General features: G+C 51.5%; 36 protein-coding genes, 4 non-coding genes and 1 pseudogene across 40 annotated transcripts in view; 28 read left to right on the plus strand and 13 right to left on the minus strand.

The window, feature by feature from the left end:
* The window catches only part of LOC120837233 (histone H3), a 1,000-nt gene extending 528 nt beyond the window's left edge, over nt 1-472 (plus strand). The window contains exon 1 of the mRNA XM_042291115.1: nt 1-472. This exon is cut by the window's left edge and continues 528 nt beyond it. Coding sequence (XP_042147049.1) covers nt 1-166 — 166 coding nt within the window. The 3' untranslated portion in view covers nt 167-472.
* An 81-nt stretch (nt 473-553) lies between these two features.
* On the minus strand, nt 554-1,571 carry LOC121836264 (histone H2A-like). Its single transcript, XM_042291116.1, has one exon. The coding sequence runs from the start codon at nt 1,367-1,369 to the stop codon at nt 995-997; it is 375 nt and encodes a 124-aa protein (XP_042147050.1). The 5' UTR covers nt 1,370-1,571; the 3' UTR covers nt 554-994.
* A 4,478-nt stretch (nt 1,572-6,049) lies between these two features.
* LOC120845444 lies at nt 6,050-7,939 on the plus strand. Its single transcript, XM_042291114.1, has one exon. It carries the CDS (start codon nt 6,285-6,287, stop codon nt 7,785-7,787), a length of 1,503 nt encoding a protein of 500 aa, XP_042147048.1. The 5' UTR covers nt 6,050-6,284; the 3' UTR covers nt 7,788-7,939.
* A 1,950-nt stretch (nt 7,940-9,889) lies between these two features.
* On the plus strand, nt 9,890-10,395 carry LOC120837200 (histone H2B-like). Its single transcript, XM_040206438.2, has one exon. It carries the CDS (start codon nt 9,963-9,965, stop codon nt 10,335-10,337), a length of 375 nt encoding a protein of 124 aa, XP_040062372.2. The 5' UTR covers nt 9,890-9,962; the 3' UTR covers nt 10,338-10,395.
* A 1,925-nt stretch (nt 10,396-12,320) lies between these two features.
* LOC120837206 (histone H4) lies at nt 12,321-13,021 on the plus strand. Its single transcript, XM_042291118.1, has one exon. It carries the CDS (start codon nt 12,655-12,657, stop codon nt 12,964-12,966), a length of 312 nt encoding a protein of 103 aa, XP_042147052.1. The 5' UTR covers nt 12,321-12,654; the 3' UTR covers nt 12,967-13,021.
* A 6,548-nt stretch (nt 13,022-19,569) lies between these two features.
* Nucleotides 19,570-20,460, minus strand: LOC120837202 (histone H1-III-like). The gene has a single exon (XM_040206441.3). It carries the CDS (start codon nt 20,245-20,247, stop codon nt 19,627-19,629), a length of 621 nt encoding a protein of 206 aa, XP_040062375.2. The 5' UTR covers nt 20,248-20,460; the 3' UTR covers nt 19,570-19,626.
* Nucleotides 20,461-20,482: 22 nt separating this feature from the next.
* LOC120837203 (histone H3) lies at nt 20,483-21,641 on the plus strand. Its single transcript, XM_042291122.1, has one exon. It carries the CDS (start codon nt 20,787-20,789, stop codon nt 21,333-21,335), a length of 549 nt encoding a protein of 182 aa, XP_042147056.1. The 5' UTR covers nt 20,483-20,786; the 3' UTR covers nt 21,336-21,641.
* Nucleotides 21,642-21,722: 81 nt separating this feature from the next.
* On the minus strand, nt 21,723-22,740 carry LOC121836268 (histone H2A-like). Its single transcript, XM_042291123.1, has one exon. It carries the CDS (start codon nt 22,536-22,538, stop codon nt 22,164-22,166), a length of 375 nt encoding a protein of 124 aa, XP_042147057.1. The 5' UTR covers nt 22,539-22,740; the 3' UTR covers nt 21,723-22,163.
* An 8,263-nt stretch (nt 22,741-31,003) lies between these two features.
* LOC120837209 (histone H2B-like) lies at nt 31,004-31,508 on the plus strand. Its single transcript, XM_040206447.2, has one exon. The coding sequence runs from the start codon at nt 31,076-31,078 to the stop codon at nt 31,448-31,450; it is 375 nt and encodes a 124-aa protein (XP_040062381.1). The 5' UTR covers nt 31,004-31,075; the 3' UTR covers nt 31,451-31,508.
* Nucleotides 31,509-33,196: 1,688 nt separating this feature from the next.
* On the plus strand, nt 33,197-34,133 carry LOC120837208 (histone H4). The gene has a single exon (XM_042291124.1). It carries the CDS (start codon nt 33,767-33,769, stop codon nt 34,076-34,078), a length of 312 nt encoding a protein of 103 aa, XP_042147058.1. The 5' UTR covers nt 33,197-33,766; the 3' UTR covers nt 34,079-34,133.
* A 207-nt stretch (nt 34,134-34,340) lies between these two features.
* On the plus strand, nt 34,341-34,459 carry LOC120837265. Its single transcript, XR_005714829.1, has one exon. It is a non-coding gene; the product is annotated as a 5S ribosomal RNA (ribosomal RNA).
* A 5,976-nt stretch (nt 34,460-40,435) lies between these two features.
* LOC121836267 (histone H1-III-like) lies at nt 40,436-41,311 on the minus strand. The gene has a single exon (XM_042291120.1). It carries the CDS (start codon nt 41,096-41,098, stop codon nt 40,493-40,495), a length of 606 nt encoding a protein of 201 aa, XP_042147054.1. The 5' UTR covers nt 41,099-41,311; the 3' UTR covers nt 40,436-40,492.
* Nucleotides 41,312-41,333: 22 nt separating this feature from the next.
* On the plus strand, nt 41,334-42,186 carry LOC115321503 (histone H3). Its single transcript, XM_042291121.1, has one exon. It carries the CDS (start codon nt 41,638-41,640, stop codon nt 42,184-42,186), a length of 549 nt encoding a protein of 182 aa, XP_042147055.1. The 5' UTR covers nt 41,334-41,637.
* A 717-nt stretch (nt 42,187-42,903) lies between these two features.
* Nucleotides 42,904-43,389, minus strand: LOC120837204 (histone H2A-like). The gene has a single exon (XM_040206443.2). The coding sequence runs from the start codon at nt 43,387-43,389 to the stop codon at nt 43,015-43,017; it is 375 nt and encodes a 124-aa protein (XP_040062377.1). The 3' UTR covers nt 42,904-43,014.
* An 8,530-nt stretch (nt 43,390-51,919) lies between these two features.
* Nucleotides 51,920-52,425, plus strand: LOC120837205 (histone H2B). Its single transcript, XM_040206444.2, has one exon. The coding sequence runs from the start codon at nt 51,993-51,995 to the stop codon at nt 52,365-52,367; it is 375 nt and encodes a 124-aa protein (XP_040062378.1). The 5' UTR covers nt 51,920-51,992; the 3' UTR covers nt 52,368-52,425.
* A 925-nt stretch (nt 52,426-53,350) lies between these two features.
* Nucleotides 53,351-54,244, plus strand: LOC121836269 (histone H4-like). The gene has a single exon (XM_042291125.1). The coding sequence runs from the start codon at nt 53,921-53,923 to the stop codon at nt 54,230-54,232; it is 312 nt and encodes a 103-aa protein (XP_042147059.1). The 5' UTR covers nt 53,351-53,920; the 3' UTR covers nt 54,233-54,244.
* Nucleotides 54,245-54,494: 250 nt separating this feature from the next.
* Nucleotides 54,495-54,613, plus strand: LOC115321507. Its single transcript, XR_003918798.1, has one exon. It is a non-coding gene; the product is annotated as a 5S ribosomal RNA (ribosomal RNA).
* Nucleotides 54,614-60,970: 6,357 nt separating this feature from the next.
* On the minus strand, nt 60,971-61,886 carry LOC120847647 (histone H1-III-like). The gene has a single exon (XM_040219509.2). The coding sequence runs from the start codon at nt 61,631-61,633 to the stop codon at nt 61,028-61,030; it is 606 nt and encodes a 201-aa protein (XP_040075443.2). The 5' UTR covers nt 61,634-61,886; the 3' UTR covers nt 60,971-61,027.
* Nucleotides 61,887-62,310: 424 nt separating this feature from the next.
* LOC120847667 (histone H3) lies at nt 62,311-63,157 on the plus strand. The gene has a single exon (XM_040219532.3). It carries the CDS (start codon nt 62,311-62,313, stop codon nt 62,719-62,721), a length of 411 nt encoding a protein of 136 aa, XP_040075466.2. The 3' UTR covers nt 62,722-63,157.
* A 355-nt stretch (nt 63,158-63,512) lies between these two features.
* Nucleotides 63,513-64,046, minus strand: LOC120847659 (histone H2A-like). Its single transcript, XM_040219524.3, has one exon. It carries the CDS (start codon nt 63,922-63,924, stop codon nt 63,550-63,552), a length of 375 nt encoding a protein of 124 aa, XP_040075458.1. The 5' UTR covers nt 63,925-64,046; the 3' UTR covers nt 63,513-63,549.
* Nucleotides 64,047-73,446: 9,400 nt separating this feature from the next.
* On the plus strand, nt 73,447-73,917 carry LOC120846767 (histone H2B). The gene has a single exon (XM_040218635.2). It carries the CDS (start codon nt 73,542-73,544, stop codon nt 73,914-73,916), a length of 375 nt encoding a protein of 124 aa, XP_040074569.2. The 5' UTR covers nt 73,447-73,541; the 3' UTR covers nt 73,917.
* A 1,745-nt stretch (nt 73,918-75,662) lies between these two features.
* LOC120847742 (histone H4) lies at nt 75,663-76,583 on the plus strand. Its single transcript, XM_042291129.1, has one exon. The coding sequence runs from the start codon at nt 76,233-76,235 to the stop codon at nt 76,542-76,544; it is 312 nt and encodes a 103-aa protein (XP_042147063.1). The 5' UTR covers nt 75,663-76,232; the 3' UTR covers nt 76,545-76,583.
* Nucleotides 76,584-76,804: 221 nt separating this feature from the next.
* Nucleotides 76,805-76,923, plus strand: LOC120837266. The gene has a single exon (XR_005714830.1). It is a non-coding gene; the product is annotated as a 5S ribosomal RNA (ribosomal RNA).
* A 2,496-nt stretch (nt 76,924-79,419) lies between these two features.
* Nucleotides 79,420-80,665, minus strand: LOC121836270 (histone H1-III-like). Its single transcript, XM_042291126.1, has one exon. It carries the CDS (start codon nt 80,095-80,097, stop codon nt 79,477-79,479), a length of 621 nt encoding a protein of 206 aa, XP_042147060.1. The 5' UTR covers nt 80,098-80,665; the 3' UTR covers nt 79,420-79,476.
* A 35-nt stretch (nt 80,666-80,700) lies between these two features.
* On the plus strand, nt 80,701-81,621 carry LOC120837220 (histone H3). The gene has a single exon (XM_042291127.1). The coding sequence runs from the start codon at nt 80,775-80,777 to the stop codon at nt 81,183-81,185; it is 411 nt and encodes a 136-aa protein (XP_042147061.1). The 5' UTR covers nt 80,701-80,774; the 3' UTR covers nt 81,186-81,621.
* A 391-nt stretch (nt 81,622-82,012) lies between these two features.
* Nucleotides 82,013-82,436, minus strand: LOC120837223 (histone H2A-like). Its single transcript, XM_040206462.3, has one exon. The coding sequence runs from the start codon at nt 82,386-82,388 to the stop codon at nt 82,014-82,016; it is 375 nt and encodes a 124-aa protein (XP_040062396.1). The 5' UTR covers nt 82,389-82,436; the 3' UTR covers nt 82,013.
* Nucleotides 82,437-87,179: 4,743 nt separating this feature from the next.
* LOC120837219 lies at nt 87,180-88,997 on the plus strand. The gene has a single exon (XM_040206458.1). It carries the CDS (start codon nt 87,309-87,311, stop codon nt 88,809-88,811), a length of 1,503 nt encoding a protein of 500 aa, XP_040062392.1. The 5' UTR covers nt 87,180-87,308; the 3' UTR covers nt 88,812-88,997.
* Nucleotides 88,998-90,914: 1,917 nt separating this feature from the next.
* Nucleotides 90,915-91,419, plus strand: LOC120837224 (histone H2B). The gene has a single exon (XM_040206463.2). The coding sequence runs from the start codon at nt 90,987-90,989 to the stop codon at nt 91,359-91,361; it is 375 nt and encodes a 124-aa protein (XP_040062397.1). The 5' UTR covers nt 90,915-90,986; the 3' UTR covers nt 91,362-91,419.
* Nucleotides 91,420-92,344: 925 nt separating this feature from the next.
* LOC121836271 (histone H4) lies at nt 92,345-93,265 on the plus strand. The gene has a single exon (XM_042291128.1). The coding sequence runs from the start codon at nt 92,915-92,917 to the stop codon at nt 93,224-93,226; it is 312 nt and encodes a 103-aa protein (XP_042147062.1). The 5' UTR covers nt 92,345-92,914; the 3' UTR covers nt 93,227-93,265.
* Nucleotides 93,266-93,486: 221 nt separating this feature from the next.
* On the plus strand, nt 93,487-93,605 carry LOC120837267. The gene has a single exon (XR_005714831.1). It is a non-coding gene; the product is annotated as a 5S ribosomal RNA (ribosomal RNA).
* A 4,485-nt stretch (nt 93,606-98,090) lies between these two features.
* On the minus strand, nt 98,091-99,279 carry LOC120847789 (histone H1-II-like). The gene has a single exon (XM_040219667.2). The coding sequence runs from the start codon at nt 98,709-98,711 to the stop codon at nt 98,091-98,093; it is 621 nt and encodes a 206-aa protein (XP_040075601.2). The 5' UTR covers nt 98,712-99,279.
* A 35-nt stretch (nt 99,280-99,314) lies between these two features.
* Nucleotides 99,315-100,235, plus strand: LOC120837214 (histone H3). Its single transcript, XM_040206453.3, has one exon. The coding sequence runs from the start codon at nt 99,389-99,391 to the stop codon at nt 99,797-99,799; it is 411 nt and encodes a 136-aa protein (XP_040062387.1). The 5' UTR covers nt 99,315-99,388; the 3' UTR covers nt 99,800-100,235.
* Nucleotides 100,236-100,599: 364 nt separating this feature from the next.
* LOC120837215 (histone H2A-like) lies at nt 100,600-101,124 on the minus strand. Its single transcript, XM_040206454.2, has one exon. The coding sequence runs from the start codon at nt 101,000-101,002 to the stop codon at nt 100,628-100,630; it is 375 nt and encodes a 124-aa protein (XP_040062388.1). The 5' UTR covers nt 101,003-101,124; the 3' UTR covers nt 100,600-100,627.
* A 7,314-nt stretch (nt 101,125-108,438) lies between these two features.
* LOC120839053 (histone H2B-like) lies at nt 108,439-109,782 on the plus strand. Its single transcript, XM_042291152.1, has 2 exons — nt 108,439-108,459; nt 109,341-109,782. The coding sequence occupies exons 1-2, from the start codon at nt 108,439-108,441 to the stop codon at nt 109,722-109,724; spliced, it is 405 nt and encodes a 134-aa protein (XP_042147086.1). The 3' UTR covers nt 109,725-109,782.
* A 1,687-nt stretch (nt 109,783-111,469) lies between these two features.
* LOC120847639 (histone H4) lies at nt 111,470-112,390 on the plus strand. The gene has a single exon (XM_042291133.1). It carries the CDS (start codon nt 112,040-112,042, stop codon nt 112,349-112,351), a length of 312 nt encoding a protein of 103 aa, XP_042147067.1. The 5' UTR covers nt 111,470-112,039; the 3' UTR covers nt 112,352-112,390.
* Nucleotides 112,391-112,611: 221 nt separating this feature from the next.
* On the plus strand, nt 112,612-112,730 carry LOC120837276 (annotated as a pseudogene).
* Nucleotides 112,731-119,856: 7,126 nt separating this feature from the next.
* LOC120837213 (histone H1-III-like) lies at nt 119,857-120,755 on the minus strand. The gene has a single exon (XM_040499493.2). It carries the CDS (start codon nt 120,532-120,534, stop codon nt 119,914-119,916), a length of 621 nt encoding a protein of 206 aa, XP_040355427.2. The 5' UTR covers nt 120,535-120,755; the 3' UTR covers nt 119,857-119,913.
* Nucleotides 120,756-120,782: 27 nt separating this feature from the next.
* LOC120837212 (histone H3-like) lies at nt 120,783-122,060 on the plus strand. Its single transcript, XM_042291130.1, has one exon. The coding sequence runs from the start codon at nt 121,074-121,076 to the stop codon at nt 121,620-121,622; it is 549 nt and encodes a 182-aa protein (XP_042147064.1). The 5' UTR covers nt 120,783-121,073; the 3' UTR covers nt 121,623-122,060.
* Nucleotides 122,061-122,390: 330 nt separating this feature from the next.
* On the minus strand, nt 122,391-122,962 carry LOC121836272 (histone H2A-like). Its single transcript, XM_042291132.1, has one exon. The coding sequence runs from the start codon at nt 122,823-122,825 to the stop codon at nt 122,451-122,453; it is 375 nt and encodes a 124-aa protein (XP_042147066.1). The 5' UTR covers nt 122,826-122,962; the 3' UTR covers nt 122,391-122,450.
* A 230-nt stretch (nt 122,963-123,192) lies between these two features.
* Nucleotides 123,193-131,555, plus strand: part of LOC120839052 (histone H2B) — a 9,584-nt gene continuing 1,221 nt past the window's right edge. Inside the window, exon 1 of the mRNA XM_042291131.1 lies at nt 123,193-123,311. Within this exon, the coding sequence (XP_042147065.1) occupies nt 123,276-123,311 (36 nt within the window). The 5' untranslated portion in view covers nt 123,193-123,275. The remainder of the gene's footprint in view (nt 123,312-131,555) is intronic.
* The window catches only part of LOC120847559, a 4,638-nt gene continuing 1,221 nt past the window's right edge, over nt 128,139-131,555 (plus strand). Inside the window, exon 1 of the mRNA XM_040219382.3 lies at nt 128,139-131,555. This exon is cut by the window's right edge and continues 1,221 nt beyond it. Within this exon, the coding sequence (XP_040075316.2) occupies nt 128,245-130,161 (1,917 nt within the window). The 5' untranslated portion in view covers nt 128,139-128,244 and the 3' untranslated portion in view covers nt 130,162-131,555.

A 131,555-nucleotide genomic window follows, 5' to 3' on the forward strand; every position in this document is an offset into this window, starting at 1 on the left:
CCTCCGCTTCCAGAGCTCGGCTGTAATGGCCCTGCAGGAGGCCAGCGAGGCCTACTTGGTCGGTCTCTTCGAAGACACCAACCTCTGTGCCATCCACGCCAAGCGGGTAACCATCATGCCTAAGGACATCCAGCTGGCTCGTCGCATCCGCGGTGAACGCGCTTAATGTCGCTTCTTTGGAAGCGGCAGGCAACGCCACAAAAACGGCCCTCTTCAGGGCCACATCAGACATGCTTTTCGGACATGTGTAAAGCGACGTCCTCCCGTGTCTCAATCTCCGATGCTGACTTGTTCCAAGTGCAGGAGTTCAAAAGCTGTGAGTACTTTCTATTTATTCTCCCATTTTGAACTAGTTTGCATTGTGCCAAGTGCTCCGTTCGCAGTTGCTTCCAACGATTCCTTCATGTGTTCCTTGTTTTCTAAAGTGTTGTTGAATGAAATAAATAAAGAAGAAAAAAACCTTTCCCGAGACATTACAGGGTTCATTTTCTAGCAATCAGCGAATATCACGATTATAGATTCGACCAACAAAAACCCGTGGAGTAATTATCTGTTTTTGAGGGATGTCCACAACATTTATTGCCCTCTGCCGGTTTCGGGGAAATGCTGCTCCGATTGTTGACTCTCGTAGAAAGAGCTTCAAATCCTCTCAAAGCGAGGCAGTGCAGCGGTGGTTTTACGAGTTCAAATAACAAGCAATGCTGGCCTTTGCGCCCGACAGCAAGTCTTGTTCGGGCAATTCGCACACGTGAAAGAATTTGGCATTAAACGCAGCGTAAATATTATGCATGGGAGAATGCCTAAGAGTGGCATTCAAGGCCTGTAGGTGATGAAAGAGAAACACTGTCGGCAATGCACAAAAAGGAAATTTAAATGCACATACCCGAGTGTTTAGAGACACGGAAGACTAGCGCACGGAAATGAGTATCCTGTACTCAAGTCATGAGTGGTCCTGAAAAGGACCGTTTTTCTGTAGCGGATGCCGCGGGATGGTTTAGGCCTTCTTCTCGGTCTTCTTGGGAAGGAGGACGGCCTGGATGTTGGGCAGGACACCTCCTTGCGCGATGGTAACGCCGGACAGCAGCTTGTTGAGCTCTTCGTCGTTGCGAATGGCCAGCTGCAGGTGTCGAGGGATGATCCTAGTTTTCTTGTTGTCCCTGGCCGCGTTTCCTGCCAGCTCGAGCACTTCGGCAGCCAGGTACTCGAGTACGGCCGCCAAGTAGACGGGGGCACCGGCACCTACTCGCTCCGCGTAGTTGCCCTTTCGCAGTAGTCGGTGGATCCTTCCCACGGGAAACTGGAGCCCCGCGCGGCTGGAACGGGTCTTGCTCTTGCCCTTTGCCTTGCCTCCTTTTCCGCGCCCAGACATCTTGGTGGAGGTGAGAAGTGGACAACCGAACAAACCAACGAACACTGAGTGAGTGAGGGAGTCAGCGCATCGAGAAGCAGAAAATCAAAGGAAGTGCCAGTCCTCTCCGCTTGGGGGGCGCTGCAAGAGCGCGTTTTCGCCTTGCACTGCCTCTGCTTCATAGCACTCCTCTCCCAAAACCCTCTCCCAAAAAATTGTAGTTTCAAACTGCTTGCTCATTGGTTCGCGCAGCAACCAATCGCGAAGCGTTATTTTGGGCGTACTCCAATCACAGCGCACTGTTTCCCGCGCTCTAGAATGCTGGCCAATCGGAGCACATTTTTCAGAATGCTGTGAAAACCTATAAAAAGAGCAAAGAAAACGAAAATTTCAGGTGAGGTGAGGTGAGGGACTTTTAGAAGAGTTGGCAAATAAAGTAGACGTGTGATTTGTTAGCTCCAATTTAAGCGCCATTTTGAATTTAGTCTTAGCTTTAACCCTAACTTCGTAATGTGAAGAAGAATTAAGATAGAGTAGAGGTAGTTAGTGTTAAAGATCCTTCTGCCTTAAAGAGGCAGAGGGACCTTTATTTAAACAGTTTGTAGTTTCCCCCCCGCCCTCCCTCGGGAGGGCACCGACGCAGGCATGCCCCCGGACCAACTGACCACGGACCACTCAAAGGAGACAGAGGACCCCTCGGGGTACCTGCTGCGGAGCAGGGCCATGAAGCCCAAACCAAACACAGACGGTAACCATTCGTTACCGCCAGCCGGCGCGAGCCACGTGGACAACGCGGAAAACCTCGTGGGGACCGGATCCCGCGCGGAGGCTAGCCTCCGCGTGGCACCCGAGAGCCACGAGGACGGCGCCCACGTGGAGCGCGACGAGCCCCCGAAGGATGGCGTCCCCCGACCGGACGCCATCCTAGGTGTACTAAAAAGTGCCGGTTTAGTACACCCAAATGCAGATCGGCTCCCGGACGAAGTCGTGGACCTGTTCCACGACTGCGAGAACAGCGACAGCCCCTCCGAAGCAAGCGGGGACACAACATCGAGCCCCAGTGACTCCACACCTGACAACACCTCCGAGGAGGATGACGACCAACTCCAGGTGACTGTAAACACCTCCAACCAGTTTGCAGCACTTCTGGAAGCAGGCAGCAAGGACTGCAACACCCTCATCGAGGAACTGCAACAAAAAAGAAAGGACGGTGCAGCAACCCCTCCCCGAGCGACAACCCCCCCCTCAGTGACAAGCCCCCCAACATCCGGGGCCTCACGTAAGACAAACAAAGGCAAGGGTAACCAACCAATTCCCTCCTTAGACGAACTCCCCGCAAAGGGGTCCACAGTCCTGCTCCGCCCAACGGGAACAGGTAAGCTAACCCTCGAGAACAGAGTCTCCTTGGCACAGGGCCTTCGACAGGTCACGGGCGGCAAGGCGGCCGCCACACGTTTCAATCTCAGGCGAAACGTGATGGCGGTCGAAACAACGAGCGCGGCAATGACCCACCGCCTCCTAGGCACCGACAAGCTGGCGAGCCTCCCTCTCCATGCCACCCTCGCGCCGGCCAGAGCGGTGAGTATCGGCGTAATTCGCGGACTTTGCCCCAATGACGCAACAGAACAGCTGACCCGAGGCCTCGAAAGCGAGGTGCCCGTGGACCACATCAGACGGTTCAGCGGAGGGCGGTACGCGGAGCTCTTCTTCGGCGGACCCCTACCAGCCACGGTCCTGATCTATGACATCGAGTTTGTCGTGGAGGCACGACACGTCCGGCCAACGCAGTGCTGGGGATGCGGACGCTTCGGCCACGTGCAGTCCGCGTGCACGCTGCCCACTGCCTGCCCAACATGCAGGGGCAGGCACCCTCGGGGTAAGTGCGCGACAAAACTCACCCCCATTTGCCCCAACTGCAAGTGCAGACACGCTGCATTCGACAAGGGATGCAGCGTGTACCAACAACACAAGCGCGAGGCCGAGGCGGTCCGCGACACCGGCTGCAGCTGGAAGGAGGCCAAACGTGTCGCCGCCGAACTCCACAAGAAAAAGGCAAGCGAGCGCAGCACGCAGCGCGCGCAGGAGCAGACCGCCACCCCGCCCCCCTGGATGCACAGCGGAGCCAGCCAGACTCCCGCGTGGCAGACCAGCGTGCTCCCAGCGAGCTCAGTCTGGGGAGACACTTTCCCAACGCTGGAAGCGCGCAGTCGGCCAAACGCGGTGAGTAGGACTCGCGAACTAATCCCCCCAGTCGTCCCACAGCCCCCACAGGTAAAGACAAGAGAGGCCTCCACTAACACGGAACCCAGCGCCAAAATCCCCGAAGTCGGTAGGCCGCAGCGGCGGGAGGAGGTCTATCGCAGGTCCTACCGTCCAGACAGCCAACAGCAGCGGCGAGGGGTCAATGACCGGCGCCCAGCTGACGCACGGCACCTGCGAGGGTCCTCCTCTCCCCGCGCGGACGACCGACCCGGTGGCGAGAGGGAAAGGCCTCTCCCCCAGCAAGAACAGGTGCCCCCCTCACCCCCCTTCCCCGCAGCCTCCCCAGGAGACAGCGCCGGGGATTCCCCTCGGCGGGACGAGACGGACACGCCCCCCACCGCGCAGGAAATGCGCGACATGATCCACAACCTGGAGGATCTGCTCCAAACACTAATCCCGCTTTTCCTCAAGAATCGGCAGGCTACAGCCATGATCCCGGAGGGGACCCTACTACACAGCATCACCGCGGGGATGCAACGTTCGCGGCAAGGAACTGAGAATGCCTACAAGCACTAGGAAAACAAGTAAGCCTAATGCTGTAAAAGGTTGTCCCTCGATCCTCCAGTGGAACGCGAACGGGCTCGGCAACCGCCTCACCCACCTGAGGGCAGAACTCTTGGCAAGGCCGTACGAGGTGGTGCTGCTGCAGGAGCCAAAAATGGACGTGAGCAAACTAACCATTCCCAGCTACACCACCTACTGCTGCCCCGGCCGGGAAAAACAACCCTGGGCGGCCGTGCTCGTCCACAAAGACGCGACCCACTGCCGGATCGAGAGCGCCGATTACTGCTCGGACACTTCGGAACTTGTAGGTATTCGGGTAAAGAAAAATAACCAGACATTTTCTATCTTTTCTTGCTACGTTCACCCCAACGCGGCGTGGGGTGGAGAGGTTGTAAAACAAATTCACGCGCGAGAGCAGGGCATAATCATTCTCGGCGGAGACTTTAACTCGCACAACGAGCTGTGGGGGGACAGGAAAACGACCGCGCGCGGCAAGCGTTTGCAGGAGGCCCTCGCCCAAACCGACTTGGAGTACAGCGGAACAGGGCAGCCCACATTCATCGGACGAGGCGTCGAGCGGAGCGTACTCGATTTAACGTTCTGCTCGGCGCGATTCCCACTGACCACGGTGCTCGAGCAAGACAGCTGGGGGAGCGACCACGTTCCCATAACATCGGGACCTGCCCCACGGCCACCCAATCGAACGTGCAAGGTGGTCCACTGGGACAGGTATCGTGCCTTCCTCCGCCAGTACGAGGCGATGGGCTGGCCCCTTGACAGCCAGGCCATCGGCGCCGCACTCAAAGAGGCCACCACGTCAGTGAGTATCCCCGTTGAGCGTCCTAATCCTGACTTTCGCTGGCTCCAACTCCGAGCACAAAGACGCCAGGCACAGAGGGTGGCCCTGCGGACGGGCCGTCACGAGGACACACTCCGCTACCGACGCCAGGATGCACTCTTCAAGCGACACGGTAAGAGGCTCGCCAGGGAGCAGTGGAAGCAGAAGTGTGAGTCCTTCGACGGCCCCCGCGGGGCCACCAAGGCGTGGAAAATGGCCAAGACCCTCTGCAACCGACCGGGACCGCGAGATCCTATTGCAGGTATGGCACTCGCGCTTAACATTTCCGATGCAGACGTCCGAGAACTTCTAGCGGACGCACTGCTCTCCCCCCCACCCGCGCCTGCCGCCCGAGATGCACCGCCCGGATGGCGAGACTGGAAGTGGCACGCGAAGCCCCAGATGACAGAGGGGCTCGCAGACTTCCAGCTACACGAGTTGGAACGCGCCCTGGCATCGCTCCCACGTAAAAAGTCGGCCCCCGGAGCAGACGGCGTCACCGCTGCAGCGCTGAGAAACCTCGACAAAGCGAGCTACCCAGCGCTGCTAGAATTGTTCAATCGAGCGTGGCGAGACGCCAACATCCCTTCCGAATGGCGTTCGGCAGTCGTCGTCCCGATCCCCAAGCCGGGTAAGCCCAGAAAAGATCCCAGCTCGTTCCGACCCATCGCGCTCACGTCGTGCATGGGGAAACTACTCGAACGAATGGTGAAAAGCCGACTCGAATACCATCTCGAGTCGGTGGGCGGGTACCCGGAAAGCACGTGTGGATTCCGACGGCATCACTGCACCGCAGACGCCATCGCGGATCTGGTGACCACGCTCGAGGAAAGCAAGGCAAAGAGATGGACGACGGGAGTCGTCCTTCTCGATGTGTCTAAAGCATTCGACGCCGTCAAACACTCAGCAATTCTGGACATGCTCAGGCTGTCAGGAATCGAGGGCCGACCGCTCCGTTACGTGAGGGCATATCTCAGCGGCAGAGAGGCGCAGGTACGAGCAGCCAAGGGACTCAGCACTCCCAGGAAAATCAGGTGTGGCGTTCCCCAGGGGGGCGTGCTTTCCCCCTTGCTATTTAATGTGGCTATGTCGGCCCTCCCGCAAATCATAAACATTGGCCAAAAGGGAGTCAAGCGCCTCCAAATAGCGGTTTACGCAGACGACATTGCACTTTGGGCAACTGCTCGGGGATGGCACCGAGGGGCCGTGCGGAAAGCTTTGCAGAGAGGAGTCACCAACATTGAGCACTATCTTTCCCTGCTCGGCCTGTCCCTCTCCCCGAGCAAGTCCGTCGTTCTGTGCAATGCCCCCCACTACACATATCGCTTCTCAATGTCAATCAAAGCAGGCGGCACAGAAATTCCAATCAAGAAGCAAGCAGCTTACCTGGGGGTGCAACTGGACAGGAAAGCCACATGGGCTCCTGCGGTTGCAGAGGTAATCCGTAAGTGCCGACGCCACGCGCGTATAATCCAAATGCTTGCAGGTACTCGCCGCGGAACCTCACAGGGTATGCTGTTGACCCTCTACAAGGGATTGATTCTTTCTCGCGCACTGTACGCACTGCCGCTACTAACACTCACAGAGAACCAGTGGGAACTGCTCGAACGGATGCAACGCACTGCACTTCGCGTCTGCCTCGGAGTCCCCCGCACGGCCTCCTCGCGCCACACACTGAACGATGCCGGCGTCACCACGGTAAGACTCGCAGCGGCCGAACGAGCGATGCGGCACCTCATCCGGATCGGTGAGTCGAGGGGCACAACCGGGCTGCCCGAGCGTATCTTACAACGCACACGGTCCCAACTCGCCGCGCACGCGAGGGAACTTTTTCGGATCGCGGGCGGCCCGGGGAACAACCCTACACCACCACCACCGAGCGAGGAGCCCCCGCTGCGAGTCGAACTGAACGCAGGTCTCGATGCACCAAAGAGGCACATGGCTGAGACGACGGCGAGGCAGCACGCGGAGCATCATATCCACGAGCACTTCCTGGGCTGGGCGAAGACGTTCACGGACGGGTCTGTAAATCCGGCGAGCCACTCGGCCAGCGCCGCGGCCGTGTCGGAGGACACCGGCCGCACGGCCGCCGAGAGGCTCTCTTTCCAGGCGACCTCCACGACAGCTGAGCTGGCGGCGCTGATCCTGGCACTGTCCATCGTGGACACCGAGGGGCAGCCAGACCGCCTGGTGATACTCTGTGACTCCAAGGCTGCTCTCGGACTCCTGAAGAACCTGGACAGGGCCCCAGCACTGGCCAAGGTGGTGGCCCAAAAAGCCATCGAGCTGCAGCGCCGGGGATGGACGCTGGCCTTCCAATGGGTTCCTGCACACTGTGGAATAGCAGGTAATGAAAGAGCAGATCGCCTTGCCGCCGAAGCGCAGGAGGATCCTGCATACCCGATCTCCGAGGTCCCGGCCTTCTCCGATGCACGCCTGTTGGTCAGAAGAGTGGTGGCAGCCCGCCACCCCGAGCTCGAGCACGGGCCCCTGCCCCCGAGGCCCCCGAGGAACATGCGGCGAGGCGAAGCGGCGGTGATCCACAGGCTGCGCACGAGCAGCGCCTTCACCCCCGACTACAGAGCGAGGTGGCGAGCCGACGGCGACCGAAGCTGCCCGAGATGCGCGGCGGCCGTCGCGGACGCCGATCATCTCCTCCGCGAGTGCCCGGACTTCGGCGAGGAACGTGAGCGATTGTTTCGTCGCTACATCACTCTTGGATGTAGCACGAACAGCTTTGAAACTCTAATCAGACCGCAAGGTAAGGCGGCGCAAAGTGCCCTAACAGCGCTCGCAGGATTCCTCGTCGAGACGGGGCTGGCCGGCGAGATCTAGGCTGCAACGGTCGCGCAAGAGACAAAGGAGCTGTAGCAGACGACAGCCGCAGAGCTTCGGGGAAAGCTCACCCCACTAGGAAGGCCTGGCCTGGCGCTGCTGCCCGCCCGCCGAAAACGCTCCTCCTTTCCCTCCTTCGGGGAAACTCGGTTTCTCCGCCGGTCGCGTGGCGGAGGGGGACGCGATCGCTATCCAGGCAGGGCCTGCAGGGCGTCGCGTCCTCCTCTCCCGTAATCTCTCCTCCTTGCTGCCGAGCTGATTGACAGCTCCTCTCTCGCGTTTTTCTTCTCTTTACTTTATTCGCCTTGGTTCTCCCTCGCGCTGCACCCCCGGCTGTTATTTTTTCTCTCTCCTTTCTTGTAGCCTCCTCTTTAGACTCAGCTTCTCTTTTCTTTCTGTTTACTTAACTGCCTTCGACTTAGAACGCGCGCGCAGGCCCACCCTTTGCGAGGGCCCCCTGAACCACTTAACTCTTTTAGACTGTATTGTTTATCTTTTCTTTCTTTGGCTTTGCTTCTGGTCCGGTACGTTCTTGGCGCCGGACTTGTTTGACAGCCTCTCTCTCGCGTTTTCCGTCTGCTTCTTGGCTTTTAGTTTTTTTTCTTTCCTGCCTTCAGCGGGGAGGACTCTTTGTACAAGTTCTAACTGATAGCTCCTCTTGGAACGCGCGCGCTGGGCCACCCCTCGCGTGGGCCCCCTGACCCACTTAACACTCTTAGACTGTATTGGTTTTCTTTTCTTCTTTGGCTTTGCTTCTTGACCGGTACGTTCTTGGCGCCGGACTTGTTTGACAGCCTCTCTCTCGCGTTTTCCGTCTCCTTTTTGGCTTTTAGTTTTATTTTTCTTTCCTGCCTTCAGCAGGGAGGTCTCTTTGTACAAGTTCTAACTGATAGCTCCTCTTGGAACGCGCGCGCTGGGCCACCCCTTGCGTGGGCCCCCTGACCCACTTAACACTTTTAGACTGTATTGGTTAACTTTTCTTTCTCTGGCTTCGCTTCTTGTCGGGTGCGTCCTTCGCGCACGACTTGATTGACAGCCTCTCTCTCGCGTTCTTTGTCTGCTTTTAGCTTTTATTTTTTGAACTCTTCTTTCCTGCCTCGCAGCAGGGACTGCTCTTTGTGCAAATCCTAACTGATAGCTTCCCTCCGGCGTTTTGTTTTTCTATTCTTTATTCTCGCCAGGTCTGCCCCTCGCGCGGGGCCCCTTCTGCTTTGGCAAAACAGTCTCCCCGCGCGCTGTCCCGCTCTGGCGCCGTGCCATTTTTCTTATTTATGTTGATTCTTCTCTCGCGGGCAAGGAATAACCTTACTGAGTCCGGGTTTCGAATAATAAATTCGGAATTCTTTTTTTTTCCCTTTTAATGGGCAGGAACTAACCTCGCCCAGCCGTGAAAAGTTTTCGAATGATAGATTCGGAAGCTAGTAAACCCTAGGCATGCCAAGGGTCAGGCATTTTCAGAAAATGCCATACAAGTAATTTCTACCTTTGCGTTTGGTGAACCACGCGTTAAATCGCGTGGGTCACTCAGCCAAACACAGGCAAAGAATGTCATTCCGTAGCACTCTGCGGAATGTCCCTTATGCATACAATAGGCTCGACCGCCCCAGTTGAGGGAACGGAATCTATTAATGTTCCCCCCAATCCTTTCGCAACGCCGTGTTGTGTATACATGCAGCAGAGAGATGCTCGCCGACCCATTGCACTTTGGCTCGGAATACTGGGAAACTTGGTGTTGGTGTGACTGGTGACAGTGCTTGGAAATTCGGACACCGCGTGCCGAACCCGATTCGTTCACCCTGGACTCTGTGAAGATGTGCTACAGGCTTCTGGACAAGACACTTGGACATTTAAAGGATCTCCTTCCTTCCTCGGCTCCGCCCCCTTTTCTGCCAGCCACTTTCTGTGGCTCCTCGCGCCCCGCTTGTCGGCTTTGGCGAAACAACCTCCCTCTCTCTTTTTTCACAATTTTTTCTTCTATCAGCTTTTATCCCCTTCCCTTCCCCCAATCCAACGATGACCGTTCGGCCCATGGCTGTAACTCCAACGATGGTTTTTCCTCTTTTGCAAGACTTCTCTCTCTCTCTCTCTCAAAATTTCAGGTTGCCCCAGTTGTTGTTTCGCCATCTTTTTGCGAGTAACAACGTCGATCTTCTCCCGAAGACAAGTCGCGCGAGGATGCCCCCCCAACCGAGCGGAAAAGCAGTGAAGAAGGCGGGCAAGGCACAGAAAAATGTGCGTGCCACCGACAAGAAGAAGAAGAGGCGCAAGAGGAAGGAGAGCTTCAGCATCTACATCTACAAGGTGCTCAAACAGGTCCATCCCGACACCGGAGTGTCCAGCAAGGCCATGTCGATCATGAACAACTTCGTGAACGACATCTTCGAGCGCATCGCAGCAGAGTCGTCTCGGCTGGCTCACTACAACAAGCGCTCGACCATCACGAGTCGGGAGATCCAGACAGCTGTGAGGCTCCTGCTGCCGGGTGAACTGGCAAAGCATGCGGTGTCCGAGGGCACCAAGGCTGTCACCAAGTACACCAGTTCCAAGTAACACCCAGGAGCTATCTCCCTGCTGTATGTACAAACGGCCCTTTTGAGGGCCATACTCATCCCTGCAAAACGGCCGTCTCTCGATGACTTCCAACTCCCGTGTCTCTCTTTTCAAGAAATATGTGAGTACCCAGTGCTTCTGCATCGCGCATGTTTGCAAAGAGTATGTCTTTTTTCTTGTTGTGCAGTCGAACTTGGCTTCTTGTAGCCACAGTCGGATGTCGTTTATTTTGTTTCGGTGAAAAAAAAACATTGTATTTCATTGCTTTTGAGGGCACGAGTGACCTTCCTAAATATTGCACATCGCTCGCGTATGTAAAGGATATATTCGCGTGGTTTTTAGCCGTTGGGAGCCCATACTCCAAAGTGTTGTGTTTTCGAGTTGCAGCGTTTTTCTTTTTAGAGCCACGGTTGTATCAAATAACTTGCTTTTAAATTCGAGTGTTCTTATTTTAAGTTTAAAAAATGCAATGATAAACGTAGATACAGGCTTTTAATCTCGTGTGCCGCGAAAGAAAAGTGTGTACTAACAGCACAAAAAAGAGAAACTCTTTCAAGGCGAGTACTTTTATTTTTATTTTTGCCTGATCTTAGACGATCGAATCGCGGCACGAGCGCGCGCCGGACTCTACAGCTTCACATGTTTCCCTCTCTAACGCAACGAAAAATATTTTTACGCATATCGAAATATATATTTTCCGAAAGCTAATGAACTTCTCCAATAGGTGTAGAAAGCGTTTGATTTTAAACAGAGTTATTTTTGTTCATATATTGATCTAACCACTTACTTGGAAGCCAAATCTAGTTTTCGGGCGCTCTGGGTGGCTGGTCGATTTAAGTTTAAAAAAAGGTAGATAAAGACTCTTAATTTTGTGTGCCGCTAGAGAAAAGTGTGCGCTAAAAGCACAGAAAAAGAGACTTTTCTAAAGCGAGTAGTTCTTTTTATTTCTAATTTTTGCCTGATCTTAAGACGATCGAATCGCGGCTCGAGCGCGCGCCGGACTCTACAGCTTCACCTGTTTCACTCTCTAACGCAACGAAAAATATTTTTACGCATATCGAAGTATATATTTTTTGAAAGCTAATAAACTTCTTCAATAGGTGTAAAAAGCATTTGAATTGAAACGGAGTTATTCTTCTTCATATTTCGATCTAACCGCTTACTTGGAAGCCGAAACTAGTTTTCGGGCGCTAAGGGCGGCTGGTCGATTTAAGCTTAAAAAAGGTAATAAAAAACGTAGCTACAGATTCTTAATTTCGTGTGCCGCTAAAAAAAGGTGTGCGCTAAGAGCACAGAAAAAGAGACTCTTCTAAAGCGAGTAGTTTTTTTTTTATTTTTAATTTTTGCCTGATCTTGGACGATCGAATTCCGGCCCGAGCGCGAAGCCGGCCCTACGGCTTCGCCTGTTTCGCTCTCTAACGCAACGAAAAATATCTTTACGCTTACCGAAGTGTATATTTTCTGAAAGCTAATGAAATTCTTCGGTAGGTATAAAAAGCATTTAAATTTAGACGAAATTGTTTTATTAGTTTACTTCATTTGCGCGATTCGCGGCAGCGGCACGAACTGGCCGCTTTCGGGTGGCAGGTTTTGCTTCTTAACAGACCGAAGGCTTGGTAAAAAGTTTTTCAGTATCAAATTTTCTGCCAGCCAAAAAGACTTTTCGTCCCGTGTAATAAGCACTTAAAACCGGACCCTTTTATATAAGTCAATATTTTGATCAAACTGTGTTCTTGGGTGACCCAACTTGCTGTCGACCCGGCTCACCATGGCGGTGAATTGCACTGCGCGCTTAAAAACGCCAGTGATAAGAAACTTTAATTTTTGTGTGCCGTGAGAAGAGTGTGTCTTGTACAAGTTCCGATGAATAGATTGCTCGAACGTTTATAAAACTCTTTTTTATTCGCATGTGAAAACGGGCCCTTGACTAGCTGCATCGGTGCGAAGCTCGGCACTCCTGAGTTGACATGTTGCTCCCATTGACTTAGCGAAAACGAATCTTAATCCCGCTAAAATATATATCTCCTGGAACCTAGAAAAAACAATGTTTTGCACATACAACTATGAAGACTCAAAATGGGCGAGGTGTATGAATGCCTTTGCTAAAGCCATGCATTTCATCAACACACGCTTGCTTCCAGTGCGCAGCCACCTGTCGGCCACAATACGAAGCTGCAGGACTGCTCCCATTCGTCGGCGGGAGAGGAGGAGGCCGTCGTGGGTTCACTTGGTCGGACCCGTAGAGCATTGCCGCCAGTCTTTGTTGAAGTAGGCGAACGGTGCGGTCGTGTTTTCCGTCCCTGTTTTTGCAGCAAACATGTCTGGAAGAGGCAAGGGCGGCAAGGGCCTGGGCAAGGGTGGTGCCAAGCGCCATCGCAAGGTTCTTCGCGATAACATCCAGGGGATCACCAAGCCTGCAATCCGTCGCCTAGCCCGCCGCGGTGGTGTCAAGCGCATTTCCGGCCTCATCTATGAAGAGACCCGCGGCGTCCTCAAGGTCTTCCTGGAGAACGTCATTCGCGATGCCGTCACCTACACCGAGCACGCCAAGAGGAAGACCGTGACGGCCATGGATGTGGTGTACGCGCTCAAGAGGCAAGGCCGTACCCTCTATGGTTTCGGTGGTTAACAGCCGTCTCGCCGTCGGACACACATCGAAAACGGCCCTTTTCAGGGCCAAACCAGTACCGATCTATCTTGGAAACGGGTTTTCATTCCAACGCCTCCCTCCCGTGTCTCTCTGTAATCCTGAAAACAAGCACTGCTTTGGGTGAGTGATTCCTCTTTTGTCATGAGTGTTGTTTTGCCGCGGGTCTCTACCATTTTGTGCGCCACAGCCGAGTGTACCAATCTTCTCAGGCAGCAGTCGAACATTCGTTGCCCTAGTACCTGCCATCGGCCATACCATGCTGAATACGCCGGTTCTCGTCCGGATAGTGGTGGCCGACCACCGAAGTGTTCGGACGCACGATGACGAGCTCCCAAGGAGCGGTATCAGCGGCCGTATCTGGCCGTGGCTTATCTGATGTTGAAGGCTCCGCTGACTATAAGATTATTTTGCCACCCCTGCCCAACGGATACATCGCTAAAAATTCTGTTTTTTTACATTGCGACGTCCGCAACCGGCCGTATCGCATTCAAGATTTTCGAGAGGAACTTCTGCGTTTGAAGGTGCTTCCTGAGTTGGCGTCGGCGGGTGCCCACCAGATGAACCACGTGTGGATGCTTCGCATGCACACGTTGGCAGCGAAGCAGTGCCTACTCGACGCCAAGGAGCTGCGAGTGAAAGGTGGGCGGTGCCTGGTCCTTGACCCCGCCAACACCGAGGTCAAGTTGCGGCTTCACTGGGTCCCTTACGACGTGTCCAGTTGCCAGGTACGTCGAGAACTCGAGCGCTACGGGAAGGTCTCGGACGTCAGCCGGGAACTTTTCCGCGAGAGGGGCTTCGAGGGCGTCGAGACCAACACGAGGGTCGTCCAGATGACCCTAAAAGACGGCGTCACGGTGGATGACATCCCTCATGAGATTCGTCTCGAGGGGTGCAAAGTCCTCGTGCTAGTTCCCGGACGAGCTCCTCTGTGCCTCCGCTGTCGACGCAAGGGGCACATCAGGAGAGACTGCCACGTCCCCCGGTGCACGGAGTGCCACCGGTTTGGCCACGAGAGTGCAGACTGCGTCCGCACTTACGCTACCATAGCGCAAAAACGGGTGGACGACGATACGAGCGACCTGCAAATGGACGAGGCGGAGGCGGAAGACGCGGCCGGAGGAATCACACCCCCCACCGGAGATCCCAAGGACACGAGCCCGGACGTCCGCCCGGCCACTCAGGTCGAGGCATCCACCCGAGTGCAACGCCTACCACTAGCGTCGACCGCTGAGTCTGGGAGAAATGCGGCTAGCACCACCCAGCCCTCCTCCCGGACGACGGAGAGTCCGGTAACGTCCGGGGCCAACGCCGGGGACGACCAGCAGCCCCAGGAAGACGACAGCAGAACAACGGAAGCCATGGATGCCGAAGCCATCCTGGCTGGCAAGCGGCAGCTGGACGATGCTCTCGCCGAGACCGCTCCCGAAGACGAAGGCGGGGGCGAACTGCCCTGGCACCACATGGGACCCAAGAAGCACCGAAGAGCACCGCCCAAGCCCCGCATCCCCGCGGATGGTCGCCAGCGCAAGGACTCGTTGTGAGTGAATGACACTCAGGCCCTTTCGTATGTGCTTAGTTATAAAACTGGTTTAAACGGGTGAACCTTTCCTTTTGGCAAAAGATCGTTTAAAGGCCTTTTTTCTTAAATGACACCTGAACGTTACCAACCTTTTCGTTGCGCCACATTAAATGTGCGAGGGTTTAACTCTAGAAAAAAACAATACCAGGTGCAAAGGCTTTTAAACGAGGAAAACATCGATATCCTTGCCGTCCAAGAAATAAAAATGCACGAGGACGATCAAATTGCACTCGCATTAAGACCATTTTTAAGCGCGTACGAAGTGTGTGTCAGCCATGCTGTCGGTACATCCGCGGGATGTTTTTTGTTTCTTTCGAAGCGTATTGCGCTTACTGACCTTAAGGTCACTACAGATAGTGGGGGTCGCTTGATTTTCTGTGACTTTTTGCTGGGGGGTTTGCAGTGGCGTGTATTGTGTATTTACGCCCCAAACAGAAACTGTGAGAGAGAGCTTTTTTTTCGTCAGATAACAGAATATATTAATTGCGAAAAATATATGATTTTTTTAGGAGATTTTAATTGTGTATGTAATGTCCGAGATAGGGCATCAGCGAAATCGCCTAGCGATAGTAGTAGTACCTTGTTAAGAGATATTTTGGATGAGTATTTGTTGACCGACGTTGCGGATATGCACGTCGAACGTGAGGAACTTCGTTTCACACACTTTCAGCAGTCATCGCATGCACGATTAGATCGCATATATGTGTCCGCGGAATTAGGCCCTATTACAGTGGCATACTCTGTCAAACCTGTGTTTTTCAGCGATCACTGTCTCGTAGGCGTAACGGTTGGAAAAAAAAGTAAATCGTCACGAAAATTTAGCTGGGGTCTCTGGAAATTTAATGTCAACCTCCTCAAGGATAAAAGCTTTACTGATGGAGTGATTAATATTTTAGATAAATTAGGCGAAAATAAATACTTAAGTTTCACTGAGAAGTGGGAATTATTTAAAGAGGAGGTTAAACTGTTAGCTATAGAAAAGTCGTCCATCGCCAACTACGTATCAAAGAAAGAAGAAAATGGTTTGCAGCAGTACTTGCTCGCGCTTCTCAAAGACGATAGCGAGTGCCCTGGTAGATACGCTGAAGAGATAAAGGTAGTTAAGCGTGAATTGCAACTTTTTCAAAATAATCGGTATCGTGGTGCGGTTGTGCGGGCGAGGGCGGAAAAGTTTTTGCTCGGCGAACAGCCCACAAAGCGAGCACTGGCGGATGAAAGATGCTTTGCGCTGGCCAAAGAGATAACCGTTTTGGACCATGAAGGCGTCATCTGCAATGACAAAGACGGCATTCAAAGAGCATTTGTTGCACATTACACGAACCTCTTTGGAGACAAAGGTGAGCCGAAAGAAACAGCCGCCTTGAAAGGTCTTCTCCAGATAGCACCTGAGCTATCCACAGAAACAAAGGACTGGATGGAACAACCCATCACAAAGTCGGAGATTGACCGAGCCATTGAGAGCCTCGCTGCTCATAAAACGCCAGGTCCAGACGGCCTCTGCGCTGAATTCTATCAGCATTTCAGAGACCAGTTGTCGGTCTTCCTTTTCGAAGTAATCCGTGAGGCTTATCGACGTCAAGCGCTTCCGCCCTCGTTCCTACAATCGCACACGATACTGATCCCCAAGTCTAAAGACGAAGCTCAGAGACGTAAGGTATCGAGCTATCGTCCTATTGCGTTGAGCAACGTAGACTATAAGATCTTTGCGAAGGTGTTGGCGAGACGACTTCAGCACGTTATATGCCAGTTAGTTGGGGACCATCAGACCTGTGGAATTAAAGGGAGGGCAATTCAAACGAACATTCATGTCGCGAGGACTATTCTCGAAAACTCTCGAGCAGAGGGAAGCCAGGTAGCGATGATTCAAATTGACCTGGAAAAGGCGTTTGACAGAGTATGCCACCGGGTGCTGTGGGAGGTTCTAAATAAAGCCAATGTAGGTAACATTGTTTTTGAAGGAGTCAAGATGGCGTACTCAGGTTGTACGACGCGTCTTGTCATTAACAATTCCTTGTCAGAAAAGATTAATGTCCTATCTTCTGTGCGACAGGGGTGTCCCATGTCTTCTTTATTATTTTGTCTCTACCTTGAGCCGCTCTGTCTAAGTGTTATCAGAAGCGAGCACGTTGAGGGGTACACAATGGGGAACGTGGAAGTGAAAGTACTGGCATATGCTGATGATGTTGCTTTTTTCTGTCAGGACAAGACTAGCATTTCAAAAGTTTTAGATTTGTGCAAAAGTTTCTGTGATGCTACAGGTGCTAGTATTAACAAAAATAAATGTCTCGGGATATGGTACGGGCAGGGGGGCGATGCGCCGGTTTTTTTTGAAGGGATTCATTGGACATGTTCCCCGGGTAGATACCTGGGAGCTCCTCTGGATCACATGGAAAAGAGTTCGCCTTACTGGGAAGGTGTGATAGAGGATTTGAAGGAACGCACGAGGAAATGGAGGGGTCGTAACATGTCTATTTTCACCAGGGCTTCTGCTTGTAATATTTTTTTAACCGCGAAGCTTTGGTACGTTTTGCAAGTGCTATACTGTGCGCGCTGCAATATTCAAAAAATGCATAGAGTTTTTGCACTGTTCATTTGGCAATGTGCTGGAGAACCGATGCGACGAGATAACCTTTTTCTTCGTCCGCTCAAAGGCGGTCTTGGGCTGTCTCATTTGTTTCTTAGGCAGTTAGTATCGCGTTTTATTTTTATGAGAGACCAGAGACACCCATTATTACAAGTCATGTTTCAAACGAAACTTACCAGTCATTTGCCAGAATTTTTTGTATCGTCCGTTATCGGTTCCCCAGCAAAGATGGTTGGGTTTGTTAAGGAAGTAGTTGCCGCCTTTCGTTTTTTGAGTGTACGGTACTCTTTGGAATACTTGGCCACCGTTAAAAGGCGGACCCTGTACCGACACCTACTTGAAAGTGTTTTTCCTGTACCTGTTTATCGTTCACTATATGAAAACGGACCTGGAAATGATGTGTTATGTCGAGTTAAGAAGATGAGAATACCTCCATCCGCAAAATCTTTTTTCTTTCGCCTACATTCTGAAACGCTGCCGGTAAAAACCTGGCTTTGGGAAAGAGGTTTGCCTGTTCCTGGGGGCGTTAACTGCCCACTATGTAAAGTCCCGGAGACAGTAGAGCACTCCTTTTTGTACTGCTGGGACGCTGTTTTTCTATGGGATGTTCTCAAGAGGACTTTGAAGAAAGAATTTGTCATAACACCCTATAATATACGTTTTCTGGCTGTTGAATGTGAAGATAATGTTCCCTATGATCTTTTTATGCTGCTAGCAATATTCAGTCTCTGGAAATCTCGCATGTCGGTTAGACATGCCGAGCACCCACCGAAAGGGGCAAGAGCATTTTTGATTGAACTGGTAACCCAGGTGAAGAGTGTCTATGAATACAGTGAGAGTTTGCCGGAATGGGCAAACCTATTTGATGATGTGATGAAAATGAAAGAATTTTAATTGTACGTCTGCCTACAAGTGCTGGGTAGTCGTTTTTATTGTTTTAAAACGCTGAATAAAGAAAAAAAAAAAAAAAAAAAGAAAAAAAAAGCCGGTTCTCGTCCGATCACCGAAGCTAAGCAGCATCGGGCTCCGTCAGTACTTGGGAGGGTGACCACCTGGGAACACGGAGTGCTGATGGCATTTTTCTTTTTTTTTTTTTTCTGCACTCTTGGAGGGTTGTGTCCTTTTGTACCAGTTCTTATATTTTCTGAAAGCTAATGAACTTCTCTAATAGGTGTAAAAATTATTTGAATTTAAACGGAGTTATTCTTCTTCATATTTTGATCTGACCACTTACTTGGAAGGCAAAACAAGTTTTCGGGCGCTCTGGGTGAATGGTCGATCTAAGTTTAACAAAGGTAATAATAAACGCAGATGCAGATTCTTAATTTTGTGTGCCGCTCAAAAAACGTGTGCGCTAAGAGCACAGAAAAAGAGACTCTTCTGAAGCGAGTAGTTCTTTTTATATTTAATTTTTGCCTGATCTTGGACGATCGAATCGCGGCTCGAGCGCGCGCCGGACTCTACAGCTTGACCTGTTTCACTCTCTAACGCAACGAAAAATATTTTTACGCATAGCGAAGTATATATTTTCCGAAAGCTAATGAACTTCTCTAATAGGTGTAAAAATTATTTGAATTTAAACGTAGTTATTCTTCTTCATATTTCGATCTAACCACTTACTTGGAAGGCAAAACAAGTTTTCGGGCGCTCTGGGTGGATGGTCGATTTAAGTTTAACAAAGGTAATAATAAACGCAGATGCAGATTCTTAATTTTGTGTGCCGCTAAAAAAACGTGTGCGCTAAGAGCACAGAAAAAGAGACTCTTCTGAAGCGAGTAGTTCTTTTTATATTTAATTTTTGCCTGATCTTGGACGATCGAATCGCGGCTCGAGCGCGCGCCGGACTCTACAGCTTGACCTGTTTCACTCTCTAACGCAACGAAAAATATTTTTACGCCTAGCGAAGTATATATTTTCCGAAAGCTAATGAACTTCTCTAATAGGTGTAAAAATTATTTGAATTTAAACGGAGTTATTTTTCTTCATATTTCGATCTAACCTCTTACTTGGAAGCCAAAACTAGTTTTCAAGCGGTCGGGGCGGCTGGTCGATTTAAGTTTAAAAGAGGTAATAATAAACGTAGATACAGATTCTTAATTTCGTGTGCCGCAAAAAAAAGGTGTGCGCTAAGGGGACAGAAAAAAAGGCTGTTCTAAAGCGAGTAGTTTTTTTTTATTTTCGCCTGATCTTAGGCGATCGAATCGCGGCTCGAGCGTGAAGCGGGCCTCCACGACTTCCCGAGTACCACACACAAAGATAAAATGCTGCTAACAGGGGAACAAACAATAATATAACACCAAGTATGCCTCGTGCACATTGAAAAAGAGCAGGAATCAGCTTACCGAGGCTGGAACAGAGAGGTGGCGAGAGACACGGGAGCTGCATGCCACGCAAGTGCATATCCCCCGATATGCAAACGAATTATGGCCCTGATGAGGGCCGTTTTGTTTTTCGCTCTGGATATCCAGGAGAAGACCTATTTCTTGGAGGAAGCCTTCTTTGCAGCCGGCTTCTTGGCAGGGGTCTTTTTTGCTGCCTTGGGTTTCTTGGGGCTCTTGGGTGCTGCAGCCTTCTTCTCTGCCTTTGGCTTTTTCGGCTTGGCCGACTTGGGCTTGGCCGACTTGGCCCTCTTTGCGGGCGACTTCTTGGCAGTCCCGGGCTTCTTCTTCCTGGCCGCACCGGCAGTTGCCGAGGCTGGGCGCTTCTTTGCAGCACCAGCCTCCTTTTTGGGCTTCCTAGCAGCAGGTGAGGGCTTGTCGGACTTGGCTGACAGCTTGAACGATCCGGTAGCTCCCTTGCCCTTGGTCTGCACCAATGCTCCCGCAGCCACGGCAGACTTGAGATACTTGCGGATGAAAGGAGACAGCTTCTCGACGTCCACCTTGTAGTTGGCAGACATGTATTTCTTGATGGCTTGTAGAGATGAACCACCACGTTCCTTAAGCGCACTGATGGATGCTGTCACCATTGCGGACACCTTGGGATGCGTTGGCACGGCCTTTGCCTTTCCCTTGGACACTTTCGTGGAAGCCTTTTTGGGGCTCTTAAGGGCAGCGGGGGCCGCGACCCCAGCAGGAGCGGACACTTCTTCGGACATGACCCACTCTAATCGTAAGCAGAGAGAGACTGAAAAAAAACCGTCTAGAACAAGCGCTCATTGGCCGAGAGAGGCGAGCGCGAACCTCCGGGAGAAGCCCTTCGAAGGTGACGAATGTTTGTAACCATGCCGTTTCTAAAATAACAAAGTTTGGAGTCTAATTTTTGCTCGATTCTGTGCTCTAATATAGGTTCCACATTATCCTCACAAGTCTGAGTTACTTCGATCGAGAAAAATTATTTTACGGAGCCAAGCGCATAGGCCCTCGCAAGAAAGTCGCCCAAAACAGCATCCAAGAATGAACAAGCGCGCTGATTGGACGAGAGGCGAGCGCGGCCCACTGGAGAAGGTAACGAATGTTTATAACCGTGCCGTTTCTAAAATAACAAGGTTGGGAGTCTAATTTTTGCTCGATTCTGTGCTCTAACGTTGGTTCCACATTATCCCCACAAGTTTAGATCACTTCAATCGTGAAATATTGTCCTAGCGAGCCACGTGCGCTGTCCCTCGCAAGAAACTTGCCCAAAACAGCATCCAGAATGAACAAGCTCTCTGATTGGCCGAGAGGCCTTGTCGGGAAGGAAGTTTCGCCACTCGCGCTGAGGCAGTTGGTCGTCAGGAGTCGAGGTGTGTTGCTGTTTGCTAGCTCTCTCGTTTTATTGTCCCAACGTTTCGGAATGGCCCGTACGAAGCAGACCGCCCGCAAGAGCACGGGAGGAAAAGCACCGCGCAAGCAGCTGGCTACGAAGGCCGCCCGGAAGAGTGCTCCTGCAACCGGTGGAGTCAAGAAGCCGCATCGCTACAGGCCGGGCACGGTCGCGCTGCGTGAGATTCGTCGTTACCAGAAGTCGACTGAGCTGCTCATCCGCAAGCTGCCCTTCCAGAGGCTAGTGCGGGAGATCGCGCAAGATTTCAAGACGGACCTCCGCTTCCAGAGCTCGGCTGTAATGGCCCTGCAGGAGGCCAGCGAGGCCTACTTGGTCGGTCTCTTCGAAGACACCAACCTCTGTGCCATCCACGCCAAGCGGGTAACCATCATGCCTAAGGACATCCAGCTGGCTCGTCGCATCCGCGGTGAACGCGCTTAATGTCGCTTCTTTGGAAGCGGCAGGCAACGCCACAAAAACGGCCCTCTTCAGGGCCACATCAGACATGCTTTTCGGACATGTGTAAAGCGACGTCCTCCCGTGTCTCAATCTCCGATGCTGACTTGTTCCAAGTGCAGGAGTTCAAAAGCTGTGAGTACTTTCTATTTATTCTCCCATTTTGAACTAGTTTGCATTGTGCCAAGTGCTCCGTTCGCAGTTGCTTCCAACGATTCCTTCATGTGTTCCTTGTTTTCTAAAGTGTTGTTGAATGAAATAAATAAAGAAGAAAAAAACCTTTCCCGAGACATTACAGGGTTCATTTTCTAGCAATCAGCGAATATCACGATTATAGATTCGACCAACAAAAACCCGTGGAGTAATTATCTGTTTTTGAGGGATGTCCACAACATTTATTGCCCTCTGCCGGTTTCGGGGAAATGCTGCTCCGATTGTTGACTCTCGTAGAAAGAGCTTCAAATCCTCTCAAAGCGAGGCAGTGCAGCGGTGGTTTTACGAGTTCAAATAACAAGCAATGCTGGCCTTTGCGCCCGACAGCAAGTCTTGTTCGGGCAATTCGCACACGTGAAAGAATTTGGCATTAAACGCAGCGTAAATATTATGCATGGGAGAATGCCTAAGAGTGGCATTCAAGGCCTGTAGGTGATGAAAGAGAAACACTGTCGGCAATGCACAAAAAGGAAATTTAAATGCACATACCCGAGTGTTTAGAGACACGGAAGACTAGCGCACGGAAATGAGTATCCTGTACTCAAGTCATGAGTGGTCCTGAAAAGGACCGTTTTTCTGTAGCGGATGCCGCGGGATGGTTTAGGCCTTCTTCTCGGTCTTCTTGGGAAGGAGGACGGCCTGGATGTTGGGCAGGACACCTCCTTGCGCGATGGTAACGCCGGACAGCAGCTTGTTGAGCTCTTCGTCGTTGCGAATGGCCAGCTGCAGGTGTCGAGGGATGATCCTAGTTTTCTTGTTGTCCCTGGCCGCGTTTCCTGCCAGCTCGAGCACTTCGGCAGCCAGGTACTCGAGTACGGCCGCCAAGTAGACGGGGGCACCGGCACCTACTCGCTCCGCGTAGTTGCCCTTTCGCAGTAGTCGGTGGATCCTTCCCACGGGAAACTGGAGCCCCGCGCGGCTGGAACGGGTCTTGCTCTTGCCCTTTGCCTTGCCTCCTTTTCCGCGCCCAGACATCTTGGTGGAGGTGAGAAGTGGACAACCGAACAAACCAACGAACACTGAGTGAGTGAGGGAGTCAGCGCATCGAGAAGCAGAAAATCAAAGGAAGTGCCAGTCCTCTCCGCTTGGGGGGCGCTGCAAGAGCGCGTTTTCGCCTTGCACTGCCTCTGCTTCATAGCACTCCTCTCCCAAAACCCTCTCCCAAAAAATTGTAGTTTCAAACTGCTTGCTCATTGGTTCGCGCAGCAACCAATCGCGAAGCGTTATTTTGGGCGTACTCCAATCACAGCGCACTGTTTCCCGCGCTCTAGAATGCTGGCCAATCGGAGCACATTTTTCAGAATGCGAAAATTTCAGGTGAGGGACTTTTAGAAGAGTTGGCAAATAAAGTAGACGTGTGATTTGTTAGCTCCAATTTAAGCGCCATTTTGAATTTAGTCTTAGCTTTAACCCTAACTTCGTAATGTGAAGAAGAATTAAGATAGAGTAGAGGTAGTTAGTGTTAAAGATCCTTCTGCCTTAAAGAGGCAGAGGGACCTTTATTTAAACAGTTTGTAGTTTCCCCCCCGCCCTCCCTCGGGAGGGCACCGACGCAGGCATGCCCCCGGACCAACTGACCACGGACCACTCAAAGGAGACAGAGGACCCCTCGGGGTACCTTCTGCGGAGCAGGGCCATGAAGCCCAAACCAAACACAGATGGTAACCATTCGTTACCGCCAGCCGGCGCGAGCCACGTGGACAACGCGGAAAACCTCGTGGGGACCGGATCCCGCGCGGAGGCTAGCCTCCGCGTGGCACCCGAGAGCCACGAGGACGGCGCCCACGTGGAGCGCGACGAGCCCCCGAAGGATGGCGTCCCCCGACCGGACGCCATCCTAGGTGTACTAAAAAGTGCCGGTTTAGTACACCCAAATGCAGATCGGCTCCCGGACGAAGTCGTGGACCTGTTCCACGACTGCGAGAACAGCGACAGCCCCTCCGAAGCAAGCGGGGACACAACATCGAGCCCCAGTGACTCCACACCTGACAACACCTCCGAGGAGGATGACGACCAACTCCAGGTGACTGTAAACACCTCCAACCAGTTTGCAGCACTTCTGGAAGCAGGCAGCAAGGACTGCAACACCCTCATCGAGGAACTGCAACAAAAAAGGAAGGACGGTGCAGCAACCCCTCCCCGAGCGACAACCCCCCCCCCACAGTGACAAGCCCCCCAACATCCGGGGCCTCACGTAAGACAAACACAGGCAAGGCTAACCAACCTATTCCCTCCTTAGACGAACTCCCCGCAAAGGGGTCCACAGTCCTGCTCCGCCCAACGGGAACAGGTAAGCTAACCCTCGAGAACAGAGTCTCCTTGGCACAGGGCCTTCGACAGGTCACGGGCGGCAAGGCGGCCGCCACACGTTTCAATCTCAGGCGAAACGTGATGGCGGTCGAAACAACGAGCGCGGCAATGACCCACCGCCTCCTAGGCACCGACAAGCTGGCGAGCCTCCCTCTCCATGCCACCCTCGCGCCGGCCAGAGCGGTGAGTATCGGCGTAATCCGCGGACTTTGCCCCAATGACGCAACAGAACAGCTGACCCGAGGCCTCGAAAGCGAGGTGCCTGTGGACCACATCAGACGGTTCAGCGGAGGGCGGTACGCGGAGCTCTTCTTCGGCGGACCCCTACCAGCCACGGTCCTGATCTATGACATCGAGTTTGTCGTGGAGGCACGACACGTCCGGCCAACGCAGTGCTGGGGATGCGGACGCTTCGGCCACGTGCAGTCCGCGTGCACGCTGCCCACTGCCTGCCCTACATGCAGGGGCAGGCACCCTCGGGGTAAGTGCGCGACAAAACTCACCCCCATTTGCCCCAACTGCAAGTGCAGACACGCTGCATTCGACAAGGGCTGCAGCGTGTACCAACAACACAAGCGCGAGGCCGAGGCGGTCCGCGACACCGGCTGCAGCTGGAAGGAGGCCAAACGTGTCGCCGCCGAACTCCACAAGAAAAAGGCAAGCGAGCGCAGCACGCAGCGCGCGCAGGAGCAGACCGCCACCCCGCCCCCCTGGATGCACAGCGGAGCCAGCCAGACTCCCGCGTGGCAGACCAGCGTGCTCCCAGCGAGCTCAGTCTGGGGAGACACTTTCCCAACGCTGGAAGCGCGCAGTCGGCCAAACGCGGTGAGTAGGACCCGCGAACTAATCCCCCCAGTCGTCCCACAGCCCCCACAGGTAAAGACAAGAGAGGCCTCCACTAACACGGAACCCAGCGCCAAAATCCCCGAAGTCGGTAAGCCGCAGCGGCGGGAGGAGGTCTATCGCAGGTCCTACCGTCCAGACAGCCAACAGCAGCGGCGAGGGGTCAATGACCGGCGCCCAGCTGACGCACGGCACCTGCGAGGGTCCTCCTCTCCCCGCGCGGACGACCGACCCGGGGGCGAGAGGGAAAGGCCTCTCCCCCAGCAAGAACAGGTGCCCCCCTCACCCCCCTTCCCCTCAGCCTCCCCAGGAGACAGCGCCGGGGATTCCCCTCGGCGGGACGAGACGGACACGCCCCCCACCGCGCAGGAAATGCGCGACATGATCCACAACCTGGAGGATCTGCTCCAAACACTAATCCCGCTTTTCCTCAAGAATCGGCAGGCTACAGCCATGATCCCGGAGGGGACCTTACTACACAGCATCACCGCGGGGATGCAACGTTCGCGGCAAGGAACTGAGAATGCCTACAAGCACTAGGAAAACAAGTAAGCCTAATGCTGTGAAAGGTTGTCCCTCGATCCTCCAGTGGAACGCGAACGGGCTCGGCAACCGCCTCACCCACCTGAGGGCAGAACTCTTGGCAAGGCCGTACGAGGTGGTGCTGCTGCAGGAGCCAAAAATGGACGTGAGCAAACTAACCATTCCCAGCTACACCACCTACTGCTGCCCCGGCCGGGAAAAACAACCCTGGGCGGCCGTGCTCGTCCACAAAGACGCGACCCACTGCCGGATCGAGAGCGCCGATTACTGCTCGGACACTTCGGAACTTGTAGGTATTCGGGTAAAGAAAAATAACCAGACATTTTCTATCTTTTCTTGCTACGTTCACCCCAACGCGGCGTGGGGTGGAGAGGTTGTAAAACAAATTCACGCGCGAGAGCAGGGCATAATCATTCTCGGCGGAGACTTTAACTCGCACAACGAGCTGTGGGGGGACAGGAAAACGACCGCGCGCGGCAAGCGTTTGCAGGAGGCCCTCGCCCAAACCGACTTGGAGTACAGCGGAACAGGGCAGCCCACATTCATCGGACGAGGCGTCGAGCGGAGCGTACTCGATTTAACGTTCTGCTCGGCGCGATTCCCACTGACCACGGTGCTCGAGCAAGACAGCTGGGGGAGCGACCACGTTCCCATAACATCGGGACCTGCCCCACGGCCACCCAATCGAACGTGCAAGGTGGTCCACTGGGACAGGTATCGTGCCTTCCTCCGCCAGTACGAGGCGATGGGCTGGCCCCTTGACAGCCAGGCCATCGGCGCCGCACTCAAAGAGGCCACCACGTCAGTGAGTATCCCCGTTGAGCGTCCTAATCCTGACTTTCGCTGGCTCCAACTCCGAGCACAAAGACGCCAGGCACAGAGGGTGGCCCTGCGGACGGGCCGTCACGAGGACACACTCCGCTACCGACGCCAGGATGCACTCTTCAAGCGACACGGTAAGAGGCTCGCCAGGGAGCAGTGGAAGCAGAAGTGTGAGTCCTTCGACGGCCCCCGCGGGGCCACCAAGGCGTGGAAAATGGCCAAGACCCTCTGCAACCGACCGGGACCGCGAGATCCTATTGCAGGTATGGCACTCGCGCTTAACATTTCCGATGCAGACGTCCGAGAACTTCTAGCGGACGCACTGCTCTCCCCCCCACCCGCGCCTGCCGCCCGAGATGCACCGCCCGGATGGCGAGACTGGAAGTGGCACGCGAAGCCCCAGATGACAGAGGGGCTCGGAGACTTCCAGCTACACGAGTTGGAACGCGCCCTGGCATCGCTCCCACGTAAAAAGTCGGCCCCCGGAGCAGACGGCGTCACCGCTGCAGCGCTGAGAAACCTCGACAAAGCGAGCTACCCAGCGCTGCTAGAATTGTTCAATCGAGCGTGGCGAGACGCCAACATCCCTTCCGAATGGCGTTCGGCAGTCGTCGTCCCGATCCCCAAGCCGGGTAAGCCCAGAAAAGATCCCAGCTCGTTCCGACCCATCGCGCTCACGTCGTGCATGGGGAAACTACTCGAACGAATGGTGAAAAGCCGACTCGAATACCATCTCGAGTCGGTGGGCGGATACCCGGAAAGCACGTGTGGATTCCGACGGCATCACTGCACCGCAGACGCCATCGCGGATCTGGTGACCACGCTCGAGGAAAGCAAGGCAAAGAGATGGACGACGGGAGTCGTCCTTCTCGATGTGTCTAAAGCATTCGACGCCGTCAAACACTCAGCAATTCTGGACATGCTCAGGCTGTCAGGAATCGAGGGCCGACCGCTCCGTTACGTGAGGGCATATCTCAGCGGCAGAGAGGCGCAGGTACGAGCAGCCAAGGGACTCAGCACTCCCAGGAAGATCAGGTGTGGCGTCCCCCAGGGGGGCGTGCTTTCCCCCTTGCTATTTAATGTGGCTATGTCGGCCCTCCCGCAAATCATAAACATTGGCCAAAAGGGAGTCAAACGCTTGCAAATAGCGGTTTACGCAGACGACATTGCACTTTGGGCAACTGCTCGGGGATGGCACCGAGGGGCCGTGCGGAAAGCTTTGCAGAGAGGGGTCACCAACATTGAGCACTATCTTTCCCTGCTCGGCCTGTCCCTCTCCCCGAGCAAGTCCGTCGTTCTGTGCAATGCCCCCCACTACACATATCGCTTCTCAATGTCAATCAAAGCAGGCGGCACAGAAATTCCAATCAAGAAGCAAGCAGCTTACCTGGGGGTGCAACTGGACAGGAAAGCCACATGGGCTCCTGCGGTTGCAGAGGTAATCCGTAAGTGCCGACGCCACGCGCGTATAATCCAAATGCTTGCAGGTACTCGCCGCGGAACCTCACAGGGTATGCTGTTGACCCTCTACAAGGGATTGATTCTTTCTCGCGCACTGTACGCACTGCCGCTACTAACACTCACAGAGAACCAGTGGGAACTGCTCGAACGGATGCAACGCACTGCACTTCGCGTCTGCCTCGGAGTCCCCCGCACGGCCTCCTCGCGCCACACACTGAACGATGCAGGCGTCACCACGGTAAGACTCGCAGCGGCCGAACGAGCGATGCGGCACCTCATCCGGATCGGTGAGTCGAGGGGCACAACCGGGCTGCCCGAGCGTATTTTACAACGCACACGGTCCCAACTCGCCGCGCACGCGAGGGAACTTTTTCGGATCGCGGGCGGCCCGGGGAACAACCCTACACCACCACCACCGAGCGAGGAGCCCCCGCTGCGAGTCGAACTGAACGCAGGTCTCGATGCACCAAAGAGGCACATGGCTGAGACGACGGCGAGGCAGCACGCGGAGCATCATATCCACGAGCACTTCCTGGGCTGGGCGAAGACGTTCACGGACGGGTCTGTAAATCCGGCGAGCCACTCGGCCAGCGCCGCGGCCGTGTCGGAGGACACCGGCCGCACGGCCGCCGAGAGGCTCTCTTTCCAGGCGACCTCCACGACAGCTGAGCTGGCGGCGCTGATCCTGGCACTGTCCATCGTGGACACCGAGGGGCAGCCAGACCGCCTGGTGATACTCTGTGACTCCAAGGCTGCTCTCGGACTCCTGAAGAACCTGGACAGGGCCCCAGCACTGGCCAAGGTGGTGGCCCAAAAAGCCATCGAGTTGCAGCGCCGGGGATGGACGCTGGCCTTCCAATGGGTTCCTGCACACTGTGGAATAGCAGGTAATGAAAGAGCAGATCGCCTTGCCGCCGAAGCGCAGGAGGATCCTGCATACCCGATCTCCGAGGTCCCGGCCTTCTCCGATGCACGCCTGTTGGTCAGAAGAGTGGTGGCAGCCCGCCACCCCGAGCTCGAGCACGGGCCCCTGCCCCCGAGGCCCCCGAGGAACATGCGGCGAGGCGAAGCGGCGGTGATCCACAGGCTGCGCACGAGCAGCGCCTTCACCCCCGACTACAGAGCGAGGTGGCGAGCCGACGGCGACCGAAGCTGCCCGAGATGCGCGGCGGCCGTCGCGGACGCCGATCATCTCCTCCGCGAGTGCCCGGACTTCGGCGAGGAACGTGAGCGATTGTTTCGTCGCTACATCACTCTTGGATGTAGCACGAACAGCTTTGAAACTCTAATCAGACCGCAAGGTAAGGCGGCGCAAAGTGCCCTAACAGCGCTCGCAGGATTCCTCGTCGAGACGGGGCTGGCCGGCGAGATCTAGGCTGCAACGGTCGCGCAAGAGACAAAGGATCTGTAGCAGACGACAGCCGCAGAGCTTCGGGGAAAGCTCACCCCACTAGGAAGGCCCGGCCTGGCGCTGCTGCCCGCCCGCCGAAAACGCTCCTCCTTTCCCTCCTTCGGGGAAACTCGGTTTCTCCGCCGGTCGCGTGGCGGAGGGGGACGCGATCGCTATCCAGGCAGGGCCTGCAGGGCGTCGCGTCCTCCTCTCCCGTAATCTCTCCTCCTTGCTGCCGAGCTGATTGACAGCTCCTCTCTCGCGTTTTTCTTCTCTTTACTTTATTCGCCCTGGTTCTCCCTCGCGCTGCACCCCCGGCTGTTATTTTTTCTCTCTCCTTTCTTGTAGCCTCCTTTTTAGACTCAGCTTCTCTTTTCTTTCTGTTTACTTAACTGCCTTCCACTTAGAAGGCGCGCGCAGGCCCACCCTTTGCGAGGGCCCCCTGAACCACTTAACTCTTTTGGAGTGTATTGTTTATCTTCCTTTCTTTGGCTTCGCTTCTTGCCGGGTACGTTCTTGGCGCCGGACTTGTTTTGACAGCCTCTCTCTCGCGTTTTCCGTCTGCTTCTTGGCTTTTAGTTTTATTTTTCTTTCCTGCCTTCAGCGGGGAGGACTCTTTGTACAAGTTCTAACTGATAGCTCCTCTTGGAACGCGCGCGCTGGGCCACCCCTCGCGTGGGCCCCCTGACCCACTTAACACTCTTAGACTGTATTGGTTTTCTTTTCTTCTTTGGCTTTGCTTCTCGACCGGTACGTTCTTGGCGCCGGACTTGTTTGACAGCCTCTCTCTCGCGTTTTCCGTCTGCTTTTTGGCTTTTAGTTTTATTTTTCTTTCCTGCCTTCAGCGGGGAGGACTCTTTGTACAAGTTCTAACTGATAGCTCCTCTTGGAACGCGCGCGCTGGGCCACCCCTTGCGTGGGCCCCCTGACCCACTTAACACTTTTAGACTGTATTGGTTAACTTTTCTTTCTCTGGCTTCGCTTCTTGTCGGGTGCGTCCTTCGCGCACGACTTGATTGACAGCCTCTCTCTCGCGTTCTTTGTCTGCTTTTAGCTTTTATTTTTTGAACTCTTCTTTCCTTTTGTGCAAATCCTAACTGATAGCTTCCCTCCCGCGTTTTGCTTTTCTATTCTTTATTCTCGCCAGGTCTGCCCCTCGCGCGGGGCCCCTTTTGCTTTGGCAAAACAGTCTCCCCGCGCGCTGTCCCGCTCTGGCGCCGTGCCATTTTTCTTATTTATGTTGATTCTTCTCTCGCGGGCAAGGAATAACCTTACTGAGTCCGGTTTTCGAATAACAAATTCGGAATTCTTTTTTTTCCTTTTAATGGGCAGGAACTAACCTCGCCCAGCCGTGAAAAGTTTTCGAATGATAGATTCGGAAGCTAGTAAACCCTAGGCATGCCAAGGGTCAGGCATTTTCAGAAAATGCCATACAAGTAATTTCTACCTTTGCGTTTGGTGAACCACGCGTTAAATCGCGTGGGTCACTCAGCCAAACACAGGCAAAGAATGTCATTCCGTAGCACTCTGCGGAATGTCCCTTATGCATACAATAGGCTCGACCGCCCCTGTTGAGGGAACGGAATCTATTAATGTTCCCCCCAAGCCTTTCGCAACGCCGTGTTGTGTATACATGCAGCAGAGAGATGCTCGCCGACCCATTGCACTTTGGCTCGGAATACTGGGAGACTTGGTGTTGGTGTGACTGGTGACAGTGCTTGGAAATTCGGACACCGCGTGCCGAACCCGATTCGTTCACCCTGGACTCTGTGAAGATGTGCTACAGGCTTCTGGACAAGACACTCGGACATTTAAAGGATCTCCTTCCTTCCTCGGCTCCGCCCCCTTTTCTGCCAGCCACTTTCTGTGGCTCCTCGCGCCCCGCTTGTCGGCTTTGGCGAAACAACCTCCCTCTCTCTTTTTTCACAATTTTTTCTTCTATCAGCTTTTATCCCCTTCCCTTCCCCCAATCCAACGATGACCGTTCGGCCCATGGCTGTAACTCCAACGATGGTTTTTCCTCTTTTGCAAGACTTCTCTCTCTCTCTCTCTCTCTCAAAATTTCAGGTTGCCCCAGTTGTTGTTTCGCCATCTTTTTGCGAGTAACAACGTCGATCTTCTCCCGAAGACAAGTCGCGCGAGGATGCCCCCCCAACCGAGCGGAAAAGCAGTGAAGAAGGCGGGCAAGGCACAGAAAAATGTGCGTGCCACCGACAAGAAGAAGAAGAGGCGCAAGAGGAAGGAGAGCTTCAGCATCTACATCTACAAGGTGCTCAAACAGGTCCATCCCGACACCGGAGTGTCCAGCAAGGCCATGTCGATCATGAACAGCTTCGTGAACGACATCTTCGAGCGCATCGCAGCAGAGTCGTCTCGGCTGGCTCACTACAACATGCGCTCGACCATCACGAGTCGGGAGATCCAGACAGCTGTGAGGCTCCTGCTGCCGGGTGAACTGGCAAAGCATGCGGTGTCCGAGGGCACCAAGGCTGTCACCAAGTACACCAGTTCCAAGTAACACCCAGGAGCTATCTCCCTGCTGTATGTACAAACGGCCCTTTTGAGGGCCATACTCATCCCTGCAAAACGGCCGTCTCTCGATGACTTCCAACTCCCGTGTCTCTCTTTTCAAGAAATATGTGAGTACCCAGTGCTTCTGCATCGCGCATGTTTGCAAAGAGTATGTCTTTTTTCTTGTTGTGCAGTCGAACTTGGCTTCTTGTAGCCACAGTCGGATGTCGTTTATTTTGTTTCGGTGAAAAAAAAACATTGTATTTCATTGCTTTTGAGGGCACGAGTGACCTTCCTAAATATTGCACATCGCTCGCGTATGTAAAGGATATATTCGCGTGGTTTTTAGCCGTTGGGAGCCCATACTCCAAAGTGTTGTGTTTTCGAGTTGCAGCGTTTTTCTTTTTAGAGCAACGGTTGTATCAAATAACTTGCTTTTAAATTCGAGTGTTCTTATTTTAAGTTTAAAAAATGCAATGATAAACGTAGATACAGGCTTTTAATCTCGTGTGCCGCGAAAGAAAAGTGTGTACTAACAGCACAAAAAAGAGAAACTCTTTCAAGGCGAGTACTTTTATTTTTATTTTTGCCTGATCTTAGACGATCGAATCGCGGCACGAGCGCGCGCCGGACTCTACAGCTTCACATGTTTCCCTCTCTAACGCAACGAAAAATATTTTTACGCATATCGAAATATATATTTTCCGAAAGCTAATGAACTTCTCCAATAGGTGTAGAAAGCGTTTGATTTTAAACAGAGTTATTTTTGTTCATATATTGATCTAACCACTTACTTGGAAGCCAAATCTAGTTTTCGGGCGCTCTGGGTGGCTGGTCGATTTAAGTTTAAAAAAAGGTAGATAAAGACTCTTAATTTTGTGTGCCGCTAGAGAAAAGTGTGCGCTAAAAGCACAGAAAAAGAGACTTTTCTAAAGCGAGTAGTTCTTTTTATTTCTAATTTTTGCCTGATCTTAGACGATCGAATCGCGGCTCGAGCGCGCGCCGGACTCTACAGCTTCACCTGTTTCACTCTCTAACGCAACGAAAAATATTTTTACGCATATCGAAGTATATATTTTTTGAAAGCTAATAAACTTCTTCAATAGGTGTAAAAAGCATTTGAATTGAAACGGAGTTATTCTTCTTCATATTTCGATCTAACCGCTTACTTGGAAGCCGAAACTAGTTTTCGGGCGCTAAGGGCGGCTGGTCGATTTAAGCTTAAAAAAGGTAATAAAAAACGTAGCTACAGATTCTTAATTTCGTGTGCCGCTAAAAAAAGGTGTGCGCTAAGAGCACAGAAAAAGAGACTCTTCTAAAGCGAGTAGTTTTTTTTTTATTTTTAATTTTTGCCTGATCTTGGACGATCGAATTCCGGCCCGAGCGCGAAGCCGGCCCTACGGCTTCGCCTGTTTCGCTCTCTAACGCAACGAAAAATATCTTTACGCTTACCGAAGTGTATATTTTCTGAAAGCTAATGAAATTCTTCGGTAGGTGTAAAAAGCATTTGAATTTAGACGAAATTGTTTTATTACTTTACTTCATTTGCGCGATTCGCGGCAGCGGCACGAACTGGCCGCTTTCGGGTGGCAGGTTTTGCTTCTTAACAGACCGAAGGCTTGGTAAAAAGTTTTTCAGTATCAAATTTTCTGCCAGCCAAAAAGACTTTTCGTCCCGTGTAATAAGCACTTAAAACCGGACCCTTTTATATCAGTCAATATTTTGATCAAACTGTGTTCTTGGGTGACCCAACTTGCTGTCGACCCGGCTCACCATGGCGGTGAATTGCACTGCGCGCTTAAAAACGCCAGTGATAAGAAACTTTAATTTTTGTGTGCCGTGAGAAGAGTGTGTCTTGTACAAGTTCCGATGAATAGATTGCTCGAACGTTTATAAAACTCTTTCTTATTCGCATGTGAAAACGGGCCCTTGACTAGCTGCATCGGTGCGAAGCTCGGCACTCCTGAGTTGACATGTTTCTCCCATTGACTTAGCGAAAACGAATCTTAATCCCGCTAAAATATATATCTCCTGGAACCTAGAAAAAACAATGTTTTGCACATACAACTATGAAGACTCAAAATGGGCGAGGTGTATGAATGCCTTTGCTAAAGCCATGCATTTCATCAACACACGCTTGCTTCCAGTGCGCAGCCACCTGTCGGCCACAATACGAAGCTGCAGGACTGCTCCCATTCGTCGGCGGGAGAGGAGGAGGCCGTCGTGGGTTCACTTGGTCGGACCCGTAGAGCATTGCCGCCAGTCTTTGTTGAAGTAGGCGAACGGTGCGGTCGTGTTTTCCGTCCCTGTTTTTGCAGCAAACATGTCTGGAAGAGGCAAGGGCGGCAAGGGCCTGGGCAAGGGTGGTGCCAAGCGCCATCGCAAGGTTCTTCGCGATAACATCCAGGGGATCACCAAGCCTGCAATCCGTCGCCTAGCCCGCCGCGGTGGTGTCAAGCGCATTTCCGGCCTCATCTATGAAGAGACCCGCGGCGTCCTCAAGGTCTTCCTGGAGAACGTCATTCGCGATGCCGTCACCTACACCGAGCACGCCAAGAGGAAGACCGTGACGGCCATGGATGTGGTGTACGCGCTCAAGAGGCAAGGCCGTACCCTCTATGGTTTCGGTGGTTAACAGCCGTCTCGCCGTCGGACACACATCGAAAACGGCCCTTTTCAGGGCCAAACCAGTACCGATCTATCTTGGAAACGGGTTTTCATTCCAACGCCTCCCTCCCGTGTCTCTCTGTAATCCTGAAAACAAGCACTGCTTTGGGTGAGTGATTCCTCTTTTGTCATGAGTGTTGTTTTGCCGCGGGTCTCTACCATTTTGTGCGCCACAGCCGAGTGTACCAATCTTCTCAGGCAGCAGTCGAACATTCGTTGCCCTAGTACCTGCCATCGGCCATACCATGCTGAATACGCCGGTTCTCGTCCGATCACCGAAGCTAAGCAGCATCGGGCTCCGTCAGTACTTGGGAGGGTGACCACCTGGGAACACGGAGTGCTGATGGCATTTTTCTTTTTTTTTTTTTCTGCACTCTTGGAGGGTTGTGTCCTTTTGTACCAGTTCTTATATTTTCTGAAAGCTAATGAACTTCTCTAATAGGTGTAAAAATTATTTGAATTTAAACGGAGTTATTCTTCTTCATATTTTGATCTAACCACTTACTTGGAAGGCAAAACAAGTTTTCGGGCGCTCTGGGTGGATGGTCGATCTAAGTTTAACAAAGGTAATAATAAACGCAGATGCAGATTCTTAATTTTGTGTGCCGCTCAAAAAACGTGTGCGCTAAGAGCACAGAAAAAGAGACTCTTCTGAAGCGAGTAGTTCTTTTTATATTTAATTTTTGCCTGATCTTGGACGATCGAATCGCGGCTCGAGCGCGCGCCGGACTCTACAGCTTGACCTGTTTCACTCTCTAACGCAACGAAAAATATTTTTACGCATAGCGAAGTATGTATTTTCCGAAAGCTAATGAACTTCTCTAATAGGTGTAAAAATTATTTGAATTTAAACGGAGTTATTCTTCTTCATATTTCGATCTGACCACTTACTTGGAAGGCAAAACAAGTTTTCGGGCGCTCTGGGTGGATGGTCGATCTAAGTTTAACAAAGGTAATAATAAACGCAGATGCAGATTCTTAATTTTGTGTGCCGCTCAAAAAACGTGTGCGCTAAGAGCACAGAAAAAGAGACTCTTCTGAAGCGAGTAGTTCTTTTTATATTTAATTTTTGCCTGATCTTGGACGATCGAATCGCGGCTCGAGCGCGCGCCGGACTCTACAGCTTGACCTGTTTCACTCTCTAACGCAACGAAAAATATTTTTACGCATAGCGAAGTATATATTTTCCGAAAGCTAATGAACTTCTCTAATAGGTGTAAAAATTATTTGAATTTAAACGGAGTTATTCTTCTTCATATTTCGATCTGACCACTTACTTGGAAGGCAAAACAAGTTTTCGGGCGCTCTGGGTGGATGGTCGATCTAAGTTTAACAAAGGTAATAATAAACGCAGATGCAGATTCTTAATTTTGTGTGCCGCTCAAAAAACGTGTGCGCTAAGAGCACAGAAAAAGAGACTCTTCTGAAGCGAGTAGTTCTTTTTATATTTAATTTTTGCCTGATCTTGGACGATCGAATCGCGGCTCGAGCGCGCGCCGGACTCTACAGCTTGACCTGTTTCACTCTCTAACGCAACGAAAAATATTTTTACGCATAGCGAAGTATATATTTTCCGAAAGCTAATGAACTTCTCTAATAGGTGTAAAAATTATTTGAATTTAAACGGAGTTATTCTTCTTCATATTTCGATCTGACCACTTACTTGGAAGGCAAAACAAGTTTTCGGGCGCTCTGGGTGGATGGTCGATCTAAGTTTAACAAAGGTAATAATAAACGCAGATGCAGATTCTTAATTTTGTGTGCCGCTCAAAAAACGTGTGCGCTAAGAGCACAGAAAAAGAGACTCTTCTGAAGCGAGTAGTTCTTTTTATATTTAATTTTTGCCTGATCTTGGACGATCGAATCGCGGCTCGAGCGCGCGCCGGACTCTACAGCTTGACCTGTTTCACTCTCTAACGCAACGAAAAATATTTTTACGCATAGCGAAGTATATATTTTCCGAAAGCTAATGAACTTCTCTAATAGGTGTAAAAATTATTTGAATTTAAACGGAGTTATTCTTCTTCATATTTCGATCTGACCACTTACTTGGAAGGCAAAACAAGTTTTCGGGCGCTCTGGGTGGATGGTCGATCTAAGTTTAACAAAGGTAATAATAAACGCAGATGCAGATTCTCTAATTTTGTGTGCCGCTCAAAAAACGTGTGCGCTAAGAGCACAGAAAAAGAGACTCTTCTGAAGCGAGTAGTTCTTTTTATATTTAATTTTTGCCTGATCTTGGACGATCGAATCGCGGCTCGAGCGCGCGCCGGACTCTACAGCTTGACCTGTTTCACTCTCTAACGCAACGAAAAATATTTTTACGCATAGCGAAGTATATATTTTCCGAAAGCTAATGAACTTCTCTAATAGGTGTAAAAATTATTTGAATTTAAACGGAGTTATTCTTCTTCATATTTCGATCTGACCACTTACTTGGAAGGCAAAACAAGTTTTCGGGCGCTCTGGGTGAATGGTCGATCTAAGTTTAACAAAGGTAATAATAAACGCAGATGCAGATTCTTAATTTTGTGTGCCGCTCAAAAAACGTGTGCGCTAAGAGCACAGAAAAAGAGACTCTTCTGAAGCGAGTAGTTCTTTTTATATTTAATTTTTGCCTGATCTTGGACGATCGAATCGCGGCTCGAGCGCGCGCCGGACTCTACAGCTTGACCTGTTTCACTCTCTAACGCAACGAAAAATATTTTTACGCATGGCGAAGTATATATTTTCCGAAAGCTAATGAACTTCTCTAATAGGTGTAAAAATTATTTGAATTTAAACGTAGTTATTCTTCTTCATATTTCGATCTGACCACTTACTTGGAAGGCAAAACAAGTTTTCGGGCGCTCTGGGTGGATGGTCGATCTAAGTTTAACAAAGGTAATAATAAACGCAGATGCAGATTCTTAATTTTGTGTGCCGCTCAAAAAACGTGTGCGCTAAGAGCACAGAAAAAGAGACTCTTCTGAAGCGAGTAGTTCTTTTTATATTTAATTTTTGCCTGATCTTGGACGATCGAATCGCGGCTCGAGCGCGCGCCGGACTCTACAGCTTGACCTGTTTCACTCTCTAACGCAACGAAAAATATTTTTACGCATAGCGAAGTATATATTTTCCGAAAGCTAATGAACTTCTCTAATAGGTGTAAAAATTATTTGAATTTAAACGGAGTTATTCTTCTTCATATTTCGATCTGACCACTTACTTGGAAGGCAAAACAAGTTTTCGGGCGCTCTGGGTGGATGGTCGATCTAAGTTTAACAAAGGTAATAATAAACGCAGATGCAGATTCTTAATTTTGTGTGCCGCTCAAAAAACGTGTGCGCTAAGAGCACAGAAAAAGAGACTCTTCTGAAGCGAGTAGTTCTTTTTATATTTAATTTTTGCCTGATCTTGGACGATCGAATCGCGGCTCGAGCGCGCGCCGGACTCTACAGCTTGACCTGTTTCACTCTCTAACGCAACGAAAAATATTTTTACGCATAGCGAAGTATATATTTTCCGAAAGCTAATGAACTTCTCTAATAGGTGTAAAAATTATTTGAATTTAAACGGAGTTATTCTTCTTCATATTTCGATCTGACCACTTACTTGGAAGGCATAACAAGTTTTCGGGCGCTCTGGGTGGATGGTCGATCTAAGTTTAACAAAGGTAATAATAAACGCAGATGCAGATTCTCTAATTTTGTGTGCCGCTCAAAAAACGTGTGCGCTAAGAGCACAGAAAAAGAGACTCTTCTGAAGCGAGTAGTTCTTTTTATATTTAATTTTTGCCTGATCTTGGACGATCGAATCGCGGCTCGAGCGCGCGCCGGACTCTACAGCTTGACCTGTTTCACTCTCTAACGCAACGAAAAATATTTTTACGCATAGCGAAGTATATATTTTCCGAAAGCTAATGAACTTCTCTAATAGGTGTAAAAATTATTTGAATTTAAACGGAGTTATTCTTCTTCATATTTCGATCTGACCACTTACTTGGAAGGCAAAACAAGTTTTCGGGCGCTCTGGGTGAATGGTCGATCTAAGTTTAACAAAGGTAATAATAAACGCAGATGCAGATTCTTAATTTTGTGTGCCGCTCAAAAAACGTGTGCGCTAAGAGCACAGAAAAAGAGACTCTTCTGAAGCGAGTAGTTCTTTTTATATTTAATTTTTGCCTGATCTTGGACGATCGAATCGCGGCTCGAGCGCGCGCCGGACTCTACAGCTTGACCTGTTTCACTCTCTAACGCAACGAAAAATATTTTTACGCATAGCGAAGTATATATTTTCCGAAAGCTAATGAACTTCTCTAATAGGTGTAAAAATTATTTGAATTTAAACGGAGTTATTCTTCTTCATATTTCGATCTGACCACTTACTTGGAAGGCAAAACAAGTTTTCGGGCGCTCTGGGTGGATGGTCGATCTAAGTTTAACAAAGGTAATAATAAACGCAGATGCAGATTCTTAATTTTGTGTGCCGCTCAAAAAACGTGTGCGCTAAGAGCACAGAAAAAGAGACTCTTCTGAAGCGAGTAGTTCTTTTTATATTTAATTTTTGCCTGATCTTGGACGATCGAATCGCGGCTCGAGCGCGCGCCGGACTCTACAGCTTGACCTGTTTCACTCTCTAACGCAACGAAAAATATTTTTACGCATAGCGAAGTATATATTTTCCGAAAGCTAATGAACTTCTCTAATAGGTGTAAAAATTATTTGAATTTAAACGGAGTTATTCTTCTTCATATTTCGATCTGACCACTTACTTGGAAGGCAAAACAAGTTTTCGGGCGCTCTGGGTGGATGGTCGATCTAAGTTTAACAAAGGTAATAATAAACGCAGATGCAGATTCTCTAATTTTGTGTGCCGCTCAAAAAACGTGTGCGCTAAGAGCACAGAAAAAGAGACTCTTCTGAAGCGAGTAGTTCTTTTTATATTTAATTTTTGCCTGATCTTGGACGATCGAATCGCGGCTCGAGCGCGCGCCGGACTCTACAGCTTGACCTGTTTCACTCTCTAACGCAACGAAAAATATTTTTACGCATAGCGAAGTATATATATTCCGAAAGCTAATGAACTTCTCTAATAGGTGTAAAAATTATTTGAATTTAAACGGAGTTATTCTTCTTCATATTTCGATCTGACCACTTACTTGGAAGGCAAAACAAGTTTTCGGGCGCTCTGGGTGAATGGTCGATCTAAGTTTAACAAAGGTAATAATAAACGCAGATGCAGATTCTTAATTTTGTGTGCCGCTCAAAAAACGTGTGCGCTAAGAGCACAGAAAAAGAGACTCTTCTGAAGCGAGTAGTTCTTTTTATATTTAATTTTTGCCTGATCTTGGACGATCGAATCGCGGCTCGAGCGCGCGCCGGACTCTACAGCTTGACCTGTTTCACTCTCTAACGCAACGAAAAATATTTTTACGCATAGCGAAGTATATATTTTCCGAAAGCTAATGAACTTCTCTAATAGGTGTAAAAATTATTTGAATTTAAACGTAGTTATTCTTCTTCATATTTCGATCTAACCACTTACTTGGAAGGCAAAACAAGTTTTCGGGCGCTCTGGGTGGATGGTCGATTTAAGTTTAACAAAGGTAATAATAAACGCAGATGCAGATTCTTAATTTTGTGTGCCGCTAAAAAAACGTGTGCGCTAAGAGCACAGAAAAAGAGACTCTTCTGAAGCGAGTAGTTCTTTTTATATTTAATTTTTGCCTGATCTTGGACGATCGAATCGCGGCTCGAGCGCGCGCCGGACTCTACAGCTTGACCTGTTTCACTCTCTAACGCAACGAAAAATATTTTTACGCCTAGCGAAGTATATATTTTCCGAAAGCTAATGAACTTCTCTAATAGGTGTAAAAATTATTTGAATTTAAACGGAGTTATTTTTCTTCATATTTCGATCTAACCTCTTACTTGGAAGCCAAAACTAGTTTTCAAGCGGTCGGGGCGGCTGGTCGATTTAAGTTTAAAAGAGGTAATAATAAACGTAGATACAGATTCTTAATTTCGTGTGCCGCAAAAAAAAGGTGTGCGCTAAGGGGACAGAAAAAAAGACTGTTCTAAAGCGAGTAGTTTTTTTTTATTTTCGCCTGATCTTAGGCGATCGAATCGCGGCTCGAGCGTGAAGCGGGCCTCCACGACTTCACGAGTACCACACACAAAGATAAAATGCTGCTAACAGGGGAACAAACAATAATATAACACCAAGTATGCCTCGTGCACATTGAAAAAGAGCAGGAATCAGCTTACCGAGGCTGGAACAGAGAGGTGGCGAGAGACACGGGAGCTGCATGCCACGCAAGTGCATATCCCCCGATATGCAAACGAATTATGGCCCTGATGAGGGCCGTTTTGTTTTTCGCTCTGGATATCCAGGAGAAGACCTATTTCTTGGAGGAAGCCTTCTTTGCAGCCGGCTTCTTGGCAGGGGTCTTTTTTGCTGCCTTGGGTTTCTTGGGGCTCTTGGGTGCTGCAGCCTTCTTCTCTGCCTTTGGCTTTTTCGGCTTGGCCGACTTGGCCCTCTTTGCGGGCGACTTCTTGGCAGTCCCGGGCTTCTTCTTCCTGGCCGCACCGGCAGTTGCCGAGGCTGGGCGCTTCTTTGCAGCACCAGCCTCCTTTTTGGGCTTCCTAGCAGCAGGTGAGGGCTTGTCGGACTTGGCTGACAGCTTGAACGATCCGGTAGCTCCCTTGCCCTTGGTCTGCACCAATGCTCCCGCAGCCACGGCAGACTTGAGATACTTGCGGATGAAAGGAGACAGCTTCTCGACGTCCACCTTGTAGTTGGCAGACATGTATTTCTTGATGGCTTGTAGAGATGAACCACCACGTTCCTTAAGCGCACTGATGGATGCTGTCACCATTGCGGACACCTTGGGATGCGTTGGCACGGCCTTTGCCTTTCCCTTGGACACTTTCGTGGAAGCCTTTTTGGGGCTCTTAAGGGCAGCGGGGGCCGCGACCCCAGCAGGAGCGGACACTTCTTCGGACATGACCCACTCTAATCGTAAGCAGAGAGAGACTGAAAAAAAACCGTCTAGAACAAGCGCTCATTGGCCGAGAGAGGCGAGCGCGAACCTCCGGGAGAAGCCCTTCGAAGGTGACGAATGTTTGTAACCATGCCGTTTCTAAAATAACAAAGTTTGGAGTCTAATTTTTGCTCGATTCTGTGCTCTAATATAGGTTCCACATTATCCTCACAAGTCTGAGTTACTTCGATCGAGAAAAATTATTTTACGGAGCCAAGCGCATAGGCCCTCGCAAGAAAGTCGCCCAAAACAGCATCCAAGAATGAACAAGCGCGCTGATTGGACGAGAGGCGAGCGCGGCCCACTGGAGAAGGTAACGAATGTTTATAACCGTGCCGTTTCTAAAATAACAAGGTTGGGAGTCTAATTTTTGCTCGATTCTGTGCTCTAACGTTGGTTCCACATTATCCCCACAAGTTTAGATCACTTCAATCGTGAAATATTGTCCTAGCGAGCCACGTGCGCTGTCCCTCGCAAGAAACTTGCCCAAAACAGCATCCAGAATGAACAAGCTCTCTGATTGGCCGAGAGGCCTTGTCGGGAAGGAAGTTTCGCCACTCGCGCTGAGGCAGTTGGTCGTCAGGAGTCGAGGTGTGTTGCTGTTTGCTAGCTCTCTCGTTTTATTGTCCCAACGTTTCGGAATGGCCCGTACGAAGCAGACCGCCCGCAAGAGCACGGGAGGAAAAGCACCGCGCAAGCAGCTGGCTACGAAGGCCGCCCGGAAGAGTGCTCCTGCAACCGGTGGAGTCAAGAAGCCGCATCGCTACAGGCCGGGCACGGTCGCGCTGCGTGAGATTCGTCGTTACCAGAAGTCGACTGAGCTGCTCATCCGCAAGCTGCCCTTCCAGAGGCTAGTGCGGGAGATCGCGCAAGATTTCAAGACGGACCTCCGCTTCCAGAGCTCGGCTGTAATGGCCCTGCAGGAGGCCAGCGAGGCCTACTTGGTCGGTCTCTTCGAAGACACCAACCTCTGTGCCATCCACGCCAAGCGGGTAACCATCATGCCTAAGGACATCCAGCTGGCTCGTCGCATCCGCGGTGAACGCGCTTAATGTCGCTTCTTTGGAAGCGGCAGGCAACGCCACAAAAACGGCCCTCTTCAGGGCCACATCAGACATGCTTTTCGGACATGTGTAAAGCGACGTCCTCCCGTGTCTCAATCTCCGATGCTGACTTGTTCCAAGTGCAGGAGTTCAAAAGCTGTGAGTACTTTCTATTTATTCTCCCATTTTGAACTAGTTTGCATTGTGCCAAGTGCTCCGTTCGCAGTTGCTTCCAACGATTCCTTCATGTGTTCCTTGTTTTCTAAAGTGTTGTTGAATGAAATAAATAAAGAAGAAAAAAACCTTTCCCGAGACATTACAGGGTTCATTTTCTAGCAATCAGCGAATATCACGATTATAGATTCGACCAACAAAAACCCGTGGAGTAATTATCTGTTTTTGAGGGATGTCCACAACATTTATTGCCCTCTGCCGGTTTCGGGGAAATGCTGCTCCGATTGTTGACTCTCGTAGAAACAGCTTCAAATCCTCTCAAAGCGAGGCAGTGCAGCGGTGGTTTTACGAGTTCAAATAACAAGCAATGCTGGCCTTTGCGCCCGACAGCAAGTCTTGTTCGGGCAATTCGCACACGTGAAAGAATTTGGCATTAAACGCAGCGTAAATATTATGCATGGGAGAATGCCTAAGAGTGGCATTCAAGGCCTGTAGGTGATGAAAGAGAAACACTGTCGGCATTGCACAAAAAGGAAATTGAAATGCACATACCCGAGCGTTTAGAGACACGGAAGACTAGCGCACGGAAATGAGTATCCTGTACTCAAGTCGTGAGTGGTCCTGAAAAGGACCGTTTTTCTGTAGCGGATGCCGCGGGATGGTTTAGGCCTTCTTCTCGGTCTTCTTGGGAAGGAGGACGGCCTGGATGTTGGGCAGGACACCTCCTTGCGCGATGGTAACGCCGGACAGCAGCTTGTTGAGCTCTTCGTCGTTGCGAATGGCCAGCTGCAGGTGTCGAGGGATGATCCTAGTTTTCTTGTTGTCCCTGGCCGCGTTTCCTGCCAGCTCGAGCACTTCGGCAGCCAGGTACTCGAGTACGGCCGCCAAGTAGACGGGGGCACCGGCACCTACTCGCTCCGCGTAGTTGCCCTTTCGCAGTAGTCGGTGGATCCTTCCCACGGGAAACTGGAGCCCCGCGCGGCTGGAACGGGTCTTGCTCTTGCCCTTTGCCTTGCCTCCTTTTCCGCGCCCAGACATCTTGGTGGAGGTGAGAAGTGGACAACCGAACAAACCAACGAACACTGAGTGAGTGAGGGAGTCAGCGCATCGAGAAGCAGAAAATCAAAGGAAGTGCCAGTCCTCTCCGCTTGGGGGGCGCTGCAAGAGCGCGTTTTCGCCTTGCACTGCCTCTGCTTCATAGCACTCCTCTCCCAACACCCTCTCCCAAAAAATTGTAGTTTCAACTGCTTGCTCATTGGTTCGCGCAGCAACCAATCGCGAAGCTTTATTTTGGGCGTACTCCAATCACAGCGCACTGTTTCCCGCGCTCTAGAATGCTGGCCAATCGGAGCACATTTTTCAGAATGCTGTGAAAACCTATAAAAAGAGCAAAGAAAACGAAAATTTCAGGTGAGGTCAGGTGAGGCATGCCCCCGGACCAACTGACCACGGACCACTCAAAGGAGACAGAGGACCCCTCGGGGTACCTGCTGCGGAGCAGGGCCATGAAGCCCAAACCAAACACAGACGGTAACCATTCGTTACCGCCAGCCGGCGCGAGCCACGTGGACAACGCGGAAAACCTCGTGGGGACCGGATCCCGCGCGGAGGCTAGCCTCCGCGTGGCACCCGAGAGCCACGAGGACGGCGCCCACGTGGAGCGCGACGAGCCCCCGAAGGATGGCGTCCCCCGACCGGACGCCATCCTAGGTGTACTGAAAAGTGCCGGTTTAGTACACCCAAATGCAGATCGGCTCCCGGACGAAGTCGTGGACCTGTTCCACGACTGCGAGAACAGCGACAGCCCCTCCGAAGCAAGCGGGGACACAACATCGAGCCCCAGTGACTCCACACCTGACAACACCTCCGAGGAGGATGACGACCAACTCCAGGTGACTGTAAACACCTCCAACCAGTTTGCAGCACTTCTGGAAGCAGGCAGCAAGGACTGCAACACCCTCATCGAGGAACTGCACCAAAAAAGGAAGGACGGTGCAGCAACCCCTCCCCGAGCGACAACCCCCCCCACAGTGACAAGCCCCCCAACATCCGGGGCCTCACGTAAGACAAACACAGGCAAGGCTAACCAACCAATTCCCTCCTTAGACGAACTCCCCGCAAAGGGGTCCACAGTCCTGCTCCGCCCAACGGGAACAGGTAAGCTAACCCTGGAGAACAGAGTCTCCTTGGCGCAGGGCCTTCGACAAGTTACGGGCGGCAAGGCGGCCGCCACACGTTTCAATCTCAGGCGAAACGTGATGGCGGTCGAGACAACGAGCGCGGCAATGACCCACCGCCTCCTAGGCACCGACAAGCTGGCGAGCCTCCCTCTCCATGCCACCCTCGCGCCGGCCAGAGCGGTGAGTATCGGCGTAATCCGCGGACTTTGCCCCAATGACGCAACAGAACAGCTGACCCGAGGCCTCGAAAGCGAGGTACCCGTGGACCACATCAGACGGTTCAGCGGAGGGCGGTACGCGGAGCTCTTCTTCGGCGGACCCCTACCAGCCACGGTCCTGATCTACGACATCGAGTTTGTCGTGGAGGCACGACACGTCCGGCCAACGCAGTGCTGGGGATGCGGACGCTTCGGCCACGTGCAGTCCGCGTGCACGCTGCCCACTGCCTGCCCAACATGCAGGGGCAGGCACCCTCGGGGTAAGTGCGCGACAAAACTCACCCCCATTTGCCCCAACTGCAAGTGCAGACACGCTGCATTCGACAAGGGATGCAGCGTGTACCAACAACACAAGCGCGAGGCCGAGGCAGTCCGCGACACCGGCTGCAGCTGGAAGGAGGCCAAACGTGTCGCCGCCGAACTCCACAAGAAAAAGGCAAGCGAGCGCAGCACGCAGCGCGCGCAGGAGCAGACCGCCACCCCGCCCCCCTGGATGCACAGCGGAGCCAGCCAGACTCCCGCGTGGCAGACCAGCGTGCTCCCAGCGAGCTCAGTCTGGGGAGACACTTTCCCAACGCTGGAAGCGCGCAGTCGGCCAAACGCGGTGAGTGCGACTCGCGAACTAATCCCCCCAGTCGCCCCACAGCCCCCACAAGTCAAGACAAGAGAGGCCTCCACTAACACGGAACCCAGCGCCAAAATCCCCGAAGTCGGTAAGCCGCAGCGGCGGAAGGAGGTCTATCGCAGGTCCTACCGTCCAGACAGCCAACAGCAGCAGCGAGGGGTCAATGACCGGCGCCCAGCTGACGCACGGCACCTGCGAGGATCCTCCTCTCCCCGCGCGGACGACCGACCCGGTGGCGAGAGGGAAAGGCCTCTCCCCCAGCAAGAACAGGTGCCCCCCTCACCCCCCTTCCCCGCAGCCTCCCCAGGAGACAGCGCCGGGGATTCCCCTCGGCGGGACGAGACGGACACGCCCCCCACCGCGCAGGAAATGCGCGACATGATCCACACCCTGGAGGATCTGCTCCAAACACTAATCCCGCTTTTCCTCAAGAATCGGCAGGCTACAGCCATGATCCCGGAGGGGACCTTACTACACAGCATCACCGCGGGGATGCAACGTTCGCGGCAAGGAACTGAGAATGCCTACAGGCCCTAAGAAAACAAGTAAGCCTAATGCTGTGAAAGGTTGTCCCTCGATCCTCCAGTGGAACGCGAACGGGCTCGGCAACCGCCTCACCCACCTGAGGGCAGAACTCTTGGCAAGGCCGTACGAGGTGGTGCTGCTGCAGGAGCCAAAAATGGACGTGAGCAAACTAACCATTCCCAGCTACACCACCTACTGCTGCCCCGGCCGGGAAAAACAACCCTGGGCGGCCGTGCTCGTCCACAAAGACGCGACCCACTGCCGGATCGAGAGCGCCGATTACTGCTCGGACACTTCGGAACTTGTAGGTATTCGGGTAAAGAAAAATAACCAGACATTTTCTATCTTTTCTTGCTACGTTCACCCCAACGCGGCGTGGGGTGGAGAGGTTGTAAAACAAATTCACGCGCGAGAGCAGGGCATAATCATTCTCGGCGGAGACTTTAACTCGCACAACGAGCTGTGGGGGGACAGGAAAACGACCGCGCGTGGCAAGCGTTTGCAGGAGGCCCTCGCCCAAACCGACTTGGAGTACAGCGGAACAGGGCAGCCCACATTCATCGGACGAGGCGTCGAGCGGAGCGTACTCGATTTAACGTTCTGCTCGGCGCGATTCCCACTGACCACGGTGCTCGAGCAAGACAGCTGGGGGAGCGACCACGTTCCCATAACATCGGGACCTGCCCCACGGCCACCCAATCGAACGTGCAAGGTGGTCCACTGGGACAGGTATCGTGCCTTCCTCCGCCAGTACGAGGCGATGGGCTGGCCCCTTGACAGCCAGGCCATCGGCGCCGCACTCAAAGAGGCCACCACGTCAGTGAGTATCCCCGTTGAGCGTCCTAATCCTGACTTTCGCTGGCTCCAACTCCGAGCACAAAGACGCCAGGCACAGAGGGTGGCCCTGCGGACGGGCCGTCACGAGGACACACTCCGCTACCGACGCCAGGATGCACTCTTCAAGCGACAGGGTAAGAGGCTCGCCAGGGAGCAGTGGAAGCAGAAGTGTGAGTCCTTCGACAGCCCCCGCGGGGCCACCAAGGCGTGGAAAATGGCCAAGACCCTCTGCAACCGACCGGGACCGCGAGATCCTATTGCAGGTATGGCACTCGCGCTTAACATTTCCGATGCAGACGTCCGAGAACTTCTAGCGGACGCACTGCTCTCCCCCCCACCCGCGCCTGCCGCCCGAGATGCACCGCCCGGATGGCGAGACTGGAAGTGGCACGCGAAGCCCCAGATGACAGAGGGGCTCGGAGACTTCCAGCTACACGAGTTGGAACGCGCCCTGGCATCGCTCCCACGTAAAAAGTCGGCCCCCGGAGCAGACGGCGTCACCGCTGCAGCGCTGAGAAACCTCGACAAAGCGAGCTACCCAGCGCTGCTAGAATTGTTCAATCGAGCGTGGCGAGACGCCAACATCCCTTCCGAATGGCGTTCGGCAGTCGTCGTCCCGATCCCCAAGCCGGGTAAGCCCAGAAAAGATCCCAGCTCGTTCCGACCCATCGCGCTCACGTCGTGCATGGGGAAACTACTCGAACGAATGGTGAAAAGCCGACTCGAATACCATCTCGAGTCGGTGGGCGGCTACCCGGAAAGCACGTGTGGATTCCGACGGCATCACTGCACCGCAGACGCCATCGCGGATCTGGTGACCACGCTCGAGGAAAGCAAGGCAAAGAGATGGACGACGGGAGTCGTCCTTCTCGATGTGTCTAAAGCATTCGACGCCGTCAAACACTCAGCAATTCTGGACATGCTCAGGCTGTCAGGAATCGAGGGCCGACCGCTCCGTTACGTGAGGGCATATCTCAGCGGCAGAGAGGCGCAGGTACGAGCAGCCAAGGGACTCAGCACTCCCAGGAAGATCAGGTGTGGCGTCCCCCAGGGGGGCGTGCTTTCCCCCTTGCTATTTAATGTGGCTATGTCGGCCCTCCCGCAAATCATAAACATTGGCCAAAAGGGAGTCAAGCGCCTCCAAATAGCGGTTTACGCAGACGACATTGCACTTTGGGCAACTGCTCGGGGATGGCACCGAGGGGCCGTGCGGAAAGCTTTGCAGAGAGGAGTCACCAACATTGAGCACTATCTTTCCCTGCTCGGCCTGTCCCTCTCCCCGAGCAAGTCCGTCGTTCTGTGCAATGCCCCCCACTACACATATCGCTTCTCAATGTCAATCAAAGCAGGCGGCACAGAAATTCCAATCAAGAAGCAAGCAGCTTACCTGGGGGTGCAACTGGACAGGAAAGCCACATGGGCTCCTGCGGTTGCAGAGGTAATCCGTAAGTGCCGACGCCACGCGCGTATAATCCAAATGCTTGCAGGTACTCGCCGCGGAACCTCACAGGGTATGCTGTTGACCCTCTACAAGGGATTGATTCTTTCTCGCGCACTGTACGCACTGCCGCTACTAACACTCACAGAGAACCAGTGGGAACTGCTCGAACGGATGCAACGCACTGCACTTCGCGTCTGCCTCGGAGTCCCCCGCACGGCCTCCTCGCGCCACACACTGAACGATGCAGGCGTCACCACGGTAAGACTCGCAGCGGCCGAACGAGCGATGCGGCACCTCATCCGGATCGGTGAGTCGAGGGGCACAACCGGGCTGCCCGAGCGTATTTTACAACGCACACGGTCCCAACTCGCCGCGCACGCGAGGGAACTTTTTCGGATCGCGGGCGGCCCGGGGAACAACCCTACACCACCACCACCGAGCGAGGAGCCCCCGCTGCGAGTCGAACTGAACGCAGGTCTCGATGCACCAAAGAGGCACATGGCTGAGACGACGGCGAGGCAGCACGCGGAGCATCATATCCACGAGCACTTCCTGGGCTGGGCGAAGACGTTCACGGACGGGTCTGTAAATCCGGCGAGCCACTCGGCCAGCGCCGCGGCCGTGTCGGAGGACACCGGCCGCACGGCCGCCGAGAGGCTCTCTTTCCAGGCGACCTCCACGACAGCTGAGCTGGCGGCGCTGATCCTGGCACTGTCCATCGTGGACACCGAGGGGCAGCCAGACCGCCTGGTGATACTCTGTGACTCCAAGGCTGCTCTCGGACTCCTGAAGAACCTGGACAGGGCCCCAGCACTGGCCAAGGTGGTGGCCCAAAAAGCCATCGAGCTGCAGCGCCGGGGATGGACGCTGGCCTTCCAATGGGTTCCTGCACACTGTGGAATAGCAGGTAATGAAAGAGCAGATCGCCTTGCCGCCGAAGCGCAGGAGGATCCTGCATACCCGATCTCCGAGGTCCCGGCCTTCTCCGATGCACGCCTGTTGGTCAGAAGAGTGGTGGCAGCCCGCCACCCCGAGCTCGAGCACGGGCCCCTGCCCCCGAGGCCCCCGAGGAACATGCGGCGAGGCGAAGCGGCGGTGATCCACAGGCTGCGCACGAGCAGCGCCTTCACCCCCGACTACAGAGCGAGGTGGCGAGCCGACCGCGACCGAAGCTGCCCGAGATGCGCGGCGGCCGTCGCGGACGCCGATCATCTCCTCCGCGAGTGCCCGGACTTCGGCGAGGAACGTGAGCGATTGTTTCGTCGCTACATCACTCTTGGATGTAGCACGAACAGCTTTGAAACTCTAATCAGACCGCAAGGTAAGGCGGCGCAAAGTGCCCTAACAGCGCTCGCAGGATTCCTCGTCGAGACGGGGCTGGCCGGCGAGATCTAGGCTGCAACGGTCGCGCAAGAGACAAAGGATCTGTAGCAGACGACAGCCGCAGAGCTTCGGGGAAAGCTCACCCCACTAGGAAGGCCTGGCCTGGCGCTGCTGCCCGCCCGCCGAAAACGCTCCTCCTTTCCCTCCTTCGGGGAAACTCGGTTTCTCCGCCGGTCGCGTGGCGGAGGGGGACGCGATCGCTATCCAGGCAGGGCCTGCAGGGCGTCGCGTCCTCCTCTCCCGTAATCTCTCCTCCTTGCTGCCGAGCTGATTGACAGCTCCTCTCTCGCGTTTTTCTTCTCTTTACTTTATTCGCCTTGGTTCTCCCTCGCGCTGCACCCCCGGCTGTTATTTTTTCTCTCTCCTTTCTTGTAGCCTCCTCTTTAGACTCAGCTTCTCTTTTCTTTCTGTTTACTTAACTGCCTTCCACTTAGAAGGCGCGCGCAGGCCCACCCTTTGCGAGGGCCCCCTGAACCACTTAACTCTTTTAGACTGTATTGTTTATCTTTCTTTCTTTGGCTTTGCTTCTTGTCCGGTACGTTCTTGGCGCCGGACTTGTTTGACAGCCTCTCTCTCGCGTTTTCCGTCTGCTTCTTGGCTTTTAGTTTTATTTTTCTTTCCTGCCTTCAGCGGGGAGGACTCTTTGTACAAGTTCTAACTGATAGCTCCTCTTGGAACGCGCGCGCTGGGCCACCCCTCGCGTGGGCCCCCTGACCCACTTAACACTTTTAGACTGTATTGGTTTTCTTTTCTTCTTTGGCTTTGCTTCTTGACCGGTACGTTCTTGGCGCCGGACTTGTTTGACAGCCTCTCTCTCGCGTTTTCCGTCTGCTTTTTGGCTTTTAGTTTTATTTTTCTTTCCTGCCTTCAGCGGGGAGGACTCTTTGTACAAGTTCTAACTGATAGCTCCTCTTGGAACGCGCGCGCTGGGCCACCCCTCGCGTGGGCCCCCTGACCCACTTAACACTTTTAGACTGTATTGGTTTTCTTTTCTTCTTTGGCTTTGCTTCTTGACCGGTACGTTCTTGGCGCCGGACTTGTTTGACAGCCTCTCTCTCGCGTTTTCCGTCTGCTTTTTGGCTTTTAGTTTTATTTTTCTTTCCTGCCTTCAGCGGGGAGGACTCTTTGTACAAGTTCTAACTGATAGCTCCTCTTGGAACGCGCGCGCTGGGCCACCCCTTGCGTGGGCCCCCTGACCCACTTAACACTTTTAAGACTGTATTGGCTATCCTTTCTTTCTCTGGCTTCGCTTCTTGTCGGGTGCGTCCTTCGCGCACGACTTGATTGACAGCCTCTCTCTCGCGTTCTTTGTCTGCTTTTAGCTTTTATTTTTGATCTCTTCTTTCCTGCCTCGCAGCAGGGACTGCTCTTTGTGCAAATCCTAACTGATAGCTTCCCTCCGGCGTTTTGTTTTTCTATTCTTTATTCTCGCCAGGTCTGCCCCTCGCGCGGGGCCCCTTCTGCTTTGGCAAAACAGTCTCCCCGCGCGCTGTCCCGCTCTGGCGCCGTGCCATTTTTCTTATTTATGTTGATTCTTCTCTCGCGGGCAAGGAATAACCTTACTGAGTCCGGGTTTCGAATAATAAATTCGGAATTCTTTTTTTTTTCCCTTTTAATGGGCAGGAACTAACCTCGCCCAGCCGTGAAAAGTTTTCGAATGATAGATTCGGAAGCTAGTAAACCCTAGGCATGCCAAGGGTCAGGCATTTTCAGAAAATGCCATACAAGTAATTTCTACCTTTGCGTTTGGTGAACCACGCGTTAAATCGCGTGGGTCACTCAGCCAAACACAGGCAAAGAATGTCATTCCGTAGCACTCTGCGGAATGTCCCTTATGCATACAATAGGCTCGACCGCCCCTGTTGAGGGAACGGAATCTATTAATGTTCCCCCCAATCCTTTCGCAACGCCGTGTTGTGTATACATGCAGCGGAGAGATGCTCGCCGACCCATTGCACTTTGGCTCGGAATACTGGGAAACTTGGTGTTGGTGTGACTGGTGACAGTGCTTGGAAATTCGGACACCGCGTGCCGAACCCGATTCGTTCACCCTGGACTCTGTGAAGATGTGCTACAGGCTTCTGGACAAGACACTTGGACATTTAAAGGATCTCCTTCCTTCCTCGGCTCCGCCCCTTTTCTGCCAGCCACTTTCTGTGGCTCCTCGCGCCCCGCTTGTCGGCTTTGGCGAAACAACCTCCCTCTCTCTTTTTTCACAATTTTTTCTTCTATCAGCTTTTATCCCCTTCCCTTCCCCCAATCCAACGATGACCGTTCGGCCCATGGCTGTAACTCCAACGATGGTTTTTCCTCTTTTGCAAGACTTCTCTCTCTCTCTCTCTCTCGAAAATTTCAGGTTGCCCCAGTTGTTGTTTCGCCATCTTTTTGCGAGTAACAACGTCGATCTTCTCCCGAAGACAAGTCGCGCGAGGATGCCCCCCCAACCGAGCGGAAAAGCAGTGAAGAAGGCGGGCAAGGCACAGAAAAATGTGCGTGCCACCGACAAGAAGAAGAAGAGGCGCAAGAGGAAGGAGAGCTTCAGCATCTACATCTACAAGGTGCTCAAACAGGTCCATCCCGACACCGGAGTGTCCAGCAAGGCCATGTCGATCATGAACAGCTTCGTGAACGACATCTTCGAGCGCATCGCAGCAGAGTCGTCTCGGCTGGCTCACTACAACAAGCGCTCGACCATCACGAGTCGGGAGATCCAGACAGCTGTGAGGCTCCTGCTGCCGGGTGAACTGGCAAAGCATGCGGTGTCCGAGGGCACCAAGGCTGTCACCAAGTACACCAGTTCCAAGTAACACCCAGGAGCTATCTCCCTGCTGTATGTACAAACGGCCCTTTTGAGGGCCATACTCATCCCTGCAAAACGGCCGTCTCTCGATGACTTCCAACTCCCGTGTCTCTCTTTTCAAGAAATATGTAAGTACCCAGTGCTTCTGCATCGCGCATGTTTGCAAAGAGTATGTCTTTTTTCTTGTTGTGCAGTCGAACTTGGCTTCTTGTAGCCACAGTCGGATGTCGTTTATTTTGTTTCGGTGAAAAAAAAACATTGTATTTCATTGCTTTTGAGGGCACGAGTGACCTTCCTAAATATTGCACATCGCTCGCGTATGTAAAGGATATATTCGCGTGGTTTTTAGCCGTTGGGAGCCCATACTCCAGAGTGTTGTGTTTTCGAGTTGCAGCGTTTTTCTTTTTAGAGCCACGGTTGTATCAAATAACTTGCTTTTAAATTCGAGTGTTCTTATTTTAAGTTTAAAAAATGCAATGATAAACGTAGATACAGGCTTTTAATCTCGTGTGCCGCGAAAGAAAAGTGTGTACTAACAGCACAAAAAAGAGAAACTCTTTTAAGGCGAGTACTTTTATTTTTATTTTTGCCTGATCTTGGACGATCGAATTCCGGCCCGAGCGCGAAGCCGGCCCTACGGCTTCGCCTGTTTCGCTCTCTAACGCAACGAAAAATATCTTTACGCTTACCGAAGTGTATATTTTCTGAAAGCTAATGAAATTCTTCGGTAGGTGTAAAAAGCATTTGAATTTAGACGAAATTGTTTCATTACTTTACTTCATTTGCGCGATTCGCGGCAGCGGCACGAACTGGCCGCTTTCGGGTGGCAGGTTTTGCTTCTTAACAGACCGAAGGCTTGGTAAAAAGTTTTTCAGTATCAAATTTTCTGCCAGCCAAAAAGACTTTTCGTCCCGTGTAATAAGCACTTAAAACCGGACCCTTTTATATCAGTCAATATTTTGATCAAACTGTGTTCTTGGGTGACCCAACTTGCTGTCGACCCGGCTCACCATGGCGGTGAATTGCACTGCGCGCTTAAAAACGCCAGTGATAAGAAACTTTAATTTTTGTGTGCCGTGAGAAGAGTGTGTCTTGTACAAGTTCCGATGAATAGATTGCTCGAACGTTTATAAAACTCTTTCTTATTCGCATGTGAAAACGGGCCCTTGACTAGCTGCATCGGTGCGAAGCTCGGCACTCCTGAGTTGACATGTTTCTCCCATTGACTTAGCGAAAACGAATCTTAATCCCGCTAAAATATATATCTCCTGGAACCTAGAAAAAACAATGTTTTGCACATACAACTATGAAGACTCAAAATGGGCGAGGTGTATGAATGCCTTTGCTAAAGCCATGCATTTCATCAACACACGCTTGCTTCCAGTGCGCAGCCACCTGTCGGCCACAATACGAAGCTGCAGGACTGCTCCCATTCGTCGGCGGGAGAGGAGGAGGCCGTCGTGGGTTCACTTGGTCGGACCCGTAGAGCATTGCCGCCAGTCTTTGTTGAAGTAGGCGAACGGTGCGGTCGTGTTTTCCGTCCCTGTTTTTGCAGCAAACATGTCTGGAAGAGGCAAGGGCGGCAAGGGCCTGGGCAAGGGTGGTGCCAAGCGCCATCGCAAGGTTCTTCGCGATAACATCCAGGGGATCACCAAGCCTGCAATCCGTCGCCTAGCCCGCCGCGGTGGTGTCAAGCGCATTTCCGGCCTCATCTATGAAGAGACCCGCGGCGTCCTCAAGGTCTTCCTGGAGAACGTCATTCGCGATGCCGTCACCTACACCGAGCACGCCAAGAGGAAGACCGTGACGGCCATGGATGTGGTGTACGCGCTCAAGAGGCAAGGCCGTACCCTCTTTGGTTTCGGTGGTTAACAGCCGTCTCGCCGTCGGACACACATCGAAAACGGCCCTTTTCAGGGCCAAACCAGTACCGATCTATCTTGGAAACGGGTTTTCATTCCAACGCCTCCCTCCCGTGTCTCTCTGTAATCCTGAAAACAAGCACTGCTTTGGGTGAGTGATTCCTCTTTTGTCATGAGTGTTGTTTTGCCGCGGGTCTCTACCATTTTGTGCGCCACAGCCGAGTGTACCAATCTTCTCAGGCAGCAGTCGAACATTCGTTGCCCTAGTACCTGCCATCGGCCATACCATGCTGAATACGCCGGTTCTCGTCCGATCACCGAAGCTAAGCAGCATCGGGCTCCGTCAGTACTTGGGAGGGTGACCACCTGGGAACACGGAGTGCTGATGGCATTTTTCTTTTTTTTTTTCTGCACTCTTGGAGGGTTGTGTCCTTTTGTACCAGTTCTTATATTTTCTGAAAGCTAATGAACTTCTCTAATAGGTTTAAAAATTATTTGAATTTAAACGGAGTTATTCTTCTTCATATTTTGATCTAACCACTTACTTGGAAGGCAAAACAAGTTTTCGGGCGCTCTGGGTGGATGGTCGATCTAAGTTTAACAAAGGTAATAATAAACGCAGATGCAGATTCTTAATTTTGTGTGCCGCTCAAAAAACGTGTGCGCTAAGAGCACAGAAAAAGAGACTCTTCTGAAGCGAGTAGTTCTTTTTATATTTAATTTTTGCCTGATCTTGGACGATCGAATCGCGGCTCGAGCGCGCGCCGGACTCTACAGCTTGACCTGTTTCACTCTCTAACGCAACGAAAAATATTTTTACGCATAGCGAAGTATATATTTTCCGAAAGCTAATGAACTTCTCTAATAGGTGTAAAAATTATTTGAATTTAAACGGAGTTATTCTTCTTCATATTTCGATCTGACCACTTACTTGGAAGGCAAAACAAGTTTTCGGGCGCTCTGGGTGGATGGTCGATCTAAGTTTAACAAAGGTAATAATAAACGCAGATGCAGATTCTTAATTTTGTGTGCCGCTCAAAAAACGTGTGCGCTAAGAGCACAGAAAAAGAGACTCTTCTGAAGCGAGTAGTTCTTTTTATATTTAATTTTTGCCTGATCTTGGACGATCGAATCGCGGCTCGAGCGCGCGCCGGACTCTACAGCTTGACCTGTTTCACTCTCTAACGCAACGAAAAATATTTTTACGCATAGCGAAGTATTTATTTTCCGAAAGCTAATGAACTTCTCTAATAGGTGTAAAAATTATTTGAATTTAAACGGAGTTATTCTTCTTCATATTTCGATCTGACCACTTACTTGGAAGGCAAAACAAGTTTTCGGGTGCTCTGGGTGGATGGTCGATCTAAGTTTAACAAAGGTAATAATAAACGCAGATGCAGATTCTCTAATTTTGTGTGCCGCTCAAAAAACGTGTGCGCTAAGAGCACAGAAAAAGAGACTCTTCTGAAGCGAGTAGTTCTTTTTATATTTAATTTTTGCCTGATCTTGGACGATCGAATCGCGGCTCGAGCGCGCGCCGGACTCTACAGCTTGACCTGTTTCACTCTCTAACGCAACGAAAAATATTTTTACGCATAGCGAAGTATATATTTTCCGAAAGCTAATGAACTTCTCTAATAGGTGTAAAAATTATTTGAATTTAAACGGAGTTATTCTTCTTCATATTTCGATCTGACCACTTACTTGGAAGGCAAAACAAGTTTTCGGGCGCTCTGGGTGAATGGTCGATCTAAGTTTAACAAAGGTAATAATAAACGCAGATGCAGATTCTTAATTTTGTGTGCCGCTCAAAAAACGTGTGCGCTAAGAGCACAGAAAAAGAGACTCTTCTGAAGCGAGTAGTTCTTTTTATATTTAATTTTTGCCTGATCTTGGACGATCGAATCGCGGCTCGAGCGCGCGCCGGACTCTACAGCTTGACCTGTTTCACTCTCTAACGCAACGAAAAATATTTTTACGCATGGCGAAGTATATATTTTCCGAAAGCTAATGAACTTCTCTAATAGGTGTAAAAATTATTTGAATTTAAACGTAGTTATTCTTCTTCATATTTCGATCTGACCACTTACTTGGAAGGCAAAACAAGTTTTCGGGCGCTCTGGGTGGATGGTCGATCTAATTTTAACAAAGGTAATAATAAACGCAGATGCAGATTCTTAATTTTGTGTGCCGCTCAAAAAACGTGTGCGCTAAGAGCACAGAAAAAGAGACTCTTCTGAAGCGAGTAGTTCTTTTTATATTTAATTTTTGCCTGATCTTGGACGATCGAATCGCGGCTCGAGCGCGCGCCGGACTCTACAGCTTGACCTGTTTCACTCTCTAACGCAACGAAAAATATTTTTACGCATAGCGAAGTATATATTTTCCGAAAGCTAATAAACTTCTCTAATAGGTGTAAAAATTATTTGAATTTAAACGGAGTTATTCTTCTTCATATTTCGATCTGACCACTTACTTGGAAGGCAAAACAAGTTTTCGGGCGCTCTGGGTGGATGGTCGATCTAAGTTTAACAAAGGTAATAATAAACGCAGATGCAGATTCTTAATTTTGTGTGCCGCTCAAAAAACGTGTGCGCTAAGAGCACAGAAAAAGAGACTCTTCTGAAGCGAGTAGTTCTTTTTATATTTAATTTTTGCCTGATCTTGGACGATCGAATCGCGGCTCGAGCGCGCGCCGGACTCTACAGCTTGACCTGTTTCACTCTCTAACGCAACGAAAAATATTTTTACGCATAGCGAAGTATATATTTTCCGAAAGCTAATGAACTTCTCTAATAGGTGTAAAAATTATTTGAATTTAAACGGAGTTATTCTTCTTCATATTTCGATCTGACCACTTACTTGGAAGGCAAAACAAGTTTTCGGGCGCTCTGGGTGGATGGTCGATCTAAGTTTAACAAAGGTAATAATAAACGCAGATGCAGATTCTCTAATTTTGTGTGCCGCTCAAAAAACGTGTGCGCTAAGAGCACAGAAAAAGAGACTCTTCTGAAGCGAGTAGTTCTTTTTATATTTAATTTTTGCCTGATCTTGGACGATCGAATCGCGGCTCGAGCGCGCGCCGGACTCTAGAGCTTGACCTGTTTCACTCTCTAACGCAACGAAAAATATTTTTACGCATAGCGAAGTATATATTTTCCGAAAGCTAATGAACTTCTCTAATAGGTGTAAAAATTATTTGAATTTAAACGGAGTTATTCTTCTTCATATTTCGATCTGACCACTTACTTGGAAGGCAAAACAAGTTTTCGGGCGCTCTGGGTGAATGGTCGATCTAAGTTTAACAAAGGTAATAATAAACGCAGATGCAGATTCTTAATTTTGTGTGCCGCTCAAAAAACGTGTGCGCTAAGAGCACAGAAAAAGAGACTCTTCTGAAGCGAGTAGTTCTTTTTATATTTAATTTTTGCCTGATCTTGGACGATCGAATCGCGGCTCGAGCGCGCGCCGGACTCTAGAGCTTGACCTGTTTCACTCTCTAACGCAACGAAAAATATTTTTACGCATAGCGAAGTATATATTTTCCGAAAGCTAATGAACTTCTCTAATAGGTGTAAAAATTATTTGAATTTAAACGGAGTTATTCTTCTTCATATTTCGATCTGACCACTTACTTGGAAGGCAAAACAAGTTTTCGGGCGCTCTGGGTGGATGGTCGATCTAAGTTTAACAAAGGTAATAATAAACGCAGATGCAGATTCTCTAATTTTGTGTGCCGCTCAAAAAACGTGTGCGCTAAGAGCACAGAAAAAGAGACTCTTCTGAAGCGAGTAGTTCTTTTTATATTTAATTTTTGCCTGATCTTGGACGATCGAATCGCGGCTCGAGCGCGCGCCGGACTCTACAGCTTGACCTGTTTCACTCTCTAACGCAACGAAAAATATTTTTACGCATGGCGAAGTATATATTTTCCGAAAGCTAATAAACTTCTCTAATAGGTGTAAAAATTATTTGAATTTAAACGTAGTTATTCTTCTTCATATTTCGATCTGACCACTTACTTGGAAGGCAAAACAAGTTTTCGGGCGCTCTGGGTGGATGGTCGATCTACGTTTAACAAAGGTAATAATAAACGCAGATGCAGATTCTTAATTTTGTGTGCCGCTCAAAAAACGTGTGCGCTAAGAGCACAGAAAAAGAGACTCTTCTGAAGCGAGTAGTTCTTTTTATATTTAATTTTTGCCTGATCTTGGACGATCGAATCGCGGCTCGAGCGCGCGCCGGACTCTACAGCTTGACCTGTTTCACTCTCTAACGCAACGAAAAATATTTTTACGCATAGCGAAGTATATATTTTCCGAAAGCTAATGAACTTCTCTAATAGGTGTAAAAATTATTTGAATTTAAACGGAGTTATTCTTCTTCATATTTTGATCTGACCACTTACTTGGAAGGCAAAACAAGTTTTCGGGCGCTCTGGGTGGATGGTCGATCTAAGTTTAACAAAGGTAATAATAAACGCAGATGCAGATTCTTAATTTTGTGTGCCGCTCAAAAAACGTGTGCGCTAAGAGCACAGAAAAAGAGACTCTTCTGAAGCGAGTAGTTCTTTTTATATTTAATTTTTGCCTGATCTTGGACGATCGAATCGCGGCTCGAGCGCGCGCCGGACTCTACAGCTTGACCTGTTTCACTCTCTAACGCAACGAAAAATATTTTTACGCATAGCGAAGTATATATTTTCCCAAAGCTAATGAACTTCTCTAATAGGTGTAAAAATTATTTGAATTTAAACGGAGTTATTCTTCTTCATATTTCGATCTGACCACTTACTTGGAAGGCAAAACAAGTTTTCGGGCGCTCTGGGTGGATGGTCGATCTAAGTTTAACAAAGGTAATAATAAACGCAGATGCAGATTCTCTAATTTTGTGTGCCGCTCAAAAAACGTGTGCGCTAAGAGCACAGAAAAAGAGACTCTTCTGAAGCGAGTAGTTCTTTTTATATTTAATTTTTGCCTGATCTTGGACGATCGAATCGCGGCTCGAGCGCGCGCCGGACTCTACAGCTTGACCTGTTTCACTCTCTAACGCAACGAAAAATATTTTTACGCATAGCGAAGTATATATATTCCGAAAGCTAATGAACTTCTCTAATAGGTGTAAAAATTATTTGAATTTAAACGGAGTTATTCTTCTTCATATTTCGATCTGACCACTTACTTGGAAGGCAAAACAAGTTTTCGGGCGCTCTGGGTGAATGGTCGATCTAAGTTTAACAAAGGTAATAATAAACGCAGATGCAGATTCTTAATTTTGTGTGCCGCTCAAAAAACGTGTGCGCTAAGAGCACAGAAAAAGAGACTCTTCTGAAGCGAGTAGTTCTTTTTATATTTAATTTTTGCCTGATCTTGGACGATCGAATCGCGGCTCGAGCGCGCGCCGGACTCTACAGCTTGACCTGTTTCACTCTCTAACGCAACGAAAAATATTTTTACGCATAGCGAAGTATATATTTTCCGAAAGCTAATGAACTTCTCTAATAGGTGTAAAAATTATTTGAATTTAAACGTAGTTATTCTTCTTCATATTTCGATCTAACCACTTACTTGGAAGGCAAAACAAGTTTTCGGGCGCTCTGGGTGGATGGTCGATTTAAGTTTAACAAAGGTAATAATAAACGCAGATGCAGATTCTTAATTTTGTGTGCCGCTCAAAAAACGTGTGCGCTAAGAGCACAGAAAAAGAGACTCTTCTGAAGCGAGTAGTTCTTTTTATATTTAATTTTTGCCTGATCTTGGACGATCGAATCGCGGCTCGAGCGCGCGCCGGACTCTACAGCTTGACCTGTTTCACTCTCTAACGCAACGAAAAATATTTTTACGCATAGCGAAGTATATATTTTCCGAAAGCTAATGAACTTCTCTAATAGGTGTAAAAATTATTTGAATTTAAACGTAGTTATTTTTTTTCATATTTCGATCTAACCACTTACTTGGAAGGCAAAACAAGTTTTCGGGCGCTCTGGGTGGATGGTCGATTTAAGTTTAACAAAGGTAATAATAAACGCAGATGCAGATTCTTAATTTTGTGTGCCGCTAAAAAAACGTGTGCGCTAAGAGCACAGAAAAAGAGACTCTTCTGAAGCGAGTAGTTCTTTTTATATTTAATTTTTGCCTGATCTTGGACGATCGAATCGCGGCTCGAGCGCGCGCCGGACTCTACAGCTTGACCTGTTTCACTCTCTAACGCAACGAAAAATATTTTTACGCATAGCGAAGTATATATTTTCCGAAAGCTAATGAACTTCTCTAATAGGTGTAAAAATTATTTGAATTTAAACGGAGTTATTTTTCTTCATATTTCGATCTAACCTCTTACTTGGAAGCCAAAACTAGTTTTCAAGCGGTCAGGGCGGCTGGTCGATTTAAGTTTAAAAGAGGTAATAATAAACGTAGATACAGAATCTTAATTTCGTGTGCCGCAAAAAAAAGGTGTGCGCTAAGAGGACAGAAAAAAAGACTGTTCTAAAGCGAGTAGTTTTTTTTATTTTCGCCTGATCTTAGGCGATCGAATCGCGGCTCGAGCGTGAAGCGGGCCTCCACGACTTCACGAGTACCATACACAAAGATAAAATGCTGCTAACAGGGGAACAAACAATAATATAACACCAAGTATGCCTCGTGCACATTGAAAAAGAGCAGGAATCAGCTTACCGAGGCTGGAACAGAGAGGTGGCGAGAGACACGGGAGCATGCCACGCAAGTGCATATCCCCCGATATGCAAACGAATTATGGCCCTGATGAGGGCCGTTTTGTTTTTCGCTCTGGATATCCAGGAGAAGACCTATTTCTTGGAGGAAGCCTTCTTTGCAGCCGGCTTCTTGGCAGGGGTCTTTTTTGCTGCCTTGGGTTTCTTGGGGCTCTTGGGTGCTGCAGCCTTCTTCTCTGCCTTTGGCTTTTTCGGCTTGGCCGACTTGGCCCTCTTTGCGGGCGACTTCTTGGCAGTCCCGGGCTTCTTCTTCCTGGCCGCACCGGCAGTTGCCGAGGCTGGGCGCTTCTTTGCAGCACCAGCCTCCTTTTTGGGCTTCCTAGCAGCAGGTGAGGGCTTGTCGGACTTGGCTGACAGCTTGAACGATCCGGTAGCTCCCTTGCCCTTGGTCTGCACCAATGCTCCCGCAGCCACGGCAGACTTGAGATACTTGCGGATGAAAGGAGACAGCTTCTCGACGTCCACCTTGTAGTTGGCAGACATGTATTTCTTGATGGCTTGTAGAGATGAACCACCACGTTCCTTAAGCGCACTGATGGATGCTGTCACCATTGCGGACACCTTGGGATGCGTTGGCACGGCCTTTGCCTTTCCCTTGGACACTTTCGTGGAAGCCTTTTTGGGGCTCTTAAGGGCAGCGGGGGCCGCGACCCCAGCAGGAGCGGACACTTCTTCGGACATGACCCACTCTAATCGTAAGCAGAGAGAGACTGAAAAAAAACCGTCTAGAACAAGCGCTCATTGGCCGAGAGAGGCGAGCGCGAACCTCCGGGAGAAGCCCTTCGAAGGTGACGAATGTTTGTAACCATGCCGTTTCTAAAATAACAAAGTTTGGAGTCTAATTTTTGCTCGATTCTGTGCTCTAATATAGGTTCCACATTATCCTCACAAGTCTGAGTTACTTCGATCGAGAAAAATTATTTTACGGAGCCAAGCGCATAGGCCCTCGCAAGAAAGTCGCCCAAAACAGCATCCAAGAATGAACAAGCGCGCTGATTGGACGAGAGGCGAGCGCGGCCCACTGGAGAAGGTAACGAATGTTTATAACCGTGCCGTTTCTAAAATAACAAGGTTGGGAGTCTAATTTTTGCTCGATTCTGTGCTCTAACGTTGGTTCCACATTATCCCCACAAGTTTAGATCACTTCAATCGTGAAATATTGTCCTAGCGAGCCACGTGCGCTGTCCCTCGCAAGAAACTTGCCCAAAACAGCATCCAGAATGAACAAGCTCTCTGATTGGCCGAGAGGCCTTGTCGGGAAGGAAGTTTCGCCACTCGCGCTGAGGCAGTTGGTCGTCAGGAGTCGAGGTGTGTTGCTGTTTGCTAGCTCTCTCGTTTTATTGTCCCAACATTTCGGAATGGCCCGTACGAAGCAGACCGCCCGCAAGAGCACGGGAGGAAAAGTACCGCGCAAGCAGCTGGCTACGAAGGCCGCCCGGAAGAGTGCTCCTGCAACCGGTGGAGTCAAGAAGCCGCATCGCTACAGGCCGGGCACGGTCGCGCTGCGTGAGATTCGTCGTTACCAGAAGTCGACTGAGCTGCTCATCCGCAAGCTGCCCTTCCAGAGGCTAGTGCGGGAGATCGCGCAAGATTTCAAGACGGACCTCCGCTTCCAGAGCTCGGCTGTAATGGCCCTGCAGGAGGCCAGCGAGGCCTACTTGGTCGGTCTCTTCGAAGACACCAACCTCTGTGCCATCCACGCCAAGCGGGTAACCATCATGCCTAAGGACATCCAGCTGGCTCGTCGCATCCGCGGTGAACGCGCTTAATGTCGCTTCTTTGGAAGCGGCAGGCAACGCCACAAAAACGGCCCTCTTCAGGGCCACATCAGACATGCTTTTCGGACATGTGTAAAGCGACGTCCTCCCGTGTCTCAATCTCCGATGCTGACTTGTTCCAAGTGCAGGAGTTCAAAAGCTGTGAGTACTTTCTATTTATTCTCCCATTTTGAACTAGTTTGCATTGTGCCAAGTGCTCCGTTCGCAGTTGCTTCCAACGATTCCTTCATGTGTTCCTTGTTTTCTAAAGTGTTGTTGAATGAAATAAATAAAGAAGAAAAAAACCTTTCCCGAGACATTACAGGGTTCATTTTCTAGCAATCAGCGAATATCACGATTATAGATTCGACCAACAAAAACCCGTGGAGTAATTATCTGTTTTTGAGGGATGTCCACAACATTTATTGCCCTCTGCCGGTTTCGGGGAAATGCTGCTCCGATTGTTGACTCTCGTAGAAACAGCTTCAAATCCTCTCAAAGCGAGGCAGTGCAGCGGTGGTTTTACGAGTTCAAATAACAAGCAATGCTGGCCTTTGCGCCCGACAGCAAGTCTTGTTCGGGCAATTCGCACACGTGAAAGAATTTGGCATTAAACGCAGCGTAAATATTATGCATGGGAGAATGCCTAAGAGTGGCATTCAAGGCCTGTAGGTGATGAAAGAGAAACACTGTCGGCATTGCACAAAAAGGAAATTGAAATGCACATACCCGAGCGTTTAGAGACACGGAAGACTAGCGCACGGAAATGAGTATCCTGTACTCAAGTCGTGAGTGGTCCTGAAAAGGACCGTTTTTCTGTAGCGGATGCCGCGGGATGGTTTAGGCCTTCTTCTCGGTCTTCTTGGGAAGGAGGACGGCCTGGATGTTGGGCAGGACACCTCCTTGCGCGATGGTAACGCCGGACAGCAGCTTGTTGAGCTCTTCGTCGTTGCGAATGGCCAGCTGCAGGTGTCGAGGGATGATCCTAGTTTTCTTGTTGTCCCTGGCCGCGTTTCCTGCCAGCTCGAGCACTTCGGCAGCCAGGTACTCGAGTACGGCCGCCAAGTAGACGGGGGCACCGGCACCTACTCGCTCCGCGTAGTTGCCCTTTCGCAGTAGTCGGTGGATCCTTCCCACGGGAAACTGGAGCCCCGCGCGGCTGGAACGGGTCTTGCTCTTGCCCTTTGCCTTGCCTCCTTTTCCGCGCCCAGACATCTTGGTGGAGGTGAGAAGTGGACAACCGAACAAACCAACGAACACTGAGTGAGTGAGGGAGTCAGCGCATCGAGAAGCAGAAAATCAAAGGAAGTGCCAGTCCTCTCCGCTTGGGGGGCGCTGCAAGAGCGCGTTTTCGCCTTGCACTGCCTCTGCTTCATAGCACTCCTCTCCCAACACCCTCTCCCAAAAAATTGTAGTTTCAACTGCTTGCTCATTGGTTCGCGCAGCAACCAATCGCGAAGCTTTATTTTGGGCGTACTCCAATCACAGCGCACTGTTTCCCGCGCTCTAGAATGCTGGCCAATCGGAGCACATTTTTCAGAATGCTGTGAAAACCTATAAAAAGAGCAAAGAAAACGAAAATTTCAGGACTTTTAGAAGAGTTGGCAAATAAAGTAGACGTGTGATTTGTTAGCTCCAATTTAAGCGCCATTTTGAATTTAGTCTTAGCTTTAACCCTAACTTCGTAATGTGAAGAAGAATTAAGATAGAGTAGAGCTAGTTAGTGTTAAAGATCCTTCTGCCTTAAAGAGGCGGAGGGACCTTTATTTAAACAGTTTGTAGTTTCCCCCCCGCCCTCCCTCGGGAGGGCACCGACGCAGGCATGCCCCCGGACCAACTGACCACGGACCACTCAAAGGAGACAGAGGACCCCTCGGGGTACCTGCTGTGGAGCAGGGCCATGAAGCCCAAACCAAACACAGACGGTAACCATTCGTTACCGCCAGCCGGCGCGAGCCACGTGGACAACGCGGAAAACCTCGTGGGGACCGGATCCCGCGCGGAGGCTAGCCTCCGCGTGGCACCCGAGAGCCACGAGGACGGCGCCCACGTGGAGAGCGACGAGCCCCCGAAGGATGGCGTCCCCCGACCGGACGCCATCCTAGGTGTACTGAAAAGTGCCGGTTTAGTACACCCAAATGCAGATCGGCTCCCGGACGAAGTCGTGGACCTGTTCCACGACTGCGAGAACAGCGACAGCCCCTCCGAAGCAAGCGGGGACACAACATCGAGCCCCAGTGACTCCACACCTGACAACACCTCCGAGGAGGATGACGACCAACTCCAGGTGACTGTAAACACCTCCAACCAGTTTGCAGCACTTCTGGAAGCAGGCAGCAAGGACTGCAACACCCTCATCGAGGAACTGCACCAAAAAAGGAAGGACGGTGCAGCAACCCCTCCCCGAGCGACAACCCCCCCCACAGTGACAAGCCCCCCAACATCCGGGGCCTCACGTAAGACAAACAAAGGCAAGGGTAACCAACCAATTCCCTCCTTAGACGAACTCCCCGCAAAGGGGTCCACAGTCCTGCTCCGCCCAACGGGAACAGGTAAGCTAACCCTCGAGAACAGAGTCTCCTTGGCACAGGGCCTTCGACAGGTCACGGGCGGCAAGGCGGCCGCCACACGTTTCAATCTCAGGCGAAACGTGATGGCGGTCGAAACAACGAGCGCGGCAATGACCCACCGCCTCCTAGGCACCGACAAGCTGGCGAGCCTCCCTCTCCATGCCACCCTCGCGCCGGCCAGAGCGGTGAGTATCGGCGTAATCCGCGGACTTTGCCCCAATGACGCAACAGAACAGCTGACCCGAGGCCTCGAAAGCGAGGTGCCCGTGGACCACATCAGACGGTTCAGCGGAGGGCGGTACGCGGAGCTCTTCTTCGGCGGACCCCTACCAGCCACGGTCCTGATCTATGACATCGAGTTTGTCGTGGAGGCACGACACGTCCGGCCAACGCAGTGCTGGGGATGCGGACGCTTCGGCCACGTGCAGTCCGCGTGCACGCTGCCCACTGCCTGCCCTACATGCAGGGGCAGGCACCCTCGGGGTAAGTGCGCGACAAAACTCACCCCCATTTGCCCCAACTGCAAGTGCAGACACGCTGCATTCGACAAGGGATGCAGCGTGTACCAACAACACAAGCGCGAGGCCGAGGCGGTCCGCGACACCGGCTGCAGCTGGAAGGAGGCCAAACGTGTCGCCGCCGAACTCCACAAGAAAAAGGCAAGCGAGCGCAGCACGCAGCGCGCGCAGGAGCAGACCGCCACCCCGCCCCCCTGGATGCACAGCGGAGCCAGCCAGACTCCCGCGTGGCAGACCAGCGTGCTCCCAGCGAGCTCAGTCTGGGGAGACACTTTCCCAACGCTGGAAGCGCGCAGTCGGCCAAACGCGGTGAGTAGGACTCGCGAACTAATCCCCCCAGTCGTCCCACAGCCCCCACAGGTAAAGACAAGAGAGGCCTCCACTAACACGGAACCCAGCGCCAAAATCCCCGAAGTCGGTAAGCCGCAGCGGCGGGAGGAGGTCTATCGCAGGTCCTACCGTCCAGACAGCCAACAGCAGCGGCGAGGGGTCAATGACCGGCGCCCAGCTGACGCACGGCACCTGCGAGGGTCCTCCTCTCCCCGCGCGGACGACCGACCCGGTGGCGAGAGGGAAAGGCCTCTCCCCCAGCAAGAACAGGTGCCCCCCTCACCCCCCTTCCCCGCAGCCTCCCCAGGAGACAGCGCCGGGGATTCCCCTCGGCGGGACGAGACGGACACGCCCCCCACCGCGCAGGAAATGCGGGACATGATCCACAACCTGGAGGATCTGCTCCAAACACTAATCCCGCTTTTCCTCAAGAATCGGCAGGCTACAGCCATGATCCCGGAGGGGACCTTACTACACAGCATCACCGCGGGGATGCAACGTTCGCGGCAAGGAACTGAGAATGCCTACAAGCACTAGGAAAACAAGTAAGCCTAATGCTGTAAAAGGTTGTCCCTCGATCCTCCAGTGGAACGCGAACGGGCTCGGCAACCGCCTCACCCACCTGAGGGCAGAGCTCTTGGCAAGGCCGTACGAGGTGGTGCTGCTGCAGGAGCCAAAAATGGACGTGAGCAAACTAACCATTCCCAGCTACACCACCTACTGCTGCCCCGGCCGGGAAAAACAACCCTGGGCGGCCGTGCTCGTCCACAAAGACGCGACCCACTGCCGGATCGAGAGCGCCGATTACTGCTCGGACACTTCGGAACTTGTAGGTATTCGGGTAAAGAAAAATAACCAGACATTTTCTATCTTTTCTTGCTACGTTCACCCCAACGCGGCGTGGGGTGGAGAGGTTGTAAAACAAATTCACGCGCGAGAGCAGGGCATAATCATTCTCGGCGGAGACTTTAACTCGCACAACGAGCTGTGGGGGGACAGGAAAACGACCGCGCGCGGCAAGCGTTTGCAGGAGGCCCTCGCCCAAACCGACTTGGAGTACAGCGGAACAGGGCAGCCCACATTCATCGGACGAGGCGTCGAGCGGAGCGTACTCGATTTAACGTTCTGCTCGGCGCGATTCCCACTGACCACGGTGCTCGAGCAAGACAGCTGGGGGAGCGACCACGTTCCCATAACATCGGGACCTGCCCCACGGCCACCCAATCGAACGTGCAAGGTGGTCCACTGGGACAGGTATCGTGCCTTCCTCCGCCAGTACGAGGCGATGGGCTGGCCCCTTGACAGCCAGGCCATCGGCGCCGCACTCAAAGAGGCCACCACGTCAGTGAGTATCCCCGTTGAGCGTCCTAATCCTGACTTTCGCTGGCTCCAACTCCGAGCACAAAGACGCCAGGCACAGAGGGTGGCCCTGCGGACGGGCCGTCACGAGGACACACTCCGCTACCGACGCCAGGATGCACTCTTCAAGCGACACGGTAAGAGGCTCGCCAGGGAGCAATGGAAGCAGAAGTGTGAGTCCTTCGACGGCCCCCGCGGGGCCACCAAGGCGTGGAAAATGGCCAAGACCCTCTGCAACCGACCGGGACCGCGAGATCCTATTGCAGGTATGGCACTCGCGCTTAACATTTCCGATGCAGACGTCCGAGAACTTCTAGCGGACGCACTGCTCTCCCCCCCACCCGCGCCTGCCGCCCGAGATGCACCGCCCGGATGGCGAGACTGGAAGTGGCACGCGAAGCCCCAGATGACAGAGGGGCTCGGAGACTTCCAGCTACACGAGTTGGAACGCGCCCTGGCATCGCTCCCACGTAAAAAGTCGGCCCCCGGAGCAGACGGCGTCACCGCTGCAGCGCTGAGAAACCTCGACAAAGCGAGCTACCCAGCGCTGCTAGAATTGTTCAATCGAGCGTGGCGAGACGCCAACATCCCTTCCGAATGGCGTTCGGCAGTCGTCGTCCCGATCCCCAAGCCGGGTAAGCCCAGAAAAGATCCCAGCTCGTTCCGACCCATCGCGCTCACGTCGTGCATGGGGAAACTACTCGAACGAATGGTGAAAAGCCGACTCGAATACCATCTCGAGTCGGTGGGCGGGTACCCGGAAAGCACGTGTGGATTCCGACGGCATCACTGCACCGCAGACGCCATCGCGGATCTGGTGACCACGCTCGAGGAAAGCAAGGCAAAGAGATGGACGACGGGAGTCGTCCTTCTCGATGTGTCTAAAGCATTCGACGCCGTCAAACACTCAGCAATTCTGGACATGCTCAGGCTGTCAGGAATCGAGGGCCGACCGCTCCGTTACGTGAGGGCATATCTCAGCGGCAGAGAGGCGCAGGTACGAGCAGCCAAGGGACTCAGCACTCCCAGGAAAATCAGGTGTGGCGTCCCCCAGGGGGGCGTGCTTTCCCCCTTGCTATTTAATGTGGCTATGTCGGCCCTCCCGCAAATCATAAACATTGGCCAAAAGGGAGTCAAGCGCCTCCAAATAGCGGTTTACGCAGACGACATTGCACTTTGGGCAACTGCTCGGGGATGGCACCGAGAGGCCGTGCGGAAAGCTTTGCAGAGAGGTGTAACCAACATTGAGCACTATCTTTCCCTGCTCGGCCTGTCCCTCTCCCCGAGCAAGTCCGTCGTTCTGTGCAATGCCCCCCACTACACATATCGCTTCTCAATGTCAATCAAAGCAGGCGGCACAGAAATTCCAATCAAGAAGCAAGCAGCTTACCTGGGGGTGCAACTGGACAGGAAAGCCACATGGGCTCCTGCGGTTGCAGAGGTAATCCGTAAGTGCCGACGCCACGCGCGTATAATCCAAATGCTTGCAGGTACTCGCCGCGGAACCTCACAGGGTATGCTGTTGACCCTCTACAAGGGATTGATTCTTTCTCGCGCACTGTACGCACTGCCGCTACTAACACTCACAGAGAACCAGTGGGAACTGCTCGAACGGATGCAACGCACTGCACTTCGCGTCTGCCTCGGAGTCCCCCGCACGGCCTCCTCGCGCCACACACTGAACGATGCAGGCGTCACCACGGTAAGACTCGCAGCGGCCGAACGAGCGATGCGGCACCTCATCCGGATCGGTGAGTCGAGGGGCACAACCGGGCTGCCCGAGCGTATTTTACAACGCACACGGTCCCAACTCGCCGCGCACGCGAGGGAACTTTTTCGGATCGCGGGCGGCCCGGGGAACAACCCTACACCACCACCACCGAGCGAGGAGCCCCCGCTGCGAGTCGAACTGAACGCAGGTCTCGATGCACCAAAGAGGCACATGGCTGAGACGACGGCGAGGCAGCACGCGGAGCATCATATCCACGAGCACTTCCTGGGCTGGGCGAAGACGTTCACGGACGGGTCTGTAAATCCGGCGAGCCACTCGGCCAGCGCCGCGGCCGTGTCGGAGGACACCGGCCGCACGGCCGCCGAGAGGCTCTCTTTCCAGGCGACCTCCACGACAGCTGAGCTGGCGGCGCTGATCCTGGCACTGTCCATCGTGGACACCGAGGGGCAGCCAGACCGCCTGGTGATACTCTGTGACTCCAAGGCTGCTCTCGGACTCCTGAAGAACCTGGACAGGGCCCCAGCGCTGGCCAAGGTGGTGGCCCAAAAAGCCATCGAGCTGCAGCGCCGGGGATGGACGCTGGCCTTCCAATGGGTTCCTGCACACTGTGGAATAGCAGGTAATGAAAGAGCAGATCGCCTTGCCGCCGAAGCGCAGGAGGATCCTGCATACCCGATCTCCGAGGTCCCGGCCTTCTCCGATGCACGCCTGTTGGTCAGAAGAGTGGTGGCAGCCCGCCACCCCGAGCTCGAGCACGGGCCCCTGCCCCCGAGGCCCCCGAGGAACATGCGGCGAGGCGAAGCGGCGGTGATCCACAGGCTGCGCACGAGCAGCGCCTTCACCCCCGACTACAGAGCGAGGTGGCGAGCCGACGGCGACCGAAGCTGCCCGAGATGCGCGGCGGCCGTCGCGGACGCCGATCATCTCCTCCGCGAGTGCCCGGACTTCGGCGAGGAACGTGAGCGATTGTTTCGTCGCTACATCACTCTTGGATGTAGCACGAACAGCTTTGAAACTCTAATCAGACCGCAAGGTAAGGCGGCGCAAAGTGCCCTAACAGCGCTCGCAGGATTCCTCGTCGAGACGGGGCTGGCCGGCGAGATCTAGGCTGCAACGGTCGCGCAAGAGACAAAGGATCTGTAGCAGACGACAGCCGCAGAGCTTCGGGGAAAGCTCACCCCACTAGGAAGGCCTGGCCTGGCGCTGCTGCCCGCCCGCCGAAAACGCTCCTCCTTTCCCTCCTTCGGGGAAACTCGGTTTCTCCGCCGGTCGCGTGGTGGAGGGGGACGCGATCGCTATCCAGGCAGGGCCTGCAGGGCGTCGCGTCCTCCTCTCCCGTAATCTCTCCTCCTTGCTGCCGAGCTGATTGACAGCTCCTCTCTCGCGTTTTTCTTCTCTTTACTTTATTCGCCTTGGTTCTCCCTCGCGCTGCACCCCCGGCTGTTATTTTTTCTCTCTCCTTTCTTGTAGCCTCCTCTTTAGACTCAGCTTCTCTTTTCTTTCTGTTTACTTAACTGCCTTCCACTTAGAACGCGCGTGCAGGCCCACCCTTTGCGAGGGCCCCCTGAACCACTTAACTCTTTTAGACTGTATTGTTTATCTTTCTTTCTTGGCTTCGCTTCTTGCCCGGTACGTTCTTGGCGCCGGACTTGTTTGACAGCCTCTCTCTCGCGTTTTCCGTCTGCTTCTTGGCTTTTAGTTTTATTTTTCTTTCCTGCCTTCAGCGGGGAGGACTCTTTGTACAAGTTCTAACTGATAAATCCTCTTGGAACGCGCGCGCTGGGCCACCCCTCGCGTGGGCCCCCTGACCCACTTAACACTTTTAGACTGTATTGGTTTTCTTTTCTTCTTTGGCTTTGCTTCTTGACCGGTACGTTCTTGGCGCCGGACTTGTTTGACAGCCTCTCTCTCGCGTTTTCCGTCTGCTTTTTGGCTTTTAGTTTTATTTTTCTTTCCTGCCTTCAGCGGGGAGGACTCTTTGTACAAGTTCTAACTGATAGCTCCTCTTGGAACGCGCGCACTGGGCCACCCCTTGCGTGGGCCCCCTGACCCACTTAACACTTTTAAGACTGTATTGGCTATCGTTTCTTTCTCTGGCTTCGCTTCTTGTCGGGTGCGTCCTTCGCGCACGATTTGATTGACAGCCTCTCTCTCGCGTTCTTTGTCTGCTTTTAGCTTTTATTTTAGAGCGCAGCTCTTAGGGGCCCGTTTCCGGCTTGAGCGGCGTCGCCGTCGCCGTCGCCGTTGCCGTCGCCGTCGCCGTCGCCGTCGCCGTCGCCGTCGGCGTAACCGCGCGGTGCATCATGGGAAATGTCCCATAATGCACCGCGCGAGCCCCCCCACCGGGGTCACGTGACCTCGTGGGGGGTCACGTGACCCCCCCGAGGTCACGTGACTCCCCTGAGGTCACGTGACCCCCTCCTCAAGGTCACGTGACCCCCTCCTCGAGGTCACGTGACCCCCCGAGGTCACGTGACCCCCCGAGGTCACGTGACCCCCGCCGATGTCGCGTGACCCCCCGATGACGTCATCGTCACTGATGACGTCACCGGCATCCCCATCGTCATCGTCATCATCACTGATGACGTCACCGGCATCCACATCGTCATCGTCATCATCACTGATGACGTCACCGGCATCCACATCGTCATCGTCATCATCACTGATGACGTCACCGGCATCCGCATCGTCATCGTCATTATCACTGATGACGTCACCGGCATCCCCATCGTCATCGTCATCATCACTGATGTCACCGGCATCCACATCGTCATCGTCATCATCACTGATGACGTCACCGGCATCCACATTGTCATCGTCATCATCACTGATGACGTCACCGGCATCCACATCGTCATCGTCATCATCACTGACGACGTCACCGGCATCCGCATCGTCATCGTCATCATCACTGATGACGTCATCAGCGACGTCACTGATGACGTCACCGACATTCGCATCGTCATCGTCATCATCACTGGTGAAGCCATCAGTGACGTCACTAATGACGTCATCGGTACCCGCATCGTCATCGTCACGGATGACGTCATCAGTGACGTCAGTGATGACATCATCGGCATTGGGGGTCACGTAACCCCCGAGGTCACGTGACCCCCCTCTGGTTAGTTTACCCCCCCCCGTGCCCTTCCCTCCTCCTCCTCAAGAGCTGCGCTCTAATTCGGCGTTACAGGGAGTTGTAAGCGGCTTTCATTTTGATCTCTTCTTTCCTGCCTCGCAGCAGGGACTGCTCTTTGTGCAAAACCTAACTGATAGCTTCCCTCCGGCGTTTTTTTTTTTTTTTTTTTTCTATTCTTTATTCTCGCCAGGTCTGCCCCTCGCGCGGGGCCCCTTCTGCTTTGGCAAAACAGTCTCCCCGCGCGCTGTCCCGCTCTGGCGCCGTGCCATTTTTCTTATTTATGTTGATTCTTCTCTCGCGGGCAAGGAATAACCTTACTGAGTCCGGGTTTCGAATAATAAATTCGGAATTCTTTTTTTTTTCCCTTTTAATGGGCAGGAACTAACCTCGCCCAGCCGTGAAAAGTTTTCGAATGATAGATTCGGAAGCTAGTAAACCCTAGGCATGCCAAGGGTCAGGCATTTTCAGAAAATGCCATACAAGTAATTTCTACCTTTGCGTTTGGTGAACCACGCGTTAAATCGCGTGGGTCACTCAGCCAAACACAGGCAAAGAATGTCATTCCGTAGCACTCTGTGGAATGTCCCTTATGCATACAATAGGCTCGACCGCCCCTGTTGAGGGAACGGAATCTATTAATGTTCCCCCCAATCCTTTCGCAACGCCGTGTTGTGTATACATGCAGCAGAGAGATGCTCGCCGACCCATTGCACTTTGGCTCGGAATACTGGGAGACTTGGTGTTGGTGTGACTGGTGACAGTGCTTGGAAATTCGGACACCGCGTGCCGAACCCGATTCGTTCACCCTGGACTCTGTGAAGATGTGCTTCAGGCTTCTGGACAAGACACTTGGACATTTAAAGGATCTCCTTCCTTCCTCGGCTCCGCCCCCTTTTCTGCCAGCCACTTTCTGTGGCTCCTCGCGCCCCGCTTGTCGGCTTTGGCGAAACAACCTCCCTCTCTCTTTTTTCACAATTTTTTCTTCTATCAGCTTTTATCCCCTTCCCTTCCCCCAATCCAACGATGACCGTTCGGCCCATGGCTGTAACTCCAACGATGGTTTTTCCTCTTTTGCAAGACTTCTCTCTCTCTCTCTCTCTCAAAATTTCAGGTTGCCCCAGTTGTTGTTTCGCCATCTTTTTGCGAGTAACAACGTCGATCTTCTCCCGAAGACAAGTCGCGCGAGGATGCCCCCCCAACCGAGCGGAAAAGCAGTGAAGAAGGCGGGCAAGGCACAGAAAAATGTGCGTGCCACCGACAAGAAGAAGAAGAGGCGCAAGAGGAAGGAGAGCTTCAGCATCTACATCTACAAGGTGCTCAAACAGGTCCATCCCGACACCGGAGTGTCCAGCAAGGCCATGTCGATCATGAACAGCTTCGTGAACGACATCTTCGAGCGCATCGCAGCAGAGTCGTCTCGGCTGGCTCACTACAACAAGCGCTCGACCATCACGAGTCGGGAGATCCAGACAGCTGTGAGGCTCCTGCTGCCGGGTGAACTGGCAAAGCATGCGGTGTCCGAGGGCACCAAGGCTGTCACCAAGTACACCAGTTCCAAGTAACACCCAGAAGCTATCTCCCTGCTGTATGTACAAACGGCCCTTTTGAGGGCCATACTCATCCCTGCAAAACGGCCGTCTCTCGATGACTTCCAACTCCCGTGTCTCTCTTTTCAAGAAATATGTAAGTACCCAGTGCTTCTGCATCGCGCATGTTTGCAAAGAGTATGTCTTTTTTCTTGTTGTGCAGTCGAACTTGGCTTCTTGTAGCCACAGTCGGATGTCGTTTATTTTGTTTCGGTGAAAAAAAAACATTGTATTTCATTGCTTTTGAGGGCACGAGTGACCTTCCTAAATATTGCACATCGCTCGCGTATGTAAAGGATATATTCGCGTGGTTTTTAGCCGTTGGGAGCCCATACTCCAAAGTGTTGTGTTTTCGAGTTGCAGCGTTTTTCTTTTTAGAGCCACGGTTGTATCAAATAACTTGCTTTTAAATTCGAGTGTTCTTATTTTAAGTTTAAAAAATGCAATGATAAACGTAGATACAGGCTTTTAATCTCGTGTGCCGCGAAAGAAAAGTGTGTACTAACAGCACAAAAAAGAGAAACTCTTTTAAGGCGAGTACTTTTATTTTTATTTTTGCCTGATCTTAGACGATCGAATCGCGGCACGAGCGCGCGCCGGACTCTACAGCTTCACATGTTTCCCTCTCTAACGCAACGAAAAATATTTTTACGCATATCGATATATATATTTTCCGAAAGCTAATGAACTTCTCCAATAGGTGTAGAAAGCGTTTGATTTTAAACAGAGTTATTTTTGTTCATATATTGATCTAACCACTTACTTGGAAGCCAAATCTAGTTTTCGGGCGCTCTGGGTGGCTGGTCGATTTAAGTTTAAAAAAAGGTAGATAAAGACTCTTAATTTTGTGTGCCGCTAGAGAAAAGTGTGCGCTAAAAGCACAGAAAAAGAGACTTTTCTAAAGCGAGTAGTTCTTTTTATTTCTAATTTTTGCCTGATCTTAGACGATCGAATCGCGGCTCGAGCGCGCGCCGGACTCTACAGCTTCACCTGTTTCACTCTCTAACGCAACGAAAAATATTTTTACGCATATCGAAGTATATATTTTTTGAAAGCTAATGAATTTCTCCAATAGGTGTAAAAAGCACCTGAATTTAAACGGAATTATTTTTTTTTATATTTCTATCTAACCGCTTACTTGGAAGCCAAAACTAGTTTTCGGGCGCTAAGGGCGGCTGGTCGATTTAAGCTTAAAAAAGGTAATAAAAAACGTAGCTACAGATTCTTAATTTCGTGTGCCGCTAAAAAAAGGTGTGCGCTAAGAGCACAGAAAAAGAGACTCTTCTAAAGCGAGTAGTTTTTTTTTTATTTTTAATTTCTGCCTGATCTTGGACGATCGAATTCCGGCCCGAGCGCGAAGCCGGCCCTACGGCTTCGCCTGTTTCGCTCTCTAACGCAACGAAAAATATCTTTACGCTTACCGAAGTGTATATTTTCTGAAAGCTAATGAAATTCTTCGGTAGGTGTAAAAAGCATTTGAATTTAGACGAAATTGTTTTATTACTTTACTTCATTTGCGCGATTCGCGGCAGCGGCACGAACTGGCCGCTTTCGGGTGGCAGGTTTTGCTTCTTAACAGACCGAAGGCTTGGTAAAAAGTTTTTCAGTATCAAATTTTCTGCCAGCCAAAAAGACTTTTCGTCCCGTGTAATAAGCACTTAAAACCGGACCCTTTTATATCAGTCAATATTTTGATCAAACTGTGTTCTTGGGTGACCCAACTTGCTGTCGACCCGGCTCACCATGGCGGTGAATTGCACTGCGCGCTTAAAAACGCCAGTGATAAGAAACTTTAATTTTTGTGTGCCGTGAGAAGAGTGTGTCTTGTACAAGTTCCGATGAATAGATTGCTCGAACGTTTATAAAACTCTTTCTTATTCGCATGTGAAAACGGGCCCTTGACTAGCTGCATCGGTGCGAAGCTCGGCACTCCTGAGTTGACATGTTTCTCCCATTGACTTAGCGAAAACGAATCTTAATCCCGCTAAAATATATATCTCCTGGAACCTAGAAAAAACAATGTTTTGCACATACAACTATGAAGACTCAAAATGGGCGAGGTGTATGAATGCCTTTGCTAAAGCCATGCATTTCATCAACACACGCTTGCTTCCAGTGCGCAGCCACCTGTCGGCCACAATACGAAGCTGCAGGACTGCTCCCATTCGTCGGCGGGAGAGGAGGAGGCCGTCGTGGGTTCACTTGGTCGGACCCGTAGAGCATTGCCGCCAGTCTTTGTTGAAGTAGGCGAACGGTGCGGTCGTGTTTTCCGTCCCTGTTTTTGCAGCAAACATGTCTGGAAGAGGCAAGGGCGGCAAGGGCCTGGGCAAGGGTGGTGCCAAGCGCCATCGCAAGGTTCTTCGCGATAACATCCAGGGGATCACCAAGCCTGCAATCCGTCGCCTAGCCCGCCGCGGTGGTGTCAAGCGCATTTCCGGCCTCATCTATGAAGAGACCCGCGGCGTCCTCAAGGTCTTCCTGGAGAACGTCATTCGCGATGCCGTCACCTACACCGAGCACGCCAAGAGGAAGACCGTGACGGCCATGGATGTGGTGTACGCGCTCAAGAGGCAAGGCCGTACCCTCTATGGTTTCGGTGGTTAACAGCCGTCTCGCCGTCGGACACACATCGAAAACGGCCCTTTTCAGGGCCAAACCAGTACCGATCTATCTTGGAAACGGGTTTTCATTCCAACGCCTCCCTCCCGTGTCTCTGTAATCCTGAAAACAAGCACTGCTTTGGGTGAGTGATTCCTCGTTTGTCATGAGTGTTGTTTTGCCGCGGGTCTCTACCATTTTGTGCGCTACAGCCGAGTGTACCAATCTTCTCAGGCAGCAGTCGAACATTCGTTGCCCTAGTACCTGCCATCGGCCATACCATGCTGAATACGCCGGTTCTCGTCCGATCACCGAAGCTAAGCAGCATCGGGCTCCGTCAGTACTTGGGAGGGTGACCACCTGGGAACACGGAGTGCTGATGGCATTTTTCTTTTTTTTTCTGCTCTCTTGGAGGGTTGTGTCCTTTTGTACCAGTTCTTATATTTTCTGAAAGCTAATGAACTTCTCTAATAGGTGTAAAAATTATTTGAATTTAAACGGAGTTATTCTTCTTCATATTTTGATCTAACCACTTACTTGGAAGGCAAAACAAGTTTTCGGGCGCTCTGGGTGGATGGTAGATTTGAGTTTAAAAAGGTACTAATAAACGCAGATGCAGATTCTTAATTTTGTGTGCCGCTAAAAAAACGTGTGCGCTAAGAGCACAGAAAAAGAGACTCTTCTGAAGCGAGTAGTTCTTTTTATATTTAATTTTTGCCTGATCTTGGACGATCGAATCGCGGCTCGAGCGCGCGCCGGACTCTACAGCTTGACCTGTTTCACTCTCTAACGCAACGAAAAATATTTTTACGCATAGCGAAGTATATATTTTCCGAAAGCTAATGAACTTCTCTAATAGGTGTAAAAATTATTTGAATTTAAACGGAGTTATTCTTCTTCATATTTCGATCTAACCACTTACTTGGAAGGCAAAACAAGTTTTCGGGCGCTCTGGGTGGATGGTCGATCTAAGTTTAAAACAGGTAATAATAAACGCAGATGCAGATTCTTAATTTTGTGTGCCGCTAAAAAAACGTGTGCGCTAAGAGCACAGAAAAAGAGACTCTTCTGAAGTGAGTAGTTCTTTTTATATTTCATTTTTGCCTGATCTTGGACGATCGAATCGCGGCTCGAGCGCGCGCCGGACTCTATACAGCTTGACCTGTTTCACTCTCTAACGCAACGAAAAATATTTTTACGCATAGCGAAGTATATATTTTCCGAAAGCTAATGAACTTCTCTAATAGGTGTAAAAATTATTTGAATTTAAACGGAGTTATTCTTCTTCATATTTCGATCTAACCACTTACTTGGAAGGCAAAACAAGTTTTCGGGCGCTCTGGGTGGATGGTCGATTTAAGTTTAACAAAGGTAATAATAAACGCAGATGCAGATTCTTAATTTTGTGTGCCGCTAAAAAAACGTGTGCGCTAAGAGCACAGAAAAAGAGACTCTTCTGAAGCGAGTAGTTCTTTTTATCTTTAATTTTTGCCTGATCTTGGACGATCGAATCGCGGCTCGAGCGCGCGCCGGACTCTACAGCTTGACCTGTTTCACTCTCTAACGCAACGAAAAATATTTTTACGCATAGCGAAGTATATATTTTCCGAAAGCTAATGAACTTCTCTAATAGGTGTAAAAATTATTTGAATTTAAACGGAGTTATTCTTTTTCATATTTCGATCTAACCACTTACTTGGAAGGCAAAACAAGTTTTCGGGCGCTCTGGGTGGATGGTCGATTTAAGTTTAACAAAGGTAATAATAAACGCAGATGCAGATTCTTAATTTTGTGTGCCGCTCAAAAAACGTGTGCGCTAAGAGCACAGAAAAAGAGACTCTTCTGAAGCGAGTAGTTCTTTTTATCTTTAATTTTTGCCTGATCTTGGACGATCGAATCGCGGCTCGAGCGCGCGCCGGACTCTACAGCTTGACCTGTTTCACTCTCTAACGCAACGAAAAATATTTTTACGCATAGCGAAGTATATATTTTCCGAAAGCTAATGAACTTCTCTAATAGGTGTAAAAATTATTTGAATTTAAACGGAGTTATTTTTCTTCATATTTCGATCTAACCACTTACTTGGAAGGCAAAACAAGTTTTCGGGCGCTCTGGGTGGATGGTCGATCTAAGTTTAAAACAGGTAATAATAAACGCAGATGCAGATTCTTAATTTTGTGTGCCGCTAAAAAAACGTGTGCGCTAAGAGCACAGAAAAAGAGACTCTTCTGAAGCGAGTAGTTCTTTTTATCTTTAATTTTTGCCTGATCTTGGACGATCGAATCGCGGCTCGAGCGCGCGCCGGACTCTACAGCTTGACCTGTTTCACTCTCTAACGCAACGAAAAATATTTTTACGCATAGCGAAGTATATATTTTCCGAAAGCTAATGAACTTCTCTAATAGGTGTAAAAATTATTTGAATTTAAACGGAGTTATTTTTCTTCATATTTCGATCTAACCTCTTACTTGGAAGCCAAAACTAGTTTTCAAGCGGTCAGGGCGGCTGGTCGATTTAAGTTTAAAAGAGGTAATAATAAACGTAGATACAGATTCTTAATTTCGTGTGCCGCGAAAAAAAAGGTGTGCGCTAAGAGGACAGAAAAAAAGACTGTTCTAAAGCGAGTAGTTTTTTTTATTTTCGCCTGATCTTAGGCGATCGAATCGCGGCTCGAGCGTGAAGCGGGCCTCCACGACTTCACGAGTACCACACACAAAGATAAAATGCTGCTAACAGGGGAACAAACAATAATATAACACCAAGTATGCCTCGTGCACATTAAAAAAGAGCAGGAATCAGCTTACCGAGGCTGGAACAGAGAGGTGGCGAGAGACACGGGAGCTGCATGCCACGCAAGTGCATATCCCCTGATATGCAAACGAATTATGGCCCTGATGAGGGCCGTTTTGTTTTTCGCTCTGGATATCCAGGAGAAGACCTATTTCTTGGAGGAAGCCTTCTTTGCAGCCGGCTTCTTGGCAGGGGTCTTTTTTGCTGCCTTGGGTTTCTTGGGGCTCTTGGGTGCTGCAGCCTTCTTCTCTGCCTTTGGCTTTTTCGGCTTGGCCGACTTGGGCTTGGCCGACTTGGCCCTCTTTGCGGGCGACTTCTTGGCAGTCCCGGGCTTCTTCTTCCTGGCCGCACCGGCAGTTGCCGAGGCTGGGCGCTTCTTTGCAGCACCAGCCTCCTTTTTGGGCTTCCTAGCAGCAGGTGAGGGCTTGTCGGACTTGGCTGACAGCTTGAACGATCCGGTAGCTCCCTTGCCCTTGGTCTGCACCAATGCTCCCGCAGCCACGGCAGACTTGAGATACTTGCGGATGAAAGGAGACAGCTTCTCGACGTCCACCTTGTAGTTGGCAGACATGTATTTCTTGATGGCTTGTAGAGATGAACCACCACGTTCCTTAAGCGCACTGATGGATGCTGTCACCATTGCGGACACCTTGGGATGCGTTGGCACGGCCTTTGCCTTTCCCTTGGACACTTTCGTGGAAGCCTTTTTGGGGCTCTTGAGGGCAGCGGGGGCCGCGACCCCAGCAGGAGCGGACACTTCTTCGGACATGACCCACTCTAATCGTAAGCAGAGAGAGACTGAAAAAAAACCGTCTAGAACAAGCGCTCATTGGCCGAGAGAGGCGAGCGCGAACCTCCGGGAGAAGCCCTTCGAAGGTGACGAATGTTTGTAACCATGCCGTTTCTAAAATAACAAAGTTTGGAGTCTAATTTTTGCTCGATTCTGTGCTCTAATATAGGTTCCACATTATCCTCACAAGTCTGAGTTACTTCGATCGAGAAAAATTATTTTACGGAGCCAAGCGCATAGGCCCTCACAAGAAAGTCGCCCAAAACAGCATCCAAGAATGAACAAGCGCGCTGATTGGACGAGAGGCGAGCGCGGCCCACTGGAGAAGGTAACGAATGTTTATAACCGTGCCGTTTCTAAAATAACAAGGTTGGGAGTCTAATTTTTGCTCGATTCTGTGCTCTAACGTTGGTTCCACATTATCCCCACAAGTTTAGATCACTTCAATCGTGAAATATTGTCCTAGCGAGCCACGTGCGCTGTCCCTCGCAAGAAACTTGCCCAAAACAGCATCCAGAATGAACAAGCTCTCTGATTGGCCGAGAGGCCTTGTCGGGAAGGAAGTTTCACCACTCGCGCTGAGGCAGTTGGTCGTCAGGAGTCGAGGTGTGTTGCTGTTTGCTAGCTCTCTCGTTTTATTGTCCCAACGTTTCGGAATGGCCCGTACGAAGCAGACCGCCCGCAAGAGCACGGGAGGAAAAGCACCGCGCAAGCAGCTGGCTACGAAGGCCGCCCGGAAGAGTGCTCCTGCAACCGGTGGAGTCAAGAAGCCGCATCGCTACAGGCCGGGCACGGTCGCGCTGCGTGAGATTCGTCGTTACCAGAAGTCGACTGAGCTGCTCATCCGCAAGCTGCCCTTCCAGAGGCTAGTGCGGGAGATCGCGCAAGATTTCAAGACGGACCTCCGCTTCCAGAGCTCGGCTGTAATGGCCCTGCAGGAGGCCAGCGAGGCCTACTTGGTCGGTCTCTTCGAAGACACCAACCTCTGTGCCATCCACGCCAAGCGGGTAACCATCATGCCTAAGGACATCCAGCTGGCTCGTCGCATCCGCGGTGAACGCGCTTAATGTCGCTTCTTTGGAAGCGGCAGGCAACGCCACAAAAACGGCCCTCTTCAGGGCCACATCAGACATGCTTTTCGGACATGTGTAAAGCGACGTCCTCCCGTGTCTCAATCTCCGATGCTGACTTGTTCCAAGTGCAGGAGTTCAAAAGCTGTGAGTACTTTCTATTTATTCTCCCATTTTGAACTAGTTTGCATTGTGCCAAGTGCTCCGTTCGCAGTTGCTTCCAACGATTCCTTCATGTGTTCCTTGTTTTCTAAAGTGTTGTTGAATGAAATAAATAAAGAAGAAAAAAACCTTTCCCGAGACATTACAGGGTTCATTTTCTAGCAATCAGCGAATATCACGATTATAGATTCGACCAACAAAAACCCGTGGAGTAATTATCTGTTTTTGAGGGATGTCCACAACATTTATTGCCCTCTGCCGGTTTCGGGGAAATGCTGCTCCGATTGTTGACTCTCGTAGAAACAGCTTCAAATCCTCTCAAAGCGAGGCAGTGCAGCGGTGGTTTTACGAGTTCAAATAACAAGCAATGCTGGCCTTTGCGCCCGACAGCAAGTCTTGTTCGGGCAATTCGCACACGTGAAAGAATTTGGCATTAAACGCAGCGTAAATATTATGCATGGGAGAATGCCTAAGAGTGGCATTCAAGGCCTGTAGGTGATGAAAGAGAAACACTGTCGGCATTGCACAAAAAGGAAATTGAAATGCACATACCCGAGCGTTTAGAGACACGGAAGACTAGCGCACGGAAATGAGTATCCTGTACTCAAGTCGTGAGTGGTCCTGAAAAGGACCGTTTTTCTGTAGCGGATGCCGCAGGATGGTTTAGGCCTTCTTCTCGGTCTTCTTGGGAAGGAGGACGGCCTGGATGTTGGGCAGGACACCTCCTTGCGCGATGGTAACGCCGGACAGCAGCTTGTTGAGCTCTTCGTCGTTGCGAATGGCCAGCTGCAGGTGTCGAGGGATGATCCTAGTTTTCTTGTTGTCCCTGGCCGCGTTTCCTGCCAGCTCGAGCACTTCGGCAGCCAGGTACTCGAGTACGGCCGCCAAGTAGACGGGGGCACCGGCACCTACTCGCTCCGCGTAGTTGCCCTTTCGCAGTAGTCGGTGGATCCTTCCCACGGGAAACTGGAGCCCCGCGCGGCTGGAACGGGTCTTGCTCTTGCCCTTTGCCTTGCCTCCTTTTCCGCGCCCAGACATCTTGGTGGAGGTGAGAAGTGGACAACCGAACAAACCAACGAACACTGAGTGAGTGAGGGAGTCAGTGCATCGAGAAGCAGAAAATCAAAGGAAGTGCCAGTCCTCTCCGCTTGGGGGGCGCTGCAAGAGCGCGTTTTCGCCTTGCACTGCCTCTGCTTCATAGCACTCCTCTCCCAACACCCTCTCCCAAAAAATTGTAGTTTCAACTGCTTGCTCATTGGTTCGCGCAGCAACCAATCGCGAAGCTTTATTTTGGGCGTACTCCAATCACAGCGCACTGTTTCCCGCGCTCTAGAATGCTGGCCAATCGGAGCACATTTTTCAGAATGCTGTGAAAACCTATAAAAAGAGCAAAGAAAACGAAAATTTCAGGTGAGGTGAGGGAGGAGGTGAGGTGGTTCAAGAGTTGGCAAATAAAGTAGACGTGTGATTTGTTAGCTCCAATTTAAGCGCCATTTTGAATTTAGTCTTAGCTTTAACCCTAACTTCGTAATGTGAAGAAGAATTAAGATAGAGTAGAGCTAGTTAGTGTTAAAGATCCTTCTGCCTTAAAGAGGCGGAGGGACCTTTATTTAAACAGTTTGTAGTTTCCCCCCCGCCCTCCCTCGGGAGGGCACCGACGCAGGCATGCCCCCGGACCAACTGACCACGGACCACTCAAAGGAGACAGAGGACCCCTCGGGGTACCTTCTGCGGAGCAGGGCCATGAAGCCCAAACCAAACACAGACGGTAACCATTCGTTACTGCCAGCCGGCGCGAGCCACGTGGACAACGCGGAAAACCTCGTGGGGACCGGATCCCGCGCGGAGGCTAGCCTCCGCGTGGCACCCGAAAGCCACGAGGACGGCGCCCACGTGGAGCGCGACGAGCCCCCGAAGGATGGCGTCCCCCGACCGGACGCCATCCTAGGTGTACTAAAAAGTGCCGGTTTAGTACACCCAAATGCAGATCGGCTCCCGGACGAAGTCGTGGACCTGTTCCACGACTGCGAGAACAGCGACAGCCCCTCCGAAGCAAGCGGGGACACAACATCGAGCCCCAGTGACTCCACACCTGACAACACCTCCGAGGAGGATGACGACCAACTCCATGTGACTGTAAACACCTCCAACCAGTTTGCAGCACTTCTGGAAGCAGGCAGCAAGGACTGCAACACCCTCATCGAGGAACTGCACCAAAAAAGGAAGGACGGTGCAGCAACCCCTCCCCGAGCGACAACCCCCCCCCACAGTGACAAGCCCCCCAACATCCGGGGCCTCACGTAAGACAAACAAAGGCAAGGGTAACCAACCAATTCCCTCCTTAGACGAACTCCCCGCAAAGGGGTCCACAGTCCTGCTCCGCCCAACGGGAACAGGTAAGCTAACCCTCGAGAACAGAGTCTCCTTGGCACAGGGCCTTCGACAGGTCACGGGCGGCAAGGCGGCCGCCACACGTTTCAATCTCAGGCGAAACGTGATGGCGGTCGAAACAACGAGCGCGGCAATGACCCACCGCCTCCTAGGCACCGACAAGCTGGCGAGCCTCCCTCTCCATGCCACCCTCGCGCCGGCCAGAGCGGTGAGTATCGGCGTAATCCGCGGACTTTGCCCCAATGACGCAACAGAACAGCTGACCCGAGGCCTCGAAAGCGAGGTGCCCGTGGACCACATCAGACGGTTCAGCGGAGGGCGGTACGCGGAGCTCTTCTTCGGCGGACCCCTACCAGCCACGGTCCTGATCTATGACATCGAGTTTGTCGTGGAGGCACGACACGTCCGGCCAACGCAGTGCTGGGGATGCGGACGCTTCGGCCACGTGCAGTCCGCGTGCACGCTGCCCACTGCCTGCCCTACATGCAGGGGCAGGCACCCTCGGGGTAAGTGCGCGACAAAACTCACCCCCATTTGCCCCAACTGCAAGTGCAGACACGCTGCATTCGACAAGGGATGCAGCGTGTACCAACAACACAAGCGCGAGGCCGAGGCGGTCCGCGACACCGGCTGCAGCTGGAAGGAGGCCAAACGTGTCGCCGCCGAACTCCACAAGAAAAAGGCAAGCGAGCGCAGCACGCAGCGCGCGCAGGAGCAGACCGCCACCCCGCCCCCCTGGATGCACAGCGGAGCCAGCCAGACTCCCGCGTGGCAGACCAGCGTGCTCCCAGCGAGCTCAGTCTGGGGAGACACTTTCCCAACGCTGGAAGCGCGCAGTCGGCCAAACGCGGTGAGTAGGACTCGCGAACTAATCCCCCCAGTCGTCCCACAGCCCCCACAGGTAAAGACAAGAGAGGCCTCCACTAACACGGAACCCAGCGCCAAAATCCCCGAAGTCGGTAAGCCGCAGCGGCGGGAGGAGGTCTATCGCAGGTCCTACCGTCCAGACAGCCAACAGCAGGGGCGAGGGGTCAATGACCGGCGCCCAGCTGACGCACGGCACCTGCGAGGGTCCTCCTCTCCCCGCGCGGACGACCGTCCCGGTGGCGAGAGGGAAAGGCCTCTCCCCCAGCAAGAACAGGTGCCCCCCTCACCCCCCTTCCCCGCAGCCTCCCCAGGAGACAGCGCCGGGGATTCCCCTCGGCGGGACGAGACGGACACGCCCCCCACCGCGCAGGAAATGCGGGACATGATCTACAACCTGGAGGATCTGCTCCAAACACTAATCCCGCTTTTCCTCAAGAATCGGCAGGCTACAGCCATGATCCCGGAGGGGACCTTACTACACAGCATCACCGCGGGGATGCAACGTTCGCGGCAAGGAACTGAGAATGCCTACAAGCACTAGGAAAACAAGTAAGCCTAATGCTGTAAAAGGTTGTCCCTCGATCCTCCAGTGGAACGCGAACGGGCTCTGCAACCGCCTCACCCACCTGAGGGCAGAGCTCTTGGCAAGGCCGTACGAGGTGGTGCTGCTGCAGGAGCCAAAAATGGACGTGAGCAAACTAACCATTCCCAGCTACACCACCTACTGCTGCCCCGGCCGGGAAAAACAACCCTGGGCGGCCGTGCTCGTCCACAAAGACGCGACCCACTGCCGGATCGAGAGCGCCGATTACTGCTCGGACACTTCGGAACTTGTAGGTATTCGGGTAAAGAAAAATAACCAGACATTTTCTATCTTTTCTTGCTACGTTCACCCCAACGCGGCGTGGGGTGGAGAGGTTGTAAAACAAATTCACGCGCGAGAGCAGGGCATAATCATTCTCGGCGGAGACTTTAACTCGCACAACGAGCTGTGGGGGGACAGGAAAACGACCGCGCGCGGCAAGCGTTTGCAGGAGGCCCTCGCCCAAACCGACTTGGAGTACAGCGGAACAGGGCAGCCCACATTCATCGGACGAGGCGTCGAGCGGAGCGTACTCGATTTAACGTTCTGCTCGGCGCGATTCCCACTGACCACGGTGCTCGAGCAAGACAGCTGGGGGAGCGACCACGTTCCCATAACATCGGGACCTGCCCCACGGCCACCCAATCGAACGTGCAAGGTGGTCCACTGGGACAGGTATCGTGCCTTCCTCCGCCAGTACGAGGCGATGGGCTGGCCCCTTGACAGCCAGGCCATCGGCGCCGCACTCAAAGAGGCCACCACGTCAGTGAGTATCCCCGTTGAGCGTCCTAATCCTGACTTTCGCTGGCTCCAACTCCGAGCACAAAGACGCCAGGCACAGAGGGTGGCCCTGCGGACGGGCCGTCACGAGGACACACTCCGCTACCGACGCCAGGATGCACTCTTCAAGCGACACGGTAAGAGGCTCGCCAGGGAGCAGTGGAAGCAGAAGTGTGAGTCCTTCGACGGCCCCCGCGGGGCCACCAAGGCGTGGAAAATGGCCAAGACCCTCTGCAACCGACCGGGACCGCGAGATCCTATTGCAGGTATGGCACTCGCGCTTAACATTTCCGATGCAGACGTCCGAGAACTTCTAGCGGACGCACTGCTCTCCCCCCCCACCCGCGCCTGCCGCCCGAGATGCACCGCCCGGATGGCGAGACTGGAAGTGGCACGCGAAGCCCCAGATGACAGAGGGGCTCGGAGACTTCCAGCTACACGAGTTGGAACGCGCCCTGGCATCGCTCCCACGTAAAAAGTCGGCCCCCGGAGCAGACGGCGTCACCGCTGCAGCGCTGAGAAACCTCGACAAAGCGAGCTACCCAGCGCTGCTAGAATTGTTCAATCGAGCGTGGCGAGACGCCAACATCCCTTCCGAATGGCGTTCGGCAGTCGTCGTCCCGATCCCCAAGCCGGGTAAGCCCAGAAAAGATCCCAGCTCGTTCCGACCCATCGCGCTCACGTCGTGCATGGGGAAACTACTCGAACGAATGGTGAAAAGCCGACTCGAATACCATCTCGAGTCGGTGGGCGGGTACCCGGAAAGCACGTGTGGATTCCGACGGCATCACTGCACCGCAGACGCCATCGCGGATCTGGTGACCACGCTCGAGGAAAGCAAGGCAAAGAGATGGACGACGGGAGTCGTCCTTCTCGATGTGTCTAAAGCATTCGACGCCGTCAAACACTCAGCAATTCTGGACATGCTCAGGCTGTCAGGAATCGAGGGCCGACCGCTCCGTTACGTGAGGGCATATCTCAGCGACAGAGAGGCGCAGGTACGAGCAGCCAAGGGACTCAGCACTCCCAGGAAAATCAGGTGTGGCGTCCCCCAGGGGGGCGTGCTTTCCCCCTTGCTATTTAATGTGGCTATGTCGGCCCTCCCGCAAATCATAAACATTGGCCAAAAGGGAGTCAAACGCTTGCAAATAGCGGTTTACGCAGACGACATTGCACTTTGGGCAACTGCTCGGGGATGGCAGCGAGGGGCCGTGCGGAAAGCTTTGCAGAGAGGGGTCACCAACATTGAGCACTATCTTTCCCTGCTCGGCCTGTCCCTCTCCCCGAGCAAGTCCGTCGTTCTGTGCAATGCCCCCCACTACACATATCGCTTCTCAATGTCAATCAAAGCAGGCGGCACAGAAATTCCAATCAAGAAGCAAGCAGCTTACCTGGGGGTGCAACTGGACAGGAAAGCCACATGGGCTCCTGCGGTTGCAGAGGTAATCCGTAAGTGCCGACGCCACGCGCGTATAATCCAAATGCTTGCAGGTACTCGCCGCGGAACCTCACAGGGTATGCTGTTGACCCTCTACAAGGGATTGATTCTTTCTCGCGCACTGTACGCACTGCCGCTACTAACACTCACAGAGAACCAGTGGGAACTGCTCGAACGGATGCAACGCACTGCACTTCGCGTCTGCCTCGGAGTCCCCCGCACGGCCTCCTCGCGCCACACACTGAACGATGCAGGCGTCACCACGGTAAGACTCGCAGCGGCCGAACGAGCGATGCGGCACCTCATCCGGATCGGTGAGTCGAGGGGCACAACCGGGCTGCCCGAGCGTATTTTACAACGCACACGGTCCCAACTCGCCGCGCACGCGAGGGAACTTTTTCGGATCGCGGGCGGCCCGGGGAACAACCCTACACCACCACCACCGAGCGAGGAGCCCCCGCTGCGAGTCGAACTGAACGCAGGTCTCGATGCACCAAAGAGGCACATGGCTGAGACGACGGCGAGGCAGCACGCGGAGCATCATATCCACGAGCACTTCCTGGGCTGGGCGAAGACGTTCACGGACGGGTCTGTAAATCCGGCGAGCCACTCGGCCAGCGCCGCGGCCGTGTCGGAGGACACCGGCCGCACGGCCGCCGAGAGGCTCTCTTTCCAGGCGACCTCCACGACAGCTGAGCTGGCGGCGCTGATCCTGGCACTGTCCATCGTGGACACCGAGGGGCAGCCAGACCGCCTGGTGATACTCTGTGACTCCAAGGCTGCTCTCGGACTCCTGAAGAACCTGGACAGGGCCCCAGCACTGGCCAAGGTGGTGGCCCAAAAAGCCATCGAGCTGCAGCGCCGGGGATGGACGCTGGCCTTCCAATGGGTTCCTGCACACTGTGGAATAGCAGGTAATGAAAGAGCAGATCGCCTTGCCGCCGAAGCGCAGGAGGATCCTGCATACCCGATCTCCGAGGTCCCGGCCTTCTCCGATGCACGCCTGTTGGTCAGAAGAGTGGTGGCAGCCCGCCACCCCGAGCTCGAGCACGGGCCCCTGCCCCCGAGGCCCCCGAGGAACATGCGGCGAGGCGAAGCGGCGGTGATCCACAGGCTGCGCACGAGCAGCGCCTTCACCCCCGACTACAGAGCGAGGTGGCGAGCCGACGGCGACCGAAGCTGCCCGAGATGCGCGGCGGCCGTCGCGGACGCCGATCATCTCCTCCGCGAGTGCCCGGACTTCGGCGAGGAACGTGAGCGATTGTTTCGTCGCTACATCACTCTTGGATGTAGCACGAACAGCTTTGAAACTCTAATCAGACCGCAAGGTAAGGCGGCGCAAAGTGCCCTAACAGCGCTCGCAGGATTCCTCGTCGAGAGGGGGCTGGCCGGCGAGATCTAGGCTGCAACGGTCGCGCAAGAGACAAAGGATCTGTAGCAGACGACAGCCGCAGAGCTTCGGGGAAAGCTCACCCCACTAGGAAGGCCTGGCCTGGCGCTGCTGCCCGCCCGCCGAAAACGCTCCTCCTTTCCCTCCTTCGGGGAAACTCGGTTTCTCCGCCGGTCGCGTGGCGGAGGGGGACGCGATCGCTATCCAGGCAGGGCCTGCCGGGCGTCGCGTCCTCCTCTCCCGTAATCTCTCCTCCTTGCTGCCGAGCTGATTGACAGCTCCTCTCTCGCGTTTTTCTTCTCTTTACTTTATTCGCCCTGGTTCTCCCTCGCGCTGCACCCCCGGCTGTTATTTTTTCTCTCTCCTTTCTTGTAGCCTCCTCTTTAGATTCAGCTTCTCTTTTCTTTCTGTTTACTTAACTGCCTTCCACTTAGAACGCGCGCGCAGGCCCACCCTTTGCGAGGGACCCCTGAACCACTTAACTCTTTTGGACTGTATTGTTTATCTTCCTTTCTTTGGCTTCGCTTCTTGCCCGGTACGTTCTTGGCGCCGGACTTGTTTGACAGCCTCTCTCTCGCGTTTTCCGTCTGCTTCTTGGCTTTTAGTTTTATTTTTCTTTCCTGCCTTCAGCGGGGAGGACTCTTTGTACAAGTTCTAACTGATGGCTCCTCTTGGAACGCGCGCGCTGGGCCACCCCTCGCGTGGGCCCCCTGACCCACTTAACACTCTTAGACTGTATTGGTTTTCTTTTCTTCTTTGGCTTTGCTTCTTGACCGGTACGTTCTTGGCGCCGGACTTGTTTGACAGCCTCTCTCTCGCGTTTTCCGTCTGCTTTTTGGCTTTTAGTTTTATTTTTCTTTCCTGCCTTCAGCGGGGAGGACTCTTTGTACAAGTTCTAACTGATAGCTCCTCTTGGAACGCGCGCGCTGGGCCACCCCTTGCGTGGGCCCCCTGACCCACTTAACACTTTTAGACTGTATTGGTTAACTTTTCTTTCTCTGGCTTCGCTTCTTGTCGGGTGCGTCCTTCGCGCACGACTTGATTGACAGCCTCTCTCTCGCGTTCTTTGTCTGCTTTTAGCTTTTATTTTTTGAACTCTTCTTTCCTGCCTGGCAGCAGGGACTGCTCTTTGTGCAAATCCTAACTGATAGCTTCCCTCCCGCGTTTTGCTTTTCTATTCTTTATTCTCGCCAGGTCTGCCCCTCGCGCGGGGCCCCTTCTGCTTTGGCAAAACAATCTCCCCGCGCGCTGTCCCGCTCTGGCGCCGTGCCATTTTTCTTATTTATGTTGATTCTTCTCTCGCGGGCAAGGAATAACCTTACTGAGTCCGGGTTTCGAATAACAAATTCGGAATTCTTTTTTTTCCTTTTAATGGGCAGGAACTAACCTCGCCCAGCCGTGAAAAGTTTTCGAATGATAGATTCGGAAGCTAGTAAACCCTAGGCATGCCAAGGGTCAGGCATTTTCAGAAAATGCCATACAAGTAATTTCTACCTTTGCGTTTGGTGAACCACGCGTTAAATCGCGTGGGTCACTCAGCCAAACACAGGCAAAGAATGTCATTCCGTAGCACTCTGCGGAATGTCCCTTATGCATACAATAGGCTCGACCGCCCCTGTTGAGGGAACGGAATCTATTAATGTTCCCCCCAATCCTTTCGCAACGCCGTGTTGTGTATACATGCAGCAGAGAGATGCTCGCCGACCCATTGCACTTTGGCTCGGAATACTGGGAGACTTGGTGTTGGTGTGACTGGTGACAGTGCTTGGAAATTCGGACACCGCGTGCCGAACCCGATTCGTTCACCCTGGACTCTGTGAAGATGTGCTACAGGCTTCTGGACAAGACACTCGGACATTTAAAGGATCTCCTTCCTTCCTCGGCTCCGCCCCCTTTTCTGCCAGCCACTTTCTGTGGCTCCTCGCGCCCCGCTTGTCGGCTTTGGCGAAACAACCTCCCTCTCTCTTTTTTCACAATTTTTTCTTCTATCAGCTTTTATCCCCTTCCCTTCCCCCAATCCAACGATGACCGTTCGGCCCATGGCTGTAACTCCAACGATGGTTTTTCTCTTTTGCAAGACTTCTCTCTCTCTCTCTCTCTCAAAATTTCAGGTTGCCCCAGTTGTTGTTTCGCCATCTTTTTGCGAGTAACAACGTCGATCTTCTCCCGAAGACAAGTCGCGCGAGGATGCCCCCCCAACCGAGCGGAAAAGCAGTGAAGAAGGCGGGCAAGGCACAGAAAAATGTGCGTGCCACCGACAAGAAGAAGAAGAGGCGCAAGAGGAAGGAGAGCTTCAGCATCTACATCTACAAGGTGCTCAAACAGGTCCATCCCGACACCGGAGTGTCCAGCAAGGCCATGTCGATCATGAACAGCTTCGTGAACGACATCTTCGAGCGCATCGCAGCAGAGTCGTCTCGGCTGGCTCACTACAACAAGCGCTCGACCATCACGAGTCGGGAGATCCAGACAGCTGTGAGGCTCCTGCTGCCGGGTGAACTGGCAAAGCATGCGGTGTCCGAGGGCACCAAGGCTGTCACCAAGTACACCAGTTCCAAGTAACACCCAGGAGCTATCTCCCTGCTGTATGTACAAACGGCCCTTTTGAGGGCCATACTCATCCCTGCAAAACGGCCGTCTCTCGATGACTTCCAACTCCCGTGTCTCTCTTTTCAAGAAATATGTAAGTACCCAGTGCTTCTGCATCGCGCATGTTTGCAAAGAGTATGTCTTTTTTCTTGTTGTGCAGTCGAACTTGGCTTCTTGTAGCCACAGTCGGATGTCGTTTATTTTGTTTCGGTGAAAAAAAAACATTGTATTTCATTGCTTTTGAGGGCACGAGTGACCTTCCTAAATATTGCACATCGCTCGCGTATGTAAAGGATATATTCGCGTGGTTTTTAGCCGTTGGGAGCCCATACTCCAAAGTGTTGTGTTTTCGAGTTGCAGCGTTTTTCTTTTTAGAGCCACGGTTGTATCAAATAACTTGCTTTTAAATTCGAGTGTTCTTATTTTAAGTTTAAAAAATGCAATGATAAACGTAGATACAGGCTTTTAATCTCGTGTGCCGCGAAAGAAAAGTGTGTACTAACAGCACAAAAAAGAGAAACTCTTTTAAGGCGAGTACTTTTATTTTTATTTTTGCCTGATCTTGGACGATCGAATTCCGGCCCGAGCGCGAAGCCGGCCCTACGGCTTCGCCTGTTTCGCTCTCTAACGCAACGAAAAATATCTTTACGCTTACCGAAGTGTATATTTTCTGAAAGCTAATGAAATTCTTCGGTAGGTGTAAAAAGCATTTGAATTTAGACGAAATTGTTTTATTACTTTACTTCATTTGCGCGATTCGCGGCAGCGGCACGAACTGGCCGCTTTCGGGTGGCAGGTTTTGCTTCTTAACAGACCGAAGGCTTGGTAAAAAGTTTTTCAGTATCAAATTTTCTGCCAGCCAAAAAGACTTTTCGTCCCGTGTAATAAGCACTTAAAACCGGACCCTTTTATATCAGTCAATATTTTGATCAAACTGTGTTCTTGGGTGACCCAACTTGCTGTCGACCCGGCTCACCATGGCGGTGAATTGCACTGCGCGCTTAAAAACGCCAGTGATAAGAAACTTTAATTTTTGTGTGCCGTGAGAAGAGTGTGTCTTGTACAAGTTCCGATGAATAGATTGCTCGAACGTTTATAAAACTCTTTCTTATTCGCATGTGAAAACGGGCCCTTGACTAGCTGCATCGGTGCGAAGCTCGGCACTCCTGAGTTGACATGTTTCTCCCATTGACTTAGCGAAAACGAATCTTAATCCCGCTAAAATATATATCTCCTGGAACCTAGAAAAAACAATGTTTTGCACATACAACTATGAAGACTCAAAATGGGCGAGGTGTATGAATGCCTTTGCTAAAGCCATGCATTTCATCAACACACGCTTGCTTCCAGTGCGCAGCCACCTGTCGGCCACAATACGAAGCTGCAGGACTGCTCCCATTCGTCGGCGGGAGAGGAGGAGGCCGTCGTGGGTTCACTTGGTCGGACCCGTAGAGCATTGCCGCCAGTCTTTGTTGAAGTAGGCGAACGGTGCGGTCGTGTTTTCCGTCCCTGTTTTTGCAGCAAACATGTCTGGAAGAGGCAAGGGCGGCAAGGGCCTGGGCAAGGGTGGTGCCAAGCGCCATCGCAAGGTTCTTCGCGATAACATCCAGGGGATCACCAAGCCTGCAATCCGTCGCCTAGCCCGCCGCGGTGGTGTCAAGCGCATTTCCGGCCTCATCTATGAAGAGACCCGCGGCGTCCTCAAGGTCTTCCTGGAGAACGTCATTCGCGATGCCGTCACCTACACCGAGCACGCCAAGAGGAAGACCGTGACGGCCATGGATGTGGTGTACGCGCTCAAGAGGCAAGGCCGTACCCTCTATGGTTTCGGTGGTTAACAGCCGTCTCGCCGTCGGACACACATCGAAAACGGCCCTTTTCAGGGCCAAACCAGTACCGATCTATCTTGGAAACGGGTTTTCATTCCAACGCCTCCCTCCCGTGTCTCTGTAATCCTGAAAACAAGCACTGCTTTGGGTGAGTGATTCCTCGTTTGTCATGAGTGTTGTTTTGCCGCGGGTCTCTACCATTTTGTGCGCTACAGCCGAGTGTACCAATCTTCTCAGGCAGCAGTCGAACATTCGTTGCCCTAGTACCTGCCATCGGCCATACCATGCTGAATACGCCGGTTCTCGTCCGATCACCGAAGCTAAGCAGCATCGGGCTCCGTCAGTACTTGGGAGGGTGACCACCTGGGAACACGGAGTGCTGATGGCATTTTTCTTTTTTTTTTCTGCTCTCTTGGAGGGTTGTGTCCTTTTGTACCAGTTCTTATATTTTCTGAAAGCTAATGAACTTCTCTAATAGGTGTAAAAATTATTTGAATTTAAACGGAGTTATTCTTCTTCATATTTTGATCTAACCACTTACTTGGAAGGCAAAACAAGTTTTCGGGGGCTCTGGGTGGATGGTAGATTTGAGTTTAAAAAGGTACTAATAAACGCAGATGCAGATTCTTAATTTTGTGTGCCGCTAAAAAAACGTGTGCGCTAAGAGCACAGAAAAAGAGACTCTTCTGAAGCGAGTAGTTCTTTTTATATTTAATTTTTGCCTGATCTTGGACGATCGAATCGCGGCTCGAGCGCGCGCCGGACTCTACAGCTTGACCTGTTTCACTCTCTAACGCAACGAAAAATATTTTTACGCATAGCGAAGTATATATTTTCCGAAAGCTAATGAACTTCTCTAATAGGTGTAAAAATTATTTGAATTTAAACGGAGTTATTCTTCTTCATATTTCGATCTAACCACTTACTTGGAAGGCAAAACAAGTTTTCGGGCGCTCTGGGTGGATGGTCGATCTAAGTTTAAAACAGGTAATAATAAACGCAGATGCAGATTCTTAATTTTGTGTGCCGCTAAAAAAACGTGTGCGCTAAGAGCACAGAAAAAGAGACTCTTCTGAAGTGAGTAGTTCTTTTTATATTTCATTTTTGCCTGATCTTGGACGATCGAATCGCGGCTCGAGCGCGCGCCGGACTCTATACAGCTTGACCTGTTTCACTCTCTAACGCAACGAAAAATATTTTTACGCATAGCGAAGTATATATTTTCCGAAAGCTAATGAACTTCTCTAATAGGTGTAAAAATTATTTGAATTTAAACGGAGTTATTCTTCTTCATATTTTGATCTAACCACTTACTTGGAAGGCAAAACAAGTTTTCGGGCGCTCTGGGTGGATGGTAGATTTGAGTTTAAAAAGGTACTAATAAACGCAGATGCAGATTCTTAATTTTGTGTGCCGCTAAAAAAACGTGTGCGCTAAGAGCACAGAAAAAGAGACTCTTCTGAAGCGAGTAGTTCTTTTTATATTTAATTTTTGCCTGATCTTGGACGATCGAATCGCGGCTCGAGCGCGCGCCGGACTCTACAGCTTGACCTGTTTCACTCTCTAACGCAACGAAAAATATTTTTACGCATAGCGAAGTATATATTTTCCGAAAGCTAATGAACTTCTCTAATAGGTGTAAAAATTATTTGAATTTAAACGGAGTTATTCTTCTTCATATTTCGATCTAACCACTTACTTGGAAGGCAAAACAAGTTTTCGGGCGCTCTGGGTGGATGGTCGATCTAAGTTTAAAACAGGTAATAATAAACGCAGATGCAGATTCTTAATTTTGTGTGCCGCTAAAAAAACGTGTGCGCTAAAAGCACAGAAAAAGAGACTCTTCTGAAGTGAGTAGTTCTTTTTATATTTCATTTTTGCCTGATCTTGGACGATCGAATCGCGGCTCGAGCGCGCGCCGGACTCTATACAGCTTGACCTGTTTCACTCTCTAACGCAACGAAAAATATTTTTACGCATAGCGAAGTATATATTTTCCGAAAGCTAATGAACTTCTCTAATAGGTGTAAAAATTATTTGAATTTAAACGGAGTTATTCTTCTTCATATTTCGATCTAACCACTTACTTGGAAGGCAAAACAAGTTTTCGGGCGCTCTGGGTGGATGGTCGATTTAAGTTTAACAAAGGTAATAATAAACGCAGATGCAGATTCTTAATTTTGTGTGCCGCTCAAAAAACGTGTGCGCTAAGAGCACAGAAAAAGAGACTCTTCTGAAGTGAGTAGTTCTTTTTATATTTAATTTTTGCCTGATCTTGGACGATCGAATCGCGGCTCGAGCGCGCGCCGGACTCTACAGCTTGACCTGTTTCACTCTCTAACGCAACGAAAAATATTTTTACGCATAGCGAAGTATATATTTTCCGAAAGCTAATGAACTTCTCTAATAGGTGTAAAAATTATTTGAATTTAAACGGAGTTATTCTTCTTCATATTTCGATCTAACCACTTACTTGGAAGGCAAAACAAGTTTTCGGGCGCTCTGGGTGGATGGTCGATTTAAGTTTAACAAAGGTAATAATAAACGCCGATGCAGATTCTTAATTTTGTGTGCCGCTCAAAAAACGTGTGCGCTAAGAGAACAGAAAAAGAGACTCTTCTGAAGTGAGTAGTTCTTTTTATATTTAATTTTTGCCTGATCTTGGACGATCGAATCGCGGCTCGAGCGCGCGCCGGACTCTACAGCTTGACCTGTTTCACTCTCTAACGCAACGAAAAATATTTTTACGCATAGCGAAGTATATATTTTCCGAAAGCTAATGAACTTCTCTAATAGGTGTAAAAATTATTTGAATTTAAACGGAGTTATTCTTTTTCATATTTCGATCTAACCACTTACTTGGAAGGCAAAACAAGTTTTCGGGCGCTCTGGGTGGATGGTCGATTTAAGTTTAACAAAGGTAATAATAAACGCAGATGCAGATTCTTAATTTTGTGTGCCGCTCAAAAAACGTGTGCGCTAAGAGCACAGAAAAAGAGACTCTTCTGAAGCGAGTAGTTCTTTTTATCTTTAATTTTTGCCTGATCTTGGACGATCGAATCGCGGCTCGAGCGCGCGCCGGACTCTACAGCTTGACCTGTTTCACTCTCTAACGCAACGAAAAATATTTTTACGCATAGCGAAGTATATATTTTCCGAAAGCTAATGAACTTCTCTAATAGGTGTAAAAATTATTTGAATTTAAACGGAGTTATTCTTCTTCATATTTCGATCTAACCACTTACTTGGAAGGCAAAACAAGTTTTCGGGCGCTCTGGGTGGATGGTCGATCTAAGTTTAAAACAGGTAATAATAAACGCAGATGCAGATTCTTAATTTTGTGTGCCGCTAAAAAAACGTGTGCGCTAAGAGCACAGAAAAAGAGACTCTTCTGAAGCGAGTAGTTCTTTTTATCTTTAATTTTTGCCTGATCTTGGACGATCGAATCGCGGCTCGAGCGCGCGCCGGACTCTACAGCTTGACCTGTTTCACTCTCTAACGCAACGAAAAATATTTTTACGCATAGCGAAGTATATATTTTCCGAAAGCTAATGAACTTCTCTAATAGGTGTAAAAATTATTTGAATTTAAACGGAGTTATTCTTTTTCATATTTCGATCTAACCACTTACTTGGAAGGCAAAACAAGTTTTCGGGCGCTCTGGGTGGATGGTCGATTTAAGTTTAACAAAGGTAATAATAAACGCAGATGCAGATTCTTAATTTTGTGTGCCGCTCAAAAAACGTGTGCGCTAAGAGCACAGAAAAAGAGACTCTTCTGAAGCGAGTAGTTCTTTTTATATTTAATTTTTGCCTGATCTTGGACGATCGAATCGCGGCTCGAGCGCGCGCCGGACTCTACAGCTTGACCTGTTTCACTCTCTAACGCAACGAAAAATATTTTTACGCATAGCGAAGTATATATTTTCCGAAAGCTAATGAACTTCTCTAATAGGTGTAAAAATTATTTGAATTTAAACGGAGTTATTCTTTTTCATATTTCGATCTAACCACTTACTTGGAAGGCAAAACAAGTTTTCGGGCGCTCTGGGTGGATGGTCGATTTAAGTTTAACAAAGGTAATAATAAACGCAGATGCAGATTCTTAATTTTGTGTGCCGCTCAAAAAACGTGTGCGCTAAGAGCACAGAAAAAGAGACTCTTCTGAAGCGAGTAGTTCTTTTTATCTTTAATTTTTGCCTGATCTTGGACGATCGAATCGCGGCTCGAGCGCGCGCCGGACTCTACAGCTTGACCTGTTTCACTCTCTAACGCAACGAAAAATATTTTTACGCATAGCGAAGTATATATTTTCCGAAAGCTAATGAACTTCTCTAATAGGTGTAAAAATTATTTGAATTTAAACGGAGTTATTTTTCTTCATATTTCGATCTAACCTCTTACTTGGAAGCCAAAACTAGTTTTCAAGCGGTCAGGGCGGCTGGTCGATTTAAGTTTAAAAGAGGTAATAATAAACGTAGATACAGATTCTTAATTTCGTGTGCCGCGAAAAAAAAGGTGTGCGCTAAGAGGACAGAAAAAAAGACTGTTCTAAAGCGAGTAGTTTTTTTTATTTTCGCCTGATCTTAGGCGATCGAATCGCGGCTCGAGCGTGAAGCGGGCCTCCACGACTTCACGAGTACCACACACAAAGATAAAATGCTGCTAACAGGGGAACAAACAATAATATAACACCAAGTATGCCTCGTGCACATTGAAAAAGAGCAGGAATCAGCTTACCGAGGCTGGAACAGAGAGGTGGCGAGAGACACGGGAGCTGCATGCCACGCAAGTGCATATCCCCCGATATGCAAACGAATTATGGCCCTGATGAGGGCCGTTTTGTTTTTCGCTCTGGATATCCAGGAGAAGACCTATTTCTTGAAGGAAGCCTTCTTTGCAGCCGGCTTCTTGGCAGGGGTCTTTTTTGCTGCCTTGGGTTTCTTGGGGCTCTTGGGTGCTGCAGCCTTCTTCTCTGCCTTTGGCTTTTTCGGCTTGGCCGACTTGGGCTTGGCCGACTTGGCCCTCTTTGCGGGCGACTTCTTGGCAGTCCCGGGCTTCTTCTTCCTGGCCGCACCGGCAGTTGCCGAGGCTGGGCGCTTCTTTGCAGCACCAGCCTCCTTTTTGGGCTTCCTAGCAGCAGGTGAGGGCTTGTCGGACTTGGCTGACAGCTTGAACGATCCGGTAGCTCCCTTGCCCTTGGTCTGCACCAATGCTCCCGCAGCCACGGCAGACTTGAGATACTTGCGGATGAAAGGAGACAGCTTCTCGACGTCCACCTTGTAGTTGGCAGACATGTATTTCTTGATGGCTTGTAGAGATGAACCACCACGTTCCTTAAGCGCACTGATGGATGCTGTCACCATTGCGGACACCTTGGGATGCGTTGGCACGGCCTTTGCCTTTCCCTTGGACACTTTCGTGGAAGCCTTTTTGGGGCTCTTGAGGGCAGCGGGGGCCGCGACCCCAGCAGGAGCGGACACTTCTTCGGACATGACCCACTCTAATCGTAAGCAGAGAGAGACTGAAAAAAAACCGTCTAGAACAAGCGCTCATTGGCCGAGAGAGGCGAGCGCGAACCTCCGGGAGAAGCCCTTCGAAGGTGACGAATGTTTGTAACCATGCCGTTTCTAAAATAACAAAGTTTGGAGTCTAATTTTTGCTCGATTCTGTGCTCTAATATAGGTTCCACATTATCCTCACAAGTCTGAGTTACTTCGATCGAGAAAAATTATTTTACGGAGCCAAGCGCATAGGCCCTCACAAGAAAGTCGCCCAAAACAGCATCCAAGAATGAACAAGCGCGCTGATTGGACGAGAGGCGAGCGCGGCCCACTGGAGAAGGTAACGAATGTTTATAACCGTGCCGTTTCTAAAATAACAAGGTTGGGAGTCTAATTTTTGCTCGATTCTGTGCTCTAACGTTGGTTCCACATTATCCCCACAAGTTTAGATCACTTCAATCGTGAAATATTGTCCTAGCGAGCCACGTGCGCTGTCCCTCGCAAGAAACTTGCCCAAAACAGCATCCAGAATGAACAAGCTCTCTGATTGGCCGAGAGGCCTTGTCGGGAAGGAAGTTTCACCACTCGCGCTGAGGCAGTTGGTCGTCAGGAGTCGAGGTGTGTTGCTGTTTGCTAGCTCTCTCGTTTTATTGTCCCAACGTTTCGGAATGGCCCGTACGAAGCAGACCGCCCGCAAGAGCACGGGAGGAAAAGCACCGCGCAAGCAGCTGGCTACGAAGGCCGCCCGGAAGAGTGCTCCTGCAACCGGTGGAGTCAAGAAGCCGCATCGCTACAGGCCGGGCACGGTCGCGCTGCGTGAGATTCGTCGTTACCAGAAGTCGACTGAGCTGCTCATCCGCAAGCTGCCCTTCCAGAGGCTAGTGCGGGAGATCGCGCAAGATTTCAAGACGGACCTCCGCTTCCAGAGCTCGGCTGTAATGGCCCTGCAGGAGGCCAGCGAGGCCTACTTGGTCGGTCTCTTCGAAGACACCAACCTCTGTGCCATCCACGCCAAGCGGGTAACCATCATGCCTAAGGACATCCAGCTGGCTCGTCGCATCCGCGGTGAACGCGCTTAATGTCGCTTCTTTGGAAGCGGCAGGCAACGCCACAAAAACGGCCCTCTTCAGGGCCACATCAGACATGCTTTTCGGACATGTGTAAAGCGACGTCCTCCCGTGTCTCAATCTCCGATGCTGACTTGTTCCAAGTGCAGGAGTTCAAAAGCTGTGAGTACTTTCTATTTATTCTCCCATTTTGAACTAGTTTGCATTGTGCCAAGTGCTCCGTTCGCAGTTGCTTCCAACGATTCCTTCATGTGTTCCTTGTTTTCTAAAGTGTTGTTGAATGAAATAAATAAAGAAGAAAAAAACCTTTCCCGAGACATTACAGGGTTCATTTTCTAGCAATCAGCGAATATCACGATTATAGATTCGACCAACAAAAACCCGTGGAGTAATTATCTGTTTTTGAGGGATGTCCACAACATTTATTGCCCTCTGCCGGTTTCGGGGAAATGCTGCTCCGATTGTTGACTCTCGTAGAAACAGCTTCAAATCCTCTCAAAGCGAGGCAGTGCAGCGGTGGTTTTACGAGTTCAAATAACAAGCAATGCTGGCCTTTGTGCCCGACAGCAAGTCTTGTTCGGGCAATTCGCACACGTGAAAGAATTTGGCATTAAACGCAGCGTAAATATTATGCATGGGAGAATGCCTAAGAGTGGCATTCAAGGCCTGTAGGTGATGAAAGAGAAACACTGTCGGCATTGCACAAAAAGGAAATTGAAATGCACATACCCGAGCGTTTAGAGACACGGAAGACTAGCGCACGGAAATGAGTATCCTGTACTCAAGTCGTGAGTGGTCTTGAAAAGGACCGTTTTTCTGTAGCGGATGCCGCGGGATGGTTTAGGCCTTCTTCTCGGTCTTCTTGGGAAGGAGGACGGCCTGGATGTTGGGCAGGACACCTCCTTGCGCGATGGTAACGCCGGACAGCAGCTTGTTGAGCTCTTCGTCGTTGCGAATGGCCAGCTGCAGGTGTCGAGGGATGATCCTAGTTTTCTTGTTGTCCCTGGCCGCGTTTCCTGCCAGCTCGAGCACTTCGGCAGCCAGGTACTCGAGTACGGCCGCCAAGTAGACGGGGGCACCGGCACCTACTCGCTCCGCGTAGTTGCCCTTTCGCAGTAGTCGGTGGATCCTTCCCACGGGAAACTGGAGCCCCGCGCGGCTGGAACGGGTCTTGCTCTTGCCCTTTGCCTTGCCTCCTTTTCCGCGCCCAGACATCTTGGTGGAGGTGAGAAGTGGACAACCGAACAAACCAACGAACACTGAGTGAGTGAGGGAGTCAGCGCATCGAGAAGCAGAAAATCAAAGGAAGTGCCAGTCCTCTCCGCTTGGGGGGCGCTGCAAGAGCGCGTTTTCGCCTTGCACTGCCTCTGCTTCATAGCACTCCTCTCCCAACACCCTCTCCCAAAAAATTGTAGTTTCAACTGCTTGCTCATTGGTTCGCGCAGCAACCAATCGCGAAGCTTTATTTTGGGCGTACTCCAATCACAGCGCACTGTTTCCCGCGCTCTAGAATGCTGGCCAATCGGAGCACATTTTTCAGAATGCTGTGAAAACCTATAAAAAGAGCAAAGAAAACGAAAATTTCAGGTGAGGAGCTTTTTAGAAGAGTTGGCAAATAAAGTAGACGTGTGATTTGTTAGCTCCAATATAAGCGCCATTTTGAATTTAGTCTTAGCTTTAACCCTAACTTCGTAATGTGAAGAAGAATTAAGATAGAGTAGAGCTAGTTAGTGTTAAAGATCCTTCTGCCTTAAAGAGGCGGAGGGACCTTTATTTAAACAGTTTGTAGTTTCCCCCCGCCCTCCCTCGGGAGGGCACCGACGCAGGCATGCCCCCGGACCAACTGACCACGGACCACTCAAAGGAGACAGAGGACCCCTCGGGGTACCTGCTGCGGAGCAGGGCCATGAAGCCCAAACCAAACACAGACGGTAACCATTCGTTACCGCCAGCCGGCGCGAGCCACGTGGACAACGCGGAAAACCTCGTGGGAACCGGATCCCGCGCGGAGGCTAGCCTCCGCGTGGCACCCGAGAGCCACGAGGACGGCGCCCACGTGGAGCGCGACGAGCCCCCGAAGGATGGCGTCCCCCGACCGGACGCCATCCTAGGTGTACTAAAAAGTGCCGGTTTAGTACACCCAAATGCAGATCGGCTCCCGGACGAAGTCGTGGACCTGTTCCACGACTGCGAGAACAGCGACAGCCCCTCCGAAGCAAGCGGGGACACAACATCGAGCCCCAGTGACTCCACACCTGACAACACCTCCGAGGAGGATGACGACCAACTCCAGGTGACTGTAAACACCTCCAACCAGTTTGCAGCACTTCTGGAAGCAGGCAGCAAGGACTGCAACACCCTCATCGAGGAACTGCAACAAAAAAGGAAGGACGGTGCAGCAACCCCTCCCCGAGCGACAACCCCCCCCACAGTGACAAGCCCCCCAACATCCGGGGCCTCACGTAAGAAAAACAAAGGCAAGGGTAACCAACCAATTCCCTCCTTAGACGAACTCCCCGCAAAGGGGTCCACAGTCCTGCTCCGCCCAACGGGAACAGGTAAGCTAACCCTCGAGAACAGAGTCTCCTTGGCACAGGGCCTTCGACAGGTCACGGGCGGCAAGGCGGCCGCCACACGTTTCAATCTCAGGCGAAACGTGATGGCGGTCGAAACAACGAGCGCGGCAATGACCCACCGCCTCCTAGGCACCGACAAGCTGGCGAGCCTCCCTCTCCATGCCACCCTCGCGCCGGCCAGAGCGGTGAGTATCGGCGTAATCCGCGGACTTTGCCCCAATGACGAAACAGAACAGCTGACCCGAGGCCTCGAAAGCGAGGTGCCCGTGGACCACATCAGACGGTTCAGCGGAGGGCGGTACGCGGAGCTCTTCTTCGGCGGACCCCTACCAGCCACGGTCCTGATCTATGACATCGAGTTTGTCGTGGAGGCACGACACGTCCGGCCAACGCAGTGCTGGGGATGCGGACGCTTCGGCCACGTGCAGTCCGCGTGCACGCTGCCCACTGCCTGCCCTACATGCAGGGGCAGGCACCCTCGGGGTAAGTGCGCGACAAAACTCACCCCCATTTGCCCCAACTGCAAGTGCAGACACGCTGCATTCGACAAGGGATGCAGCGTGTACCAACAACACAAGCGCGAGGCCGAGGCGGTCCGCGACACCGGCTGCAGCTGGAAGGAGGCCAAACGTGTCGCCGCCGAACTCCACAAGAAAAAGGCAAGCGAGCGCAGCACGCAGCGCGCGCAGGAGCAGACCGCCACCCCGCCCCCCTGGATGCACAGCGGAGCCAGCCAGACTCCCGCGTGGCAGACCAGCGTGCTCCCAGCGAGCTCAGTCTGGGGAGACACTTTCCCAACGCTGGAAGCGCGCAGTCGGCCAAACGCGGTGAGTAGGACTCGCGAACTAATCCCCCCAGTCGTCCCACAGCCCCCACAGGTAAAGACAAGAGAGGCCTCCACTAACACGGAACCCAGCGCCAAAATCCCCGAAGTCGGTAAGCCGCAGCGGCGGGAGGAGGTCTATCGCAGGTCCTACCGTCCAGACAGCCAACAGCAGCGGTGAGGGGTCAATGACCGGCGCCCAGCTGACGCACGGCACCTGCGAGGGTCCTCCTCTCCCCGCGCGGACGACCGACCCGGTGGCGAGAGGGAAAGGCCTCTCCCCCAGCAAGAACAGGTGCCCCCCTCACCCCCCTTCCCCGCAGCCTTCCCAGGAGACAGCGCCGGGGATTCCCCTCGGCGGGACGAGACGGACACGCCCCCCACCGCGCAGGAAATGCGCGACATGATCCACAACCTGGAGGATCTGCTCCAAACACTAATCCCGCTTTTCCTCAAGAATCGGCAGGCTACAGCCATGATCCCGGAGGGGACCCTACTACACAGCATCACCGCGGGGATGCAACGTTCGCGGCAAGGAACTGAGAATGCCTACAAGCACTAGGAAAACAAGTAAGCCTAATGCTGTAAAAGGTTGTCCCTCGATCCTCCAGTGGAACGCGAACGGGCTCGGCAACCGCCTCACCCACCTGAGGGCAGAACTCTTGGCAAGGCCGTACGAGGTGGTGCTGCTGCAGGAGCCAAAAATGGACGTGAGCAAACTAACCATTCCCAGCTACACCACCTACTGCTGCCCCGGCCGGGAAAAACAACCCTGGGCGGCCGTGCTCGTCCACAAAGACGCGACCCACTGCCGGATCGAGAGCGCCGATTACTGCTCGGACACTTCGGAACTTGTAGGTATTCGGGTAAAGAAAAATAACCAGACATTTTCTATCTTTTCTTGCTACGTTCACCCCAACGCGGCGTGGGGTGGAGAGGTTGTAAAACAAATTCACGCGCGAGAGCAGGGCATAATCATTCTCGGCGGAGACTTTAACTCGCACAACGAGCTGTGGGGGGACAGGAAAACGACCGCGCGCGGCAAGCGTTTGCAGGAGGCCCTCGCCCAAACCGACTTGGAGTACAGCGGAACAGGGCAGCCCACATTCATCGGACGAGGCGTCGAGCGGAGCGTACTCGATTTAACGTTCTGCTCGGCGCGATTCCCACTGACCACGGTGCTCGAGCAAGACAGCTGGGGGAGCGACCACGTTCCCATAACATCGGGACCTGCCCCACGGCCACCCAATCGAACGTGCAAGGTGGTCCACTGGGACAGGTATCGTGCCTTCCTCCGCCAGTACGAGGCGATGGGCTGGCCCCTTGACAGCCAGGCCATCGGCGCCGCACTCAAAGAGGCCACCACGTCAGTGAGTATCCCCGTTGAGCGTCCTAATCCTGACTTTCGCTGGCTCCAACTCCGAGCACAAAGACGCCAGGCACAGAGGGTGGCCCTGCGGACGGGCCGTCACGAGGACACACTCCGCTACCGACGCCAGGATGCACTCTTCAAGCGACACGGTAAGAGGCTCGCCAGGGAGCAATGGAAGCAGAAGTGTGAGTCCTTCGACGGCCCCCGCGGGGCCACCAAGGCGTGGAAAATGGCCAAGACCCTCTGCAACCGACCGGGACCGCGAGATCCTATTGCAGGTATGGCACTCGCGCTTAACATTTCCGATGCAGACGTCCGAGAACTTCTAGCGGACGCACTGCTCTCCCCCCTACCCGCGCCTGCCGCCCGAGATGCACCGCCCGGATGGCGAGACTTCAAGTGGCACGCGAAGCCCCAGATGACAGAGGGGCTCGGAGACTTCCAGCTACACGAGTTGGAACGCGCCCTGGCATCGCTCCCACGTAAAAAGTCGGCCCCCGGAGCAGACGGCGTCACCGCTGCAGCGCTGAGAAACCTCGACAGAGCGAGCTACCCAGCGCTGCTAGAATTGTTCAATCGAGCGTGGCGAGACGCCAACATCCCTTCCGAATGGCGTTCGGCAGTCGTCGTCCCGATCCCCAAGCCGGGTAAGCCCAGAAAAGATCCCAGCTCGTTCCGACCCATCGCGCTCACGTCGTGCATGGGGAAACTACTCGAACGAATGGTGAAAAGCCGACTCGAATACCATCTCGAGTCGGTGGGCGGATACCCGGAAAGCACGTGTGGATTCCGACGGCATCACTGCACCGCAGACGCCATCGCGGATCTGGTGACCACGCTCGAGGAAAGCAAGGCAAAGAGATGGACGACGGGAGTCGTCCTTCTCGATGTGTCTAAAGCATTCGACGCCGTCAAACACTCAGCAATTCTGGACATGCTCAGGCTGTCAGGAATCGAGGGCCGACCGCTCCGTTACGTGAGGGCATATCTCAGCGGCAGAGAGGCGCAGGTACGAGCAGCCAAGGGACTCAGCACTCCCAGGAAGATCAGGTGTGGCGTCCCCCAGGGGGGCGTGCTTTCCCCCTTGCTATTTAATGTGGCTATGTCGGCCCTCCCGCAAATCATAAACATTGGCCAAAAGGGAGTCAAACGCTTGCAAATAGCGGTTTACGCAGACGACATTGCACTTTGGGCAACTGCTCGGGGATGGCACCGAGGGGCCGTGCGGAAAGCTTTGCAGAGAGGGGTCACCAACATTGAGCACTATCTTTCCCTGCTCGGCCTGTCCCTCTCCCCGAGCAAGTCCGTCGTTCTGTGCAATGCCCCCCACTACACATATCGCTTCTCAATGTCAATCAAAGCAGGCGGCACAGAAATTCCAATCAAGAAGCAAGCAGCTTACCTGGGGGTGCAACTGGACAGGAAAGCCACATGGGCTCCTGCGGTTGCAGAGGTAATCCGTAAGTGCCGACGCCACGCGCGTATAATCCAAATGCTTGCAGGTACTCGCCGCGGAACCTCACAGGGTATGCTGTTGACCCTCTACAAGGGATTGATTCTTTCTCGCGCACTGTACGCACTGCCGCTACTAACACTCACAGAGAACCAGTGGGAACTGCTCGAACGGATGCAACGCACTGCACTTCGCGTCTGCCTCGGAGTCCCCCGCACGGCCTCCTCGCGCCACACACTGAACGATGCAGGCGTCACCACGGTAAGACTCGCAGCGGCCGAACGAGCGATGCGGCACCTCATCCGGATCGGTGAGTCGAGGGGCACAACCGGGCTGCCCGAGCGTATTTTACAACGCACACGGTCCCAACTCGCCGCGCACGCGAGGGAACTTTTTCGGATCGCGGGCGGCCCGGGGAACAACCCTACACCACCACCACCGAGCGAGGGGCCCCCGCTGCGAGTCGAACTGAACGCAGGTCTCGATGCACCAAAGAGGCACATGGCTGAGACGACGGCGAGGCAGCACGCGGAGCATCATATCCACGAGCACTTCCTGGGCTGGGCGAAGACGTTCACGGACGGGTCTGTAAATCCGGCGAGCCACTCGGCCAGCGCCGCGGCCGTGTCGGAGGACACCGGCCGCACGGCCGCCGAGAGGCTCTCTTTCCAGGCGACCTCCACGACAGCTGAGCTGGCGGCGCTGATCCTGGCACTGTCCATCGTGGACACCGAGGGGCAGCCAGACCGCCTGGTGATACTCTGTGACTCCAAGGCTGCTCTCGGACTCCTGAAGAACCTGGACAGGGCCCCAGCACTGGCCAAGGTGGTGGCCCAAAAAGCCATCGAGCTGCAGCGCCGGGGATGGACGCTGGCCTTCCAATGGGTTCCTGCACACTGTGGAATAGCAGGTAATGAAAGAGCAGATCGCCTTGCCGCCGAAGCGCAGGAGGATCCTGCATACCCGATCTCCGAGGTCCCGGCCTTCTCCGATGCACGCCTGTTGGTCAGAAGAGTGGTGGCAGCCCGCCACCCCGAGCTCGAGCACGGGCCCCTGCCCCCGAGGCCCCCGAGGAACATGCGGCGAGGCGAAGCGGCGGTGATCCACAGGCTGCGCACGAGCAGCGCCTTCACCCCCGACTACAGAGCGAGGTGGCGAGCCGACGGCGACCGAAGCTGCCCGAGATGCGCGGCGGCCGTCGCGGACGCCGATCATCTCCTCCGCGAGTGCCCGGACTTCGGCGAGGAACGTGAGCGATTGTTTCGTCGCTACATCACTCTTGGATGTAGCACGAACAGCTTTGAAACTCTAATCAGACCGCAAGGTAAGGCGGCGCAAAGTGCCCTAACAGCGCTCGCAGGATTCCTCGTCGAGACGGGGCTGGCCGGCGAGATCTAGGCTGCAACGGTCGCGCAAGAGACAAAGAAGCAGTAGCAGACGACAGCCGCAGAGCTTCGGGGAAAGCTCACCCCACTAGGAAGGCCTGGCCTGGCCCTGCTGCCCGCCCGCCGAAAACGCTCCTCCTTTCCCTCCTTCGGGGAAACTTGGTTTCTCCGCCGGTCGCGTGGTGGAGGGGGACGCGATCGCTATCCAGGCAGGGCCTGCAGGGCGTCGCGTCCTCCTCTCCCGTAATCTCTCCTCCTTGCTGCCGAGCTGATTGACAGCTCCTCTCTCGCGTTTTTCTTCTCTTTACTTTATTCGCCCTGGTTCTCCCTCGCGCTGCACCCCCGGCTGTTATTTTTTCTCTCTCCTTTCTTGTAGCCTCCTCTTTAGACTCAGCTTCTCTTTTCTTTCTGTTTACTTAACTGCCTTCCACTTAGAACGCGCGCGCAGGCCCACCCTTTGCGAGGGCCCCCTGAACCACTTAACTCTTTTAGACTGTATTGTTTATCCTTCTTTCTTTGGCTTCGCTTCTTGCCCGGTAGGTTCTTGGCGCCGGACTTGTTTGACAGCCTCTCTCTCGCGTTTTCCGTCTGCTTCTTGGCTTTTAGTTTTATTTTTCTTTCCTGCCTTCAGCGGGGAGGACTCTTTGTACAAGTTCTAACTGATAGCTCCTCTTGGAACGCGCGGGCTGGGCCACCCCTTGCGTGGGCCCCCTGACCCACTTAACACTTTTAGACTGTATTGGCTATCTTTTCTTTCTCTGGCTTCGCTTCTGGTCGGGTGCGTCCTTCGCGCACGACTTGATTGACAGCCTCTCTCTCGCGTTCTTTGTCTGCTTTTAGCTTTATTTTTGATCTCTTCTTTCCTGCCTCGCAGCAGGGACTGCTCTTTGTGTAAATCCTAACTGATAGCTTCCCTCCGGCGTTTTGTTTTTCTATTCTTTATTCTCGCCAGGTCTGCCCCTCGCGCGGGGCCCCTTTTGCTTTGGTAAAACAGTCTCCCCGCGCGCTGTCCCGCTCTGGCGCCGTGCCATTTTTCTTATTTATGTTGATTCTTCTCTCGCAGGCAAGGAATAACCTTACTGAGTCACGGTTTCGAATAATAAATTCGGAATTCTTTTTTTTCCTTTTAATGGGCAGGAACTAACCTCGCCCAGCCGTGAAAAGTTTTCGAATGATAGATTCGGAAGCTAGTAAACCCTAGGCAAGCCAAGGGTCAGGCATTTTCAGAAAATGCCATACAAGTAATTTCTACCTTTGCGTTTGGTGAACCACGCGTTAAATCGCGTGGGTCACTCAGCCAAACACAGGCAAAGAATGTCATTCCGTAGCACTCTGCGGAATGTCCCTTATGCATACAATAGGCTCGACCGCCCCTGTTGAGGGAACGGAATCTATTAATGTTCCCCCCAATCCTTTCGCAACGCCGTGTTGTGTATACATGCAGCAGAGAGATGCTCGCCGACCCATTGCACTTTGGCTCGGAATACTGGGAAACTTGGTGTTGGTGTGACTGGTGACAGTGCTTGGAAATTCGGACACCGCGTGCCGAACCTGATTCGTTCACCCTGGACTCTGTGAAGATGTGCTACAGGCTTCTGGACAAGACACTTGGACATTTAAAGGATCTCCTTCCTTCCTCGGCTCCGCCCCTTTTCTGCCAGCCACTTTCTGTGGCTCCTCGCGCCCCGCTTGTCGGCTTTGGCGAAACAACCTCCCTCTCTCTTTTTTTTTTCACAATTTTTTCTTCTATCAGCTTTTATCCCCTTCCCTTCCCCCCAATCCAACGATGACCGTTCGGCCCATGGCTGTAACTCCAACGATGGTTTTTCCTCTTTTGCAAGACTTCTCTCTCTCTCTCTCTCTCTCTCAAAATTTCAGGTTGCCCCAGTTGTTGTTTCGCCATCTTTTTGCGAGTAACAACGTCGATCTTCTCCCGAAGACAAGTCGCGCGAGGATGCCCCCCCAACCGAGCGGAAAAGCAGTGAAGATGCGGGCAAGGCACAGAAAAATGTGCGTGCCACCGACAAGAAGAAGAAGAGGCGCAAGAGGAAGGAGAGCTTCAGCATCTACATCTACAAGGTGCTCAAACAGGTCCATCCCGACACCGGAGTGTCCAGCAAGGCCATGTCGATCATGAACAGCTTCGTGAACGACATCTTCGAGCGCATCGCAGCAGAGTCGTCTCGGCTGGCTCACTACAACAAGCGCTCGACCATCACGAGTCGGGAGATCCAGACAGCTGTGAGGCTCCTGCTGCCGGGTGAACTGGCAAAGCATGCGGTGTCCGAGGGCACCAAGGCTGTCACCAAGTACACCAGTTCCAAGTAACACCCAGGAGCTATCTCCCTGCTGTATGTACAAACGGCCCTTTTGAGGGCCATACTCATCCCTGCAAAACGGCCGTCTCTCGATGACTTCCAACTCCCGTGTCTCTCTTTTCAAGAAATATGTAAGTACCCAGTGCTTCTGCATCGCGCATGTTTGCAAAGAGTATGTCTTTTTTCTTGTTGTGCAGTCGAACTTGGCTTCTTGTAGCCACAGTCGGATGTCGTTTATTTTGTTTCGGTGAAAAAAAAACATTGTATTTCATTGCTTTTGAGGGCACGAGTGACCTTCCTAAATATTGCACATCGCTCGCGTATGTAAAGGATATATTCGCGTGGTTTTTAGCCGTTGGGAGCCCATACTCCAAAGTGTTGTGTTTTCGAGTTGCAGCGTTTTTCTTTTTAGAGCCACGGTTGTATCAAATAACTTGCTTTTAAATTCGAGTGTTCTTATTTTAAGTTTAAAAAATGCAATGATAAACGTAGATACAGGCTTTTAATCTCGTGTGCCGCGAAAGAAAAGTGTGTACTAACAGCACAAAAAAGAGAAACTCTTTTAAGGCGAGTACTTTTATTTTTATTTTTGCCTGATCTTAGACGATCGAATCGCGGCACGAGCGCGCGCCGGACTCTACAGCTTCACATGTTTCCCTCTCTAACGCAACGAAAAATATTTTTACGCATATCGAAATATATATTTTCCGAAAGCTAATGAACTTCTCCAATAGGTGTAGAAAGCGTTTGATTTTAAACAGAGTTATTTTTGTTCATATATTGATCTAACCACTTACTTGGAAGCCAAGTCTAGTTTTCGGGCGCTCTGGGTGGCTGGTCGATTTAAGTTTAAAAAAAGGTAGATAAAGACTCTTAATTTTGTGTGCCGCTAGAGAAAAGTGTGCGCTAAAAGCACAGAAAAAGAGACTTTTCTAAAGCGAGTAGTTCTTTTTATTTCTAATTTTTGCCTGATCTTAGACGATCGAATCGCGGCTCGAGCGTGCGCCGGACTCTACAGCTTCACCTGTTTCACTCTCTAACGCAACGAAAAATATTTTTACGCATATCGAAGTATATATTTTTTGAAAGCTAATGAATTTCTCCAATAGGTGTAAAAAGCACCTGAATTTAAACGGAATTATTTTTCTTTATATTTCTATCTAACCGCTTACTTGGAAGCCAAAACTAGTTTTCGGGCGCTAAGGGCGGCTGGTCGATTTAAGCTTAAAAAAGGTAATAAAAAACGTAGCTACAGATTCTTAATTTCGTGTGCCGCTAAAAAAAGGTGTGCGCTAAGAGCACAGAAAAAGAGACTCTTCTAAAGCGAGTAGTTTTTTTTTATTTTTAATTTTTGCCTGATCTTGGACGATCGAATTCCGGCCCGAGCGCGAAGCCGGCCCTACGGCTTCGCCTGTTTCGCTCTCTAACGCAACGAAAAATATCTTTACGCTTACCGAAGTGTATATTTTCTGAAAGCTAATGAAATTCTTCGGTAGGTGTAAAAAGCATTTGAATTTAGACGAAATTGTTTTATTACTTTACTTCATTTGCGCGATTCGCGGCAGCGGCACGAACTGGCCGCTTTCGGGTGGCAGGTTTTGCTTCTTAACAGACCGAAGGCTTGGTAAAAAGTTTTTCAGTATCAAATTTTCTGCCAGCCAAAAAGACTTTTCGTCCCGTGTAATAAGCACTTAAAACCGGACCCTTTTATATCAGTCAATATTTTGATCAAACTGTGTTCTTGGGTGACCCAACTTGCTGTCGACCCGGCTCACCATGGCGGTGAATTGCACTGCGCGCTTAAAAACGCCAGTGATAAGAAACTTTAATTTTTGTGTGCCGTGAGAAGAGTGTGTCTTGTACAAGTTCCGATGAATAGATTGCTCGAACGTTTATAAAACTCTTTCTTATTCGCATGTGAAAACGGGCCCTTGACTAGCTGCATCGGTGCGAAGCTCGGCACTCCTGAGTTGACATGTTTCTCCCATTGACTTAGCGAAAACGAATCTTAATCCCGCTAAAATATATATCTCCTGGAACCTAGAAAAAACAATGTTTTGCACATACAACTATGAAGACTCAAAATGGGCGAGGTGTATGAATGCCTTTGCTAAAGCCATGCATTTCATCAACACACGCTTGCTTCCAGTGCGCAGCCACCTGTCGGCCACAATACGAAGCTGCAGGACTGCTCCCATTCGTCGGCGGGAGAGGAGGAGGCCGTCGTGGGTTCACTTGGTCGGACCCGTAGAGCATTGCCGCCAGTCTTTGTTGAAGTAGGCGAACGGTGCGGTCGTGTTTTCCGTCCCTGTTTTTGCAGCAAACATGTCTGGAAGAGGCAAGGGCGGCAAGGGCCTGGGCAAGGGTGGTGCCAAGCGCCATCGCAAGGTTCTTCGCGATAACATCCAGGGGATCACCAAGCCTGCAATCCGTCGCCTAGCCCGCCGCGGTGGTGTCAAGCGCATTTCCGGCCTCATCTATGAAGAGACCCGCGGCGTCCTCAAGGTCTTCCTGGAGAACGTCATTCGCGATGCCGTCACCTACACCGAGCACGCCAAGAGGAAGACCGTGACGGCCATGGATGTGGTGTACGCGCTCAAGAGGCAAGGCCGTACCCTCTATGGTTTCGGTGGTTAACAGCCGTCTCGCCGTCGGACACACATCGAAAACGGCCCTTTTCAGGGCCAAACCAGTACCGATCTATCTTGGAAACGGGTTTTCATTCCAACGCCTCCCTCCCGTGTCTCTGTAATCCTGAAAACAAGCACTGCTTTGGGTGAGTGATTCCTCGTTTGTCATGAGTGTTGTTTTGCCGCGGGTCTCTACCATTTTGTGCGCTACAGCCGAGTGTACCAATCTTCTCAGGCAGCAGTCGAACATTCGTTGCACTAGTACCTGCCATCGGCCATACCATGCTGAATACGCCGGTTGTCGTCCGATCACCGAAGCTAAGCAGCATCGGGCTCCGTCAGTACTTGGGAGGGTGACCACCTGGGAACACGGAGTGCTGATGGCATTTTTCTTTTTTTTTTCTGCTCTCTTGGAGGGTTGTGTCCTTTTGTACCAGTTCTTATATTTTCTGAAAGCTAATGAACTTCTCTAATAGGTGTAAAAATTATTTGAATTTAAACGGAGTTATTCTTCTTCATATTTTGATCTAACCACTTACTTGGAAGGCAAAACAAGTTTTCGGGCGCTCTGGGTGGATGGTAGATTTGAGTTTAAAAAGGTACTAATAAACGCAGATGCAGATTCTTAATTTTGTGTGCCGCTAAAAAAACGTGTGCGCTAAGAGCACAGAAAAAGAGACTCTTCTGAAGTGAGTAGTTCTTTTTATATTTAATTTTTGCCTGATCTTGGACGATCGAATCGCGGCTCGAGCGCGCGCCGGACTCTACAGCTTGACCTGTTTCACTCTCTAACGCAACGAAAAATATTTTTACGCATAGCGAAGTATATATTTTCCGAAAGCTAATGAACTTCTCTAATAGGTGTAAAAATTATTTGAATTTAAACGGAGTTATTCTTCTTCATATTTCGATCTAACCACTTACTTGGAAGGCAAAACAAGTTTTCGGGCGCTCTGGGTGGATGGTAGATTTGAGTTTAAAAAGGTACTAATAAACGCAGATGCAGATTCTTAATTTTGTGTGCCGCTAAAAAAACGTGTGCGCTAAGAGCACAGAAAAAGAGACTCTTCTGAAGCGAGTAGTTCTTTTTATATTTAATTTTTGCCTGATCTTGGACGATCGAATCGCGGCTCGAGCGCGCGCCGGACTCTACAGCTTGACATGTTTCACTCTCTAACGCAACGAAAAATATTTTTACGCATAGCGAAGTATATATTTTCCGAAAGCTAATGAACTTCTCTAATAGGTGTAAAAATTATTTGAATTTAAACGGAGTTATTCTTCTTCATATTTCGATCTAACCACTTACTTGGAAGGCAAAACAAGTTTTCGGGCGCTCTGGGTGGATGGTCGATCTAAGTTTAAAACAGGTAATAATAAACGCAGATGCAGATTCTTAATTTTGTGTGCCGCTAAAAAAACGTGTGCGCTAAGAGCACAGAAAAAGAGACTCTTCTGAAGCGAGTAGTTCTTTTTATATTTAATTTTTGCCTGATCTTGGACGATCGAATCGCGGCTCGAGCGCGCGCCGGACTCTACAGCTTGACCTGTTTCACTCTCTAACGCAACGAAAAATATTTTTACGCATAGCGAAGTATATATTTTCCGAAAGCTAATGAACTTCTCTAATAGGTGTAAAAATTATTTGAATTTAAACGGAGTTATTCTTCTTCATATTTCGATCTAACCACTTACTTGGAAGGCAAAACAAGTTTTCGGGCGCTCTGGGTGGATGGTCGATTTAAGTTTAACAAAGGTAATAATAAACGCCGATGCAGATTCTTAATTTTGTGTGCCGCTCAAAAAACGTGTGCGCTAAGAGAACAGAAAAAGAGACTCTTCTGAAGTGAGTAGTTCTTTTTATATTTAATTTTTGCCTGATCTTGGACGATCGAATCGCGGCTCGAGCGCGCGCCGGACTCTACAGCTTGACCTGTTTCACTCTCTAACGCAACGAAAAATATTTTTACGCATAGCGAAGTATATATTTTCCGAAAGCTAATGAACTTCTCTAATAGGTGTAAAAATTATTTGAATTTAAACGGAGTTATTCTTTTTCATATTTCGATCTAACCACTTACTTGGAAGGCAAAACAAGTTTTCGGGCGCTCTGGGTGGATGGTCGATTTAAGTTTAACAAAGGTAATAATAAACGCAGATGCAGATTCTTAATTTTGTGTGCCGCTCAAAAAACGTGTGCGCTAAGAGCACAGAAAAAGAGACTCTTCTGAAGCGAGTAGTTCTTTTTATCTTTAATTTTTGCCTGATCTTGGACGATCGAATCGCGGCTCGAGCGCGCGCCGGACTCTACAGCTTGACATGTTTCACTCTCTAACGCAACGAAAAATATTTTTACGCATAGCGAAGTATATATTTTCCGAAAGCTAATGAACTTCTCTAATAGGTGTAAAAATTATTTGAATTTAAACGGAGTTATTCTTCTTCATATTTCGATCTAACCACTTACTTGGAAGGCAAAACAAGTTTTCGGGCGCTCTGGGTGGATGGTCGATCTAAGTTTAAAACAGGTAATAATAAACGCAGATGCAGATTCTTAATTTTGTGTGCCGCTAAAAAAACGTGTGCGCTAAGAGCACAGAAAAAGAGACTCTTCTGAAGCGAGTAGTTCTTTTTATCTTTAATTTTTGCCTGATCTTGGACGATCGAATCGCGGCTCGAGCGCGCGCCGGACTCTACAGCTTGACCTGTTTCACTCTCTAACGCAACGAAAAATATTTTTACGCATAGCGAAGTATATATTTTCCGAAAGCTAATGAACTTCTCTAATAGGTGTAAAAATTATTTGAATTTAAACGGAGTTATTCTTCTTCATATTTCGATCTAACCACTTACTTGGAAGGCAAAACAAGTTTTCGGGCGCTCTGGGTGGATGGTCGATCTAAGTTTAAAACAGGTAATAATAAACGCAGATGCAGATTCTTAATTTTGTGTGCCGCTCAAAAAACGTGTGCGCTAAGAGCACAGAAAAAGAGACTCTTCTGAAGCGAGTAGTTCTTTTTATCTTTAATTTTTGCCTGATCTTGGACGATCGAATCGCGGCTCGAGCGCGCGCCGGACTCTACAGCTTGACCTGTTTCACTCTCTAACGCAACGAAAAATATTTTTACGCATAGCGAAGTATATATTTTCCGAAAGCTAATGAACTTCTCTAATAGGTGTAAAAATTATTTGAATTTAAACGGAGTTATTCTTTTTCATATTTCGATCTAACCACTTACTTGGAAGGCAAAACAAGTTTTCGGGCGCTCTGGGTGGATGGTCGATCTAAGTTTAAAACAGGTAATAATAAACGCAGATGCAGATTCTTAATTTTGTGTGCCGCTCAAAAAACGTGTGCGCTAAGAGCACAGAAAAAGAGACTCTTCTGAAGCGAGTAGTTCTTTTTATCTTTAATTTTTGCCTGATCTTGGACGATCGAATCGCGGCTCGAGCGCGCGCCGGACTCTACAGCTTGACCTGTTTCACTCTCTAACGCAACGAAAAATATTTTTACGCATAGCGAAGTATATATTTTCCGAAAGCTAATGAACTTCTCTAATAGGTGTAAAAATTATTTGAATTTAAACGGAGTTATTCTTCTTCATATTTCGATCTAACCACTTACTTGGAAGGCAAAACAAGTTTTCGGGCGCTCTGGGTGGATGGTCGATCTAAGTTTAAAACAGGTAATAATAAACGCAGATGCAGATTCTTAATTTTGTGTGCCGCTCAAAAAACGTGTGCGCTAAGAGCACAGAAAAAGAGACTCTTCTGAAGTGAGTAGTTCTTTTTATATTTACTTTTTGCCTGATCTTGGACGATCGAATCGCGGCTCGAGCGCGCGCCGGACTCTACAGCTTGACCTGTTTCACTCTCTAACGCAACGAAAAATATTTTTACGCATAGCGAAGTATATATTTTCCGAAAGCTAATGAACTTCTCTAATAGGTGTAAAAATAATTTGAATTTAAACGGAGTTATTCTTCTTCATACTTCGATCTAACCACTTACTTGGAAGGCAAAACAAGTTTTCGGGCGCTCTGGGTGGATGGTCGATCTAAGTTTAAAACAGGTAATAATAAACGCAGATGCAGATTCTTAATTTTGTGTGCCGCTAAAAAAACGTGTGCGCTAAGAGCACAGAAAAAGAGACTCTTCTGAAGCGAGTAGTTCTTTTTATCTTTAATTTTTGCCTGATCTTGGACGATCGAATCGCGGCTCGAGCGCGCGCCGGACTCTACAGCTTGACCTGTTTCACTCTCTAACGCAACGAAAAATATTTTTACGCATAGCGAAGTATATATTTTCCGAAAGCTAATGAACTTCTCTAATAGGTGTAAAAATTATTTGAATTTAAACGGAGTTATTCTTCTTCATATTTCGATCTAACCACTTACTTGGAAGGCAAAACAAGTTTTCGGGCGCTCTGGGTGGATGGTCGATCTAAGTTTAAAACAGGTAATAATAAACGCAGATGCAGATTCTTAATTTTGTGTGCCGCTAAAAAAACGTGTGCGCTAAGAGCACAGAAAAAGAGACTCTTCTGAAGCGAGTAGTTCTTTTTATCTTTAATTTTTGCCTGATCTTGGACGATCGAATCGCGGCTCGAGCGCGCGCCGGACTCTACAGCTTGACCTGTTTCACTCTCTAACGCAACGAAAAATATTTTTACGCATAGCGAAGTATATATTTTCCGAAAGCTAATGAACTTCTCTAATAGGTGTAAAAATTATTTGAATTTAAACGGAGTTATTCTTCTTCATATTTCGATCTAACCACTTACTTGGAAGGCAAAACAAGTTTTCGGGCGCTCTGGGTGGATGGTCGATCTAAGTTTAAAACAGGTAATAATAAACGCAGATGCAGATTCTTAATTTTGTGTGCCGCTCAAAAAACGTGTGCGCTAAGAGCACAGAAAAAGAGACTCTTCTGAAGCGAGTAGTTCTTTTTATCTTTAATTTTTGCCTGATCTTGGACGATCGAATCGCGGCTCGAGCGCGCGCCGGACTCTACAGCTTGACCTGTTTCACTCTCTAACGCAACGAAAAATATTTTTACGCATAGCGAAGTATATATTTTCCGAAAGCTAATGAACTTCTCTAATAGGTGTAAAAATTATTTGAATTTAAACGGAGTTATTCTTTTTCATATTTCGATCTAACCACTTACTTGGAAGGCAAAACAAGTTTTCGGGCGCTCTGGGTGGATGGTCGATCTAAGTTTAAAACAGGTAATAATAAACGCAGATGCAGATTCTTAATTTTGTGTGCCGCTCAAAAAACGTGTGCGCTAAGAGCACAGAAAAAGAGACTCTTCTGAAGCGAGTAGTTCTTTTTATCTTTAATTTTTGCCTGATCTTGGACGATCGAATCGCGGCTCGAGCGCGCGCCGGACTCTACAGCTTGACCTGTTTCACTCTCTAACGCAACGAAAAATATTTTTACGCATAGCGAAGTATATATTTTCCGAAAGCTAATGAACTTCTCTAATAGGTGTAAAAATTATTTGAATTTAAACGGAGTTATTCTTTTTCATATTTCGATCTAACCACTTACTTGGAAGGCAAAACAAGTTTTCGGGCGCTCTGGGTGGATGGTCGATCTAAGTTTAAAACAGGTAATAATAAACGCAGATGCAGATTCTTAATTTTGTGTGCCGCTAAAAAAACGTGTGCGCTAAGAGCACAGAAAAAGAGACTCTTCTGAAGCGAGTAGTTCTTTTTATCTTTAATTTTTGCCTGATCTTGGACGATCGAATCGCGGCTCGAGCGCGCGCCGGACTCTACAGCTTGACCTGTTTCACTCTCTAACGCAACGAAAAATATTTTTACGCATAGCGAAGTATATATTTTCCGAAAGCTAATGAACTTCTCTAATAGGTGTCAAAATTATTTGAATTTAAACGGAGTTATTCTTCTTCATATTTCGATCTAACCACTTACTTGGAAGGCAAAACAAGTTTTCGGGCGCTCTGGGTGGATGGTCGATTTGAGTTTAAAAAGGTAATAATAAACGCAGATGCAGATTCTTAATTTTGTGTGCCGGTCAAAAAACGTGTGCGCTAAGAGTACAGAAAAAGAGACTCTTCTGAAGCGAGTAGTTCTTTTTATCTTTAATTTTTGCCTGATCTTGGACGATCGAATCGCGGCTCGAGCGCGCGCCGGACTCTACAGCTTGACCTGTTTCACTCTCTAACGCAACGAAAAATATTTTTACGCATAGCGAAGTATATATTTTCCGAAAGCTAATGAACTTCTCTAATAGGTGTCAAAATTATTTGAATTTAAACGGAGTTATTCTTCTTCATATTTCGATCTAACCACTTACTTGGAAGGCAAAACAAGTTTTCGGGCGCTCTGGGTGGATGGTCGATTTAAGTTTAACAAAGGTAATAATAAACGCAGATGCAGATTCTTAATTTTGTGTGCCGCTCAAAAAACGTGTGCGCTAAGAGCACAGAAAAAGAGACTCTTCTGAAGCGAGTAGTTCTTTTTATATTTAATTTTTGCCTGATCTTGGACGATCGAATCGCGGCTCGAGCGCGCGCCGGACTCTACAGCTTGACCTGTTTCACTCTCTAACGCAACGAAAAATATTTTGACGCATAGCGAAGTATATATTTTCCGAAAGCTAATGAACTTCTCTAATAGGTGTAAAAATTATTTGAATTTAAACGTAGTTATTCTTCTTCATATTTCGATCTAACCACTTACTTGGAAGGCAAAACAAGTTTTCGGGCGCTCTGGGTGGATGGTCGATTTAAGTTTAACAAAGGTAATAATAAACGCAGATGCAGATTCTTAATTTTGTGTGCCGCTAAAAAAACGTGTGCGCTAAGAGCACAGAAAAAGAGACTCTTCTGAAGCGAGTAGTTCTTTTTATATTTAATTTTTGCCTGATCTTGGACGATCGAATCGCGGCTCGAGCGCGCGCCGGACTCTACAGCTTGACCTGTTTCACTCTCTAACGCAACGAAAAATATTTTTACGCATAGCGAAGTATATATTTTCCGAAAGCTAATGAACTTCTCTAATAGGTGTAAAAATTATTTGAATTTAAACGGAGCTATTTTTCTTCATATTTTGATCTAACCTCTTACTTGGAAGCCAAAACTAGTTTTCAAGCGGTCAGGGCGGCTGGTCGATTTAAGTTTAAAAGAGGTAATAATAAACGTAGATACAGATTCTTAATTTCGTGTGCCGCAAAAAAAAAAGGTGTGCGCTAAGAGGACAGAAAAAAAGACTGTTCTAAAGCGAGTAGTTTTTTTTATTTTCGCCTGATCTTAGGCGATCGAATCGCGGCTCGAGCGTGAAGCGGGCCTCCACGACTTCACGAGTACCACACACAAAGATAAAATGCTGCTAACAGGGGAACAAACAATAATATAACACCAAGTATGCCTCGTGCACATTGCAAAAGAGCAGGAATCAGCTTACCGAGGCTGGAACAGAGAGGTGGCGAGAGACACGGGAGCTGCATGCCACGCAAGTGCATATCCCCCGATATGCAAACGAATTATGGCCCTGATGAGGGCCGTTTTGTTTTTCGCTCTGGATATCCAGGAGAAGACCTATTTCTTGGAGGAAGCCTTCTTTGCAGCCGGCTTCTTGGCAGGGGTCTTTTTTGCTGCCTTGGGTTTTTTGGGGCTCTTGGGTGCTGCAGCCTTCTTCTCTGCCTTTGGCTTTTTCGGCTTGGCCGACTTGGGCTTGGCCGACTTGGCCCTCTTTGCGGGCGACTTCTTGGCAGTCCCGGGCTTCTTCTTCCTGGCCGCACCGGCAGTTGCCGAGGCTGGGCGCTTCTTTGCAGCACCAGCCTCCTTTTTGGGCTTCCTAGCAGCAGGTGAGGGCTTGTCGGACTTGGCTGACAGCTTGAACGATCCGGTAGCTCCCTTGCGCTTGGTCTGCACCAATGCTCCCGCAGCCACGGCAGACTTGAGATACTTGCGGATGAAAGGAGACAGCTTCTCGACGTCCACCTTGTAGTTGGCAGACATGTATTTCTTGATGGCTTGTAGAGATGAACCACCACGTTCCTTAAGCGCACTGATGGATGCTGTCACCATTGCGGACACCTTGGGATGCGTTGGCACGGCCTTTGCCTTTCCCTTGGACACTTTCGTGGAAGCCTTTTTGGGGCTCTTAAGGGCAGCGGGGGCCGCGACCCCAGCAGGAGCGGACACTTCTTCGGACATGACCCACTCTAATCGTAAGCAGAGAGAGACTGAAAAAAAACCGTCTAGAACAAGCGCTCATTGGCCGAGAGAGGCGAGCGCGAACCTCCGGGAGAAGCCCTTCGAAGGTGACGAATGTTTGTAACCATGCCGTTTCTAAAATAACAAAGTTTGGAGTCTAATTTTTGCTCGATTCTGTGCTCTAATATAGGTTCCACATTATCCTCACAAGTCTGAGTTACTTCGATCGAGAAAAATTATTTTACGGAGCCAAGCGCATAGGCCCTCGCAAGAAAGTCGCCCAAAACAGCATCCAAGAATGAACAAGCGCGCTGATTGGACGAGAGGCGAGCGCGGCCCACTGGAGAAGGTAACGAATGTTTATAACCGTGCCGTTTCTAAAATAACAAGGTTGGGAGTCTAATTTTTGCTCGATTCTGTGCTCTAACGTTGGTTCCACATTATCCCCACAAGTTTAGATCACTTCAATCGTGAAATATTGTCCTAGCGAGCCACGTGCGCTGTCCCTCGCAAGAAACTTGCCCAAAACAGCATCCAGAATGAACAAGCTCTCTGATTGGCCGAGAGGCCTTGTCGGGAAGGAAGTTTCGCCACTCGCGCTGAGGCAGTTGGTCGTCAGGAGTCGAGGTGTGTTGCTGTTTGCTAGCTCTCTCGTTTTATTGTCCCAACGTTTCGGAATGGCCCGTACGAAGCAGACCGCCCGCAAGAGCACGGGAGGAAAAGCACCGCGCAAGCAGCTGGCTACGAAGGCCGCCCGGAAGAGTGCTCCTGCAACCGGTGGAGTCAAGAAGCCGCATCGCTACAGGCCGGGCACGGTCGCGCTGCGTGAGATTCGTCGTTACCAGAAGTCGACTGAGCTGCTCATCCGCAAGCTGCCCTTCCAGAGGCTAGTGCGGGAGATCGCGCAAGATTTCAAGACGGACCTCCGCTTCCAGAGCTCGGCTGTAATGGCCCTGCAGGAGGCCAGCGAGGCCTACTTGGTCGGTCTCTTCGAAGACACCAACCTCTGTGCCATCCACGCCAAGCGGGTAACCATCATGCCTAAGGACATCCAGCTGGCTCGTCGCATCCGCGGTGAACGCGCTTAATGTCGCTTCTTTGGAAGCGGCAGGCAACGCCACAAAAACGGCCCTCTTCAGGGCCACATCAGACATGCTTTTCGGACATGTGTAAAGCGACGTCCTCCCGTGTCTCAATCTCCGATGCTGACTTGTTCCAAGTGCAGGAGTTCAAAAGCTGTGAGTACTTTCTATTTATTCTCCCATTTTGAACTAGTTTGCATTGTGCCAAGTGCTCCGTTCGCAGTTGCTTCCAACGATTCCTTCATGTGTTCCTTGTTTTCTAAAGTGTTGTTGAATGAAATAAATAAAGAAGAAAAAAACCTTTCCCGAGACATTACAGGGTTCATTTTCTAGCAATCAGCGAATATCACGATTATAGATTCGACCAACAAAAACCCGTGGAGTAATTATCTGTTTTTGAGGGATGTCCACAACATTTATTGCCCTCTGCCGGTTTCGGGGAAATGCTGCTCCGATTGTTGACTCTCGTAGAAAGAGCTTCAAATCCTCTCAAAGCGAGGCAGTGCAGCGGTGGTTTTACGAGTTCAAATAACAAGCAATGCTGGCCTTTGCGCCCGACAGCAAGTCTTGTTCGGGCAATTCGCACACGTGAAAGAATTTGGCATTAAACGCAGCGTAAATATTATGCATGGGAGAATGCCTAAGAGTGGCATTCAAGGCCTGTAGGTGATGAAAGAGAAACACTGTCGGCATTGCACAAAAAGGAAATTTAAATGCACATACCCGAGTGTTTAGAGACACGGAAGACTAGCGCACGGAAATGAGTATCCTGTACTCAAGTCATGAGTGGTCCTGAAAAGGACCGTTTTTCTGTAGCGGATGCCGCGGGATGGTTTAGGCCTTCTTCTCGGTCTTCTTGGGAAGGAGGACGGCCTGGATGTTGGGCAGGACACCTCCTTGCGCGATGGTAACGCCGGACAGCAGCTTGTTGAGCTCTTCGTCGTTGCGAATGGCCAGCTGCAGGTGTCGAGGGATGATCCTAGTTTTCTTGTTGTCCCTGGCCGCGTTTCCTGCCAGCTCGAGCACTTCGGCAGCCAGGTACTCGAGTACGGCCGCCAAGTAGACGGGGGCACCGGCACCTACTCGCTCCGCGTAGTTGCCCTTTCGCAGTAGTCGGTGGATCCTTCCCACGGGAAACTGGAGCCCCGCGCGGCTGGAACGGGTCTTGCTCTTGCCCTTTGCCTTGCCTCCTTTTCCGCGCCCAGACATCTTGGTGGAGGTGAGAAGTGGACAACCGAACAAACCAACGAACACTGAGTGAGTGAGGGAGTCAGCGCATCGAGAAGCAGAAAATCAAAGGAAGTGCCAGTCCTCTCCGCTTGGGGGGCGCTGCAAGAGCGCGTTTTCGCCTTGCACTGCCTCTGCTTCATAGCACTCCTCTCCCAAAACCCTCTCCCAAAAAATTGTAGTTTCAAACTGCTTGCTCATTGGTTCGCGCAGCAACCAATCGCGAAGCGTTATTTTGGGCGTACTCCAATCACAGCGCACTGTTTCCCGCGCTCTAGAATGCTGGCCAATCGGAGCACATTTTTCAGAATGCTGTGAAAACCTATAAAAAGAGCAAAGAAAACTGAAAATTTCAGGTTGCCCCAGTTGTTGTTTCGCCATCTTTTTGCGAGTAACAACGTCGATCTTCTCCCGAAGACAAGTCGCGCGAGGATGCCCCCCCAACCGAGCGGAAAAGCAGTGAAGAAGGCGCCTGTACTCTTATCAGCCCCTCAAAAATTGAGTAAGCTATGTGGAAGGGTGGCACGTGGTGATGAGCGCGTAGGCGTATGCCATAAGAATCATAAAACAAGATACGTAGAGTGTAAGGAACAAGTGGTGTATAAAATTCCTTTATCATGCGGAAAGGTGTACATCGGGCAATCGGGTCGGTGCATAAACGACAGACTCAGGGAACATGCCCTGTCAGTTAGATCATCACCCTCGGGCAATCTGGCTGTACACTGTAACAGATGTGGGTATGTCCCACGGCTTGACAACACCGTTATCTTAACTCGGAATAGAGACAAAAAAACGAGAGAGATATCGGAGGCGTTTTTTATTTTGAAGTACGATCAGGGCAAGTGTGTCAGCGCTCCCTCAGTAAACCTGTATAGCTCTGAGGTGGCATATTTGAAATCATTCGAAAGAGTAAACAATTCATAGATTAACCTTAGATAGATGAAGCGGCATTATTGCCACTTGTCTTTTTGATGTCACGGTGTATATATGTGTACGTGTTTTTCAGTAATAAACTTCAGTTGCAAGTTAGCGCTCTGTGGTGTTCGTCATTCTTCAACTTGTCCGTCGTTTTTTAGCGCTTTTACCTCCTATTCTCTGCTTCATAGCACTCCTCTCCCAAAAAATTGTAGTTTCAAACTGCTTGCTCATTGGTTCGCGCAGCAACCAATCGCGAAGCGTTATTTTGGGCGTAGTCCAATCACAGCGCACTGTTTCCCGCGCTCTAGAATGCTGGCCAATCGGAGCACATTTTTCAGAATGCTGTGAAAACCTATAAAAAGAGCAAAGAAAACTGAAAATTTCAGGGACTTTTAGAAGAGTTGGCAAATAAAGTAGACGTGTGATTTGTTAGCTCCAATATAAGCGCCATTTTGAATTTAGTCTTAGCTTTAACCCTAACTTCGTAATGTGAAGAAGAATTAAGATAGAGTAGAGCTAGTTAGTGTTAAAGATCCTTCTGCCTTAAAGAGGCGGAGGGACCTTTATTTAAACAGTTTGTAGTTTACCCCCCGCCCTCCCTCGGGAGGGCACCGACGCAGGCATGCCCCCGGACCAACTGACCACGGACCACTCAAAGGAGACAGAGGACCCCTCGGGGTACCTGCTGCGGAGCAGGGCCATGAAGCCCAAACCAAACACAGACGGTAACCATTCGTTACCGCCAGCCGGCGCGAGCCACGTGGACAACGCGGAAAACCTCGTGGGGACCGGATCCCGCGCGGAGGCTAGCCTCCGCGTGGCACCCGAGAGCCACGAGGACGGCGCCCACGTGGAGCGCGACGAGCCCCCGAAGGATGGCGTCCCCCGACCGGACGCCATCCTAGGTGTACTAAAAAGTGCCGGTTTAGTACACCCAAATGCAGATCGGCTCCCGGACGAAGTCGTGGACCTGTTCCACGACTGCGAGAACAGCGACAGCCCCTCCGAAGCAAGCGGGGACACAACATCGAGCCCCAGTGACTCCACACCTGACAACACCTCCGAGGAGGATGACGACCAACTCCAGGTGACTGTAAACACCTCCAACCAGTTTGCAGCACTTCTGGAAGCAGGCAGCAAGGACTGCAACACCCTCATCGAGGAACTGCAACAAAAAAGGAAGGACGGTGCAGCAACCCCTCCCCGAGCGACAACCCCCCCCACAGTGACAAGCCCCCCAACATCCGGGGCCTCACGTAAGACAAACAAAGGCAAGGGTAACCAACCAATTCCCTCCTTAGACGAACTCCCCGCAAAGGGGTCCACAGTCCTGCTCCGCCCAACGGGAACAGGTAAGCTAACCCTCGAGAACAGAGTCTCCTTGGCACAGGGCCTTCGACAGGTCACGGGCGGCAAGGCGGCCGCCACACGTTTCAATCTCAGGCGAAACGTGATGGCGGTCGAAACAACGAGCGCGGCAATGACCCACCGCCTCCTAGGCACCGACAAGCTGGCGAGCCTCCCTCTCCATGCCACCCTCGCGCCGGCCAGAGCGGTGAGTATCGGCGTAATCCGCGGACTTTGCCCCAATGACGCAACAGAACAGCTGACCCGAGGCCTCGAAAGCGAGGTGCCCGTGGACCACATCAGACGGTTCAGCGGAGGGCGGTACGCGGAGCTCTTCTTCGGCGGACCCCTACCAGCCACGGTCCTGATCTATGACATCGAGTTTGTCGTGGAGGCACGACACGTCCGGCCAACGCAGTGCTGGGGATGCGGACGCTTCGGCCACGTGCAGTCCGCGTGCACGCTGCCCACTGCCTGCCCTACATGCAGGGGCAGGCACCCTCGGGGTAAGTGCGCGACAAAACTCACCCCCATTTGCCCCAACTGCAAGTGCAGACACGCTGCATTCGACAAGGGATGCAGCGTGTACCAACAACACAAGCGCGAGGCCGAGGCGGTCCGCGACACCGGCTGCAACTGGAAGGAGGCCAAACGTGTCGCCGCCGAACTCCACAAGAAAAAGGCAAGCGAGCGCAGGAGCAGACCGCCACCCCGCCCCCCTGGATGCACAGCGGAGCCAGCCAGACTCCCGCGTGGCAGACCAGCGTGCTCCCAGCGAGCTCAGTCTGGGGAGACACTTTCCCAACGCTGGAAGCGCGCAGTCGGCCAAACGCGGTGAGTAGGACTCGCGAACTAATCCCCCCAGTCGTCCCACAGCCCCCACAGGTAAAGACAAGAGAGGCCTCCACTAGCACGGAACCCAGCACCAAAATCCCCGAAGTCGGTAAGCCGCAGCGGCGGGAGGAGGTCTATCGCAGGTCCTACCGTCCAGACAGCCAACAGCAGCGGCGAGGGGTCAATGACCGGCGCCCAGCTGACGCACGGCACCTGCGAGGGTCCTCCTCTCCCCGCGCGGACGACCGACCCGGGGGCGAGAGGGAAAGGCCTCTCCCCCAGCAAGAACAGGTGCCCCCCTCACCCCCCTTCCCCGCAGCCTCCCCAGGAGACAGCGCCGGGGATTCCCCTCGGCGGGACGAGACGGACACGCCCCCCACCGCGCAGGAAATGCGCGACATGATCCACACCCTGGAGGATCTGCTCCAAACACTAATCCCGGTTTTCCTCAAGAATCGGCAGGCTACAGCCATGATCCCGGAGGGGACCTTACTACACAGCATCACCGCGGGGATGCAACGTTCGCGGCAAGGAACTGAGAATGCCTACAGGCCCTAAGAAAACAAGTAAGCCTAATGCTGTGAAAGGTTGTCCCTCGATCCTCCAGTGGAACGCGAACGGGCTCGGCAACCGCCTCACCCACCTGAGGGCAGAACTCTTGGCAAGGCCGTACGAGGTGGTGCTGCTGCAGGAGCCAAAAATGGACGTGAGCAAACTAACCATTCCCAGCTACACCACCTACTGCTGCCCCGGCCGGGAAAAACAACCCTGGGCGGCCGTGCTCGTCCACAAAGACGCGACCCACTGCCGGATCGAGAGCGCCGATTACTGCTCGGACACTTCGGAACTTGTAGGTATTCGGGTAAAGAAAAATAACCAGACATTTTCTATCTTTTCTTGCTACACTCACCCCAACGCGGCGTGGGGTGGAGAGGTTGTAAAACAAATTCACGCGCGAGAGCAGGGCATAATCATTCTCGGCGGAGACTTTAACTCGCACAACGAGCTGTGGGGGGACAGGAAAACGACCGCGCGCGGCAAGCGTTTGCAGGAGGCCCTCGCCCAAACCGACTTGGAGTACAGCGGAACAGGGCAGCCCACATTCATCGGACGAGGCGTCGAGCGGAGCGTACTCGATTTAACGTTCTGCTCGGCGCGATTCCCACTGACCACGGTGCTCGAGCAAGACAGCTGGGGGAGCGACCACGTTCCCATAACATCGGGACCTGCCCCACGGCCACCCAATCGAACGTGCAAGGTGGTCCACTGGGACAGGTATCGTGCCTTCCTCCGCCAGTACGAGGCGATGGGCTGGCCCCTTGACAGCCAGGCCATCGGCGCCGCACTCAAAGAGGCCACCACGTCAGTGAGTATCCCCGTTGAGCGTCCTAATCCTGACTTTCGCTGGCTCCAACTCCGAGCACAAAGACGCCAGGCACAGAGGGTGGCCCTGCGGACGGGCCGTCACGAGGACACACTCCGCTACCGACGCCAGGATGCACTCTTCAAGCGACACGGTAAGAGGCTCGCCAGGGAGCAGTGGAAGCAGAAGTGTGAGTCCTTCGACGGCCCCCGTGGGGCCACCAAGGCGTGGAAAATGGCCAAGACCCTCTGCAACCGACCGGGACCGCGAGATCCTATTGCAGGTATGGCACTCGCGCTTAACATTTCCGATGCAGACGTCCGAGAACTTCTAGCGGACGCACTGCTCTCCCCCCCACCCGCGCCTGCCGCCCGAGATGCACCGCCCGGATGGCGAGACTGGAAGTGGCACGCGAAGCCCCAGATGACAGAGGGGCTCGGAGACTTCCAGCTACACGAGTTGGAACGCGCCCTGGCATCGCTCCCACGTAAAAAGTCGGCCCCCGGAGCAGACGGCGTCACCGCTGCAGCGCTGAGAAACCTCGACAAAGCGAGCTACCCAGCGCTGCTAGAATTGTTCAATCGAGCGTGGCGAGACGCCAACATCCCTTCCGAATGGCGTTCGGCAGTCGTCGTCCCGATCCCCAAGCCGGGTAAGCCCAGAAAAGATCCCAGCTCGTTCCGACCCATCGCGCTCACGTCGTGCATGGGGAAACTACTCGAACGAATGGTGAAAAGCCGACTCGAATACCATCTCGAGTCGGTGGGCGGCTACCCGGAAAGCACGTGTGGATTCCGACGGCATCACTGCACCCCAGACGCCATCGCGGATCTGGTGACCACGCTCGAGGAAAGCAAGGCAAAGAGATGGACGACGGGAGTCGTCCTTCTCGATGTGTCTAAAGCATTCGACGCCGTCAAACACTCAGCAATTCTGGACATGCTCAGGCTGTCAGGAATCGAGGGCCGACCGCTCCGTTACGTGAGGGCGTATCTCAGCGGCAGAGAGGCGCAGGTACGAGCAGCCAAGGGACTCAGCACTCCCAGGAAAATCAGGTGTGGCGTCCCCCAGGGGGGCGTGCTTTCCCCCTTGCTATTTAATGTGGCTATGTCGGCCCTCCCGCAAATCATAAACATTGGCCAAAAGGGAGTCAAGCGCCTCCAAATAGCGGTTTACGCAGACGACATTGCACTTTGGGCAACTGCTCGGGGATGGCACCGAGGGGCCGTGCGGAAAGCTTTGCAGAGAGGAGTCACCAACATTGAGCACTATCTTTCCCTGCTCGGCCTGTCCCTCTCCCCGAGCAAGTCCGTCGTTCTGTGCAATGCCCCCCACTACACATATCGCTTCTCAATGTCAATCAAAGCAGGCGGCACAGAAATTCCAATCAAGAAGCAAGCAGCTTACCTGGGGGTGCAACTGGACAGGAAAGCCACATGGGCTCCTGCGGTTGCAGAGGTAATCCGTAAGTGCCGACGCCACGCGCGTATAATCCAAATGCTTGCAGGTACTCGCCGCAGAACCTCACAGGGTATGCTGTTGACCCTCTACAAGGGATTGATTCTTTCTCGCGCACTGTACGCACTGCCGCTACTAACACTCACAGAGAACCAGTGGGAACTGCTCGAACGGATGCAACGCACTGCACTTCGCGTCTGCCTCGGAGTCCCCCGCACGGCCTCCTCGCGCCACACACTGAACGATGCAGGCGTCACCACGGTAAGACTCGCAGCGGCCGAACGAGCGATGCGGCACCTCATCCGGATCGGTGAGTCGAGGGGCACAACCGGGCTGCCCGAGCGTATTTTACAACGCACACGGTCCCAACTCGCCGCGCACGCGAGGGAACTTTTTCGGATCGCGGGCGGCCCGGGGAACAACCCTACACCACCACCACCGAGCGAGGAGCCCCCGCTGCGAGTCGAACTGAACGCAGGTCTCGATGCACCAAAGAGGCACATGGCTGAGACGACGGCGAGGCAGCACGCGGAGCATCATATCCACGAGCACTTCCTGGGCTGGGCGAAGACGTTCACGGACGGGTCTGTAAATCCGGCGAGCCACTCGGCCAGCGCCGCGGCCGTGTCGGAGGACACCGGCCGCACGGCCGCCGAGAGGCTCTCTTTCCAGGCGACCTCCACGACAGCTGAGCTGGCGGCGCTGATCCTGGCACTGTCCATCGTGGACACCGAGGGGCAGCCAGACCGCCTGGTGATACTCTGTGACTCCAAGGCTGCTCTCGGACTCCTGAAGAACCTGGACAGGGCCCCAGCACTGGCCAAGGTGGTGGCCCAAAAAGCCATCGAGCTGCAGCGCCGGGGATGGACGCTGGCCTTCCAATGGGTTCCTGCACACTGTGGAATAGCAGGTAATGAAAGAGCAGATCGCCTTGCCGCCGAAGCGCAGGAGGATCCTGCATACCCGATCTCCGAGGTCCCGGCCTTCTCCGATGCACGCCTGTTGGTCAGAAGAGTGGTGGCAGCCCGCCACCCCGAGCTCGAGCACGGGCCCCTGCCCCCGAGGCCCCCGAGGAACATGCGGCGAGGCGAAGCGGCGGTGATCCACAGGCTGCGCACGAGCAGCGCCTTCACCCCCGACTACAGAGCGAGGTGGCGAGCCGACGGCGACCGAAGCTGCCCGAGATGCGCGGCGGCCGTCGCGGACGCCGATCATCTCCTCCGCGAGTGCCCGGACTTCGGCGAGGAACGTGAGCGATTGTTTCGTCGCTACATCACTCTTGGATGTAGCACGAACAGCTTTGAAACTCTAATCAGACCGCAAGGTAAGGCGGCGCAAAGTGCCCTAACAGCGCTCGCAGGATTCCTCGTCGAGACGGGGCTGGCCGGCGAGATCTAGGCTGCAACGGTCGCGCAAGAGACAAAGGATCTGTAGCAGACGACAGCCGCAGAGCTTCGGGGAAAGCTCACCCCACTAGGAAGGCCTGGCCTGGCGCTGCTGCCCGCCCGCCGAAAACGCTCCTCCTTTCCCTCCTTCGGGGAAACTCGGTTTCTCCGCCGGTCGCGTGGCGGAGGGGGACGCGATCGCTATCCAGGCAGGGCCTGCAGGGCGTCGCGTCCTCCTCTCCCGTAATCTCTCCTCCTTGCTGCCGAGCTGATTGACAGCTCCTCTCTCGCGTTTTTCTTCTCTTTACTTTATTCGCCTTGGTTCTCCCTCGCGCTGCACCCCCGGCTGTTATTTTTTCTCTCTCCTTTCTTGTAGCCTCCTCTTTAGACTCAGCTTCTCTTTTCTTTCTGTTTACTTAACTGCCTTCCACTTAGAACGCGCGCGCAGGCCCACCCTTTGCGAGGGCCCCCTGAACCACTTAACTCTTTTAGACTGTATTGTTTATCTTTCTTTCTTTGGCTTTGCTTCCTGTCCGGTACGTTCTTGGCGCCGGACTTGTTTGACAGCCTCTCTCTCGCGTTTTCCGTCTGCTTTTTGGCTTTTAGTTTTATTTTTCTTTCCTGCCTTCAGCGGGGAGGACTCTTTGTACAAGTTCTAACTGATAGCTCCTCTTGGAACGCGCGCGCTGGGCCACCCCTCGCGTGGGCCCCCTGACCCACTTAACACTTTTAGACTGTATTGGTTTTCTTTTCTTCTTTGGCTTTGCTTCTTGACCGGTACGTTCTTGGCGCCGGACTTGTTTGACAGCCTCTCTCTCGCGTTTTCCGTCTGCTTTTTGGCTTTTAGTTTTATTTTTCTTTCCTGCCTTCAGCGGGGAGGACTCTTTGTACAAGTTCTAACTGATAGCTCCTCTTGGAACGCGCGCGCTGGGCCACCCCTTGCGTGGGCCCCCTGACCCACTTAACACTTTTAGACTGTATTGGTTAACTTTTCTTTCTCTGGCTTCGCTTCTTGTCGGGTGCGTCCTTCGCGCACGATTTGATTGACAGCCTCTCTCTCGCGTTCTTTGTCTGCTTTTAGCTTTTATTTTTGATCTCTTCTTTCCTGCCTCGCAGCAGGGACTGCTCTTTGTGCAAATCCTAACTGATAGCTTCCCTCCGGCGTTTTGTTTTTCTATTCTTTATTCTCGCCAGGTCTGCCCCTCGCGCGGGGCCCCTTCTGCTTTGGCAAAACAATCTCCCCGCGCGCTGTCCCGCTCTGGCGCCGTGCCATTTTTCTTATTTATGTTGATTCTTCTCTCGCGGGCAAGGAATAACCTTACTGAGTCCGGGTTTCGAATAATAAATTCGGAATTCTTTTTTTTTCCCTTTTAATGGGCAGGAACTAACCTCGCCCAGCCGTGAAAA

The sequence above is a fragment of the Ixodes scapularis genome, unplaced genomic scaffold (genome assembly GCF_016920785.2).
Source record: "Ixodes scapularis isolate PalLabHiFi unplaced genomic scaffold, ASM1692078v2 PGA_scaffold22__2_contigs__length_789307, whole genome shotgun sequence".
In the NCBI taxonomy this organism is placed as follows: Eukaryota; Metazoa; Arthropoda; class Arachnida; order Ixodida; family Ixodidae; genus Ixodes; species Ixodes scapularis.

Excerpts from the sequence above, each read along its gene's own strand:
- LOC120847667 (XM_040219532.3), top strand. The coding sequence starts at position 62,311 with ATGGCCCGTACGAAGCAGACCGCCCGCAAGAGCACGGGAGGAAAAGTA.
- LOC120837212 (XM_042291130.1), top strand. The coding sequence starts at position 121,074 with ATGAACAAGCTCTCTGATTGGCCGAGAGGCCTTGTCGGGAAGGAAGTT.
- LOC120837208 (XM_042291124.1), top strand. The coding sequence starts at position 33,767 with ATGTCTGGAAGAGGCAAGGGCGGCAAGGGCCTGGGCAAGGGTGGTGCC.
- LOC120837215 (XM_040206454.2), bottom strand. The coding sequence starts at position 101,002 with ATGTCTGGGCGCGGAAAAGGAGGCAAGGCAAAGGGCAAGAGCAAGACC.
- LOC120837220 (XM_042291127.1), top strand. The coding sequence starts at position 80,775 with ATGGCCCGTACGAAGCAGACCGCCCGCAAGAGCACGGGAGGAAAAGCA.
- LOC120847647 (XM_040219509.2), bottom strand. The coding sequence starts at position 61,633 with ATGTCCGAAGAAGTGTCCGCTCCTGCTGGGGTCGCGGCCCCCGCTGCC.
- LOC121836269 (XM_042291125.1), top strand. The coding sequence starts at position 53,921 with ATGTCTGGAAGAGGCAAGGGCGGCAAGGGCCTGGGCAAGGGTGGTGCC.
- LOC120839053 (XM_042291152.1), top strand. The coding sequence starts at position 108,439 with ATGTTGATTCTTCTCTCGCAG. Across the intron at positions 108,460-109,340 it reads TGTTGATTCTTCTCTCGCAG|TCGCGCGAGGATGCCCCCCC; the intron begins GCAAGGAATAAC and ends CCCGAAGACAAG.
- LOC120846767 (XM_040218635.2), top strand. The coding sequence starts at position 73,542 with ATGCCCCCCCAACCGAGCGGAAAAGCAGTGAAGAAGGCGGGCAAGGCA.
- LOC120837202 (XM_040206441.3), bottom strand. The coding sequence starts at position 20,247 with ATGTCCGAAGAAGTGTCCGCTCCTGCTGGGGTCGCGGCCCCCGCTGCC.
- LOC120837209 (XM_040206447.2), top strand. The coding sequence starts at position 31,076 with ATGCCCCCCCAACCGAGCGGAAAAGCAGTGAAGAAGGCGGGCAAGGCA.
- LOC120837206 (XM_042291118.1), top strand. The coding sequence starts at position 12,655 with ATGTCTGGAAGAGGCAAGGGCGGCAAGGGCCTGGGCAAGGGTGGTGCC.
- LOC120845444 (XM_042291114.1), top strand. The coding sequence starts at position 6,285 with ATGTCAATCAAAGCAGGCGGCACAGAAATTCCAATCAAGAAGCAAGCA.
- LOC120837203 (XM_042291122.1), top strand. The coding sequence starts at position 20,787 with ATGAACAAGCTCTCTGATTGGCCGAGAGGCCTTGTCGGGAAGGAAGTT.
- LOC120847639 (XM_042291133.1), top strand. The coding sequence starts at position 112,040 with ATGTCTGGAAGAGGCAAGGGCGGCAAGGGCCTGGGCAAGGGTGGTGCC.
- LOC120837214 (XM_040206453.3), top strand. The coding sequence starts at position 99,389 with ATGGCCCGTACGAAGCAGACCGCCCGCAAGAGCACGGGAGGAAAAGCA.
- LOC120837204 (XM_040206443.2), bottom strand. The coding sequence starts at position 43,389 with ATGTCTGGGCGCGGAAAAGGAGGCAAGGCAAAGGGCAAGAGCAAGACC.
- LOC120837224 (XM_040206463.2), top strand. The coding sequence starts at position 90,987 with ATGCCCCCCCAACCGAGCGGAAAAGCAGTGAAGAAGGCGGGCAAGGCA.
- LOC121836271 (XM_042291128.1), top strand. The coding sequence starts at position 92,915 with ATGTCTGGAAGAGGCAAGGGCGGCAAGGGCCTGGGCAAGGGTGGTGCC.
- LOC120847742 (XM_042291129.1), top strand. The coding sequence starts at position 76,233 with ATGTCTGGAAGAGGCAAGGGCGGCAAGGGCCTGGGCAAGGGTGGTGCC.
- LOC120837219 (XM_040206458.1), top strand. The coding sequence starts at position 87,309 with ATGTCAATCAAAGCAGGCGGCACAGAAATTCCAATCAAGAAGCAAGCA.
- LOC120837223 (XM_040206462.3), bottom strand. The coding sequence starts at position 82,388 with ATGTCTGGGCGCGGAAAAGGAGGCAAGGCAAAGGGCAAGAGCAAGACC.
- LOC121836267 (XM_042291120.1), bottom strand. The coding sequence starts at position 41,098 with ATGTCCGAAGAAGTGTCCGCTCCTGCTGGGGTCGCGGCCCCCGCTGCC.
- LOC120837205 (XM_040206444.2), top strand. The coding sequence starts at position 51,993 with ATGCCCCCCCAACCGAGCGGAAAAGCAGTGAAGAAGGCGGGCAAGGCA.
- LOC120847659 (XM_040219524.3), bottom strand. The coding sequence starts at position 63,924 with ATGTCTGGGCGCGGAAAAGGAGGCAAGGCAAAGGGCAAGAGCAAGACC.
- LOC115321503 (XM_042291121.1), top strand. The coding sequence starts at position 41,638 with ATGAACAAGCTCTCTGATTGGCCGAGAGGCCTTGTCGGGAAGGAAGTT.
- LOC121836272 (XM_042291132.1), bottom strand. The coding sequence starts at position 122,825 with ATGTCTGGGCGCGGAAAAGGAGGCAAGGCAAAGGGCAAGAGCAAGACC.
- LOC120847789 (XM_040219667.2), bottom strand. The coding sequence starts at position 98,711 with ATGTCCGAAGAAGTGTCCGCTCCTGCTGGGGTCGCGGCCCCCGCTGCC.
- LOC121836270 (XM_042291126.1), bottom strand. The coding sequence starts at position 80,097 with ATGTCCGAAGAAGTGTCCGCTCCTGCTGGGGTCGCGGCCCCCGCTGCC.
- LOC120837200 (XM_040206438.2), top strand. The coding sequence starts at position 9,963 with ATGCCCCCCCAACCGAGCGGAAAAGCAGTGAAGAAGGCGGGCAAGGCA.
- LOC120837213 (XM_040499493.2), bottom strand. The coding sequence starts at position 120,534 with ATGTCCGAAGAAGTGTCCGCTCCTGCTGGGGTCGCGGCCCCCGCTGCC.
- LOC121836264 (XM_042291116.1), bottom strand. The coding sequence starts at position 1,369 with ATGTCTGGGCGCGGAAAAGGAGGCAAGGCAAAGGGCAAGAGCAAGACC.
- LOC121836268 (XM_042291123.1), bottom strand. The coding sequence starts at position 22,538 with ATGTCTGGGCGCGGAAAAGGAGGCAAGGCAAAGGGCAAGAGCAAGACC.